Source organism: Phyllobates terribilis, unplaced genomic scaffold (genome assembly GCF_046119375.1).
Source record: "Phyllobates terribilis strain yellow unplaced genomic scaffold, ASM4611937v1 Scaffold_12__6_contigs__length_324123572, whole genome shotgun sequence".
Classification (NCBI taxonomy): domain Eukaryota; kingdom Metazoa; phylum Chordata; class Amphibia; order Anura; family Dendrobatidae; genus Phyllobates; species Phyllobates terribilis.
The window spans coordinates 62,230,498-62,374,676 of NW_027362772.1; the positions used below are offsets into that span (position 1 = coordinate 62,230,498).

Here is a 144,179-nt window from a genome sequence, read left to right on the forward strand (position 1 = left end):
AGATTGTGAGCCCTCGCGGGCAGGGTCCTCGCTCCTCCTGTACCAGTCGCTGTCACATTGTGTTCAAGATTATTGTAATTGTTCTTGTATACCCCTTTTTCACATGTAAAGCGCCATGGAATAAATGGCGCTATAATAATAAATAATAATAATTGCTGATGTGCATCGGAGCGGCCATTGCTGCAGGTAACCTCTGCAAAACAAATATTTTCTGCTGAGGAAGGATAAACGAAAATTGAAATGTGTTGCATAAATAAACAGGATACTCCTCTCTGTATATCTCCTGAGAAAAACCGCTCCTAATCTGACTTCTGAAATGTCCTTTTGGAGTACAAATTCCTTCCTAAGGTTGTGGCCAATCAGGATTGGTTGCTTACACAGAGCATCTTTCACTTCTTGAAAGGCTGCCTTCACCTCCGACGTCCATTGAGCCATTACTGATTTTGTCCCCTTAAGGAGGTTAGTCAGGCGTGCGGTCACCATGCTAAAGTTTGGAATGAACCTCCTGTAGTACCCCACGATTCTAAGAAAGGCCCTCACTTGCTCTTTTGAGAGTAGTTTTGGCCAGTTCTGGATTGCGTCTTCTTTGATTGATGGGGTTTGATTTCGCCTGTACCTTCTACATATCCAAGATGTTTGGCCTCTTCTTTCCCTACGGCACATTTTTTTTTGATTTATAGAGAACCCTGCCTTCCTCAGAGTATCAAATACTGCCTAGACCTTTCCCAGATGACTTCCCCAATCCAAGCTGAAGATTAAGATATCGTCCAGGTATGCCGCAGCATAATTCTTGTGGGATGAGAGGATCCGGGCCATGGCACTTTGGAGGGTGGCCAGAGCTCCATGCAGTCCGAATGGCATATCGGACATATTGGAAGCAAATCGGGTGTCCAAAAAACTGTCTTTATCTTGGCTTCTTGTGACATGTGGATTTGTCAATATCCCTATGTTAGAGCCAAGGTGGTACCTTGTACCTTGCTGGCCCAAGTCTTTCTATTAGTCCACCGACACGCAGCATCAGATATGCGTCAAACTTGGAGACTTCATTCAGCTTCCGATAATCATTACCGAATGTCCATTCTCCATAGGGTTTTGGAACAAGGGCAATCTCTTTAGACCATCCACTCTAAGATTATTCAATGAATCCAAGATTCAGTATATGCTTCACTTCCTTGGAGATCAGTTCTCAGCGAGCCTCTGGAATTTGGTAGGGCTTCAAATTCACCCCCACATGAGGTTCCATCAGAACCTCGTGTTCTATGACATCTGTACACCCTGGCAAATCTGAGAACAGGTCCCTGTTCTGCTGCAGCAATTCCCAACATTGCTGTCTTTGGGCCTTCGACAGCATCTTGGCTATTGTGACCTTTGTAATATCCTATCCTGGCTTAATCAGCAAACATGGAGTTTCAACAGGGTCCCTGCTTTGACATGCCTTGATGGGTTGCAGCACAAGGGGATTTCAGAAGAGAGAGGTGGAAGCAGTTAACTGGCAGATGGGACAGGACATGCAATACCTTAGGATTTCCTGATGACATCCAGGCCAATAGAACCTCCGCATGACTCGTTATTGAGTTTTGTCTACCCCAGATGGCCACTCAAGACATGTGTATGGGCCATGTCCAACACCCTCCATCTATAGGTACCAAAAATTGTTCCACTATCTCCTCCCTCACCTTTGTAACCTTGTACAGTAAGTCCCCACTCAGCATGAAATAGGGAAACCTCATGTCAGCCCCTGGCTTCTGTGCTATGCCGTTCATAACGGTTACCTTGTTGAATGTTTCTTTTAGAGTTGGGTCCCTTTATTGGGAGGACCCAAAATTTTCTCCGGTCACCCCTTTCTCAAGAATATTGGCCTCCATAGATACTACTTCCCCATCTCTCACCATTACACAGAAGGGAAAGCCGTCAAGTTCTTAGGTTGGTGAGACTTCTTTAGGGTCACCATGTCTCTTACCTTAAAAATCAAGCTCTCCGCCCCTTCCCCACAAGTCCCCAAACAATGCGAATTCCTAGCCTTTTATAATTGGGTGCAATAAATCCTGGACCACGCTATACTCATGGGACTCCATACCTTGGGTCGTTTCAATGACCACTCTGACTACCAGATAGTCTTTAGCATCCCTGTGAATGCAGCGGATGCCCACCTTCTTTCCAAGTATCAATTGGAGAGGGAGTGTGGCCCTAATTGGGGTCACCAAATTCCTATAGTCTAGTAGTCCAGTCATTTGCAGGCCATTCTGCACTTGGATAGAGCACTCTGGCTGCAACCACTTATAGACGAGATGCAGCAGATCAAACATTTGTGAGGAAGGGGGTTTGTCATGGTGATGTTCCCAGCGGTGAACCCGTTGTGCCCTGACAGACACTGTCACACCCAAGTGCGCCAAAATTTCCATTTTCAATTTTGCATATTCTTTGGCATTCTGTAAGGCTAAATCATAGTAGACTTTTGTAGCTTCTCTGTTAAGTATGGTGCAAGGACTTCCGTCCACTGCTCTGGTGAGAGTTTCTTTCTTTCTGCGACCCTTTCAAAAATGGTTAATAAGTCCTCTATGTTGTCTTTCTTGGATAATTTTCTGAAAGGCTCTCCTCACCGCCTTTCAGATAGAAAAATCATCAGCTGACCCCGGAGTTGGAGCCACCGCCGTGCCACTAACCGCTTCTGTAATTAATTGAATCTGATGCTGTTGTCGGTACTGGTTTTGTTGCTGCTGCTACTGTTGCTGGATCTGTTGCTGGTGCTGCTGCTGTTGGACCTGGTGCTGGAGCTGTTGCATAAACAGTTTATTTTACTCCTGTCGTGCCAGCTCTTGTTGTTGCTGCTACTCCAGCTGTTTCTGGTGGTGTTGTATAAGCAGCTTACTTATCTCCTGTTGAGCTTGCACTAAGTGTTTAATCAGGTCCTCCATGCTGTCTGATGTTGCTCCCTGGCTTATAACTGCCTTCACCCATGACATGCGATACTACTCTAGCAGTCACACATGTTCCCTGGGAACGCTGCCCACACTTCTAACACCAAATGTAACAATGCTACTCACTTGGGAGCGATCTGAGGTATCAAAGGAACCGTTTGTATTTAAAGTGTGGCTGGTTTATTTCAGTCCTCATAAACCACATCACAGGAAACTCAAATACAGCTGTTGTCAGGCATAAAGTAAAACATATAGCAAAAAGTCTATTCAATAGTGCTGGTTAGCACACCTGGCTTAGAGTGCAGCTTCTTAGTCCTTTAGCAAAGGCACTCAATCCAGCAGATCTGCACACCTTCATACACGCTGCCATCTGTGAAATGATGAGGTCTCATTTTACAAAGTGAATCACACCCAGGGGTGAAGTTATGGTGAGCACCCGTTCGGCAGCTCATAAACAACCTATCAAGGCTGATTTACCCCATTTATTCCTATATGTACTAAAGAATTTCTCCAGGTTTACCTCCGATCCACTAGGTGTTTGAAAGCCACCTTACATACCTCCCCCCTTTGCCTAAAGCCATGAGCTTGGTACCTTTTTTTACCACTAGATGCGGGATTTTCAAGAGGGTATTGGCATTACCATGTAACTCCCGAGTCTATGTTGCACATGGAAGTGGAAATGCTGTAGGGCTAGAAACCAGCTGGTAACACAAGCATTTTTATTGTTATATGGGCAGTTAGAGTATTGTGATTGTCAAAGGTGCACATGGGGCTTTATCAATTCCTAGGGACAATATGTGGACACTTCTCTAGGGCACTTGCACAGGGCATTAACATTTTATAGAGGGAAATTTTACCATCTAGAGGGCACAAAGGAGGCATTTTACTATGCAAGGGACACAGTGGTGGCATTATTATGTGGGTCAGTAAGAGGAGCACTGTTATTGTGCTAAACAACAGGTGCAGTAATAGGGACACATATGGCAGCAGCAGCTCAGCAGCAGGATGAGGAGTCTGTGCAGAGGGGAACGGTGCTGGAAATGTGAGAAGTCAAATGTTTCTTTGTTGTAATCTCTACAGATGACTCGTGGCTGGAAAAGTTGTCATGTCGGTCTAGGCCAAATGGAAAAGACAGGACAAGTGAATGATTCCATCAGAAAGAACGTCAGCTGTCAGTCACTCTCTGTAACTGTACTGTAATCTCTTACAAGTTCCGCAGGACTGATATCTATTACTATATGATCACCATATTGCGGTGATATCAGTGTTGGTCTTTGTATAGAAATGTATTTCCAGAAACGGTACCGTCATCGGCTGAGGTTCTCCCATACTTACTATTAGGATGCGCCACCATAGGGTTACCAATTAGGGGGCCACTCAGATGTTTTGCCCCCCTGAGCTAAATCCCTAGCTACGCCTCCACTAAGAAAGGATTGTCTCTGAAAAAATGTGACAGTTTAAGCAAATATGTTGTGTGCGTTGTTTCACCATGGACAGTGGGACATTGTCTTATCCAAAAGTGATTAGTGACCTGGGGAGGAGTTCGGGCGGCTTATAACCGGGAAAGAATCAGCAGTAGATCACATCACACAAGGAGTCATCATGATCCAGATCCTCGGTGTATTGCTGCAGGTAACCTCTGCAAAACAAATATTTTCTGCTAAGAAAAGACAAACGAAAGTTGAAATGTGCTGCATAGATTTTACACCTTTAGTTTTATGTCTAAAGTTTTTTTTCTTTTATACTTTTGAGTAATGTTTTATTAACATATCCATTAAGTTTATATCCCACTGGATACATTTTGCATTTCCTCTATGCTTCCCCCAGCAGTAGCTCCAAAGGCTCAGTAAAAGGGGTCGTCCTAATCCTAACAGTGAACCTAATACTCACTACCTATTTAATTTTATAAACTACTTTTGCAATAAACAGGAAATTTTAAATTGACATACATTACAAAAGCAATTTGTTTTGCATAAATAGCAATTCCATCTGTAATCTTCTCTTACCATCATCGTGATACTACACATGAACTGCTAGGCGGTTTAGTGTTCTTACTTTTCTTGGCTTGGTGTCTCTCATTGCTTTTTTCTGTAGACCCTCCATGCATTCTGATATACAGTGAGTACAGAAAGTATTTAGACCGCTTTAAATTTTTCACTCTTTGTCTCATTGCAGCCATTTGGTAAATTCTAAAAAGTTCATTTTTTTTCTCATTAAAGTACACTCTGCACCCCATCTTGACTGAAAAAAACCCAGAAATGTAGAAATTTTTGCAAATTTATTAAAAAAGAAAAACTGAAATATCACAAGGTCATAAGTATTCAGACCCTTTGCTCAGACACTCATATTTAAGTCACATGCTGTCCATTTCCTTGTGATCCTCCTTGAGATGGTTCTACTCCTTCACTGGAGTCCAGCTGTGTTTAATTAAACTGATAGGACTTGATTTGGAAAGGCACACACCTGTCTATATGAGACCTCACAGCTCACAGTGCATGTCAGACCAAATGAGAATCATGAGCTCAAAGGAACTGCCCAAGAAGCTCAGAGACAGAATTGTAGCAAGGCACAGATCTGGCCAAGGTTACAGAAGAATTTCTGCATTACTCAAGGTTCCTAAGAGCACAGTGGCCTCCATAATCCTTAAATGGAAGAAGCTTGGGACCATCAGAAGTCTTCCTAGACCTGGCCGTCCAGCCAAACTGAGTAATCATGAGAGAAGAGCCTTGGTGAGAGAGATTAAAGAAGAACCCCAAGATCACTGTGGCTGAGCTCCAGAGATGCAGTAGGGAGATGGGAGAAAGTTCCACAAAGTCAACTATCACTGCAACCCTCCACCAGTCGGGCCTTTATGGCAGAGTGGCTGATATCTTATACTTGTAATATATAAAATCTATATGCAGTGAGCTGCACTAATGGCGGCTGCAACATCACATAGTTATCACATGGCTCTCATTATCATTTTGCCACCATTGTAGATGCGAGTAACCTCTCCTCTCTATTTTAGGGAAGGGATCTCTGCTGAAAACCCTATCGGAACCTCGTGGACCCGTTTGAATTTCGTTGACTCTTTCCAACATGTGTCTTATGATCAGGGAAACCTGTGACTGATCACCGAGAAAGGAGTCATCTATAGGTGAAAAGTCAACGGCTCCGCTGAACAACAATGCTTATAGATCCCACAAACGCAGAACTGACTCATAGTATTGTATTGTGTGAGATTCAGACAAATAAATTATAGGGCAATAAATATAGAAAAATCAAAAGTGTAAATAAATTAATAGAAATATTATAAAAGTGCTTCATTCTCCATAGTTTTCCTCCCATTAAATAAGTTATTGCTCTAAAAACATTCTTTCCATTCATTTTTTTTGGAATGTCTTTTTCTGTATTAACCACCATTTTAAAGTAGCTCACCATTGTGGTCCATGACATGCAAGCTTTTGTTTGGGTAGACTGAGGCACGAGATTTACAGGACACTAATGAGCTGCGTTCACCTCCAACTAACAGCCCGTGCTAGCTATTAATGCCCCCGTTACAACCAGAGCCAATCAATGATGCCATGACTAGAGTATTGTAGTTGTGCTACAATAAACTGCACCCTTCACCAGTGGTGTACTGCCAATAGTGGCAAAGCACATGGTTGCTATGTGGCCAGGCACCATACTTTCAACTGCATTGGCATCCTTGATGCCGATAAAGTTGAAAGCAATGATGAAAGAGGGAGCCAGCAGGGGAACAGGGACAGGTGAGTATTTTTTTTAAATCAATGTGTGCATTGTGGGGGCCATTATACTATACAGGGATACAGCGGAAGAAGTATCAAGCATGCATATAATAGAGCTAAGAACAGTAATCGCCAACAATTGATATACTCTAATCAAACATATAAGCAGGAGAATGTTGTTAGAATGGTGACACAATACCATTCACAATGGCGTAGAATGTGTGATGTTTTAAAGAAACATTGGCCCATTCTTCTTGCAGATCAGACCCTACGCCAATACTTACCTTCTTATCCATCAATTACGGCTCGTCGATCTCTGAGCCTCCGAGATCATTTGGTGAGGAGTTATCTTAGACCAAACGTTCAGAGGAGGATTTGTGATATTGGAGTGACTGAGAAAAGACAAACGTGGGGTTGCACTCCATGTGGTTCGTGCATCTCGTGGCCTAATATCGATAGTGCAAAGAAGTTCCTCTCATCCAGTGGCAGGGAATTCAGTATTCTACATTCCATTACATGTACTACACGTAACGTCATTTATCACGCTACGTGTCCCTGCTCTTTGGTCTATATAGGCCTGACTACCAGAATGCTCAGGACCAGAGAGAGGGAACATGTGCGTGATATTATGGCGGCATCCACTGAGGACAATTTGGATTTGTTAAAAACAATTCCTAGACACTTTAAAAAATACCATGCTTGTGATCCATCAGGTTTCAGAGTCAAGGGCATTGATCATGTGTACAGCACATTGTGTGGAGGTAGCGCTAGTCGTCTACTCGCACAAAAGGAATCTAGATGGATATGGCTATTACAAACATTACATCCTAATGGCCTTAACGAGTCTCTAAACTTTTCACCTTTTCTTTGATCACCTCTGAGCTTTCCCACCCCTGTACCTGCCTGATTTCACGGTATTTTATTTTTGTTTTTAAATTGTTTTTATTATGTGGTCTAATTTATGTTAATTATTTCTTTAGTATATGCATATTTACCTGTGAACACAGTTACCTCCTCCTCCTTCCCCGTCTGCATTATGGATGGTTCCGGACGAACTATACATCCCTATTAATCATGATGTTGTTGATAGAGAAAACAGGCTACAGAGATGTTCGTGATCTACTGGGATGAAGAAAAATCAACCAATGTATTAATTAGCATAATTGCTGGCTGCACATGATATCAATTTTTGTACAATGTAGTCTGTATCTGTGTTTCTGTATATTTATATACCTATTGATGTTTTGACCATTGGATTCCCTTTATTCCATAATGGGATATGATAATTAATCGATTAACTCTATATTTTTGTACTTCCCTCCATCGGGGCAAAGGTACCATGCCCCCATGGATGGCAGCGCTTGAATATGATCTATGATCCTGGTAGTCTTTAACTAGGGGATTAATAATAACTTTATTAATGATATATATATTATTATGCTTATTTACTATCAATGAATGGTGAATGAATTTTCATGAGGAAGAATCCAGTGGTCATGTATATATCGGGTTATATTTTGTCTGTTTTCTTGGATTTGTCAATTGTTGGGCCTGTCACTTAACAATAATTATGAGTATTCTCCGTGTGAGTATTTATTACTGCGTTATGCTTCATGGTGGTGACTAATTTCCCTATTACATTGTACATGACTACCTAGTCTTTAGCGTCAGCTATCCATAATTCGTTTGGACGTCTATAAATATACAGTTACCGTACTACAGCATAACGTCCTTCGATATGGGCTTTCCCCGTTGCTTGGATTGTGACGCTATAGAGAATCCCCGGTCACATGACCTGTGGGGACGTGACTTGCGGTCATGTGATGCGGGGGGCGTTAGCATCGAGACGAAGATCACTTATGAATGGGCGTTAGTACACACTTCCGGAGGGGAGTGTTAACGTGCGGGGCACACGTGGGTTTGCCTGCACGTATTAGGCTAGCGGTTGAGTAGCGAGAATAACTGCGCCCTGTGGGGATGGTGGTAATTGGGTGATATGTTCTATTTAAGGGATACCGGTTTCACTTATGCTATGACCCCTAGAAGAAGGCACAGCGCCGAAACGCGCGTAGGGTTGATGATACCTGGACTGGCAACACTAATAGATACTTATGTGAGTATTATTACATTTGTATTAATTTCTGAGTGCTAAATGAAATTGTCTGTTTACTAATTATGCTGTGTGCACCTTAGCATTCCTTGGAGCTTTATTGTTCTATGTGCTTATAGCTGGACTAGGGTATGGGTTTGACATACCCATTCCGTTGTTTGCTCCATATATGGATTTGTTATATTATGTGATTGGCCAGTTTTTTGGTATTTCTACTACAGCTTACTATCAATGTACTTATGCCACTTTTTATCATATATGTCTTTTTAAAAAATATTTTTTTGTATCTATAAATAAAAGAGTGTGATTTGTTTTCATAATATTGTTCTCATACGTCATTTTTTCTGATATGAATTGCTACTATAGACGTTGAACAGAGTTTTGTAATATATTCATTGGATAGATGACCTTGGTGGTCAATTAATCTGCTTCATTATACAGAAAGCTATGTGGGGGCCATTATACTCTATGGAAGGCTATGTGGGGGCGATTATACTATATGGAGGGCTATGTGGTGCCATTATACTATATGGAAGGCTATGTGGGGGCCAACATACTGTTTGGAGGGCTGTGTGGGGTCTATTATACTATATAGAAGGCTATATGGGGCCCATTTTACTTTATGGAAGGCTATTTGGGACCCATTATATCATATGTAGAGCTATGTGGGGGCCATCCATTATAATATTTGAAGCATTATGTGGCCGCCATTATAGTGTTTAGAGGGCTATGAGTTGGGCCATTATACTGTGAGCAGAGCTATGTCGGAGCCATTATACTATTTGCAGGGCTATGTGGGGGTAATTATTCTGTTTGCAGGGCTATGTTGGTGCCATTATACTATTGTAGAGCTATGTGGGGGAACATTATACTGTTTGGAGGGCTATATGGGGGCCATTTTACTGTTTGGAAGGCTATGTGGAGGCCATTATACCATTTGCCGGGCTTTGTGGGGGCCAATATACTGTTTTGAGGGCTATGTGGGGGACCATTATAGTGTTTTGAGGGCTATGTGGGGGGCCATTATACTGTTTGGATGGCTAGTGCGTGCAATTATACAGGATAGGGGGTTGTCTTATTGACCTTTATACTGTATGAAATACTGTGTAGGGGTGGCATCATAATGTGTGGAAAGTTGTGTTGGGGTCACAGTTTGGGCATTATACTGTGTTGGGGTCACCATACTTAGCTGGAGTGGGTGTACAGTAGGGTCATTCAGACTGTGCGGGTGGAGGGTACTGTGAAGGGATTCATGAAAAAATGGGAAAAAGTTCACAGGGTATGAATACTTTTTTCAAGATCCTGATCTTGCTTCATCAAAACAAAGCAACAAACTGCTCCCCTCCAGATACTCGTTCCAATATGTCAATTGACCCCTGTCACAGATTTTCTCAGGTTCAGCATCACGACTCACAGACAATCATCTATCTCTTCAATGACCAAGCTGATCCAAGCTCCGTGGTCCCCCAAAGAGCATAAGAATATAGCATTTGCCTCTGCAGCTGGAGGAGCTCATGGCATATTAAAGCGACCATTCTCTTGATCTCTGACTACACATTGTAGAAAATCGACCTTCTTAGTATGCATATAGTTGGCAGAGAAGACAATGAGAGAATTGGAGGACCACAAAGCTTTCAGCAGCTTGGCCATTGAAGAGATATACGATCGTCTGCCAGTCATGATGCTGAATCATCACGGTTGTTGTTTTTATTTAACTAAGAGAACATTAGAGATCAAACAGCATCATGAAAGCCAAGAAGCACACCAGGCAGGTCAGGGATAATGCTGTGGAGAAGAGTAAAGCAGGGTTAGGTTATAAAAAATAGCTCAAGTTCTGAATATCTCACTGAGCATTGTTCGATCCATCATCCAAAAATGGAAGGAGAATGGCAAAACTGTAAACCTACCAAGACATGGCTGTCCAACTAAACTGGCATCAAAAGTAAGGAGAGCACTAAATAGAGAAGCAGCCAAGAGGCCCATGGTCATTGGAAGAGCTGCAGAGATCTACAGCTCAGGTGGGAGAATTTGTCCACAGGAAAACCATTAGTAATATACTTAACAAATCTAGCCTTTATCGAAGAGTGACAAGAAGAAAACCATTTTTGAAAGACATAAGAATTCAAATTTTCAGTTTGCAAAAAACATGTAGGGGACACAGCTATCATGTGGAAAAAGGAGCTCTGGTCAGATGAGACCAAAGGAGAACTTTTAGGGACAAATGCAAAACACTATGTGTGGTGGAAAACTAACACTGCACATCACCCTGAAAACACCATCTCCATCATCATACATGGTGGTGGCATCTTTTCTTCAGTAGGGACAGGGAAGCTATCTAGTCAGGGTTAATGGGAAGATGGATGGAGCTAAATACAGGGCTGTCCTTGAGGAAAACCTGATAGAGGCTGTAAAAGACTTGAGACTAGGGTGCAGGTTCACCTTCCAGCAGTACAACATCCTACCAAAGCTACAACGGATGGTTTAGATCACAGAATACGCATGTATCTGAACTGCCAGTCACAGATAAGGCCTAAATCCCATTGAGAATCTGTAGCAAGACTTGAAAATTGCTGTTCACAGATGTCTTCATCCAATCTCACTGAGCGAGAGCAAGTGTGCAAAGAATGGGAAAAATGTCACCTCTAGATGTGCAAAGCTGGTAGAGACAGACCCCAAAAGACTTGCAGCATTAGTTGTAGTGAAAGGTGGTACTATAAAGTATTGACTTAGGGGGCTGAATACAAATGAACCTCACAATTTTCAGATTTATATTTTTAAAAAATTAGGAAATCATGTATCACTTCCTTTACACGTCCAAAATATTTGCTACTTTGTGTTGTTATATTACATAAAATTCCAATAAAATACATTTAAGTTTGTGGGTCTAACCTAAAGAAATTGTAGAAAAAAACACAAAGTGTGAATACCTTTTTCAAGCCATTCTATGATGCCAACAAAAGTGCCCTCCCAAACACAGTATAACAGCCTCACAGTGAATTTCTCCACAGTACCCTCCCCACGCACAGTCGGAATGACCCTACTGTACACCCCCTCCGGCTATGTATCGTGACCCAAATACAGTATGGTGGACTACCTGTGACCCCAACACAGCCTTCCACACATTATGATGGTCCACCACACAGCTATTCATACAGTACAAAGGCCACCAAAACAACCCCCATATCCTGTATAATTGCACGCAATAGCCCTCCAAACAGTATAATGGCCCCCCAAATAACCCTCCAAACAGTATAATTGTCCCTCACATAGCCCTCCAAACAATATAATGGCCCCAAATAGCCTTGCCAACAGTATAATGGTCTCCCACATAGTCCAGCAAATAATATAATGGCCCCCACATAACCCTCTAGACAGTATAATGACCTCCACATAGCACTCAACATAATATAATGCCCCCCCATGTAGCCCTGCAAACAGTATAATGGCACCAACACAGCCATGTAAATAGTATAATGGTCCCACACATAGCCCTCTAAATAGTATAATGGCCCCCACATAGCTCTCCATATGGTATAATGGAACCCACATAGCCTTCTAAAAATATAATGGTCCCGACATAGTCTTCCATATAGTAAAATGGACCCAACACAGCCCTCCAAACTGTATAATGGCCCCCATATCGCCTTCCATATAGTATAATGCCCCCCACATTGCCTTCCATATAGTATAATTGCCCCCACATAGCCTTACATAGAGTAAAATGGCCCCCCTCATAGCCTTCCATATAGTATAATGGCCCCCACATAGTCCTCCATATAGTATAATTGCCCCCACGTAGTCCTCCATACAGTATAATGGCCTCCACATAGCCTTCCAAATAGTATAATGGCCTCCACTCATTAATTTAAAAATAAAAAAAATTCTGTATATTCTGAAGGTCTGCACTGTTCAGCACAGCTGCGCCGAGACTTCAGACTAGAGATGAGCGTTGTTCTACTCGAACTGTTCGCCAATCTCAAATTCGAGCTGTTTTGGGCGGTGTTCGAGCCGTTCGGCAAACACGAACAATTTGAGAAAAATTCGGCTGTTCGAGGTTATGTTCGATAAATGTTCGTGCACCAAAATCATAACTGGATTTTTTCTCAGTAATGATGAAAATTAATGTTAATACGCAGTTTGAGTGTACAGCGGGGTGGGGGGAGGGGCAGGGGATGGATCTCTGCAGGAACAATGAAGATCTCCATTTTTTTTTTCTCTTTCCCGCATTTACAGTGGGGAGGTGCAATCTGTCAGCCTATCAGCAGCGCACACACGGAGCGAAGTGCTTTTTTTCACACAAGCAAGGGCATGTGTCATTGGCAGTGTATGTCACATGTCCTTGCCCTATAAGACCAAGCCATTTTCCCCGTCGCCACCATTTTCTCACTGCTGCAGCTGCGTGTTAGACGGCACCGCTGTTGCTGTGTGCGCTATACCTTGTTAATTTCAAGCCAATTTTCGCACAAATATACAGATAGCTTGGGAGTAGGGAATAGTTGTGATTGCAGTCCTTTTAAGGACTAGGTTACAGCATTTCCTACGACTTTTATCAGGCAGGTCTGTGCTCTTAAATAGATAGGTTGTGGGAGTAAAGACTAATTGTAATTGGAGTCCTTTTCAGGACTAGGTTACATCAGTTCCTATCAGTTTTTGCGAGGCAGGTCTGTGCCAGTGCTGTGCAAGTTTTTTTCACAGCATTTGGCTGAATCTAGCAAAGCTAATCCTTTTTGGCCTATTGCAGAGTGTGTTAGTCAGTGGAGTAGCCTATCTGTGTTGCAAGATATACCACCTGTGTATAGAATACCAATTTTTTTACTGCACCTAGTGAAGTAAAATCTTTTGGGCATAGCATCATTCTATTAGTCCATCTATACTGACCTCCATCAGGTTGCAAATTGAATATAATTTTTTTCTGCATCTAGCTCTGAAAAAATATTGGGCTTCTAGCTGTGTGTGGGACTTGTTGTATTAGTCCATCTATACTGACCTCCATCAGGTTGCAAACTGCATATATTTTTTTCTTCATCTACCTCTGAAAAAAATATTGGGCTTCTAGCTGTGTGTGGGACTTGTTCTATTAATCCATCTATACAGACCTCCATCAGGTTGCAAACTGAATATATTTTTTTCTGCATCTACCTCTGAAAAAATATTGGGCTTCTAGCTGTGTGTGGGACTTGTTGTATTAGTCCATCTATACTGACCTCCATCAGGTTGCAAACTGAATATATTTTTTTCTGCATCTACCTCTGAAAAAATATTGGGCTTCTAGCTGTGTGTGGGACTTGTTGTATTAGACCATCTATACTGACCTCCATCAGGTTGCAAACTGAATATATTTTTTTCTGCATCTACCTCTGAAAAAATATTGGGCTTCTAGCTGTGTGTGGGACTTGTTCTATTAATCCATCTATACAGACCTCCATCAGGTTGCAAACTGAATATATTTTTTTCTGCATCTACCTCTGAAAAAATATTGGGCTTCTAGCTGTGTGTGGGACTTGTTCTATTAATCCATCTATACAGACCTCCATCAGGTTGCAAACTGAATATATTTTTTTCTGCATCTACCTCTGAAAAAATATTGGGCTTTTAGCTGTGTGTGGGACTTGTTGTATTAGTCCATCTATACTGACCTCCATCAGGTTGCAAACTGAATATATTTTTTTCTGCATCTACCTCTGAAAAAATATTGGGCTTCTAGCTGTGTGTGGGACTTGTTCTATTAATCCATCTATACAGACCTCCATCAGGTTGCAAACTGAATATATTTTTTTCTGCATCTACCTCTTAAAAAATATTGGGCTTCTAGCTGTGTGTGGGACTTGTTGTATTAGTCCATCTATACTGACCTCCATCAGGTTGCAAACTGAATATATTTTTTTCTGCATCTACCTCTGAAAAAATATTGGGCTTCTAGCTGTGTGTGGGACTTGTTCTATTAATCCATCTATACAGACCTCCATCAGGTTGCAAACTGAATATATTTTTTTCTGCATCTAGCTCTGAAAAAATATTTGGCCTTCTAGCAGTGTGTGGGACTTTCTCTATTAGTCCATCTATTCTGACCTCCATCAGGTTGCAAATTGAATATAATTTTTTTCTGCATCTAGCTCTGAAAAAATATTGGGCTTCTAGCTGTGTGTGGGACTTGTTGTAATAGTCCATCTATACTGACCTCCATCAGGTTGCAAACTGCATATATTTTTTTCTTCATCTACCTCTGAAAAAATATTGGGCTTCTAGCTGTGTGTGGGACTTGTTCTATTAATCCATCTATACAGACCTCCATCAGGTTGCAAACTGAATATATTTTTTTCTGCATCTACCTCTGAAAAAATATTGGGCTTCTAGCTGTGTGTGGGACTTGTTGTATTAGTCCATCTATACTGACCTCCATCAGGTTGCAAACTGAATATATTTTTTTCTGCATCTACCTCTGAAAAAATATTGGGCTTCTAGCTGTGTGTGGGACTTGTTGTATTAGTCCATCTATACAGACCTCCATCAGGTTGTAAACTGAATATATTTTTTTCTACATCTACCTCTGAAAAAATATTGGGCTTCTAGCTGTGTGTGGGACTTGTTGTATTAGTCCATCTATACTGACCTCCATCAGGTTGCAAACTGAATATATTTTTTTCTGCATCTACCTCTGAAAAAATATTGGGCTTCTAGCTGTGTGTGGGACTTGTTCTATTAATCCATCTATACAGACCTCCATCAGGTTGCAAACTGAATATATTTTTTTCTGCATCTACCTCTGAAAAAATATTGGGCTTCTAGCTGTGTGTGGGACTTGTTGTATTAGTCCATCTATACTGACCTCCATCAGGTTGCAAACTGAATATATTTTTTTCTGCATCTACCTTTGAAAAAATATTGGGCTTCTAGCTGTGTGTGGGACTTGTTCTATTAATCCATCTATACAGACCTCCATCAGGTTGCAAACTGAATATATTTTTTTCTGCATCTACCTCTGAAAAAATATTGGGCTTCTAGCTGTGTGTGGGACTTGTTGTATTAGTCCATCTATACTGACCTCCATCAGGTTGCAAACTGAATATATTTTTTTCTGCATCTACCTCTGAAAAAATATTGGGCTTCTAGCTGTGTGTGGGACTTGTTCTATTAATCCATCTATACAGACCTCCATCAGGTTGCAAACTGAATATATTTTTTTCTGCATCTACCTCTGAAAAAATGTTGGGCTTCTAGCTGTGTGTGGGACTTGTTGTATTAGTCCATCTACACTGACCTCCATCAGGTTGCAAACTGAATATATTTTTTTCTCCATCTACCTCTGAAAAAATATTGGGCTTCTAGCTGTGTGTGGGACTTGTTGTATTAGTCCATCTATACTGACCTCCATCAGGTTGCAAACTGAATATATTTTTTTCTGCATCTACCTCTGAAAAAATATTGGGCTTCTAGCTGTGTGTGGGACTTGTTGTATTAGTCCATCTATACAGACCTCCATCAGGTTGCAAACTGAATATATTTTTTTCTGCATCTACCTCTGAAAAAATATTGGGCTTCTAGCTGTGTGTGGGACTTGTTGTATTAGTCCATCTATACTGACCTCCATCAGGTTGCAAACTGAATATATTTTTTTCTGCATCTACCTCTGAAAAAATATTGGGCTTCTAGCTGTGTGTGGGACTTGTTCTATTAATCCATCTATACAGACCTCCATCAGGTTGCAAACTGAATATATTTTTTTCTGCATCTACATCTGAAAAAATATTGGGCTTCTAGCTGTGTGTGGGACTTGTTCTATTAATCCATCTATACAGACCTCCATCAAGTTGCAAGCTGAATATATTTTTTTCTGCATCTACCTCTGGAAAAATATTGGGCTTCTAGCTGTGTGTGGGACTTGTTGTATTAGTCCATCTATACTGACCTCCATCAGGTTGCAAACTGAATATATTTTTTTCTGCATCTACCTCTGAAAAAATATTGGGCTTCTAGCTGTGTGTGGGACTTGTTCTATTAATCCATCTATACAGACCTCCATCAGGTTGCAAACTGAATATATTTTTTTCTGCATCTACCTCTGATAAAATATTGGGCTTCTAGCTGTGTGTGGGACTTGTTGTATTAGTCTATCTATACTGACCTCCATCAGGTTGCAAACTGAATATATTTTTTTCTGCATCTACCTCTGAAAAAATATTGGGCTTCTAGCTGTGTGTGGGACTTGTTCTATTAATCCATCTGTACAGACCTCCATCAGGTTGCAAACTGAATATATTTTTTTCTGCATCTACCTCTGAAAAAATATTGGGCTTCTAGCTGTGTGTGGGACTTGTTCTATTAATCCATCTATACAGACCTCCATCAGGTTGCAAACTGAATATATTTTTTTCTGCATCTACCTCTGAAAAAATATTGGGCTTCTAGCTGTGTGTGGGACTTGTTGTATTAGTCCATCTATACTGACCTCCATCAGGTTGCAAACTGAATATATTTTTTTCTGCATCTACCTTTGAAAAAATATTGGGCTTCTAGCTGTGTGTGGGACTTGTTCTATTAATCCATCTATACAGACCTCCATCAGGTTGCAAACTGAATATATTTTTTTCTGCATCTACCTCTGAAAAAATATTGGGCTTCTAGCTGTGTGTGGGACTTGTTGTATTAGTCCATCTATACTGACCTCCATCAGGTTGCAAACTGAATATATTTTTTTCTGCATCTACCTCTGAAAAAATATTGGGCTTCTAGCTGTGTGTGGGACTTGTTCTATTAATCCATCTATACAGACCTCCATCAGGTTGCAAACTGAATATATTTTTTTCTGCATCTACCTCTGAAAAAATATTGGGCTTCTAGCTGTGTGTGGGACTTGTTGTATTAGTCCATCTACACTGACCTCCATCAGGTTGCAAACTGAATATATTTTTTTCTGCATCTACCTCTGAAAAAATATTGGGCTTCTAGCTGTGTGTGGGACTTGTTCTATTAATCCATCTATACAGACCTCCATCAGGTTGCAAACTGAATATATTTTTTTCTGCATTTACCTCTTAAAAAATATTGGGCTTCTAGCTGTGTGTGGGACTTGTTGTATTAGTCCATCTATACTGACCTCCATCAGGTTGCAAACTGAATATATTTTTTTCTGCATCTACCTCTGAAAAAATATTGGGCTTCTAGCTGTGTGTGGGACTTGTTCTATTAATCCATCTATACAGACCTCCATCAGGTTGCAAACTGAATATATTTTTTTCTGCATCTAGCTCTGAAAAAATATTTGGCCTTCTAGCAGTGTGTGGGACTTTCTCTATTAGTCCATCTATACTGACCTCCATCAGGTTGCAAATTGAATATAATTTTTTTCTGCATCTAGCTCTGAAAAAATATTGGGCTTCTAGCTGTGTGTGGGACTTGTTGTATTAGTCCATCTATACTGACCTCCATCAGGTTGCAAACTGCATATATTTTTTTCTGCATCTACCTCTGAAAAAATATTGGGCTTCTAGCTGTGTGTGGGACTTGTTGTATTAGTCCATCTATACTGACCTCCATCAGGTTGCAAACTGAATATATTTTTTTCTGCATCTACCTCTGAAAAAATATTGGGCTTCTAGCTGTGTGTGGGACTTGTTCTATTAATCCATCTATACAGACCTCCATCAGGTTGCAAACTAAATATATTTTTTTCTGCATCTACCTCTGAAAAAATATTGGGCTTCTAGCTGTGTGTGGGACTTGTTGTATTAGTCCATCTATACTGACCTCCATCAGGTTGCAAACTGAATATATTTTTTTCTGCATCTGCCTTTGAAAAAATATTGGGCTTCTAGCTGTGTGTGGGACTTGTTCTATTAATCCATCTATACAGACCTCCATCAGGTTGCAAACTGAATATATTTTTTTCTGCATCTACCTCTGAAAAAATATTGGGCTTCTAGCTGTGTGTGGGACTTGTTGTATTAGTCCATCTATACTGACCTCCATCAGGTTGCAAACTGAATATATTTTTTTCTGCATCTACCTCTGAAAAAATATTGGGCTTCTAGCTGTTTGTGGGACTTGTTCTATTAATCCATCTATACAGACCTCCATCAGGTTGCAAACTGAATATATTTTTTTCTGCATCTACCTCTGAAAAAATATTGGGCTTCTAGCTGTGTGTGGGACTTGTTCTATTAATCCATCTATACAGACCTCCATCAGGTTGTAAACTGAATATATTTTTTTCTGCATCTACCTCTGAAAAAATATTGGGCTTCTAGCTGTGTGTGGGACTTGTTGTATTAGTCCATCTATACTGACCTCCATCAGGTTGCAAACTGAATATATTTTTTTCTGCATCTACCTCTGAAAAAATATTGGGCTTCTAGCTGTGCGTGGGACTTGTTGTATTAGTCCATCTATACTGACCTCCATCAGGTTGCAAACTGAATATATTTTTTTCTGCATCTACCTTTGAAAAAATATTGGGCTTCTAGCTGTGTGTGGGACTTGTTCTATTAATCCATCTATACAGACCTCCATCAGGTTGCAAACTGAATATATTTTTTTCTGCATCTACCTCTGAAAAAATATTGGGCTTCTAGCTGTGTGTGGGACTTGTTGTATTAGTCCATCTATACTGACCTCCATCAGGTTGCAAACTGAATATATTTTTTTCTGCATCTACCTCTGAAAAAATATTGGGCTTCTAGCTGTGTGTGGGACTTGTTGTATTAGTCCATCTATACTGACCTCCATCAGGTTGCAAACTGAATATATTTTTTTCTGCATCTACCTCTGAAAAAATATTGGGCTTCTAGCTGTGTGTGGGACTTGTTGTATTAGTCCATCTATACAGACCTCCATCAGGTTGCAAACTGAATATATTTTTTTCTGCATCTACCTCTGAAAAAATATTGGGCTTCTAGCTGTGTGTGGGACTTGTTGTATTAGACCATCTATACTGACCTCCATCAGGTTGCAAACTGAATATATTTTTTTCTGCATCTACCTCTGAAAAAATATTGGGCTTCTAGCTGTGTGTGGTACTTGTTCTATTAATCCATCTATACAGACCTCCATCAGGTTGCAAACTGAATATATTTTTTTCTGCATCTACCTCTGAAAAAATATTGGGCTTCTAGCTGTGTGTGGGACTTGTTCTATTAATCCATCTATACAGACCTCCATCAGGTTGCAAACTGAATATATTTTTTTCTGCATCTACCTCTGAAAAAATATTGGGCTTCTAGCTGTGTGTGGGACTTGTTGTATTAGTCCATCTATACTGACCTCCATCAGGTTGCAAACTGAATATATTTTTTTCTGCATCTACCTCTGAAAAAATATTGGGCTTCTAGCTGTGTGTGGGACTTGTTCTATTAATCCATCTATACAGACCTCCATCAGGTTGCAAACTGAATATATTTTTTTCTGCATCTACCTCTTAAAAAATATTGGGCTTCTAGCTGTGTGTGGGACTTGTTGTATTAGTCCATCTATACTGACCTCCATCAGGTTGCAAACTGAATATATTTTTTTCTGCATCTACCTCTGAAAAAATATTGGGCTTCTAGCTGTGTGTGGGACTTGTTCTATTAATCCATCTATACAGACCTCCATCAGGTTGCAAACTGAATATATTTTTTTCTGCATCTAGCTCTGAAAAAATATTTGGCCTTCTAGCAGTGTGTGGGACTTTCTCTATTAGTCCATCTATACTGACCTCCATCAGGTTGCAAATTGAATATAATTTTTTTCTGCATCTAGCTCTGAAAAAATATTGGGCTTCTAGCTGTGTGTGGGACTTGTTGTATTAGTCCATCTATACTGACCTCCATCAGGTTGCAAACTGCATATATTTTTTTCTTCATCTACCTCTGAAAAAATATTGGGCTTCTAGCTGTGTGTGGGACTTGTTCTATTAATCCATCTATACAGACCTCCATCAGGTTGCAAACTGAATATATTTTTTTCTGCATCTACCTCTGAAAAAATATTGGGCTTCTAGCTGTGTGTGGGACTTGTTGTATTAGTCCATCTATACTGACCTCCATCAGGTTGCAAACTGAATATATTTTTTTCTGCATCTACCTCTGAAAAAATATTGGGCTTCTAGCTGTGTGTGGGACTTGTTGTATTAGTCCATCTATACAGACCTCCATCAGGTTGCAAACTGAATATATTTTTTTCTACATCTACCTCTGAAAAAATATTGGGCTTCTAGCTGTGTGTGGGACTTGTTGTATTAGTCCATCTATACTGACCTCCATCAGGTTGCAAACTGAATATATTTTTTTCTGCATCTACCTCTGAAAAAATATTGGGCTTCTAGCTGTGTGTGGGACTTGTTCTATTAATCCATCTATACAGACCTCCATCAGGTTGCAAACTGAATATATTTTTTTCTGCATCTACCTCTGAAAAAATATTGGGCTTCTAGCTGTGTGTGGGACTTGTTGTATTAGTCCATCTATACTGACCTCCATCAGGTTGCAAACTGAATATATTTTTTTCTGCATCTACCTTTGAAAAAATATTGGGCTTCTAGCTGTGTGTGGGACTTGTTCTATTAATCCATCTATACAGACCTCCATCAGGTTGCAAACTGAATATATTTTTTTCTGCATCTACCTCTGAAAAAATATTGGGCTTCTAGCTGTGTGTGGGACTTGTTGTATTAGTCCATCTATACTGACCTCCATCAGGTTGCAAACTGAATATATTTTTTTCTGCATCTACCTCTGAAAAAATATTGGGCTTCTAGCTGTGTGTGGGACTTGTTCTATTAATCCATCTATACAGACCTCCATCAGGTTGCAAACTGAATATATTTTTTTCTGCATCTACCTCTGAAAAAATATTGGGCTTCTAGCTGTGTGTGGGACTTGTTGTATTAGTCCATCTACACTGACCTCCATCAGGTTGCAAACTGAATATATTTTTTTCTGCATCTACCTCTGAAAAAATATTGGGCTTCTAGCTGTGTGTGGGACTTGTTGTATTAGTCCATCTATACTGACCTCCATCAGGTTGCAAACTGAATATATTTTTTTCTGCATCTACCTATGAAAAAATATTGGGCTTCTAGCTGTGTGTGGGACTTGTTCTATTAATCCATCTATACAGACCTTCATCAGGTTGCAAACTGAATATATTTTTTTCTGCATCTACCTCTGAAAAAATATTGGGCTTCTAGCTGTGTGTGGGACTTGTTGTATTAGTCTATCTATACTGACCTCCATCAGGTTGCAAACGGAATATATTTTTTTCTGCATCTACCTCTGAAAAAATATTGGGCTTCTAGCTGTGTGTGGGACTTGTTCTATTAATCCATCTGTACAGACCTCCATCAGGTTGCAAACTGAATATATTTTTTTCTGCATCTACCTCTGAAAAAATATTGGGCTTCTAGCTGTGTGTGGGACTTGTTCTATTAATCCATCTATACAGACCTCCATCAGGTTGCAAACTGAATATATTTTTTTCTGCATCTACCTCTGAAAAAATATTGGGCTTCTAGCTGTGTGTGGGACTTGTTGTATTAGTCCATCTAAACTGACCTCCATCAGGTTGCAAACTGAATATATTTTTTTCTGCATCTACCTTTGAAAAAATATTGGGCTTCTAGCTGTGTGTGGGACTTGTTCTATTAATCCATCTATACAGACCTCCATCAGGTTGCAAACTGAATATATTTTTTTCTGCATCTACCTCTGAAAAAATATTGGGCTTCTAGCTGTGTGTGGGACTTGTTGTATTAGTCCATCTATACTGACCTCCATCAGGTTGCAAACTGAATATATTTTTTTCTGCATCTACCTCTGAAAAAATATTGGGCTTCTAGCTGTGTGTGGGACTTGTTGTATTAGTCCATCTATACAGACCTCCATCAGGTTGCAAACTGAATATATTTTTTTCTGCATCTACCTCTGAAAAAATATTGGGCTTCTAGCTGTGTGTGGGACTTGTTGTATTAGACCATCTATACTGACCTCCATCAGGTTGCAAACTGAATATATTTTTTTCTGCATCTACCTCTGAAAAAATATTGGGCTTCTAGCTGTGTGTGGGACTTGTTCTATTAATCCATCTATACAGACCTCCATCAGGTTGCAAACTGAATATATTTTTTTCTGCATCTACCTCTGAAAAAATATTGGGCTTCTAGCTGTGTGTGGGACTTGTTCTATTAATCCATCTATACAGACCTCCATCAGGTTGCAAACTGAATATATTTTTTTCTGCATCTACCTCTGAAAAAATATTGGGCTTCTAGCTGTGTGTGGGACTTGTTGTATTAGTCCATCTATACTGACCTCCATCAGGTTGCAAACTGAATATATTTTTTTCTGCATCTACCTCTGAAAAAATATTGGGCTTCTAGCTGTGTGTGGGACTTGTTCTATTAATCCATCTATACAGACCTCCATCAGGTTGCAAACTGAATATATTTTTTTCTGCATCTACCTCTTAAAAAATATTGGGCTTCTAGCTGTGTGTGGGACTTGTTGTATTAGTCCATCTATACTGACCTCCATCAGGTTGCAAACTGAATATATTTTTTTCTGCATCTACCTCTGAAAAAATATTGGGCTTCTAGCTGTGTGTGGGACTTGTTCTATTAATCCATCTATACAGACCTCCATCAGGTTGCAAACTGAATATATTTTTTTCTGCATCTAGCTCTGAAAAAATATTTGGCCTTCTAGCAGTGTGTGGGACTTTCTCTATTAGTCCATCTATACTGACCTCCATCAGGTTGCAAATTGAATATAATTTTTTTCTGCATCTAGCTCTGAAAAAATATTGGGCTTCTAGCTGTGTGTGGGACTTGTTGTATTAGTCCATCTATACTGACCTCCATCAGGTTGCAAACTGCATATATTTTTTTCTTCATCTACCTCTGAAAAAATATTGGGCTTCTAGCTGTGTGTGGGACTTGTTCTATTAATCCATCTATACAGACCTCCATCAGGTTGCAAACTGAATATATTTTTTTCTGCATCTACCTCTGAAAAAATATTGGGCTTCTAGCTGTGTGTGGGACTTGTTGTATTAGTCCATCTATACTGACCTCCATCAGGTTGCAAACTGAATATATTTTTTTCTGCATCTACCTCTGAAAAAATATTGGGCTTCTAGCTGTGTGTGGGACTTGTTGTATTAGTCCATCTATACAGACCTCCATCAGGTTGCAAACTGAATATATTTTTTTCTACATCTACCTCTGAAAAAATATTGGGCTTCTAGCTGTGTGTGGGACTTGTTGTATTAGTCCATCTATACTGACCTCCATCAGGTTGCAAACTGAATATATTTTTTTCTGCATCTACCTCTGAAAAAATATTGGGCTTCTAGCTGTGTGTGGGACTTGTTCTATTAATCCATCTATACAGACCTCCATCAGGTTGCAAACTGAATATATTTTTTTCTGCATCTACCTCTGAAAAAATATTGGGCTTCTAGCTGTGTGTGGGACTTGTTGTATTAGTCCATCTATACTGACCTCCATCAGGTTGCAAACTGAATATATTTTTTTCTGCATCTACCTTTGAAAAAATATTGGGCTTCTAGCTGTGTGTGGGACTTGTTCTATTAATCCATCTATACAGACCTCCATCAGGTTGCAAACTGAATATATTTTTTTCTGCATCTACCTCTGAAAAAATATTGGGCTTCTAGCTGTGTGTGGGACTTGTTGTATTAGTCCATCTATACTGACCTCCATCAGGTTGCAAACTGAATATATTTTTTTCTGCATCTACCTCTGAAAAAATATTGGGCTTCTAGCTGTGTGTGGGACTTGTTCTATTAATCCATCTATACAGACCTCCATCAGGTTGCAAACTGAATATATTTTTTTCTGCATCTACCTCTGAAAAAATATTGGGCTTCTAGCTGTGTGTGGGACTTGTTGTATTAGTCCATCTACACTGACCTCCATCAGGTTGCAAACTGAATATATTTTTTTCTGCATCTACCTCTGAAAAAATATTGGGCTTCTAGCTGTGTGTGGGACTTGTTGTATTAGTCCATCTATACTGACCTCCATCAGGTTGCAAACTGAATATATTTTTTTCTGCATCTACCTCTGAAAAAATATTGGGCTTCTAGCTGTGTGTGGGACTTGTTCTATTAATCCATCTATACAGACCTCCATCAGGTTGCAAACTGAATATATTTTTTTCTGCATCTACCTCTGAAAAAATATTGGGCTTCTAGCTGTGTGTGGGACTTGTTGTATTAGTCTATCTATACTGACCTCCATCAGGTTGCAAACGGAATATATTTTTTTCTGCATCTACCTCTGAAAAAATATTGGGCTTCTAGCTGTGTGTGGGACTTGTTCTATTAATCCATCTGTACAGACCTCCATCAGGTTGCAAACTGAATATATTTTTTTCTGCATCTACCTCTGAAAAAATATTGGGCTTCTAGCTGTGTGTGGGACTTGTTCTATTAATCCATCTATACAGACCTCCATCAGGTTGCAAACTGAATATATTTTTTTCTGCATCTACCTCTGAAAAAATATTGGGCTTCTAGCTGTGTGTGGGACTTGTTGTATTAGTCCATCTAAACTGACCTCCATCAGGTTGCAAACTGAATATATTTTTTTCTGCATCTACCTTTGAAAAAATATTGGGCTTCTAGCTGTGTGTGGGACTTGTTCTATTAATCCATCTATACAGACCTCCATCAGGTTGCAAACTGAATATATTTTTTTCTGCATCTACCTCTGAAAAAATATTGGGCTTCTAGCTGTGTGTGGGACTTGTTGTATTAGTCCATCTATACTGACCTCCATCAGGTTGCAAACTGAATATATTTTTTTCTGCATCTACCTCTGAAAAAATATTGGGCTTCTAGCTGTGTGTGGGACTTGTTCTATTAATCCATCTATACAGACCTCCATCAGGTTGCAAACTGAATATATTTTTTTCTGCATCTACCTCTGAAAAAATATTGGGCTTCTAGCTGTGTGTGGGACTTGTTGTATTAGTCCATCTACACTGACCTCCATCAGGTTGCAAACTGAATATATTTTTTTCTGCATCTACCTCTGAAAAAATATTGGGCTTCTAGCTGTGTGTGGGACTTGTTCTATTAATCCATCTATACAGACCTCCATCAGGTTGCAAACTGAATATATTTTTTTCTGCATTTACCTCTTAAAAAATATTGGGCTTCTAGCTGTGTGTGGGACTTGTTGTATTAGTCCATCTATACTGACCTCCATCAGGTTGCAAACTGAATATATTTTTTTCTGCATCTACCTCTGAAAAAATATTGGGCTTCTAGCTGTGTGTGGGACTTGTTCTATTAATCCATCTATACAGACCTCCATCAGGTTGCAAACTGAATATATTTTTTTCTGCATCTAGCTCTGAAAAAATATTTGGCCTTCTAGCAGTGTGTGGGACTTTCTCTATTAGTCCATCTATACTGACCTCCATCAGGTTGCAAATTGAATATAATTTTTTTCTGCATCTAGCTCTGAAAAAATATTGGGCTTCTAGCTGTGTGTGGGACTTGTTGTATTAGTCCATCTATACTGACCTCCATCAGGTTGCAAACTGCATATATTTTTTTCTTCATCTACCTCTGAAAAAATATTGGGCTTCTAGCTGTGTGTGGGACTTGTTCTATTAATCCATCTATACAGACCTCCATCAGGTTGCAAACTGAATATATTTTTTTCTGCATCTACCTCTGAAAAAATATTGGGCTTCTAGCAGTGTGTGGGACTTGTTGTATTAGTCCATCTATACTGACCTCCATCAGGTTGCAAACTGAATATATTTTTTTCTGCATCTACCTCTGAAAAAATATTGGGCTTCTAGCTGTGTGTGGGACTTGTTGTATTAGTCCATCTATACAGACCTCCATCAGGTTGCAAACTGAATATATTTTTTTCTGCATCTACCTCTGAAAAAATATTGGGCTTCTAGCTGTGTGTGGGACTTGTTGTATTAGTCCATCTAAACTGACCTCCATCAGGTTGCAAACTGAATATATTTTTTTCTGCATCTACCTTTGAAAAAATATTGGGCTTCTAGCTGTGTGTGGGACTTGTTCTATTAATCCATCTATACAGACCTCCATCAGGTTGCAAACTGAATATATTTTTTTCTGCATCTACCTCTGAAAAAATATTGGGCTTCTAGCTGTGTGTGGGACTTGTTGTATTAGTCCATCTATACTGACCTCCATCAGGTTGCAAACTGAATATATTTTTTTCTGCATCTACCTCTGAAAAAATATTGGGCTTCTAGCTGTGTGTGGGACTTGTTCTATTAATCCATCTATACAGACCTCCATCAGGTTGCAAACTGAATATATTTTTTTCTGCATCTACCTCTGAAAAAATATTGGGCTTCTAGCTGTGTGTGGGACTTGTTGTATTAGTCCATCTACACTGACCTCCATCAGGTTGCAAACTGAATATATTTTTTTCTGCATCTACCTCTGAAAAAATATTGGGCTTCTAGCTGTGTGTGGGACTTGTTCTATTAATCCATCTATACAGACCTCCATCAGGTTGCAAACTGAATATATTTTTTTCTGCATTTACCTCTTAAAAAATATTGGGCTTCTAGCTGTGTGTGGGACTTGTTGTATTAGTCCATCTATACTGACCTCCATCAGGTTGCAAACTGAATATATTTTTTTCTGCATCTACCTCTGAAAAAATATTGGGCTTCTAGCTGTGTGTGGGACTTGTTCTATTAATCCATCTATACAGACCTCCATCAGGTTGCAAACTGAATATATTTTTTTCTGCATCTAGCTCTGAAAAAATATTTGGCCTTCTAGCAGTGTGTGGGACTTTCTCTATTAGTCCATCTATACTGACCTCCATCAGGTTGCAAATTGAATATAATTTTTTTCTGCATCTAGCTCTGAAAAAATATTGGGCTTCTAGCTGTGTGTGGGACTTGTTGTATTAGTCCATCTATACTGACCTCCATCAGGTTGCAAACTGCATATATTTTTTTCTTCATCTACCTCTGAAAAAATATTGGGCTTCTAGCTGTGTGTGGGACTTGTTCTATTAATCCATCTATACAGACCTCCATCAGGTTGCAAACTGAATATATTTTTTTCTGCATCTACCTCTGAAAAAATATTGGGCTTCTAGCTGTGTGTGGGACTTGTTGTATTAGTCCATCTATACTGACCTCCATCAGGTTGCAAACTGAATATATTTTTTTCTGCATCTACCTCTGAAAAAATATTGGGCTTCTAGCTGTGTGTGGGACTTGTTGTATTAGTCCATCTATACAGACCTCCATCAGGTTGCAAACTGAATATATTTTTTTCTGCATCTACCTCTGAAAAAATATTGGGCTTCTAGCTGTGTGTGGGACTTGTTGTATTAGTCCATCTATACTGACCTCCATCAGGTTGCAAACTAAATATATTTTTTTCTGCATCTACCTCTGAAAAAATATTGGGCTTCTAGCTGTGTGTGGGACTTGTTCTATTAATCCATCTATACAGACCTCCATCAGGTTGCAAACTGAATATATTTTTTTCTGCATCTACCTCTGAAAAAATATTGGGCTTCTAGCTGTGTGTGGGACTTGTTGTATTAGTCCATCTATACTGACCTCCATCAGGTTGCAAACTGAATATATTTTTTTCTGCATCTACCTTTGAAAAAATATTGGGCTTCTAGCTGTGTGTGGGACTTGTTCTATTAATCCATCTATACAGACCTCCATCAGGTTGCAAACTGAATATATTTTTTTCTGCATCTACCTCTGAAAAAATATTGGGCTTCTAGCTGTGTGTGGGACTTGTTGTATTAGTCCATCTATACTGACCTCCATCAGGTTGCAAACTGAATATATTTTTTTCTGCATCTACCTCTGAAAAAATATTGGGCTTCTAGCTGTGTGTGGGACTTGTTCTATTAATCCATCTATACAGACCTCCATCAGGTTGCAAACTGAATATATTTTTTTCTGCATCTACCTCTGAAAAAATATTGGGCTTCTAGCTGTGTGTGGGACTTGTTGTATTAGTCCATCTACACTGACCTCCATCAGGTTGCAAACTGAATATATTTTTTTCTGCATCTACCTCTGAAAAAATATTGGGCTTCTAGCTGTGTGTGGGACTTGTTGTATTAGTCCATCTATACTGACCTCCATCAGGTTGCAAACTGAATATATTTTTTTCTGCATCTACCTCTGAAAAAATATTGGGCTTCTAGCTGTGTGTGGGACTTGTTGTATTAGTCCATCTATACAGACCTCCATCAGGTTGCAAACTGAATATATTTTTTTCTGCATCTACCTCTGAAAAAATATTGGGCTTCTAGCTGTGTGTGGGACTTGTTGTATTAGTCCATCTATACTGACCTCCATCAGGTTGCAAACTGAATATATTTTTTTCTGCATCTACCTCTGAAAAAATATTGGGCTTCTAGCTGTGTGTGGGACTTGTTCTATTAATCCATCTATACAGACCTCCATCAGGTTGCAAACTGAATATATTTTTTTCTGCATCTACCTCTGAAAAAATATTGGGCTTCTAGCTGTGTGTGGGACTTGTTCTATTAATCCATCTATACAGACCTCCATCAGGTTGCAAACTGAATATATTTTTTTCTGCATCTACCTCTGAAAAAATATTGGGCTTCTAGCTGTGTGTGGGACTTGTTGTATTAGTCCATCTACACTGACCTCCATCAGGTTGCAAACTGAATATATTTTTTTCTGCATCTACCTCTGAAAAAATATTGGGCTTCTAGCTGTGTGTGGGACTTGTTGTATTAGTCCATCTATACTGACCTCCATCAGGTTGCAAACTGAATATATTTTTTTCTGCATCTACCTCTGAAAAAATATTGGGCTTCTAGCTGTGTGTGGGACTTGTTGTATTAGTCCATCTATACAGACCTCCATCAGGTTGCAAACTGAATATATTTTTTTCTGCATCTACCTCTGAAAAAATATTGGGCTTCTAGCTGTGTGTGGGACTTGTTGTATTAGTCCATCTATACTGACCTCCATCAGGTTGCAAACTGAATATATTTTTTTCTGCATCTACCTCTGAAAAAATATTGGGCTTCTAGCTGTGTGTGGGACTTGTTCTATTAATCCATCTATACAGACCTCCATCAGGTTGCAAACTGAATATATTTTTTTCTGCATCTACCTCTGAAAAAATATTGGGCTTCTAGCTGTGTGTGGGACTTGTTCTATTAATCCATCTATACAGACCTCCATCAGGTTGCAAACTGAATATATTTTTTTCTGCATCTACCTCTGAAAAAATATTGGGCTTCTAGCTGTGTGTGGGACTTGTTGTATTAGTCCATCTATACTGACCTCCATCAGGTTGCAAACTGAATATATTTTTTTCTGCATCTACCTCTGAAAAAATATTGGGCTTCTAGCTGTGTGTGGGACTTGTTGTATTAGTCCATCTATACTGACCTCCATCAGGTTGCAAACTGAATATATTTTTTTCTGCATCTACCTTTGAAAAAATATTGGGCTTCTAGCTGTGTGTGGGACTTGTTCTATTAATCCATCTATACAGACCTCCATCAGGTTGCAAACTGAATATATTTTTTTCTGCATCTACCTCTGAAAAAATATTGGGCTTCTAGCTGTGTGTGGGACTTGTTGTATTAGTCCATCTATACTGACCTCCATCAGGTTGCAAACTGAATATATTTTTTTCTGCATCTACCTCTGAAAAAATATTGGGCTTCTAGCTGTGTGTGGGACTTGTTCTATTAATCCATCTATACAGACCTCCATCAGGTTGCAAACTGAATATATTTTTTTCTGCATCTACCTCTGAAAAAATATTGGGCTTCTAGCTGTGTGTGGGACTTGTTGTATTAGTCCATCTACACTGACCTCCATCAGGTTGCAAACTGAATATATTTTTTTCTGCATCTACCTCTGAAAAAATATTGGGCTTCTAGCTGTGTGTGGGACTTGTTGTATTAGTCCATCTATACTGACCTCCATCAGGTTGCAAACTGAATATATTTTTTTCTGCATCTACCTCTGAAAAAATATTGGGCTTCTAGCTGTGTGTGGGACTTGTTGTATTAGTCCATCTATACAGACCTCCATCAGGTTGCAAACTGAATATATTTTTTTCTGCATCTACCTCTGAAAAAATATTGGGCTTCTAGCTGTGTGTGGGACTTGTTGTATTAGTCCATCTATACTGACCTCCATCAGGTTGCAAACTGAATATATTTTTTTCTGCATCTACCTCTGAAAAAATATTGGGCTTCTAGCTGTGTGTGGGACTTGTTCTATTAATCCATCTATACAGACCTCCATCAGGTTGCAAACTGAATATATTTTTTTCTGCATCTACCTCTGAAAAAATATTGGGCTTCTAGCTGTGTGTGGGACTTGTTCTATTAATCCATCTATACAGACCTCCATCAGGTTGCAAACTGAATATATTTTTTTCTGCATCTACCTCTGAAAAAATATTGGGCTTCTAGCTGTGTGTGGGACTTGTTGTATTAGTCCATCTATACTGACCTCCATCAGGTTGCAAACTGAATATATTTTTTTCTGCAACTACCTCTGAAAAAATATTGGGCTTCTAGCTGTGTGTGGGACTTGTTCTATTAATCCATCTATACAGACCTCCATCAGGTTGCAAACTGAATATATTTTTTTCTGCATCTACCTCTGAAAAAATATTGGGCTTCTAGCTGTGTGTGGGACTTGTTGTATTAGTCCATCTATACTGACCTCCATCAGGTTGCAAACTGAATATATTTTTTTCTGCATCTACCTCTGAAAAAATATTGGGCTTCTAGCTGTGTGTGGGACTTGTTCTATTAATCCATCTATACAGACCCCCATCAGGTTGCAAACTGAATATATTTTTTTCTGCATCTACCTCTGAAAAAATATTGGGCTTATAGCTGTGTGTGGGACTTGTTGTATTAGTCCATCTACACTGACCTCCATCAGGTTGCAAACTGAATATATTTTTTTCTGCATCTACCTCTGAAAAAATATTGGGCTTCTAGCTGTGTGTGGGACTTGTTCTATTAATCCATCTATACAGACCTCCATCAGGTTGCAAACTGAATATATTTTTTTCTGCATCTACCTCTGAAAAAATATTGGGCTTCTAGCTGTGTGTGGGACTTGTTGTATTAGTCCATCTATACTGACCTCCATCAGATTGCAAACTGAATATATTTTTTTCTGCATCTACCTCTGAAAAAATATTGGGCTTCTTGCTGTGTGTGGGACTTGTTCTATTAATCCATCTATACAGACCTCCATCAGGTTGCAAACTGAATATATTTTTTTCTGCATCTACCTCTGAAAAAATATTTGGCCTTCTAGCAGTGTGTGGGACTTTCTCTATTAGTCCATCTATACTGACCTCCATCAGGTTGCAAATTAAAAATAATTTTTATCTGCATCTAGCTCTGAAAAAATATTTGGCCTTCTAGCAGTTTGTGGGACTTTCTCTATTAGTCCATCTATACTGACCTCCATCAGGTTGCAAATTAAAAATAATTTTTATCTGCATCTAGCTCTGAAAAAATATTTGGCCTTCTAGCAGTGTGTGGGACTTTCTCTATTAGTCCATCTATACTGACCTCCATCAGGTTGCAAATTGAATATAATTTTTTTCTGCATCTAACCCAGCCAATAGTTTTGGCCTAATACCACAGTTTGGCCACTCAGCTCTGCTCGGTTCCCATCCATTGTTTTTTTGTGCAAACAACTCCAGAGTTGTGAATTAGTTAACCACCAAAATGAGTGGAAAAAGGCCTGCTGCTGGTGGAAAGGGGAATAGGCGTGTTGGGAAGGGGAAAAAAGGTTGTGTCCGTGGGGTAGGTGTTAAAGCAACAGTAACATCTGCAGAAGAAAGACCATCTTCCAGCCAAACTAAAATGTCTACTTCTTTTAGCGGACAATGTGATAAGATCCCTTTCTTACGGCCACGCCAATCGCTACAAATTCCAGATGAGGCACAAAAACAGCAGGTGCTTCAACGGATATCAAGTGCTCCTTTAAGTGGGCTCTCCTCCACATCAACTTCAACATCACAAATACTCCAGTCCTCAAAGGTGTCACCCCAATCGCACTTGCTTCCTCACAGCTCCCAAATCTCCAGCTGCCCGTCTGAGTATGAGGTAGAACAGATGGTTGAGTCTGCAGAGCTGTTTACTCATACTATAGCCTGGGAATCAGAGGTCGACTCCAGCGCTTCTGTGAATCCAGACGAGGAAATGATCTGCACTGATGCCCAGAATCTTTATGAGTCGGATCCAGGACCAGACGCAGAAGGTTCTGACCATAATGTAGACCCTCATTCCCAAACTGTAACTCCTGTTGGTGGAGACAATGAGGAAGACGATGATAAGACTCAAATACCTGATTGGAGCGACAACTTTAGTTTTTTGTCAGGGCAGGAACAGGTTGGCTCTGAGGACGACGGGTGTGATAACGCACAGGGTGATGATGATGAGGTTGGAGATCCCACTTACTGTCAACCCACAGTCAGCCAAGAGATGAGGTCAGCAGAGGAGGTGGAGGAAGACGCTAGTGACGACGAGGTCAGGTTGCGCCTTCCTGGACAGAGACGTAGTACTGGAAGCACGTCAACAACTGCATCCTCAAACACAACTCTGCCTCTCACCACAAGTCGTGGTGGCTCTTCAGGTCGCATGGGTGCTAAGCCTTGCATAGCCTGGGCATTTTTTCAGATCGATAAAGATGACCCTGTAGCACCCTGAGGACTCGGTTGCTACAGGGGTATTGCACCTCGACCCAGAGGTGTGGTATTCCACTCCCGAGTAAGGATGGAGTGTGGGACTGAGCTCAGTAGGCTGCATGCACTACATACATCCCATTTCCGGGGGACAGAACTACGGTACTCCCACCAGATAAATGTGCAGGTACGACAGCGTCTGTCCCTGGCTGGAGTGGGAGGGGGGTGGAACATCCCAGTAGTGTAGGGGCAGATAGGGGAGGGGCTCTGGGCATAGAGATAGGAGCCCATTGGGTGCTAGTCACCTGGGCTCACACATGGAGGGAGTATATATGGTGGGCACCATCTTAGATCAAGGTCAGTCAGTCTGTCAGGAGGGGCCGAGCAGAGGAGCTCAGCCAGGAGGGCTGACAGGGAGCTGTGGCTCCGGCTGGGCCCAGCTCCAGGGCCAGGCCTGAAGCAGAGAGGAAGAAGAAAGGCCCAGAGACGCAGAGCCAGAGGGAACCCTGAGATCCCAGAATTAAGCCAAAAGGGTGAAGGGTTGGCAGAAGAGGGCACCGGATCCCAAGCTGGCGGAGGCAAAAGTAACCCTTAGCCAGGAACCGGAGGTCGTGGTCAAGCTTTGCCACGACCCTCACCACATCCACCAGGAAGGTACACCAAGAGTAGGGTCAGGAAAGCCAGAGAAGGTTTTGCCACCAAGAGACCCAACCGGACAAAGGTGGATCCCTGGTGGGGACGGCCAGGAGAAAGAGAGAGAGAGAGGGAAGCTCAGGACCACGCTCCGGAACTGCCTGGGGGTTAGCCGAGTCCCACACCTGGTGAATGCAGCACGGCTCGGGTGGTCACTCAAGGCCAGAGTGACTGAAAGAACTACTGTGAGTAAAAACCCTGAAACTGCATCTCACGCCTCTGACTCTCCTTTCTGCACTACCACTACCTCCATCATCCACACCAGCTGCCCTGAGGCCATACCCCTCCCGTTGGGGGTTATACCACCATCGCTGCACACATACTACCGGCCTCAGCGGACTGTTCTGCAGCGGCGGCCTTGTGACCGCAAATCAACGGGTGGCGTAGTCGACACTTAAGCAACATCTACAAAGACTGCCACACACTTAGTTTGACACCCTGGGCACGGACCGGGTCACCGCGACAAGGACTACTACCCCTACTCAGATCCGGCTCCGGGTATCCCCTGAACATGGCCCAGGGGGCGCGTCAACCCAACTCGTGTTATCTGTAACATTTGTCAGCAAAAGCTAAGTAGAGGCCAAAAAATACATAGTTTGAGTACTTCATGCATGAACCGGCACATGGACATGAAGCATAAGTTGCAGTGGGAAGCTCAGTGTGCTACAATGCGGCCTAGCCGGCCGGGCCAACCACCGTCTGCCATATCTTGTGCATCCGCGGCCTCTTCATCCTCTGTGACTGGGGGGACAGCAGTCACACCTGTTTTGGGGCGCAGACCTGCCACCTCTTTACCCGCAACAGCCAGCGTGATTGGCAGGTCATTATTTTCTTTGGAGGTGGTAACACCAGCTGGTGTTGAGCGCTGTCCGACATCGATAGCACCACCTTTGGATCAAGGCAACCTAACATGTCCACCTGCATCTTCCTCACAGACCGGCAGTTTGCCGGGGACAACCTTATCAACCCCGTCTAAGCACAATAGCCAGCCCTCGGTCCCTCAGATGTGGACAAGTAAAAGACCATTTCCTCCTAGCCATGAGAAAGCTAAGAGGTTGAATTTCACCATCTGCAAGTTCTTGGCTACAGAAATGCTGCCTTTCCGCCTGGTGGACACAGAGGATTTTCGAGACCTTATGTCCGTCGCAGTGCCCCAGTACCAGATGCCCAGTCGGCACTACTTCTCAAAGAAAGGTGTGCCTGCGCTCCACCAGCATGTCGCACACAACATCACCGCTTCTTTGAGAAACTCTGTGTGTGACAGGGTGCATTTCACCACAGACACTTGGACGAGTAGGCATGGACAGGGGCGTTACATGTCGCTGACTGGGCACTGGGTAACTATGGTGACAGCAGGACAAGGGGCTGCTGTCCAAGTCTTGCCGTCCCCACGAGTTGTGCGTCAATCCTCTTTATGTCAAAGTTCCTCCACTGCTTCTGCCTCCTCAACCTCCTCTCGGTCTTCCACCTGCACCCAAAGCCTGTCTGGTCATGCCACAAGCTTTCTAACTGCGCAGAAGGGATCCTGCACACCTCCTTACTATGCTGGCAGTAGGGCTCAACGTCATCAGGCGGTTTTTACATTGAAATGTCTGGGAAATGTGAGTCACACAGCTGAGGAGTTGTGGTCAGCTCTGGAGAACCAATTTCATGAATGGTTGTCTCCACTGGACCTGAAACCAGGGAAGGCCGTGTGCGACAATGCTGCAAACCTGGGTGCGGCCCTTTGCCGGGGCAATGTCACACACGTGCCTTGTATGGCTCACGTGTTGAACCTGGTTGTCCAGCAATTTTTAGCACACTATCCCAGACTAGATGGCCTTCTGCAGAGGGCACGGTCGCTGTGTGCTCACTTTCGCCGTTCGCATCCCGCAGCTCAGCGACTTACATCTCTACAGAAGTCGTTGGGCCTGCCACTTCACCGGCTAAAATGCGATGTGCCTACCCGGTGGAATTCAACTCTGCACATGTTGCAGCGACTGTGGCAGCACCGACAAGCCCTGGTGCAATACGTTCTGACGTATAGCCTGGGCCAACGAGATCCAGAGGTGGGGCAAATCACGCTGGAGGAGTGGTCTCAGATCAGGGACCTATGCACCCTTCTGCACAGTTTTGAAATGGCGACGAAGATGTTTAGTGCTGACGATGCCATTATCAGCATGACTATTCCGGTGATTTACATGCTGGAGCACATGTTAAACAGAATTCGGAGTCAGGTGATGGCACAAGAGGAGGTGGAGGAAGTAGATGAGGAGGAATTGTATGCGGAAGGGCTAACATCTGCAAGGTCCAGACGGTCGGCAGCACCAAGGCAGCAGGCATGTGAGGGTGGGGGAGATGGTTTTACCAGGGCGCATGGTAGCAGCCAAACTAGTGAGGAAGGTGCAGGAGCCCAGGAAGAAGTGGAGGACGAACTGATGGAAGACTCATCAGATGAGGGAGACCTTGATCACATTTCTGTTGTGCGAGGTTGGGGGGAGAGGACAGAGGAAGGAAGCATGATTGTTACCTCGCCACCAACACAACAGGGACTTGGTGCTCCTGGATGCGCAACACACATGAGTGCCTTCTTGCTGCACTACCTGCAACATGACCCTCGAATTGTGAGAATTAGAAATAATCCTGACTACTGGGTTGCCACACTGTTAGATCCCCGGTACAAAAGTAAATTTGCAGAAATTATTCCTGCCATAGAAAGGGATGCACGCATGCAGGAGTATCAGCAGAGACTGTTGCAGAATCTTACATGTGCTTTTCCACAAAATAGCAGTGGTGCACGTAGTGAATCTCACAGTTCCAACTTGCCAACCGTGGGACCGTCAAGTGTTCAGCACTCAAACCGTAACAGAACCACAGTATCTGCTGGTAACATCAATTTTGCGGAATCATTTCACCACTTTTTTAGCCCATCCTTTGCAAGGCGACAGGAGACAAGAAGTCTGACACATAGTCAACGCCTAGAGACGATGGTACAGGAGTATCTCCAAGTAAACATTGAAGCCACGACTGTGTCACTGGACCCTTGCTCTTTTTGGGCTTCCAATCTGGATAAATGGCCGGAGCTAGCCACTTACGCCTTGGAGATCTTGTCATGCCCCGCAGCCAGCGTTCTGTCTGAACGTGTGTTCAGCGCTGCTGGTGGTGTGCTGACAGATAAGCGCACGCGGCTCTCCACTGATAATGTAGACAGACTCACGTTCATAAAGATGAACAAATCATGGATCCGAAACGACTTTTCTACCCCTGTGTCATCCTGGGGAGAGTAAAAGCTTGATGATTGGTTAAAATCACCCTACCAACCGTTTTAAGCTTTCAAATTACTAATCATGTTTATCTGTATCTTGGCTGGAAAATAATTTGGGCTTTGTAGCAGTGTGCAGCACTGATTCTATTAGGCCATCTATAATAAGCTCCACCAGATTTAAAATTACTAATCATGTTTATCTGTATCTTGACTGAAAAATAATTTGGGCTTTGTAGCAGTGTGCAGCACTGATCCTATTAGGCCATCTATACTAAAGCTTCACCAGATTTAAAATTAAAATTAATTTTTAGCTGCATCTAGCCCGGAAAATAATTTTGGGGCTCCGAGATGCGCAAGACACATAAGTGCCTTCTTGCTGCACTACCTGCAGCATGACCCTCATATTGTCAGAATTCGAAGTAATCATGACTACTGGGTTGCCACACTCTTAGATCCCCCAAACTTTTCGATCAACCTTTTCATTTTAATAAAGACCAAAAAAATGGTCATTTTTGAAATTATAAGCATTAGCAGGTTGTTAGAAACTGAAATCAAACAGTTTTCAACTCAAAACTTTATTCTAGGTGATGTTACATTTTCACATAGGACCCCTTGTTCGAAAGGAGCTTCTGAACTCTCTCGTCCATTGAATTTGTCAGGTTTTGGATGGTTTCTGCTTCAATTGTTTTGCATGAGGACAGAATACCCTCCCAGTGCTGTTGCTTAGATGTGAACTGCCTCCCGCCATCATAGACACTCCTTTTAATGATGCTCCAAAGGTTCTGAATGGGGTAGAGGTCAGGGGAGCATGGGGGTCACACCATAAGTTTGTCCCCTTTTATGCCCATATCAGCCAGAGATGCAGATGTTTTATGTGCAGCATGAGATGGTGCATTATCATGCAGAAAAATGATCTTGCTGTGAAATACACGGTTCTTCTTCTTGAACCATGGCAGGAAGTGCTGTTTGAGAAAATCCACATACATTATGGAGTTCATCTTTAGCGCCTTCAGGGATCCTAAAGGGGCCGACAATCTCACTCCCCATGATTCCAGCCCAAAACATTACTCCACCTCCTCCTTGTTGGCGCTGTAGCCGTGTTTGCGTGGGGTGTTCCTCAACCAGCCATCCTCCACTCCATCCATCTGGACCATCGAGCGCTGCACGGCACTCATCCGTGAACAAAACAGTTTTGAAATCAGTCTTCATGTAATGTTTGGCCCACTGGAGCCGTTTCTGCTTGTGTGAAGTGGATAGAGGAGGTCGACAGGATGGCGTATGCACAGCTGCAAACCTCTGAAGGACCCTGCATCTTGTTGTTCGGGGGACGTTGGAGGCACAAGCAGCTTCAAAAACTTGTCTGCTGCTATGACAAGGCTTTTTTGCCGCTGCTCTTTCAACCTGACGTAATTGCCTGCAGGAAAGAGTCCTCAATTTGCCCTTATCAGCACGCACACGTGTGTACTGTGAATCAGCTACATACTTCTTGATTGCCAAGACACTTCATCCTGATCATCGCACAATGTTGATTGTAGTCATGCCTTGACCTAAACACTCCACAATTTGTTGCTTCTCAGCAGCCGACACATCCTTTTTCTTTCCCATTTTGGCAGAAAATGTAGGCTGCTTAATAATGTGAGACAGCCTTCTTAAGTAGTCTTGCCTTTCATTGGACACACCTGCCAAACTAATTAGCACAGGTGTCTGCAATTGCTTACAGTGATATAAAGAGCCCTGACACACATCACCATCAATGAGTTTAACTGACAAACAAACAAATTATTCCCTTATCACTCCTAAACACTTTTTGCATAATAATTTGGAACACAGTGTACATGTGCTTTTCCACAAAACACCAGTGGTTCACATAGTGAATCTTACAGTTCTAACTTGCCAACCGTGGTCTGTATGGAGTTGTTCAATAAAGGGCCCAAAATTAACATAACATAGATGGGAGAGGTCTCTATGAATAGGAATTCCTAAGTATTTGATACCCTGTGAGGGCCAGGCAAAGGGAAAGTTGGACTGGATGGAATCCTATATGGATTTGGGGAGGGAGACATCGAGGGCCTCAGACTTCGCTGCATTGATTTTAAAATTTGACCATGTAACAAAGTGATCTATTTCAGCCATAACATCATGGATGGATATATGTGATTGAGTGATATATACTAGGACATCATCAGCAAATAGAGAGCACTTGTACTCGGTGCCTCCCACCTCAATCCACCTAATATTGGGGTTATGGCGAATTGATGAGAGCAGGTGCTCCGTCACTAGGATGTATAAGAGAGGGGACAGAGAACATCCCTGCCTTGTCCCAATGGTGATTGTGAAAGGTGATGAAAATGTTCTGACGCGCCCCCTGGGCCTTGGGACACCCGGAGCCGGACCCTTTTTGGTGGATGCTGGTGGTTGTAGTCTCCGTGGCGGCAACCCGGTTCCGTGGCTCAGGGCGGTCAAACCAGTGGCGGAACTATTTATGTGGTTTTGATGTTTAAATGTCCGACTACGCCACCCGTGGATTGCGGTCAGAGTGAACCGCCGCTCCAGGGCAGACCGCTGAGGCTGGTGTTGTGGGTGCAGCAGAGCGTAGCATAACTCCCCACGGGAGGAGTATAGCCTCAGGGCAGTGTATGCGGAGGATGGAGGTGATGGTGCAGGGCAGCAGCAGTAATGACACGGAGTCAGTGATGCAGTCCAGGGCCTTTACTCACAGTTCTTATTATCCAGACCACGTCTGCAGGTAACGGCTGCCCACGTTGTACTGTGCTCACCAGGTGAGGGGCTCAGACAACTTCCAGATAACTTTGGAGTGCTTCACAGGACCCCCTTTGTGTGTCCTTTGTCTGGCCTTTCTTACCAACCCTTCTGTCCGGCTGCCTCGGGCCTCCTCTTGGTAAACTTGGCGCCAGTTTCCCTGACCCTATGTGGTGCCTTCCTAGCGGGTGTAGCGAGGGGCTGCGCCACATAAAATGTCACAGCCTCCTGTTTCTAGCTGAGGGTCGTTTCCTGCCTCCACTAGTTTCGGGGACCGGTCTCCCCCTTTGGCCTGACCCCTCCACGCAGGTGGATTCGGGCGTGCGGTGGCGACTCGCCCGTCCGCACCCCTGAGATCCCTTCGTTCCTCGTTCCTGGAGCCTTCTCCGCTCCTCTTCCTTCCTTCTCCCTCTTCCAGGCCTGGGCCTCTGTTACTAGGCCCGCCTCCGGAGCAGAGCTCATGCAGAGCCCCTGCTCCCTGCCACTTCTGCTCAGACTTCTCTGCACTGAACTAAGATGGTGCCCACCTTTTATACTCCCTTCTCAATGCACCCAGGAACTGCTTCCTCCCTGCTCTTGCACTACAGGGTTCCCCTTCCTCAGTGTTCCCTCCCCCCACTCCAGCCAGGGACAGGGACTGTCGTGCCCATCTCAGGGGCATATTGGTCGCCCTGCCCCACGGCAATGTGGTGTAATGCATGCAGGTGTCGGGTCCTGATCCACACTGCATCCTTACCTGAGAGTGAGATATCACACCTCTGGGTGAGGTGCAATACCTCTGTAGCAACCGAGCCCTCAGGGTGCTACAGTTCCATTTATCTTCAGCCTAAGTGACGTATTGCGATACAGGGCCGGAATTTTGGCTATAAAAGGGTCCCCTAGACCCCTACCCCAAGCTTTTTAAGAGAATCATATATGGCGTGCCAGGAGACTCTTTCTCAGCATCCAACGAGAGTATCTAATTACAAATTTTTAACTGCATCTAGCCCAGGAAATACTTTGTGCCTAGTAGCAGGGTCTGCTAGTCAGCGGATTATCCCGGCTGTTAAGCAAGCTACACCACCTGTAGTTTGGACACTTCATTTTTTCAAAGGAAATGCTTCGGGACCACGGGATACTCAGTGAAGAGCATCAGGAGGCACCCCAAGGCATAGGGGCTCGGACTGGCAGTAGGATGCCTTGCGGTGGACAGCCGAGCTCGATCCTTATAAAAGCTTTTTAACTGCAGCAGCTTTAGTGGACGCTACTGGAGCTGGAATTACGCGGCTGCTGGCATGAGACTTGCCCTCCAATAGATCCTTGTAAATGGATTTAAAGTGTATTTATTCAAATTAGAGAGACAATTTAAATTAAAAAGCTTAGAGCTGCCTCCACCACAGGGGGGCTCGCTCGACCCACCAGCGGACAGGCACCAGTATTGGGAGAGGGGGGCTGGCCGTCAGGGTTCACCGCGGCTCTGGCACAAACCCGGCGACACGGAGGTGGCACGGGCAGGAGCGGACTGAACGTGTCGGCTTCTCACTTTTTGGATTTTAGAAGGGCATGACATGCCTATATCTGTGTCTCCCCCTCCTTTTACTCCTCCACCTCTTTTCTTTTCGCATGACTATATGTACTTGTCACTTTTCCATGTGTTAGTTGTGTCTTCTGAGCAGTTTGTCAGCTTTTGGACACCTTTGAAGGTGTTTTCTATGTGTTTCTATGTGTTTTTGTTTGTCTGCCATTGGTTTTAACGGTGTTCGAAGGTGTTCGACGAACAGTTCGACGAACAGTTCGGCGAACACACGGGTGTTCGACGAACCGAACCGAACTCGAACACTATGGGGGTGGCTCAACACTACTTCAGACCTCAAAAGCAGAGGAAGAATGATAAAATAGGGAGCAGATGGTTCCCTGTTCCATCATTGCTTTCATCTATATTGGCTTCCTGAATGCCGATACAATTAAAAGTATGAATCCTGGTGGAGTGGGCACAGGGGCACATTGCAGCCATGTGCTTTGCCACTATTGGCAGTACACCACTGGTGAAGGGTGCAGTTTATTGTAGCACAACTACAATACTCTAGTCATGGCATCATTGACTGGCTCTGGTTGTGACGGGGGGGCATTATTAGCTAGCACAGGCTGTTAGTTTGAGGTGAACGCAGCTCAATAGTGTCCTGCAAATCTCGTGCCTCCGTCTATCCAAACAAAAGCTTGCATGTCATTGACCACAATAGTGAGCTACTTTAGAACGGTTAATACAGAAAAAGACCATCACCAAAAAAATGAATGGAAAGAATGGTTTGAAAGCAAGAATTTATTTAATGTGAAGAACACTATGGAGAATGAAGCAATTTTATATTATTTATATTATTATTATATTTACACTTTAGTTTTTTCTTTCTTTTATTGCCCTATATTTTATTTGTCTGAACCACAAACAATACAATACTATGAGTCGGTTCTGCGTTTGTGGGATCTAATAGCAGTTTGGGTTAGTGGAGCCGTTGACTTTGCACTTATAGATGACTCCTTTCTCGGTGATCAGCCACAGGTTTCCCTGATCATAAGACACATGTTGGAAAGAGTCAACTGTGGCACCCCAGGGGTCTGGTTTCCACAGTAATAGCAATATTATGTCTGAGAGCAGGTGGGAGGTCTCTTGGTCAGGAATCCTATGCATGCCACACCTCCTGCCCAGTCCTGGGAGGGGAAGAACTTCCCCTATATAAAACTGGGGCTGAGGCAGGGTTAGAGAGAAAGAGTAGAGAGAGAAGAGGAGAAGCAGCTATAGGAAGAGAGATCAGGAGCTCTGGGGAAGTCGTGCTAAAAGAAATCAGGGGCTGGCAGCTGTAGAGCTCGCCCTGATTGAAGAGTTACCACCGGACCCGGAGTCCGAGGCTGTGGGGACTAATCCTTACCCAGCAGCAGAAACCGACCGGCAGGGGATTTCAGGTCCTCTGGCCAAGAGACCCGAAGGCACGGTCACACGCGTGGGACCAGCACCGCCGTCGTGGAGCGGAAGCCACTAGAAGGCCCCGAGTCACCGGCCATACGGGTGAGCACCACACGGTACACTCAGGGACGTGGGCTACCTTTACCCGCCTCTAGCAAGGTAGCCAGAAGAGTACAATTAGTTGGGGAGGCCTACAACTCCGCCTGGCCAGGGGAAATCCCATCTGCTCAAGGACTGACCAGGCCCCGATCGCTAGCCAGTACTCCGGGAGGGTCTATCTTTATCACCAGTAAAGACCCTGAACTACACCGCATCGTCTCTGAGTGGTTCCTGCTACCCCCATCATCCACGTCGGCTGCCCTGAGGCCATACCCCTCCCGTTGGGGGTTATACCATCCACGCTGCACAATCCTTCCACCGGCCTCAGCGGTCTGCCCTGCAGCGGCAGCTCCATAGCTGCATTCAACGGGTGGCGTAGTCGTCCAACATCTACTGCTAATACTCAGCCACACAGTTTGACTCCCTGGGCACGGACCGGGTCACCGCCACGAGACTACTACCCCCAACAGGCCCGGCTCCGGGTAGTCCCCGCGTGCGCAACGCTACACCAGGTAGGCCCAGGGGCGCGTCAACTTTGGCGTAGTCGGCAGGATTTCGTGCCCGCAACCACCGGGTACTGCATGCCTGAAAAAGACTGTTCAAACTTACCAGTGGTGAAGATTCCCGCCATCCGGCGCCATCTTCTACCTTCTTCCCGCCATCCGCGAAGTTTTCCCGCCATCCGGCGCCATCTTCTGCCTTCTTCCCGCCATCCGTGGAGTTTTCCCGCCGTTGGACGCCATCTTGAAGACGCCGCGCGGGAAGAAGAGGGGCGTGGACTCCGAAAGCGCGCGAGAACTGAAGCCCCGCCTCACGTCCGGACGTTGCGTAAGGTCCTGGAAGGAGCCCAGCAGACGCCGACGTCACAGGAGCGCGACGGAAGGTCCTCAACCCTGACGATCCACTGCGGAGCCGCGGCCTACGGAAGAGGATCATCGCAAGGTAGGCCACGGTCCACTAGGGGGGAGAAAGATGTCGGATACAGAGGAGAGCTTCACTGCCTCAACCCCCGCCAGCGCCACCGCTGCTGCAGTCATGCCTTTCACCATGCCCTATATCCCGGGAGCAGCCTGGCTACCCCAGTACTCGGGGGAGTCACATACCCTGAATGACTTTAAAGAAAAGCTGGATAGCCTCTTCCAGGTGTACCCCCTCACAGAAGAGCAAAAAGTGAGCATCCTGGTGGCCCAACTAACCGGGGCAGCCCAAAGGGAGGTAAAGTCCTGGCCACCTGGGAGGAGGACTGTCGCAGGGATACTAACCCGGTTGAGGGACACCTTTGATACCCGCACCTCAGCTGAGATTAAGCTTAGATTCTATGGGTGCAAGCAGCGAGCACATGAGAGTATAAGGGACTATGTACTAAACCTACAAGAGGCCCTGAGAGCCATTAAGCAGACCGACCCTGACAGCGTGGGAAACGAGGACAGGCTGTTGACCGAGCAATTTATAGAGGGACTATATTGCAATGCCCACCGAACCCAGTTGCGGGCAATGACCTTACAGGATCCTCATCTGGACTTTGCACAGTTCAAGGACAGAGCCATCCGGGTGCTCCGAGAACCGGCACCGGGTGGCGTTGTGACCCACAGGCGCCCAGCTATCACTTACCACCAGGAGGCGGCGCCCTTGTTGGCAGGGCCTGTGGGGGCTTTGAACAATGACCCGGCTCCGGACCTGCACCATCAGGTCCAAGAGCTAGCTAAAAGCGTTGCTGCGCTAACCCGAACTGTGCAGTCTTTACAGGTTTCCACTCCAGGGAAGATCCAGCTGGCATCCGGACCGGAGGACATCCCGTGGCGTCGACCAAGGAGGACCCCACCGGCCAGAGGAAGACCCAGCGACCGGTACAACGAGGACGGACAACCCATCTGCCGCCGCTGCAATCAACCCGGACATATGGCAAGGTACTGTCCTTTAAACTGGCACAACCTGGGGTAGAGGGCCAACCCCCAGGAAAAAGATCACCAGGCCCATCGAACTGGCGCGACAAATATGTGGGAGGACGTCCAGTCTTGCCTGTGGTACTGGATGGCATCCCTATGAGTGCCCTACTGGACACCGGGTCACAGGTCACCACCATCCCGTACGTGCTCTTCAAGCAGTACTGGAATGACTCGGATATAACCCGCTATCCAGACGACGACTTGAGTATCATCGCCAGTAATGGTCAGCCCGTGCCACAGATCGGATTTAAAGAAATGACCATTAAAATCGGTAGAGTCGAACTGGCAGCACAGGGACTGATCATTGTAGACATTGACAAGCGCGAGAGTCACCCAAAGATAACTCTAGGAACTAATGTGATTGAAAATTGTCTTGCAGAGGTGATTTTCCTTTTACAGCAGGTTGCCAAGAACGCCAGCTCCAGCCAGCAGCGAGTGCTCCAGAAAGAGATCCGGGCACTGATGCGACGGCAACAGGTGGAACTCTCCGGTGGTGAGATTGGTAGCGTAAGAATGTGTGACCCTTTCCCTATTGCCATGCCCCCGAAAAGTGAAATGATGATTTGGTGCCGGGCAGCTATTGGTCTGAGAGGTAGAGATTACCAGGCCATGGTAGAACCAGTCTACTCAGACAGTAGGCCCACCATTTTGACAGCACGGGGGGTAGTTGATGTACGCCATGGGAGGGTGCCCGTTCTTATAATAAATATCGGGAAAAGGGAAGTATACCTGCCCCGGTATGCTACGCTAGCCAAATTATATACTATCAACCAAAATTCTATACAGTCTGTGGAACCCTTGCCTCCATCTCACCCGGAGGAAGGTAACGGCTCTACGAAAATAATGGAGGATTGGTGTCAGCAACTACATTTGGGTACTGACTCCACTCCCTCCCACCAGAAACAGGGAGTCTACCGGGTGGTTCGAGAGTACGAGAGAGTGTTTAGTAAACACCCGTTAGACTTCGGGCGAGTCAAGGGGGTAGAACACCACATCCCCACGGGAGACCATCCTCCCATAAAAGAGAGGTATCGACCCGTACCCCCTGCACACTACCAACACGCCAAGGGGATGCTTAGAGACATGAAGGAGGCTGGGGTAATCAGGGATAGCTGTAGCCCCTGGGCAGCTCCACTAGTCTTGGTCAAAAAGAAAGACAACACCATGAGAATGTGTGTAGATTACCGGAAAATTAACCGTATCACACACAAAGATGCGTACCCCTTACCAAGAATAGAGGAGTCTTTGGCTGCTTTAAAATCTGCTAACTTCTTCTCCACCTTGGATCTCACTAGCGGGTACTGGCAGGTTCCTGTAGCAGGGGCGGACCGGGAGAAGACCGCATTCACCACCCCGATGGGACTTAGCGAGTTTACCTGCATGCCGTTCGGACTCTGCAACGCACCAGGAACCTTCCAGCGATTGATGGAATGCTGTCTGGGACACCGAAACTTTGAGACGGTCCTGTTATACCTGGACGATGTCATCGTCTATTCTAAGACCTACGAGGACCACCTGAAACACCTGGCAGAAGTGTTCGAAGCTCTGGCAAGTTACGGCCTAAAGGTGAAACCCTCCAAGTGTCACCTCCTGAAGCCAAAGGTGCAGTACCTGGGACACGTGGTGAGTGCTGACGGAGTGGCTCCCGACCCTGATAAGATCACCGCAATTAAGGAATGGTCAAGCCCCTCCAGTGTAAAGGAAGTGAGGCAGTTCCTCGGGTTGGTAGGCTACTACCGAAGGTTCATTCCCGGTTTCACCAAAAAGGCAGCTCCTATGCAGGACCTCCTGATAGGCCAGTCCAGGAAGGCCAAGAACCAGAAGCCACCCTTCAGATGGGAGAAGCTGGAAGAAGAGTCCTTCCGCCAGCTGAAGATGGCCCTCACGGGGGATGAAATCCTGGCGTACCCTGATTATAGCCAGCCCTTTATCCTCTACACCGACGCCAGTAACATCGGGCTAGGAGCCGTACTGTCCCAGATCCAGCAGGGGAAGGAACGGGTAATTGCTTACGCCAGCCGAAAACTGCAACCCACCGAAAGAAACCCTGAGAATTACAGCTCATTTAAGCTAGAGTTCCTGGCAGTGGTGTGGGCAGTCACCGAACGCTTTAAGCACTACCTCGCTGCTTCCCGGTTCACCGTGTACACGGATAACAACCCGTTGACACACCTGGACACTGCAAGACTCGGTGCCCTAGAGCAGAGATGGATGGCCCGCTTGTCCAACTATGAGTTTACAATCAAATACCGGGCAGGACGCTGCAATACCAACGCGGACGCCCTGTCCAGGATGCCGAACCTACCGGACGTAGGGGAAGATTCAGAGGAACTGGAAGAAGTTGAACTCCCCGCGTTCCACCGTCATGGGACTATCCAGTATTCCCACCGTGTAAGGAGTAAGCAATCCGCTACGTTCAACCCATTACCTCATTACAACTGGGCGGAGACGCAAGACAGTGACCCTGCCGTCCGACTGGTAAAGGAGATGCTGACTCGGCCAGATGCACGCCTTGACCCAGACGCTCCGGAGGAAGCCAAGCAACTGTGGGCTGAGAAGAGTCGACTGTTCCTTTACAAGGGGAAGTTGTGCCGCAGAATGGTTAACTCCCGGACGCATGAACTAATCTGGCAAGTAGTGGTGCCAAGAAGAGACGCAGCTATGGTGATGGAGGCATACCACGACGGAGCTGGGCACTTCGGATGGAAGAAGCTGGAGTTCCTGCTGCGCGGGCGGTTCCATTGGGTAGGCATGAGAGGAACCATCGAGAGGTGGTGCAGAGACTGTGGCCCATGCAACCTAAGAAGGAGGGACCGTGCCAGCCAGAAGACTCCCCTGCTGTCCATCATCACCAGACAGCCGTTGGAACTGGTAGCCTTGGATCATGTAAAACTGACCCCAAGCAGAAGTGGCTACGTCTACGCGTTAACCATCGTGGATCACTACTCCCGGTTCTTGGTTGTCGTCCCCGTCAAGGACTTAACGGCTCAAACAGCAGCTAGAGCCTTCCAGCAGCACTTCTGCCGTCCGCACGGATACCCGGAGCAGGTGCTGACGGACCAGGGACCTGCCTTTGAAGCGGAAGTCTTCCAGGAGTTCTGCACCCTGTATGGCTGCCGGAAGATAAGAACAACACCGTATCACCCGCAAACTAATGGACTTTGTGAGAAAATGAACCAGGTGGTGATAGATCTTCTGAAAACATTGCCCCTGGAAGAACGTAGTCTGTGGCCTGAAAAGCTGCCCGACCTGGTGGACCTATACAACCACATCCCTGTAGGTTCCACCAACTGTACCCCGGCTTACCTAATGAGGGCAAGACCTGGTAAGCTTCCTGTTGATTAGTGTTGAGCCACCCCCGTAGTGTTCGAGTTCGGTTCGGTTCGTCGAACACCCGTGTGTTCGCCGAACTGTTCGTCGAACTGTTCGTCGAACACCTTCGAACACCGTTAAAACCAATGGCAGGCAAACAAAAACACATAGAAACACATAGAAAACACCTTCAAAGGTGTCCAAAAGCTGACAAACTGCTCAGAAGACATAACTAACACATGGAAAAGTGACAAGTACATATAGTCATGCGAAAATAAAAGAGGTGGAGGAGTAAAAGGAGGGGGAGACACAGATATAGGCATGTCATGCCCTTCTAAAATCCAAAAAGTGAGAAGCCGACACGGCCAGTCCGCTCCTGCCCGTGCCACCTCCGTGTCGCCGGGTTTGTGCCAGAGCCGCGGTGAACCCTGACGGCCAGCCCCCCTCTCCCAATACTGGTGCCTGTCCGCTGGTGGGACGAGCGAGCCCCCCTGTGGTGGAGGCAGCTCTAAGCTTTTTAATTTAAATTGTCTCTCTAATTTGAATGAATACACTTTAAATCCATTTACAAGGATCTATTGGAGGGCAAGTCTCATGCCAGCAGCCGCGGTAATTCCAGCTCCAGTAGCGTCCACTAAAGCTGCTGCAGTTAAAAAGCTTTTATAAGGATCGAGCTCGGCTGTCCACCGCAAGGCATCCTACTGCCAGTCCCAGCCCCTATGCCTTGGGGTGCCTCCTGATGCTCTTCACTAAGTATCCCATGGTCCCGAAGCATTTCCTTTGAAAAAATTAAGTGTCTAAACTACAGGTGGTGCAGCTTGCTTAACAGCCGGGATAATCCGCTGACTAGCAGACACTGCTACTAGGCACAAAGTATTTCCTGGGCTAGATGCAGTTAAAAATTTGTAATTAGATACTCTCGTTGGATGCTGAGAAAGCATTCCATAGAGTCTCCTGGCACGCCATATATGATTCTCTTAAAAAGCTTGGGGTAGGGGTCTAGGGGACCCTTTTATAGCCAAAATCACGGCCCTGTATCGCAATACGTCACCTAGGCTGAAGATAAATGGAACTGTAGCACCCTGAGGGCTCGGTTGCTACAGACGTATTGCACCTCACCCAGAGGTGTGATATCTCACTCTCAGGTAAGGATGGAGTGTGGATCAGGACCCGACACCTGCATGCATTACACCACATTGCCGTGGGGCAGGGCGACCAATATGCCCCTGAGATGGGCACGACAGTCCCTGTCCCTGGCTGGAGTGGGGGGAGGGAACACTGAGGAAGGGGAACCCTGTAGTGCAGGAGCAGGGAGGAAGCAGTTCCTGGGTGCATTGAGAAGGGAGTATAAAAGGTGGGCACCATCTTAGTTCAGTGCAGAGAAGTCTGAGCAGAAGTGGCAGGGAGCAGGAGCTCTGCATGAGCTCTGCTCCGGAGGCGGGCCTAGTAACAGAGGCCCAGGCCTGGAAGAGGGAGAAGGAAGGAAGAGGAGCGGAGAAGGCTCCAGGAACGAGGAATGAAGGGATCCCAGGGGTGCGGACGGGCGAGTCGCCACCGCACGCCCGAATCCACCTGCGTGGAGGGGTCAGGCCAAAGGGGGAGACCGGTCCCCGAACTAGTGGAGGCAGGAAACGACCCTCAGCTAGAAACCGGAGGCTCTGACATTTTATGTGGCGCAGCCCCTCGCTACACCCGCTAGGAAGGCACCACATAGGGTCAGGGAAACTGGCGCCAAGTTTACCATGAGGAGGCCCGAGGCAGCCGGACAGAAGTGTTGGTAAGAAAGGCCAGACAAAGGACACACAAAGGGGGTCCTGTGAAGTGCTCCAAAGTTATCTGGGAGTTGTCTGAGCCCCTCACCTGGTGAGCACAGTACGAGGTGGGCAGCCGTTACCTGCAGACGTGGTCTGGATAATAAGAACTGTGAGTAAAGGCCCTGGACTGCATCACTGACTCCGTGTCGTTACTGCTGCTGCCCTGCACCATCACCCCCATCCTCCGCATACACTGCCCTGAGGCTATACTCCTCCCGTGGGGAGTTATGCTACGCTCTGCTGCACCCACAACACCAGCCTCAGCGGTCTGCCCTGGAGCGGCGGTTCACTCTGACCGCAATCCACGGGTGGCGTAGTCGGACATTTAGACATCAAAACCACATAAATAGTTCCGCCACTGGTTTGACCGCCCTGAGCCACGGAACCGGGTTGCCGCCACGGAGACTACAACCACCAGCATCCACCAAAAAGGGTCCGGCTCCGGGTGTCCCAAGGCCCAGGGGGCGCGTCAGAACATTTTCATCACCTTTCACAATCACCAATGGGACAAGGCAGGGATGTTCTCTGTCCCCTCTCTTATACATCCTAGTGACGGAGCACCTGCTCTCATCAATTCGCCATAACCCCAATATTAGGTGGATTGAGGTGGGAGGCACCGAGTACAAGTGCTCTCTATTTGCTGATGATGTCCTAGTATATATCACTCAATCACATATATCCATCCCTGCTGTTATGGCTGAAATAGATCACTTTGTTACATGGTCAAATTTTAAAATCAATGCAGCGAAGTCTGAGGCCCTCGATGTCTCCCTCCCCAAATCCATATAGGATTCCATCCAGTCCAACTTTCCCTTTGCCTGTCCCTCACAGGGTATCAAATACTTAGGAATTCCTATTCATAGAGACCTCTCCCATCTATGTTATCTTAATTTTGGGCCCTTTATTGAACAACTCCATATAGACCACGGTTGGCAAGTTAGAACTGTAAGATTCACTACGTGAACCGCTGGTGTTTTGTGGAAAAGCACATGTACACTGCGTTCCAAATTATTATGCAAAAAGTGTTTAGGAGTGATAAGGGAAGAATTTGTTTGTTTGTCAGTTAAACTCATTGATGGTGATGTGTGTCAGGGCTCTTTATATCACTGTAAGCAATTGCAGACACCTGTGCTAATTAGTTTGGCAGGTGTGTCCAATGAAAGGCAAGACTACTTAAGAAGGCTCTCTCACATTATTAAGCAGCCTACATTTTCTGCCAAAATGGGAAAGAAAAAGGATGTGTCGGCTGCTGAGAAGCAACAAATTGTGGAGTGTTTAGGTCAAGGCATGACTACAATCAACATTGTGCGATGATCAGGATGAAGTGTCTTGGCAATGAAGAAGTATGTAGCTGATTCACAGTACACACGTGTGCGTGCTGATAAGGGCAAATTGAGGACTCTTTCCTACAGGCAATTACGTCAGGTTGAAAGAGCAGCGGCCAAAAAGCCTTGTCATAGCAGCAGACAAGTTTTTGAAGCTGCTTGTGCCTCCAACGTCCCCCGAACAACAAGATGCAGGGTCCTTCAGAGGTTTGCAGCTGTGCATACGCCATCCTGTCGACCTCCTCTATCCACTTCACACAAGCAGAAACGGCTCCAGTGGGCCAAACATTACATGAAGACTGATTTCAAAACAGTTTTGTTCACGGATGAGTGCCATGCAGCGCTCGATGGTCCAGGTGGATGGAGTGGAGGATGGCTGGTTGATGGACACCCCACGCAAACACGGCTACAGCGCCAACAAGGAGGAGGTGGAGTAATGTTTTGGGCTGGAATCATGGGGAGAGAGATTGTCGGCCCCTTTAGGATCCCTGAAGGCGCTAAAGATGAACTCCATAATGTATGTGGATTTTCTCAAACAGCACTTCCTGCCATGGTTCAAGAAGAAGAACCGTGTATTTCACAGCAAGATCATTTTTCTGCATGATAATGCACCATCTCATGCTGCACATAAAACATCTGCATCTCTGGCTGATATGGGCATAAAAGGGGACAAACTTATGGTGTGACCCCCATGCTCCCCTGACCTCTACCCCATTCAGAACCTTTGGAGCATCATTAAAAGGAGTGTCTATGATGGCGGGAGGCAGTTCACATCTAAGCAACAGCTCTGGGAGGGTATTCTGTCCTCATGCAAAACAATTGAAGCAGAAACCATCCAAAACCTGACAAATTCAATGGACGAGAGAGTTCAGAAGCTCCTTTCGAACAAGGGGTCCTATGTGAAAATGTAACATCACCCAGAATAAAGTTTTGAGTTGAAAACTGTTTGATTTCAGTTTCTAACAACCTGCTAATGCTTATAATTTCAAAAATGACCATTTTTTTGGTCTTTATTAAAATGAAAAGGTTGATCGAAAAGTTTGGGGGATCTAAGAGTGTGGCAACCCAGTAGTCATGATTACTTCGAATTCTGACAATATGAGGGTCATGCTGCAGGTAGTGCAGCAAGAAGGCACTTATGTGTCTTGCGCATCTCGGAGCCCCAAAATTATTTTCCGGGCTAGATGCAGCTAAAAATTATTTTAAATTTTAAATCTGGTGAAGCTTTAGTATAGATGGCCTAATAGGATCAGTGCTGCACACTGCTACAAAGCCCAAATTATTTTCCAGCCAAGATACAGATAAACATGATTAGTAATTTGAAAGCTTAAAACGGTTGGTAGGGTGATTTTAACCAATCATCAAGCTTTTACTCTCCCCAGGATGACACAGGGGTAGAAAAGTCGTTTCGGATCCATGATTTGTTCATCTTTATGAACGTGAGTCTGTCTACATTATCAGTGGAGAGCCGCGTGCGCTTATCTGTCAGCACACCACCAGCAGCGCTGAACACACGTTCAGACAGAACGCTGGCTGCGGGGCATGACAAGATCTCCAAGGCGTAAGTGGCTAGCTCCGGCCATTTATCCAGATTGGAAGCCCAAAAAGAGCAAGGGTCCAGTGACACAGTCGTGGCTTCAATGTTTACTTGGAGATACTCCTGTACCATCGTCTCTAGGCGTTGACTATGTGTCAGACTTCTTGTCTCCTGTGGCCTTGCAAAGGATGGGCTAAAAAAGTGGTGAAATGATTCCGCAAAATTGATGTTACCAGCAGATACTGTGGTTCTGTTACGGTTTGAGTGCTGAACACTTGACGGTCCCACGGTTGGCAAGTTGGAACTGTGAGATTCACTACGTGCACCACTGGTATTTTGTGGAAAAGCACATGTAAGATTCTGCAACAGTCTCTGCTGATACTCCTGCATGCGTGCATCCCTTTCTATGGCAGGAATAATTTCTGCAAATTTACTTTTGTACCGGGGATCTAACAGTGTGGCAACCCAGTAGTCAGGATTATTTCTAATTCTCACAATTCGAGGGTCATGTTGCAGGTAGTGCAGCAAGAAGGCACTCATGTGTGTTGCGCATCCAGGAGCACCAAGTCCCTGTTGTGTTGGTGGCGAGGTAACAATCATGCTTCCTTCCTCTGTCCTCTCCCCCCAACCTCGCACAACAGAAATGTGATCAAGGTCTCCCTCATCTGATGAGTCTTCCATCAGTTCGTCCTCCACTTCTTCCTGGGCTCCTGCACCTTCCTCACTAGTTTGGATGCTACCATGCGCCCTGGTAAAACCATCTCCCCCACCCTCACATGCCTGCCGCCTTGGTGCTGCCGACCGTCTGGACCTTGCAGATGTTAGCCCTTCCGCATACAACTCCTCCTCCTCTACTTCCTCCACCTCCTCTTGTGCCACCACCTGACTCCGAATTCTGTTTAACATGTGCTCCAGCATGTAAATCACCGGAATAGTCATGCTGATAATGGCATCGTCAGCACTAAACATCTTCGTCGCCATTTCAAAACTGTGCAGAAGGGTGCATAGGTCCCTGATCTGAGACCACTCCTCCAGCGTGATTTGCCCCACCTCTGAATCTCGTTGGCCCAGGCTATACGTCAGAACGTATTGCACCAGGGCTTGTCGGTGCTGCCACAGTCGCCGCAACATGTGCAGAGTTGAATTCCACCGGGTAGGCACATCGCATTTTAGCCAGTGAAGTGGCAGGCCCAACGACTTCTGTAGAGATGTAAGTCGCTGAGCTGCGGGATGCGAACGGCGGAAGTGAGCACACAGCGACCGTGCCCTCTGCAGAAGGCCATCTAGTCTGGGATAGTGGGCTAAAAATTGCTGGACAACCAGGTTCAACACGTGAGCCATACAAAGCTGCGGGATGCGAACGGCGGAAGTGAATGTAGCACCCTGAGGATTCGGCTGCTGCAGGGGTATTGCACCTCAACCCAGAGGTGTGATATTCCACTCCCGGGTAAGGATGGAGTGTGGACCTGAGCTCGGTAGGCTGCATGCACTACACACATCCCATTTCCGAGGAGCAGGCCGACGGTACTCCCACTTAGAAATGTGCAGGTACGACCGAGTCTGTTCCTGGCTGGAGTGGGAGGGGGGTGGTACATCCCAAGTAGTGTAGGGGCAGATAGGGGGAGCAGCCTGGGTAAAGATAGGAGCTCATTGGGTGCTGGTCGCCTGAGCTCACACATAGAGGGTGTATATAAGGTGGGCACCATCAAAGAACAGGGTCAGTCAGTCAGTCTGTCAGTCAGTCTGTCAGAGCAGAGCAGAGGAAGAGGAGCAGAGAAGCCCCAGAGAGAGAGAGAGTGGAGCAGAGAAGGAAAGACCCAGAGGAGACAAAGAGAGGACTCTGAGAACCCAAATTCAATCCCCGGGTGAAGAGTCGGCAATAGGGTACCGGATCCCAAACTGGTGGGGGCAAAAGCACACCCTAGCCAGAGACCGGAGGCCGTGGGCAGCGTCTGCCACGGCCACCCACCACATCCACCCCGAAGGCATACCACGTGGAGGGTCAGGGAACCCAAGGCCAAGGGTGTCCCAACAGAAGGCCCGAGGGAGCTGGACCTAGGTGGATCACTAGTGGGGACGGCCAGAGGAAAGGACAGAAGGAGAGCTCAGGGTCACGCTCCGGACTTGTTTGGGGGTTTGCTGGATCCAGGACCTGGTGGACGCAGCACGGCTCGGGTGGTCACTTGAAGCTGGAGTGACCGGAACATCAGCAGTGAGTAAATACCCTAAACTGCACAACCCGACTCTGTCTTCATTTAACATCTATGCTGCACCACCACAACCCCCATCCTCTGCACCTGACCCCCTGAGGCTATACCCCACCCGTTGGGGGTTATACTATCAAAAGCTGCACCAATACCATCAGCCTCAGCGGACCCTGCTGCAGCGGCGGCCATAGTGACCGCAATACAACGGGTGGCGTAGTCGACATTAAGAACTTAATAACATCTGTAGGACTGCCACATACAACTGAGTTTGACACCCTGGGCACGGACCGGGTCATAGCCACTCGGAAGACTACAACTCCCATCTGATCCGGCTCCGGATATTCCCATAAAGAATATGGCCCAGGGGGCGCGTCAACTTTGGCGTAGTCGGCAGGATTACGTGCCCGCAACACCCGGGTACTGCGTGCCTGAAGAAAAGAACGAGTTTACCTCAAAAAGAAGTCTCCTGCCGGTTCCGGAGGGTCCCCGCCATCGGACCCCATCACCAGTCGATTCCCGCCGGTTGTCCGCCATTAACAGCTTTTTCCCGCCATCTGCAGAGTTTCCCGCCACTGGGAAGCGGTTCCCGCCATTTCCAAAGGTTTCCCGCCTTGGAAGAGCGGACGCCATTATGGGCATGCCAGAGGGTGGCAAGAGGCCGACTCCCATCGTGGGCCAGGACCGAAAATGGCGCCAAAAGTGGAAACCGCCCCCACCAACAGAGACTGTGATGCTAGAGGTGTCTGTCAGCGTGAAAGAACAGCCCCTGGAGCTGACAATCACCAAGTGGCCCCGGGACCGCCCTCGAAGTGGGAGGACTGAGAAGAAGAGAAAAAAGATGGGTGTCGCTTGGAGCAGTCTGGAGAGAGCGCACCCGGAGGCAAGAAGCCTGGAGAAGAGTATCGGAGGAGCTTACCCGGAGATGGCGAGAAAGCAGAGCAGCACCGGCCCGTTGGCCAGGAGCCTGCTAGAAACAGAGGAGGGAGAGCAGAGCAGCACCGGCCCGCTGGCCAGGAGCCTGCTGGAGACAACTGTAGGAGAGCAGAGCAGCACCGACCCGTTGGTCAGGAGCCTGCTGGAAACAACGACCCCACTAGGCCTAGTGGAGGTCCTAGCACAGCTCCCCCGAGACCGGGAGTGTGCGCAGACCGCTCTGGAGGGCCTCGCACGGAGGATGGCCCGGGTGCAGCGAGAGACGTTGGCGCAGTGGAGCCGAGAGATGGCCCAGAAGACCGAGACTCGTCAGCGGAGCACGCCACCCGAGACGAGGAGACAGACCGCCTCTGAGGATGGCGCAGGAGGACTGAAGGCCGGAGACGGCGCCGAGAAGGGAGCCGAACGAGTGGAGGCAGGTAAAGGGGACGTCTATACCCCAAACCGGGAAACCGCGCACCTGCCCCAGCTCCCCGTTGCCGAGCCCGAAGTCTATCCTGCCGTGCCCGTCGCTGCAACGTCACCGCCGCAGGCTAGGCCTCAAACGGGAGCCGCGACCCCTGTGACGTCACACGCCTCGACCCCGAGCGTGACCAAGCAGGAAGTACCACCAGCCTGGTCGCAAGGCCTAGTACCCCCGGGCGCCGCTATACCAACAACGCCCCCTACCTCCGCGGAGCCCCCGGCCTGGTCGCAGGGCCAAGTAGCCCAGGGCGCCGCCGTCCTTACGGTGCCCTTCACCTTCCAGATACCCCAGGCCTGGCCTCAAGGCCCGGGCAACCCGGGCGCTAACACCACCGCGCCCATAAGACCAAAAGTGCCGCATCTGGGAGAGGACCTGTTTGCCCAACATACGTGCCCGGATGGGCAGCCCTTCATATGGCCACCGGAGTTACACCATCCCCGACTCCGGAAAGAGAGACCCCTTGATGAACCCCTGATCCCGGCTCCAAAGCCCGTAAAGAGGATCTCGCCCCCGCTAGAAGAGACCCAGTTTGAGTGGGACCCCACCGGAGAAGACCTCATGGGGTTCACTCAGGAGACTCGGGCAGCTGCAGCGGAGCGTGCTGAGTGCTGCCGCCAACAACTCGAGGTCTTCGAGAGGGAGCGGAGAGAGAGGCGGGTCCGGGAACAGCAAGCTCAGATAAGGAGCGCGGAGCAGAAGAGCCGGGCCAGGAGAGACCCCCGTGCAGCGCATAGTCCCCGCACCACCGGGACTGTGATAAAGTTTAACATGCAGCATGGGTGGGGCTTCATCCGAGACCACCGCACCCTAGGCGACGTCTTCGTGACCAGGAGAGACGTTGAGTCCCACCTACCGGAGGGACACAGAGGTCGTGACCTTTACATCGGGGACGAGGTCACCTTCACCCGGCACAAGTGTGCCAAAGGACCCTACGCCCTCCATGTGCATCGCCTGACGGAGGAAGAGCTGCGGTGTGAGGAGGAAGAGCAAGAGGACCCGGACGGGTCTGAAGCTAGAGGAAAACATAAAGAAAGAGCAGGAGGACGCCGTCGTTAAGTACAGCAGAGTACAAGCTGTATATAGTTGCCCGTCGGGGCACAGTGAACTGTAACTGTTGCTAATATAGTCCCCGTTGGGACCAGCAAGTGTGAACTGTTTACCCGTATTTCCCTTAAATCCCACTGACCGAGGACTTAGAGCGGTCGTTCCTCCCTAATACCTGGCCGAGGACTGAGAGCGGCCACTACACCTTGTAAATAGTTGCGCGTCCTAAAGCGCCCCCTACCGGTTTTATAGGAAAACCATTTTTCAAGAAAAGACTGTCGCACTTTACCCGGTCACACGTTGCACAGTGACCGGAGGGAGGAGCCAGAGGCGACGAGAATGTTTTATATGAAAAGTTTATTTGATATATATATATATAATGTTTTATATGATATTTTAATATGTTTTATTATGTTGTTTATGAAAAAATTTGTATGTTTTATGGTGTTTTGTTCTTACAGCCCGAGGACGTGCTGTGATTTACCAGGGGGGAATGTAGCACCCTGAGGATTCGGCTGCTGCAGGGGTATTGCACCTCAACCCAGAGGTGTGATATTCCACTCCCGGGTAAGGATGGAGTGTGGACCTGAGCTCGGTAGGCTGCATGCACTACACACATCCCATTTCCGAGGAGCAGGCCGACGGTACTCCCACTTAGAAATGTGCAGGTACGACCGAGTCTGTTCCTGGCTGGAGTGGGAGGGGGGTGGTACATCCCAAGTAGTGTAGGGGCAGATAGGGGGAGCAGCCTGGGTAAAGATAGGAGCTCATTGGGTGCTGGTCGCCTGAGCTCACACATAGAGGGTGTATATAAGGTGGGCACCATCAAAGAACAGGGTCAGTCAGTCAGTCTGTCAGTCAGTCTGTCAGAGCAGAGCAGAGGAAGAGGAGCAGAGAAGCCCCAGAGAGAGAGAGAGTGGAGCAGAGAAGGAAAGACCCAGAGGAGACAAAGAGAGGACTCTGAGAACCCAAATTCAATCCCCGGGTGAAGAGTCGGCAATAGGGTACCGGATCCCAAACTGGTGGGGGCAAAAGCACACCCTAGCCAGAGACCGGAGGCCGTGGGCAGCGTCTGCCACGGCCACCCACCACATCCACCCCGAAGGCATACCACGTGGAGGGTCAGGGAACCCAAGGCCAAGGGTGTCCCAACAGAAGGCCCGAGGGAGCTGGACCTAGGTGGATCACTAGTGGGGACGGCCAGAGGAAAGGACAGAAGGAGAGCTCAGGGTCACGCTCCGGACTTGTTTGGGGGTTTGCTGGATCCAGGACCTGGTGGACGCAGCACGGCTCGGGTGGTCACTTGAAGCTGGAGTGACCGGAACATCAGCAGTGAGTAAATACCCTAAACTGCACAACCCGACTCTGTCTTCATTTAACATCTATGCTGCACCACCACAACCCCCATCCTCTGCACCTGACCCCCTGAGGCTATACCCCACCCGTTGGGGGTTATACTATCAAAAGCTGCACCAATACCATCAGCCTCAGCGGACCCTGCTGCAGCGGCGGCCATAGTGACCGCAATACAACGGGTGGCGTAGTCGACATTAAGAACTTAATAACATCTGTAGGACTGCCACATACAACTGAGTTTGACACCCTGGGCACGGACCGGGTCATAGCCACTCGGAAGACTACAACTCCCATCTGATCCGGCTCCGGATATTCCCATAAAGAATATGGCCCAGGGGGCGCGTCATGAGCACACAGCGACCGTGCCCTCTGCAGAAGGCCATCTAGTCTGGGATAGTGGGCTAAAAATTGCTGGACAACCAGGTTCAACACGTGAGCCATACAAGGCACGTGTGTGACATTGCCCCGGCGAAGGGCCGCACCCAGGTTTGCAGCATTGTCGCACACGGCCTTCCCTGGTTTCAGGTCCAGTGGAGACAACCATTCATGAAATTGGTTCTCCAGAGCTGACCACAACTCCTCAGCTGTGTGACTCACATTTCCCAGACATTTCAATGTAAAAACCGCCTGATGACGTTGAGCCCTACTGCCAGCATAGTAAGGAGGTGTGCAGGATCCCTTCTGCGCAGTTAGAAAGCTTGTGGCATGACCAGACAGGCTTTGGGTGCAGGTGGAAGACCGAGAGGAGGTTGAGGAGGCAGAAGCAGTGGAGGAACTTTGACATAAAGAGGATTGACGCACAACTCGTGGGGACGGCAAGACTTGGACAGCAGCCCCTTGTCCTGCTGTCACCATAGTTACCAAGTGCCCAGTCAGCGACATGTAACGCCCCTGTCCATGCCTACTCGTCCAAGTGTCTGTGGTGAAATGCACCCTGTCACACACAGAGTTTCTCAAAGAAGCGGTGATGTTGTGTGCGACATGCTGGTGGAGCGCAGGCACACCTTTCTTTGAGAAGTAGTGCCGACTGGGCATCTGGTACTGGGGCACTGCGACGGACATAAGGTCTCGAAAATCCTCTGTGTCCACCAGGCGGAAAGGCAGCATTTCTGTAGCCAAGAGCTTGCAGATGGTGAAATTCAACCTCTTAGCTTTCTCATGGCTAGGAGGAAATGGTCTTTTACTTGTCCACATCTGAGGGACCGAGGGCTGGCTATTGTGCTTAGACGGGGTTGATAAGGGTGTTCCCGGCAAACTGCCGGTCTGTGAGGAAGATGCAGGCGGACATGTTAGGTTGCCTTGATCCAAAGGTGGTGCTATCGATGTCGGACAGCGCTCAACACCAGCCGGTGTTCCCACCTCCAAAGAAAATGATGACCTGCCAATCACGCTGGCTGTTGCGGGTAAAGAGGTGGCAGGTCTGCGCCCCAAAACAGGTGTGACTGCTGTCCCCCCAGTCACAGAGGATGAAGAGACCGCGGATGCACAAGATATGGCAGACGGTGGTTGGCCCGGCCGGCTAGGCCGCATTGTAGCACACTGAGCTTCCCACTGCAACTTATGCTTCATGTCCATGTGCCGGTTCATGCATGAAGTACTCAAACTATGTATTTTTTGGCCTCTACTTAGCTTTTGCTGACAAATGTTACAGATAACACGAGTTGGGTCATCTTTATCGATCTGAAAAAATGCCCAGGCTATGCAAGGCTTAGCACCCATGCGACCTGAAGAGCCACCACGACTTGTGGTGAGAGGCAGAGTTGTGTTTGAGGATGCAGTTGTTGACGTGCTTCCAGTACTACGTCTCTGTCCAGGAAGGCGCAACCTGACCTCGTCGTCACTAGCATCTTCCTCCACCTCCTCTGCTGACCTCATCTCTTGGCTGACTGTGGGTTGACAGTAAGTGGGATCTCCAACCTCATCATCATCACCCTGTGTGTTATCACACCCGTCGTCCTCAGAGCCAACCTGTTCCTGCCCTGACAAAAAACTAAAGTTGTCGCTCCAATCAGGTATTTGAGTCTTATCATCGTCTTCCTCATTGTCTCCACCAACAGGAGTTACAGTTTGGGAATGAGGGTCTACATTATGGTCAGAACCTTCTGCGTCTGGTCCTGGATCCGACTCATAAAGATTCTGGGCATCAGTGCAGATCATTTCCTCGTCTGGATTCACAGAAGCGCTGGAGTCGACCTCTGATTCCCAGGCTATAGTATGAGTAAACAGCTCTGCAGACTCAACCATCTGTTCTACCTCATACTCAGACGGGCAGCTGGAGATTTGGGAGCTGTGAGGAAGCAAGTGCGATTTGGGTGACACCTTTGAGGACTGGAGTATTTGTGATGTTGAAGTTGATGTGGAGGAGAGCCCACTTAAAGGAGCACTTGATATCCGTTGAAGCACCTGCTGTTTTTGTGCCTCATCTGGAATTTGTAGCGATTGGCGTGGCCGTAAGAAAGGGATCTTATCACATTGTCCGCTAAAAGAAGTAGACATTTTAGTTTGGCTGGAAGATGGTCTTTCTTCTGCAGATGTTACTGTTGCTTTAACACCTACCCCACGGACACAACCTTTTTTCCCCTTCCCAACACGCCTATTCCCCTTTCCACCAGCATCAGGCCTTTTTCCACTCATTTTGGTGGTTAACTAATTCACAACTCTGGAGTTGTTTGCACAAAAAAACAATGGATGGTAACCGAGCAGAGCTGAGTGGCCAAACTGTGGTATTAGGCCAAAACTATTGGCTGGGTTAGATGCAGAAAAAAAATATATTCAGTTTGCAACCTGATGGAGGTCAGTATAGATGGACTAATACAACAAGTCCCACACACAGCTAGAAGCCCAATATTTTTTCAGAGGTAGATGCAGAAAAAAATATATTCAGTTTGCAACCTGATGGAGGTCAGTATAGGTGGACTAATAGAACAAGTCCCACACACTGCTAGAAGGCCAAATATTTTTTTCAGAGCTAGATGCAGAAAAAAATTATATTCAGTTTGCAACCTGATGGAGGTCAGTATAGATGGATTAATAGAACAAGACCCACACACAGCTAGAAGCCCAAAATTTTTTCAGAGCTAGATGCAGAAAAAAATATATTCAGTTTGCAACCTGATGGAGGTCAGTATAGGTGGACTAATAGAACAAGTCCCACACACTGCTAGAAGGCCAAATATTTTTTCAGAGCTAGATGCAGAAAAAAATTATATTCAGTTTGCAACCTGATGGAGGTCAGTATAGATGGATTAATAGAACAAGACCCACACACAGCTAGAAGCCCAATATTTTTTCAGAGCTAGATGCAGAAAAAAATTATATTCAGTTTGCAACCTGATGGAGGTCAGTATAGATGGATTAATAGAACAAGACCCACACACAGCTAGAAGCCCAATATTTTTTCAGAGCTAGATGCAGAAAAAAATTATATTCAGTTTGCAACCTGATGGAGGTCAGTATAGATGGATTAATAGAACAAGACCCACACACAGCTAGAAGCCCAATATTTTTTCAGAGCTAGATGCAGAAAAAAATTATATTCAGTTTGCAACCTGATGGAGGTCAGTATAGATGGATTAATAGAACAAGACCCACACACAGCTAGAAGCCCAATATTTTTTCAGAGGTAGATGCAGAAAAAAATATATTCAGTTTGCAACCTGATGGAGGTCAGTATAGATGGACTAATACAACAAGTCCCACACACAGCTAGAAGCCCAATATTTTTTCAGAGCTAGATGCAGAAAAAAATATATTCAGTTTGCAACCTGATGGAGGTCAGTATAGGTGGACTAATAGAACAAGTCCCACACACTGCTAGAAGGCCAAATATTTTTTTCAGAGCTAGATGCAGAAAAAAATTATATTCAGTTTGCAACCTGATGGAGGTCAGTATAGATGGATTAATAGAACAAGACCCACACACAGCTAGAAGCCCAATATTTTTTCAGAGCTAGATGCAGAAAAAAATATATTCAGTTTGCAACCTGATGGAGGTCAGTATAGGTGGACTAATAGAACAAGTCCCACACACTGCTAGAAGGCCAAATATTTTTTCAGAGCTAGATGCAGAAAAAAATTATATTCAGTTTGCAACCTGATGGAGGTCAGTATAGATGGATTAATAGAACAAGACCCACACACAGCTAGAAGCCCAATATTTTTTCAGAGCTAGATGCAGAAAAAAATTATATTCAGTTTGCAACCTGATGGAGGTCAGTATAGATGGATTAATAGAACAAGACCCACACACAGCTAGAAGCCCAATATTTTTTCAGAGCTAGATGCAGAAAAAAATTATATTCAGTTTGCAACCTGATGGAGGTCAGTATAGATGGATTAATAGAACAAGACCCACACACAGCTAGAAGCCCAATATTTTTTCAGAGCTAGATGCAGAAAAAAATTATATTCAATTTGCAACCTGATGGAGGTCAGTATAGATGGACTAATAGAATGATGCTATGCCCAAAAGATTTTACTTCACTAGGTGCAGTAAAAAAATTGGTATTCTATACACAGGTGGTATATCTTGCAACACAGATAGGCTACTCCACTGACTAACACACTCTGCAATAGGCCAAAAAGGATTAGCTTTGCTAGATTCAGCCAAACGCTGTGAAAAAAACTTGCACAACACTGGCACAGACCTGCCTGGCAAAAACTGATAGGAACTGATGTAACCTAGTCCTGAAAAGGACTCCAATTACAATTAGTCTTTACTCCCACAACCTATCTATTTAAGAGCACAGACCTCCCTGATAAAAGTCGTAGGAAATGCTGTAACCTAGTCCTTAAAAGGACTGCAATCACAACTATTCCCTACTCCCAAGCTATCTGTATATTTGTGCGAAAATTGGCTTGAAATTAACAAGGTATAGCGCACACAGCAACAGCGGTGCCGTCTAACACGCAGCTGCAGCAGTGAGAAAATGGTGGCGACGGGGAAAATGGCTTGGTCTTATAGGGCAAGGACATGTGACATACACTGCCAATGACACATGCCCTTGCTTGTGTGAAAAAAAGCACTTCGCTCCGTGTGTGCGCTGCTGATAGGCTGACAGATTGCACCTCCCCACTGCAAATGCGGGAAAGAGAAAAAAAAATGGAGATCTTCATTGTTCCTGCAGAGATCCATCCCCTGCCCCTCCCCCCACCCCGCTGTACACTCAAACTGCGTATTAACATTAATTTTCATCATTACTGAGAAAAAATCCAGTTATGATTTTGGTGCACGAACAGTTATCGAACATAACCTCGAACAGCCGAATTTTTCTCAAATTGTTCGTGTTCGCCGAACGGCTCGAACACCGCCCAAAACAGCTCGAATTTGAGATTGGCGAACAGTTCGAGTAGAACAACGCTCATCTCTACTGTTGATCTGGAGATGGGAGTCCTGACACCCGAGGACACTTCACCAGAAGCAGACTGGGACACAGAGAGGCAGCAGCAGTACCGGAAAGTACAGGAGAGCGTGGAGCGAAGTCTCTGTCAAGCTAGGGAAAGACAAGAGAAAACTTACAACCAGTGTGCTCCCACTGTTCCCCTGGTGCCCGGAGAGCAGGTCTTGAAGAGGAAAAGACGGCTCCACAAGTTGGACGACCAGTGGGAGAAGGACCCGTACACCGTACTGCCCTCAAGCCACGACAACCCAAAGATCTGTACAATCAGTAAAGACGGAGGGGAAACCACAGCCATTGTATCCCGGGATCACCTGAAGAAGTGTCCCGAACAGCTACGGAACCCTGAAGAGGAACAAGAAGACCCTCGACCCGTAGAGGAAAGGGAAGATATGGTTAGTACTGTGCTCGGAGACTTCCCTCGGTCTTGGACTCAAGTCAATGGTGCTGTTGTGGTACCCGTCCTCACGTTCCTCCAACCAGCATCCCAAGTGCCTACGGAGACACAGGTAGAGCTGGAAGAACAGCCGGTCCAGGAGGCAGAAGACCCCACACAAGCAGACCAGGAAAATCAACCCTCTGCTTATAGTGAGCCTGCCATACCCCTAGTGAGCCAAAGAGTCCGTAGACGGCTGCCCAGTTTACCCTTGACAGCTCCTATACCCTGTAGCTCAGGACCAGTCAGCCAGCTCCGTAGGTCCACTAGGGTCACTAGAGGCCAGTTGCCCATACGGTGGAGGATCTAAATGTTCAAGCTATTTTATTAATGTTTACCTGTTTATTGTTGCTTGTGTATAATTATGTGTTTCTAGTTATTTATAGGAGTCTTTGGTGGATTTACCGGGAATCCTTTGTGCATATAGTTGGAGCGTAACCCAGGATGGACTAAAAGACTGATAAGGACTCGGGGCAGGACAGACCCCTACCTGGTTACGTCTCCCTGTTTTGGTGAAATGGACACCTTTGTTTTCCTCAAAAGTTACACCCGGTTGCGGACACGACGTGACCACCTTATGTGTTGTCTCTATCAGAATGTTATTGTTTATACCTTGTTATGTTTACAAAAGTATGAGTACTAAATTTCACTAGGGGGGAATGTGGCACCCCAGGGGTCTGGTTTCCACAGTAATAGCAATATTATGTCTGAGAGCAGGTGGGAGGTCTCTTGGTCAGGAATCCTATGCATGCCACACCTCCTGCCCAGTCCTGGGAGGGGAAGAACTTCCCCTATATAAAACTGGGGCTGAGGCAGGGTTAGAGAGAAAGAGTAGAGAGAGAAGAGGAGAAGCAGCTATAGGAAGAGAGATCAGGAGCTCTGGGGAAGTCGTGCTAAAAGGAATCAGGGGCTGGCAGCTGTAGAGCTCGCCCTGATTGAAGAGTTACCACCGGACCCGGAGTCCGAGGCTGTGGGGACTAATCCTTACCCAGCAGCAGAAACCGACCGGCAGGGGATTTCAGGTCCTCTGGCCAAGAATCCCGAAGGCACGGTCACACGCGTGGGACCAGCACCGCCGTCGTGGAGCGGAAGCCACTAGAAGGCCCCGAGTCACCGGCCATACGGGTGAGCACCACACGGTACACTCAGGGACGTGGGCTACTTTTGCCCGCCTCTAGCAAGGTAGCCAGAAGAGTACAATTAGTTGGGGAGGCCTACAACTCCGCCTGGCCAGGGGAAATCCCATCTGCTCAAGGACTGACCAGGCCCCGATCGCTAGCCAGTACTCCGGGAGGGTCTATCTTTATCACCAGTAAAGACCCTGAACTACACCGCATCGTCTCTGAGTGGTTCCTGCTACCCCCATCATCCACATCGGCTGCCCTGAGGCCATACCCCTCCCATTGGGGGTTATACCATCCACGCTGCACAATCCTTCCACCGGCCTCAGCGGTCTGCCCTGCAGCGGCAGCTCCATAGCTGCATTCAACGGGTGGCGTAGTCGTCCAACATCTACTGCTAATACTCAGCCACAGAGTTTGACTCCCTGGGCACGGACCGGGTCACCGCCACGAGACTACTACCCCCAACAGGCCCGGCTCCGGGTAGTCCCCGCATGCGCAACGCTACACCAGGTAGGCCCAGGGGCGCGTCACAACGAAATTCAACAGGGTCCACGAGGTTCCGGTAGGACTCCCAGCAGAGATCCCTTCTCTAAAATAGAGAGGAAAGGTTACTTACATCTACAGTGGTGCCATACTGATTATGAAAGCCATGTGATAACTGTGTGATGTTGCAGCCGTCATTAGTGCTGCTCGCTGCATATAGATTTTATATCTTAAAAGTTTAATAAATTACTACATTTCATGGTAGTTAGAAATTACAAATGTTACGTGATGTCTTTAAAGTTGATACCTTTTATACACTTGTCCCTCATTGTTCATGCCGTACACAGAGCCATCGGTGCCGACCTCCACCATGGCCAATCTGCCTTCTATTTGCTGCCACCGACTTCCTCTACAGGCCGTGGGCTGCACGTCATGGCGGTAAAATATACTGCCACCAAAGTTTACACCCCAACAGCCATAGAGACCACAGCTGTAATACTTCAGAATCCCATCTATGGGGTTATAGTCTATGTTTGCAGGATTGGAAATAGTCTGGTCCTTGTTCGCGCAGAAAATCTCTTGAAATTTATTAGCTCCAGATAGGAAATTATTCCCACCTGCGTCAATATGATTCAGGCGACCTATGGAAAAAAAATGAAGAATAATGTGTGTGTCTCAGCGCGTGTGTGATTTTATTTAATCATGTAGCAGATCTGTGTCTAAATGCAGGTGTATTGATGTAACAGGGCATTGGGGTTTAATAGGGTTATGTGTTCATGAGGGGTGCATTGATGTAGCAGGAATGTGTGTGCAATAGGGGTGTATTGATGTAGCAGGGCTGTGTGTGCAATGGGGGCGTATTGATGTAGCAAGACTGTGTGTGCATGGAGGGTGTATTGATGTAGCAGGGCTGTGTGTGCATGGTGGGTTTATTAATGTAGTAGGGCTTTGTGTGCATGGGCTTTGTATTGATGTAGCAGGGCTGTGTGTGCATGGAGAATGTATTGATGTAACAGAGCTTTGTGTGCACTGGGGTGTATTAAAGTAGCAGGGATGTGTGTGCATAGGGGTGTATTGATGTAACAGGGTTGTGTGTGCATGGGGGTGTAGTGATGTAGCAAAACTGTGTGTGCATGACGGGTGCATTTATGTAGCAGGACTGTGTGTGCATGGGGGTGTACTGAAGTAGTAGGGCTGTATGTGCATGAGGGGTGTATTGATATAGCAGGGTCATGTGTATATGGGGGGGAGTATTATTATAGCAGGGCTATGTGTGCACACCATGGAGATGCCATACGATCTAGGGAGGAATGTATTTTGGGGCCATATAATAATTACTGTGGCACGCTAAGTGCACCATTGTATGTGTCACTCTTTCTTGTTTGAAAAAGTTGGGAGGTATAGTAATGACACATTTTTAATCTCCTGGTTTAATCTCATGCATGATTAGAAAGTGTTGGGAAAAGAGCACAAATGACCAACACCTTGCAGATAAGGTTCTGGCAGTCAGTGTGGGGGAAGAGGCAGCACAGCTGTGCTTAGCTCTGTCCCATTACAAACCCTTCAATCAGCTCTTTTCCTCTCATAGCGCTGTCATCTCTGCTGTACTGACCCTCCCATCAAAATGCCTGTTCTCAGGCAACTTTAATCCCTCTGAAGTGAAAGTAGAGTAGGCTGTCATTACATCCCATACAGGAGTAGCCTTCTCTACTCTCACTGCAGTGCGATTACAAGTTGCCATGAGCACAATGGATATAAGTGTTATTACTTAGACCTGTGTTGGGAGAGGGGCAGTACAGCAGAGGTGACAATACTATGAGAGGAGGAGGAGGGTTGATAGAAGGATATGACAAAGCTAAACACACAATTCTTGGACCTTTTCTGAAAGATGTGAGTCAACTGTGCTCTAATCTCCCGGCACTGTCTAATCATGCACGAGGTTAGAGCTGCAGCCTAACATTTCACAAACTGAGAAATCTGCAGTAAGCTATGGAAAAGAGTGATTACTCCATTACTTTCTGTTATAGACAATCACTGAATAGTTCTCATTTCTCAGCTGACATAGGGAACGTGGGATACTTTGGATTACTGAAGTTGCCCAGAATTTCCATGACATTAGAGAAAAATGGTGCAGCCCCAGCCACAAGGCACGTGAGGTGTCCTCTTACCTGATGCCTGCACCCATCTGTTATCTTGAAATGTAAAGATCTCCTGTATCTTGTTGACTCCCCAGACACCAGCGGGACCGACTGTTACATGTCTCAACTTTCCAGGCATCTCCTTCCAGCCATTGCCATTCCATTGGTAGATATCATCATTATCATTCACACCGTAAACCTGACCAGCGCCGGCGTCCAACTGCTTCAGCTTCCCATCGATCACAATGCACCGAGGGACTGCCGAGAAAAGCAATGAGAGAGACGAAGGAAAGTTAGAAAACTAAATCCCCAAGCAGTTTATCTCTAGTATCACGATGATGGCTAAGATAACGTGGCAGATGGAATTGCTATTTATGCAGTTGTCAGTCTCTTCAGATATGAAAACTGTTGCTCAAAGTTTAGCTGCAACTTTTTTTCTTCATCTTCTGTCAATGGGGGTCCATGATTTCCATAAAGAAGGAGACAGTTCTCTCTTCCTACAATAGATCTGTGTTCCATTTCTTAGTTTCTTCTGAGCTCAGGGGAACTATAAGCTCCTACATTACAACCTCTACAACTCCTATAGTTATACCCCTGACTCTGAGCGGCATGGTCCTGTACAACAGAAAATATGGTAAGGGGTTGTCCGAAAACTAAAAGTGAATATGTAACAATTTAATATTAAAAACTAACTACTTTTGTGACGTACAATTATTAAAAATTCCCTATTTTTTAATTATTAAATGGATGTTTGTTGCAAAAGTAGTTTTTAAAATTAAATAGGTATTGAGCATTAGGTTCACTGTTAGGATTAGGATGACCCCATTAATATGAAGTCCAGAGAATAATACTGAGCCTTTGGAGATACTGCTTGGGGAAGCACAGAGGAAATACAAAATGTTTCAAGCGGGATATAAACTTAATGGATATGTTATTATTAAAATGTTAAACAAAAGTATAAAAGAAAAAACAAACTACAAAAAGACATAAAACTAAAGGTGTAACGTCTATGCCACACATTTTAATTTTCGTTTGTCCTTCCTCAGCAGAAAATATTTGTTTTGCAGAGGTTACCTGCAGCAATGGCAGCTCCGATGCACATCAGCAATACACCGAGGATCTGGATCATGATGACTCCTTCTGTGATGTGATCTTCTGCTGATTCAGTCCCGGTTATAAGCCGCCCGAACTCCTCCCCAGGTCACTTATCACTATTGGATTAGTCAATGTCCCACTGTCAATGGTGAAACAACCCACACAACATATTTGCTTAAACTGTCACAATTTTTCAGAAACAATACTTTCTTAGCCGAGGCGTAGCTAGGGGCTCAGCTCAGGGGGGCGAAACATCTGATTGGCCCCCTAATCGGTAACTCTGATTACAACTACGGTAGTAGACCCTGATAGTGGGTATTGGAGAACCTCAACAGATGATTGGGCTGTTACTGAAAATAAATTTCTATACAAGACCAACACTGATATTACCGCCATATGTTGACCATATGATGAGTTACCGGCCAATATCCTACTAGTCCAATGTGGCGCCCCTCAGGGTTTGGTCGCCACAGAGGTATTGCATCTCAGCCAGAGGTGTAGTACCTCACTCTCAGGTAAGGAAGGAGTATGGCTCAGGACCCTAAAACTACATCCACTACACCACATTTCCGGGGGACAGGGCGAGATTGCTCCTATGGGAGAGCACAGTCCCTGATCCCTGGCTGGAGTTGGGAGGAACCATCTTAGATCAGTGTTCAGTCAGAGGAGGAAGGTGACAGGAGCAGGGGCTCTGTACGAGCTCTGCTCCACAGGCGGGCCAAGTCAGGAGGCCTGAGCCTGAAAGGAGTGAAGGGACCCTAGAGGTACGGGCCGTGCAGAAGGCCACCCATACGTCTGTTGCTACCAGGAGGTAGAGGGGTCAGGCCAGAACAGGGAACCGGATCCCTCAACTAGTAGAGAAACCACAAAGGCTCAGCTAGAAACCGGAGGCTGCAGCATTTCAAGTACTGCAGGCCACAAGTCCACACCAGTAGCCCTAAGAAGGTATCCACATAGGACCCAGGGGACGGAACATATGTCGCCCACCAAGGCCCGAGGGTACTGGATAGAAGCGGCGCTGGGTGTGAGGTGCAGGAAGAGGCCAGAGGAAGGTACACAGAACGGGGTCCTGAAAAGTGCCCTGGAAATACTAGAATGCCCTGCACAATCACCACCATCCTCCAGTCACGCTGCCCTGAAGCTACATTCCTCCTGTGGGGAGTCACATCACCTTGCTGCACATACCACCAGCTTCCACAGGGGGCATAGTCAGACTATATATAACCTATACAAATAGACTACCCTGGTTTGACCGCCCTTGGTCACGGACCGGGTCGCCGCCATAGTGACTACAACCCCCAGCATCTACAAGGCCCGGCTCCGGGTACCCCCATGGCCCAGGGGCGCGTCACCACCTTCTGGACGGGATCCGACAGAGACCCAAAAATGGCCCCATGGGAAGCTCCACTGCTGATGGGTACTGACAGTCCACTATGCTGGCACTAACGACAGCAACAACCATAGCCCAGGATGTGCTGCCACCAGGGGTACCCCGGGGACTCACCAACACCTCAGACCTGAGGGAACTGTTTGCAGCCAGCCAAAATACCATCCTGCTAGCCAAGATATGTGCCAGCAGCTCACGTATTACTGATTTTATTTACTTTGTGTACCAGCTGAGCGCAGGTTGTGGCACCTTCATACTGCTGGTGCCATGTGATCTGGTGTTCTACTACAACTGTGCCCATCTGTGCCAGTCTGCAACCAGCACCCTGCAGATTCATATATCACCAGGGTATACTTATATCACTAAGGTTGTACAGCTGTGGGTACAGTGCCATAGTGTCACCCGTATACTGCCTCAAGAGCCAATGCAGGGGGAGAGCTACACATGACACATGGCATTCATAACTACTCTGCCATGTGTACTATACCTATATTTCTCTGCTGTATATGTGCATCATGAGTCCAGGTATGTGTTAAAGGGACCCACAAAAACCTGAAGCCAACCCTGGTAAGAGGTGTGGCCGAAGGCGGAGTTACTGGGAGTGACTAGTGACGCAGTGAGCGCGTCAGAAGTACGACCCCTGGAAGGGTGGAGCAAATGGAAGGAAACAGCATCGAAGCCAGCACCATGCTACTGTGAGGAGTAGAGCAGTGAACAGCAGCATCAATGTCAGCACAAGACTGACAGAACAAGAGTTATCATGGCTTCCGACAGGACTGGTAAGTGAGCGCTAGACAGTGGTGTACCGGAGCTGGAAGATGTGATCCAGATCAAGATCCCCGATGTAGCAGCGGCGACGTAGGGTCAGAAGGTGTAAGATGAGGCTGCAAAGAGCGCATGCGGGCGGTACTCATACTCTGTGAGCACCGCGTCTACTGCTGGGTGACCTGAGTGTGCCGGAAGACACCTGGATGGATGTGGAGAAGGTGGACTAACTGTGCATGGTGAGTCCGTATGTGCCCCATGTCCCGGGACCAGAGCGGCTCAAGAGAGGAGAGTGGAGACCCTGGGGGCCCATGAGGGGGAAGCTGAGACCCGAGTCGCGAGTGAGTAGAGAGTGGTGATTTGAGAGGCCCGTGAGGGGGAAGCTGATATCCAAAAGTGGTTGAAGGCAACCAAGCCTTGGGAGGAGGACACCCGACGCCTACAGGCATGTAGGTGGTGGTTCGGTGATGAGCCAGAAGTGCTGGCCCACCAAGGCCCGGAACCAGCACCATCCAAGGTCACCTGGCCCCATAGTATCAGAGAGGCACCACGCCAGGCTTGGCTGGAACCTCTTCCTACCCAGGGAGAAGGCAGAGGGAGGCTGCGCAAGATACATGAATTTTGTATAGGCCGGAAAAAAGCAATCGAGGAAAGACAGAAGACAGAAGGCAGAGCAGCTGGCACCAGAGTGGTGTGAAGGGCTTTGTGCCTCAGAATTTGAGGAGCAGTGCTCTGATGGCACGGTAGTGCGTATTGACATCATCTGTGGTTTTAGATTCATCCGGGAGAAAGGAACCAGAGAATTGGTATACGTCAGCCACACTGACGTAAAAAGTGTATATTTACCCCAAAGACTTCACAGCCTGTATCCTGGAGAGGCCATGCGATTTATGAAGTTGGATGGGCTGGAACATCATGGTGGTGGAGCGCATGTGACGCGCCCCCTGGGCCTGTGTTGTGTAGCGTTGCGCACGCGGGGAATACTCGGAGCCGGATCTGTCGGGGTTAGTAGTCCTCGTGGCGGTGACCCGGTCCGTGCCCAGGGTGTCAAACTAAGTGGCGGAATTTAGCAGAAGATGTTATAGTGTTCGACTACGCCACCCGTTGAATGCGGTTATGAAGCCGCCGCTGCAGGGCAGACCGCTGAGGCCGGTGGTACAGTTGTGCAGCGTGGGTAGTATAACCCCCAACGGGAGGGGTATGGCCTCAGGGCAGCAGACGTGGATGATGGGGATAGCAGAATTGCACGCAGGCACCAGGAACCACTCAGAGACGGTGCGGTGTAGTTCAGGGTCTTTACTGGTGGCAAAGGTAGACCCTCCCGGGAGTACTGGCTAGCGATCGGGGCCTGGTCAGTCCGTGAGCAGATAGGATCTCCCCCGGCCAGGCGGAGTTGTAGGCCTCCCCAACTAATTGTACTCTTCCTGGCTACCTTGCTAGAAGCGGGTAAAAGTAGCCCACGTCCCTGAGTGTACCGTGTGGTGCTCACCCGTATGGCCGGTGACTCGGGGCCTTCTGGTAGCCTCCGCTCCACGACGGCGGTGCTGGTCCCTTGCGTGTGACCGTGCCTTCGGGTTTCTTGGCCAGAGGACCTGAAATCCCCTGCCGGACGGTTTCTGCTGCTGGGTATGGAACAGTCCCCACAGCCTCGGACTCCGTGTCCGGTGAGATCTCTTCAGTCAGGACGAGCTCTACAGCTTCCAGTCCTGGACCCCTTTTATCACTGCTCCCACAGAGCTCCTGATCTTGCTCTCCCTGCATCTGCTCCACTCCAGACCAGACTGTGTCTCTGTCTGGGACTCCTCTTCTTCTCTTCTTTTTCTTTTTTTTCTAACCCCACCTCAGCCCCAGTTTATATAGGGGAAGTTCTTCCCCTCCCAGGACTGGGCAGGAGGTGTGGCATGCTTAGGGTTCCTGACCAGGAGACCTCCCACCTGCTCACAGACGAAATATTGCTATTACTGTGGTAACCAGAACCCTGGGGTGCCACACATGCACAGCCCAGGAAATAGAGAATTGGAAGAAGGAAGAGGAAAAGGCCCACAGAAGGGACAGGTGACTTCGGGAAATATATCAGTGGGTGGAGGAAGAGAAGAGGCAACATGGTCCTGGGCTGTGACCAGAAGCAGGGATGCAGCAGGACTCTGTGTTCGCCAGAACTTGGAGTGAGTCCGGTACAGCGAAGTGTGAAGACCTGGGGTCTTCCGTGGGCGTAAAACTACTCAGGCAACACAGGTTGAGGGTAAAACAACGTGACAATACTTTATCAAACCACCAAGCGGACAATAAGCACAAGAACAGCCCCAGCATATACCCAAGATGGTACAACATTACACAGTCTCACCCTTCCACTCCACCTGCCTGGGATAGAACAGCTGCGACTTTGGGACTTCGAGGGCCAACTACCTCAACCAGTGGCCCCCGCTTCTGGCAGGACCCCACAGAGAGGAGGTAGCGGCAAGCTTAGGAAGCTAACAGTCCATCGAGGATCAAGGCCAGGAGACCCGAGGGTCCCACCCTGGCCTCTCTGAGAGTTTCCATGGGGCCAGATGACCAGCAGGTCCCAATCTGGCTTCTCCGAATGTCTCCATGGGTTCCAGGTGACCGGTGGGTCCCTCCTGGCAACCCCAAACATGTCCAAGGGGCCAGGTGAATTCATTGTCCCATCCTGGTCTCCCCAAAATGTATCCATGGGCTCTCTGATGGTCAATGCAGCAGATCCGTATCTTTCCAGTCAGAGTTATATACCCTTAGGCTAGAATCATGTTCAATCCAAATCTGTGTCTCTTTGAGTAAAGCCATCCTTCCAAGCTGATGGTCTGAGAGAGTCTGATCCTTGACTCTCCCTGTAAAGTCTCTTTCCAATTTCTGTTCCAAGTCTCTCTGCTACAGAAGCACATGTCCTTTTTAAGTACACATCCACAGGTTGGAGGGAAGGGCAGCTTCATGTCTCATTGTTTGAGCATTTAATGAATTTGCTTAGTTTGTCATCCTGTCTTGTAAGTCAATAAGCCTCAGGGTAAACAAAGATTATTCAATTTACATAGTTGGCATACAGTGGGCTCTTTAAATCAACATTCAGGATTATTCAAACAATAATCTGTGTTAATTAACCAAAGAAGATCACAGGTTAAAAAGCCAACATAAAAATAAAAGTATACTGCTCTTGCCATCAGAAAGTATTTCCAGCATAATTAAGATTTTATGCTGTATCGTCACACTAAGCTACCAAGACCGGGCCTCAGGAAGACAGATCTCAGACCGGTGCCACCAACAATGAAGTTGTCTCAAGTGACTGTGGCATTCGTCTGCGTAAACTAGCCTCAGATTACCCTGCAGTGTGCTGAAAAGCCTGAAAGAGGGAGGAATTCACCCTTCACCTTCGACGTGGAAGATTGGAGTGAGTCTAAAAAGGACATTTCTTTTAAAGGTGCAACCAAAACAATATTAAACCCTGCCTATATCCTTTTAATGCCAAACTATCCCTCCTCCACCAGCTATCCCTACACTGAATGTATGTAACAGCGGTCTTACTAGAGAAAGGGCAGTGTGTAGACCTGAAAAGGACTTTTATTTTAATGGTGCAGTAGCGGTATACAACTACTGCAACCACAATATTAAACCCTGCCTATATGCCTCTAATACAAAACCATCCCTCCTCCACCAGCTAGCATTACACTGAATGCAGGTAACAGAGGTTTTAATAGAGAAAGGACAGTAAGTAGCCCAGAAAAGGACTTTTCCTTTAATGGTGCAGCAGCGGTATACAAGTACTGCAATAGTAATATTAAACCACGCCTATATGCCTGCTCTAAAAGAAGCTCTCCCTCCTATAACAACTCTCCCAGAACTGCTTCTAGGGAACAGTGTGCCGAGCATCAAGTCACCGGATCTTATATAAGACCTGATGACGTGATTCGGCGGCCAATCACAGTGATGCCTGTAGCCCCGACCGTGGTTGTGCTGCCGCTATGCGTCTCCATGGAGACACGGGTACGCCTGACTTCCGTGTTTCATACCGGAAGGACTTGGTTTATGACATCAGGTACAGGAACAGGTGCAACCAGCTGTATTTACATACAAAGTTTCTTCCTATACCTCTTATAGACTGCTAGGCACTCCACGTGCCTCTTTCATGTCCCTTTGTCACTACAGTGTTCTGGTTATAACCTACCATGTTTAACTTTTGTTGAAGCTCTCCTATGAATACACTCTCCTTATGAGGCCTAAAAGGCGTTGGAAGGGACTGATGAGTACATTTAGTTTAGGTCTACAGTATACTTGGTTACTGCCCTTGTCAGGGTGAGAATCATTACATGAGGCACAAAAGGGGACTATAGCAAAACTGCAGATATACCTGTGACACCCCAGGGGTCTGGTTGTCACAGTGATAGAGATATTACGTCTGAGAGCAGGTGGGAGGTCCTTTGGTCAGGGATCCTGTGCATGCCACACCTCCTGCCCAGCCTTGGGAGGGGAAGAACTTCCCCTGTATAAACCCGGGGCTGAGGCAGGGTTAGTGAGTCCAGGAAGAGTAGAGACAAGAGCAGCATAGGAAGCAGCAGAGTCACAAGGAGTCAGGGGCTGGCAGCTAAAGAGCTCGCCCTGACTAAGAAGATTCTTTACCGGACCCGGAGTCCGAGGCTGTGGGGACTAACTTCTACCCAGCAGCAGAATCCGTCAGGCAGGGGATTTCAGGTCCCCTGGCCCAGAAGCCCGAGTCACCGGCCATACGGGTGAGCACCACACGGTACACTCAGGGACGTGGGCTACTTACATCAGCTTCTAGCAAGGTAGCCAGAAGAGTACAGTCAGCTTGGGAGGCCTACAACTACGCCTGGCCAGGGGAGATCCCATCTGCTCAAGGACTGACCAGGCCCCGTTCGCTAGCAAGTACTCCGGGAGGGTCTATCGTTGTTACCAGTAAAGACCCTGAACGCTACCATACCGTCTCTGAGTGGTTCCTGCTACCCCCATCATCCACGTCGGCTGCCCTGAGGCCATACCCCTCCCGTTGGGGGTTATACTATCACGCTGCACCATCCTTCCACCGGCCTCAGCGGTCTGCCCTGCAGCAGCAGCCCCCTGGCTGCATTCAACGGGTGGCGTAGTCATCAACCATTTTCTACCGCTAACAGACTGCCGTCCAGTTTGACTCCCTGGGCACGGACCGGGTCACCGCCACGAGACTACAACCCTAAACAGATCCGGCTCCGGGTAAGCTCCCGCGTGCGCAACGCAGCGCGACACAGGCCCAGGGGCGCGTCAACTTTGGCGTAGTCGGCAGGATCACGTGCCCGCAACCACCGGGTACTGCGTGCCTGAAAAGCAAAGACTGTTCAAACTTACCAGTGGTGAAGATTCCCGCCATCGGTGAAGATTCCCGCCATCCGGCGCCATCTTCAGCCTTCTTCCCGCCATCGGTGAAGTTTCCCGCCATCCGGCGCCATCTTCAGCCTTCTTCCCGCCATCCGTGGAGTTTTCCCGCCATTGGACGCCATCTTGAGGACGCCGCGCGGGAAGAAGAGGGGCGTGGACTCCGAAAGCGCGCGAGAACTGAAGCCCCGCCTCACGTCCGGACGTTGCGTAAGGTCCTGGAAGGAGCCCAGCAGACGCCGACGTCACAGGAGCGCGACGGAAGGTCCTCAACCCTGACGATCCACTGCGGAGCCGCGGCCTACGGAACAGGATCATCGCAAGGTAGGCCACGGTCCACTAGGGGGGAGGAAGATGTCGGATACGGAGGAGAGCTCCACTGCCTCAACCCCCGCCAGCGCTACCGCTGTTGCAGTTATGCCCTTCACCATGCCCTATATCCCGGGAGCAGCTTGGCTACCCCAGTACTCAGGGGAGTCACATACCCTGCATGACTTTAGAGAAAAGCTGGATAGCCTCTTCCAGGTGTACCCCCTCACAGAAGAGCAAAAAGTGGGCATCCTGGTGGCCCAACTAACTGGGGCAGCCAAAAGGGAAGTAAAATCCTGGCCACCTGGGAGGAAGACTGTCGCAGGGATACTAACCCGGCTGAAGGACACCTTTGATACCCGCACCTCAGCCGAGATTAAACTTAGATTCTACGGGTGCAAGCAGCGAGCGCATGAGAGTATAAGGGACTATGCACTCAACCTACAAGAGGCCCTGAGGGCCATTAAGCAGACCGACCCTAATGGAGTGGGAAACGAGGACAGGCTGTTGACCGAACAATTTATAGAGGGTTTATATTGCAATGCCCACCGCACCCAGTTGCGGGCAATGGCCTTACAGGACCCTCATCTAGAATTTGCACAGTTCAAGGACAGAGCCATCCGGGTGCTCCGAGAACCGGCACCAGGTGGCGTTGTGACCCACAGACGCCCCACTACCACTTACTACCAGGAGGCGGCGCCCTTGTCAGCAGGGCCTGTGGGAGCTGATGCGCAGGCTTTGGACAATGACCCGGCTCCAGACCTACACCATCAGGTCCAAGAGCTAGCTAAAAGCGTTGCTGCGCTAACCCGAACTGTGCAGTCTTTACAGGTTTCCACTCCAGGGAAGATCCAGCTGGCATCCGGACCGGAGGACATCCCGTGGCGTCGACCAAGGAGGACCCCACCGGCCAGAGGAAGACCCAGTGACCGATACAGCGAGGACGGACGACCCATCTGCCGCCGCTGCAATCAACCCGGACATATGGAAAGGTACTGTTCTTTAAACGGGCACAACCTGGGGTAGAGGGCCAACCCCCAGGAAAAAGATCACCAGGCCCATCGAACTGGCGCGACAGATATGTGGGAGGACGTCCAGTCTTGCCTGTGGTACTGGATGGCATTCCCATGAGTGCCCTACTGGACACCGGGTCACAGGTCACCACCATCCCGTACGTGCTCTTCAAGCAGTACTGGAATGACTCGGATATTACCCGCTACCCTGACGACGACTTGAGTATCATCGCCAGCAATGGTCAGCCCGTGCCACAGATCGGATTTAAAGAGGTGACCATCAAAATTGGTAGAGTCGAACTGGCCGCACAGGGACTGATCATTGTAGATATTGACAAACATGAGAGTCACCCAAAAATAACTCTAGGAACTAATGTAATTGAAAATTGTCTTGCAGAGGTGATTTTCCTTTTACAGCAGGTTGCCAAGAATGCCAGCTCCGGCGAGCAGCGGGTGCTCCAGAAAGAGATCCGGGCACTGATGCAACGGCAACAAGTGGAACTCTCCGGCGGTGAGATTGGTAGCGTAAGAATGTGTGACCCTTTTCCTATTGCCATGCCCCCAAAAAGTGAAATGATGATTTGGTGCCGGGCAGCTATTGGTCTGAGAGGTAGAGATTACCAGGCAATGGTAGAACCAGTTTACTCAGACAGTAGGCCCACCATTTTGACAGCACGGGGGGTGGTCAATGTACGCCATGGGAGGGTGCCCGTTCGCATAATAAATATCGGGGAGAGGGAAGTGTACCTGCCCCGGTATGCCACGCTAGCCAAATTATATACCACTAATCAAAATTCTATACAATCTGTGGAACCCTTGCCTCCATCTCACCCGGAGGAAGGTAACGGCTCTAAGAAAGACATGGAGGACTGGTGTCAGCAACTACATCTGGGTACTGACTCCACTCCCTCACACCAGAAACAAGGAGTCTATCGGGTGGTTCAAGAGTATGAGAGAGTGTTTAGTAAACACCCGTTAGACTTCGGGCGAGTCAAGGGGGTAGAACACCGCATCCCCACGGGAGATCATCCTCCCATAAAAGAGAGGTATCGACCCGTACCCCCTGCACATTACCAACACGCCAAGGGGATGCTTAGAGACATGAAGGAGGCTGGGGTAATCCGGGATAGCTGTAGCCCCTGGGCAGCCCCACTAGTTTTAGTCAAAAAGAAAGACAACACCATGAGGATGTGTGTAGATTACCGGAAAATCAACCGTATCACACACAAGGATGCGTACCCCTTACCAAGGATAGAGGAGTCATTGGCTGCTTTAAGATCTGCTAACTTCTTCTCTACCTTGGATCTCACTAGCGGGTACTGGCAGGTTCCTGTAGCAGAGGCGGACCGGGAGAAGACCGCATTCACCACCCCGATGGGACTTAGCGAGTTCACCTGCGTGCCGTTCGGACTCTGCAACGCCCCAGGAACCTTCCAACGATTAATGGAGTGCTGTCTGGGCCACAGAAACTTCGAGACGGTCCTGTTGTACCTGGACGATGTCATCGTATACTCCAAAACTTATGAGGACCACCTGAAACACCTGGCGGAGGTGTTCGAAGCTCTGGCGAGTTACGGCCTAAAGGTGAAACCCTCCAAGTGTCACCTCCTGAAACCAAAGGTGCAATACCTGGGACACGTGGTGAGCGCTGACGGAGTGGCTCCCGACCCCGATAAGATCACCGCAATTAAGGGATGGCCAAGCCCCTCCAGCGTAAAAGAAGTGCGGCAGTTCCTAGGGTTGGTAGGCTACTACCGAAGGTTTATTCCCGGTTTCACCAAAAAGGCAGCACCTATGCAGGACCTCCTGATAGGCCAGTCCCGGAAGGCCAAGAACCAGAAGCCGCCCTTCAAATGGGAAAAGCTAGAAGAAGAGTCCTTCCGCCAGCTGAAGATGGCCCTCACGGGGGATGAAATCTTGGCGTACCCGGACTATAGCCAGCCCTTCATCCTCTACACCGACGCCAGTAACATCGGGCTAGGAGCCGTACTGTCCCAGATTCAGCAGGGGAGAGAACGAGTAATCTCCTATGCCAGCCGAAAACTGCGACCCACCGAAAGGAACCCCGAAAATTACAGCTCATTTAAGCTAGAGTTCCTGGCCGTGGTATGGGCAGTCACCGAGCGCTTTAGGCATTACCTCGCTTCTTCCCGGTTCACCGTATACACGGATAACAACCCGCTGACACACCTGGACACGGCAAGACTCGGTGCCCTGGAGCAGAGGTGGATGGCCCGTCTGTCCAACTACGAGTTCACAATTAAATACCGGGCAGGGCGCTCCAATACCAACGCGGACGCCCTGTCCAGGATGCCCAACCTGCCGGACGGAGGAGAAGATCCGGAGGGACTGGAAGAAGTTGAACTCCCTGCGTTCCACCGTCATGGGACTATCCAGTATTCCCACCGGGTAAGGAGTAAGCAGGCTGCTACGTTGAACCCCTTACCTCACTACAACTGGGCGGAAACGCAAGACAGCGACCCTGCCGTCCGACTGGTGAAGGAGATGCTGACTCGCCCGGAGGCTAGCCTGGAATCAGACGCTCCAGAGGAAGCCAAACAACTATGGGCAGAGAAGAGTCGACTGTTCCTTTACAAGGGGAAGTTGTGCCGCAGAATGGTTAACTCCAGGACGCATGAACTACTCTGGCAAGTAGTGGTGCCACGAAGAGACGCAGCCATGGTGATGGAGGCATACCACGACGGAGCTGGACACTTCGGGTGGAAAAAGCTGGAGTTCCTGCTGCGCGAGCGGTTCCACTGGGTAGGCATGAGGGGAACCATCGAGAAGTGGTGCAGAGACTGTGGCCCGTGCAATCTGAGAAGGAAGGACCGGGCCAGCCAGAAGACTCCCCTGCAGTCCATCGTCACCCGGCAACCGTTGGAACTGGTAGCCTTGGATCATGTAAAACTGACCCCCAGCAGAAGTGGCTACGTCTACGCGTTAACCATCGTGGATCATTACTCCCGGTTTCTGGTTGTCGTCCCCGTCAAGGACTTAACGGCTCGAACAGCAGCTAGAGCCTTCCAGCAGCACTTTTGCCGTCCACACGGGTACCCGGACCAAGTGCTGACGGACCAGGGACCTGCCTTTGAAGCGGAGGTCTTCCAGGAATTCTGCAATCTGTATGGCTGCCGGAAGATAAGGACGACACCCTACCATCCGCAAACTAATGGACTTTGTGAGAAAATGAACCAGGTGGTAATGGATCTTCTAAAAACGTTGCCCCTGGAAGAACGCAGTCTGTGGCCTGAGAAGTTGCCCGATCTGGTGGACCTATACAACCACATCCCGGTAGGTTCCACCAACTGTACCCCGGCTTACCTAATGAGGGCAAGACCTGGTAAGTTACCTGTTGACCTGGAAATGGGAGTCCTGACGCCCGAGGACACTTCACCAGAAACGGACTGGGACACAGAGAGGCAGCAGCAGTACCGGAAAGTACAGGAGAGCGTGGAGCGAAGTCTCTGTCAGGCTAGGGAAAGACAAGAGAAGACTTACAACCAGTATGCTCCCGCTGTTCCCCTGGTACCCGGAGAGCAGGTCTTGAAGAGGAAGAGACGGCTCCACAAGTTGGACGACCAGTGGGAGAAGGACCCGTACACCGTACTGCCCTCAAGCCACGAGAACCCGAAGGTCTGTACCATCAGTAAAGACGGAGGGGAAACCACAGCCATTGTATCCCGGGACCACCTGAAGAAGTGCCCGGAACAACTGAGGAACCCTGAGGAGGAACAGGAAGACCATCGACCCGTGGAAGAAAGGGAAGATATGGTTAGTACCGTGCTCGGGGACTTCCCTCGGTCTTGGACTCAAGTCAATGGTGCAGTTGTGGTACCCGTACTCACCTTCCTCCAACCATCATCCCAAGAACCTACGGAGCAACGGGTAGAGCTGGAAGAGCAGCCGGTCCAGGAGGCAGAAGACTCCACCCAAGCGGAACAGGAGAATCCACCCTCTGCTTATAGTGAGCCTGCCGTACCCCTAGTGAGACAAAGAGCCGGTAGACAGCTGCCCAGTTTACCCTTGACAGCTCCTACACCCTGTAGTTCAGGGCCAGACAGTCAGCTCCGTAGGTCCACTAGGGCCACTAGAGGCCAGTTACCCGCACGTTGGAGGATCTAAATGTTTAAGTTGTTTTACAATGTTTACCTGTTTATTGTTGCTTGTGTGTAATTTTGTGTTTCTAGTTGTTTTTAGGAGTCTTCGGTGGATTTACCGGGAATCCTTTGTATATAGTTGGAGCGTAACCCAGGATGGACTAGAGACTGTTAAGGACTCGGGGTAGGACAGACCCCTACCTGGTTACGTCTCCCTGTGTTGGTGAAATGGACACCTTTGCTTTTCTTCAAAGACTGCACCCGGTTGCGGACATCCGTGACCATCTTATTGTGTTTCCTTATTGTATTTTATTGTTCTTTGATATACCTTGTTATATTTTTCCAAAAAGTGTTTAGTCCCGGAGTACTAAATTTCACTAGGGGGGAGTGTGACACCCCAGGGGTCTGGTTGTCACAGTGATAGAGATATTACGTCTGAGAGCAGGTGGGAGGTCCTTTGGTCAGGGATCCTGTGCATGCCACACCTCCTGCCCAGCCTTGGGAGGGGAAGAACTTCCCCTGTATAAACCCGGGGCTGAGGCAGGGTTAGTGAGTCCAGGAAGAGTAGAGACAAGAGCAGCATAGGAAGCAGCAGAGTCACAAGGAGTCAGGGGCTGGCAGCTAAAGAGCTCGCCCTGACTAAGAAGATTCTTTACCGGACCCGGAGTCCGAGGCTGTGGGGACTAACTTCTACCCAGCAGCAGAATCCGTCAGGCAGGGGATTTCAGGTCCCCTGGCCCAGAAGCCCGAGTCACCGGCCATACGGGTGAGCACCACACGGTACACTCAGGGACGTGGGCTACTTACATCAGCTTCTAGCAAGGTAGCCAGAAGAGTACAGTCAGCTTGGGAGGCCTACAACTACGCCTGGCCAGGGGAGATCCCATCTGCTCAAGGACTGACCAGGCCCCGTTCGCTAGCAAGTACTCCGGGAGGGTCTATCGTTGTTACCAGTAAAGACCCTGAACGCTACCATACCGTCTCTGAGTGGTTCCTGCTACCCCCATCATCCACGTCAGCTGCCCTGAGGCCATACCCCTCCCGTTGGGGGTTATACTATCACGCTGCACCATCCTTCCACCGGCCTCAGCGGTCTGCCCTGCAGCAGCAGCCCCCTGGCTGCATTCAACGGGTGGCGTAGTCATCAACCATTTTCTACCGCTAACAGACTGCCGTCCAGTTTGACTCCCTGGGCACGGACCGGGTCACCGCCACGAGACTACAACCCTAAACAGATCCGGCTCCGGGTAAGCTCCCGCGTGCGCAACGCAGCGCGACACAGGCCCAGGGGCGCGTCATACCCTAACCCCAAGCTTCTGCCTCCTGCACGCTACATCCTTACTAGTGATAAGGGAGCGCTAAAATGCTTGGGTGCTCGTTGCTCGGGTCGGGTTGAGCAACGAGCCCAATGTAAGTCAATGGGAAACTCGAGCATTTTTCCGTTGGCCCCCCTGGAGGTCTGCAGGGGGCCTAAAAATTGCCCAAATCGATGGGAACAGTGCTGAAATGACATTGGGACAGCATGGGGAAGACCCCTGGAAGCATCTCTGACTCCCAGGTCACTGCTGTGAACAATGTTGTCGGAGTATTATGCCATTTTTTTGAATTGATAATAAACATACAAAAACAAAGTCAAAATGGATTTTCCTGGAAAACACGTTAAAGGAGTTGTCCAGTACTTTTTTGAATTGCCCCAATGTATTTAGCATGTAGCCATAAGTATTTTTGTAAATACCTATATGTATTGCTTGTGAACAGCGCTATCACTGGCCACTCACAGGCATCACGTGACCCCCGGACGCAGCCGGCTCTGACATCCGCTGATGTCACGTCAAGTTCCAGCTGCAACCTGCCGTGACTCGGTGCTGCGTTCCACAGTGAGTGATGGGCTGTGGGCGGGGTGACCCCGCGCGTCACATCCAGCATCCACCGCGCGCTTTCCCTCTCCTCATTCATTAGGAAAGCACACGGTGGATGCTGGGTGTGATGCACGGGTTATCCCCGCCCACAGCCCAGCATCCACCGCGGGGACCACATCACTGATGTCACACCTCACTTGACGTGACATCAGCGGAAGAAAAGGTCGGGGTCACGTGATGCCTGTGAGTGGCCAGTGATAGTGTGGCAGGGTTCAGTCGCCACAGAGGTACTGCATCTCACCCAGAGGTGTGATACCTCACTCTCAGGTAAGGATGGGGTACTACCCGGGACCCACCCACATGCATCCAACACTACATCATTCCAGACCAGCAGGAGGGGCAAGATGCATGCGTACAGTGCTGAGCCCTGTCCCTGGTTGGAAGGGGGGGGCCGAGAGAGGGGGATCCATGTAGTGGGTGTGGGTGGAGGAAGTAGATCAAGGGCGCACAGACAGAAGGAGTATAAGAAAGGGAACCATCTAGAAGCAGACTAGTTCAGAGGAGAGAAAGCTGGCAGCAGGAGCTCTGGAGGAGCTCTGCTCAGAGGAGTGGAGAAAGGAGCAGGGCCTAGTCTGAGAGGCCCAGGAGTAAAGACTGAGAGAGGACGGGAGCAGAGGGAAGGCTCCAGAGACAGAAGGGATCCCAGGGGCACGGTGAGTGTGGAAACCACCCGAGCGCCCGAATCTACACGGACGTGGAGGGATCAGGCTGCAGAGGGGACCGGCCCCTACACTAGTGGAGAAGAATCAGACTCAGCTAGATAGCTGGAGGCTACTGTACTTGCAAGGTGCAGCTGCCAACTACCACAATTACATCGCCGAAAAGGTGGCTGCATAGGGTCCAGGGGACTGCACGTCGCCCGACAAGACCAAAGGCTACTGTGATTGTGAGGTGCAGGGCAGGAGGGCGAGAGCCAGCACAGGAAGACGACTGAGAAAGGAACAAAGAACGGGGTCCCGTTTAAGTACTCCTGAAATACTTGAGAGCTGATGACCCCCTTTCTTGGTGAATGCAGGACGACATGGGTGGTTATAATATGGCAGTTGTAACCTGGAGCAGCGTGATAACTGTAAGTAAAACCTTGAAGACTGCACCCCACTGTGTCCTAGAATTATTACTGTGCGATCACCAGCCCTGCACTACACAGCAACAGCAGCATCTACCTCAAATCATTACTACACTGCCCTGGAGCTTAGATCTGCCTGTGGAGAGCTGAACCAACTGTGCTGCGTCACCATCAGCTCCAGAGGATCTGCACCGCAGCGGCGGCCCCATAAAGCCGCATACCACAGGTGGCGTCATGAATATTATCTTTAAAAACTTTATTCCCCTTTTACTTTTCCCCTTTTATTGACAGTCCTGGGTCAGGCACCAGGTCACTGACACTGTGACATCCTTCAGCATCGACCGGCCCGGCTACCGAGTACCCCACGGCCCAAGGGGCACGTCAATAGCGCCGCTCACATGCAATACATACAACTAAAGGTATTTACAAAAAAACTGAGATGTCATTTCAGCACTGTTCCCATCGATTTGGGCAATTTTTATTTACAAAAAAACTTATGGCCCCATGCTAAATACATTGGGGCAATTCCAAAAAGTAGTGGACAACTTCTTTAAGCCTCCATGTATGCAGTGCCACACACCCTGCCTGCCTGCCTTCCTTTTTAAGCAAATAATCAGGATTAAGATAAAAATAAATTTGCCCTGGCCCCTGATATCTGGGGCTATGTCTACAAATATCTGTAACAGCAGGAGCAGACAGAACGTGCAATGGAAATTACAGTATTGTGCTATATAGTGTTCACAAATTTCTCTTTCTGTCTAACTCCTGCTATCACCACTGAATAAATGCAGCTGAATTAGTCCTCAGAAGGACTGTTAGTTCAGACAGATATATAGATATGTTGTGGAATACCTATGTGTCACCCTGGCCTGGATGCCACAAATATAATAAAGCTGTGTCTGAGAGCAAGGGGGAGGTTCTCTAGTCAGGGAAACATTAGCATGCAATACCTCCTGTCTCAGGCCAGTAGGGGGAGCAGGCTGCCCCTATAAAAGCTGCAACTGGGGGCAGGGTTAGAGAGAACTGGACGACCTGTCTCAGGACTGAGAGGTGTCCCAGAGCAGAGAGAAACAGTTGTATTGCACCCTAAGAGGACGTGTGGTGGTAGGAGAGCCACAAGCCAGGGACAAGAGGTGAAGCACGCCTGTCCTGGCAGACAAAGAAACAAATTTACCAGACTTTGGTGTCTGAGGCTGTGAGGATTCCACGTCCTACAGCAGATAACCAGTCCGCAGGGGACTGTGCGTTCCTTGACCTAAGAAGCCCGGAGGCTCCGCCACAGCAAAAGGGACCAGCAAAGCCGTACCAGGCCGAGAGTAGAAAGGGACCCACGTTGCAAAACATACAGGCGAGAGGACACGGTGAGCTCGGGAACGTGGGCTGTTACCCTATAAGGAGGAGATAGCCAGAAGGAGCACAGAGAGCACGGTAGGCCTACACCCTCACCCTGACCAGGGCCAACTTCCCATTTGCTCTCAGACATCCAGGTCCCCTCCTAGCCGGGACAGTTTGTGGGTCAGTTCACCTGTTCTAGTAAAGACCCTGGACTGCAACCTGTTGTCTGTGTGCTCCTTGCTCCTCCAGCACTAACGGTACTGGGACGCCCTACACCATCACCCCCATCTTCCATTATACTGCCCTGGGGCCGCACTCTTCCCGTGGGGAGTCACACTACCCCAGCTGCATACATCATCAGCCCCAGCGGTCTGCCTGGCAGCGGCGGTTCGCACTGACAGCAATCCACGGGTGGCGTAGTCGGACATACCAACAGTCCATAGCAGACTACCACCGGTCTGACCACCCTGAGCCACGGAACCGGGGTGCCACCACTACCTCCATCGTTTCCCTATTGCCCGGATCCGAGTGCCCCACGGCCCAGGGGGCGAGTCACCTATACTAACTAATAAACAAGCAAATCTCTCCCTGACTCATCAGCAGCTCTCCCTACTCTGCCTGTTTCTGATGTTAGACTGTAACGAGCATAGGGGAACCAGGTCTTAAAGAGACCTGATGACACTATGCGGCCAGCCAACCACTGTAATGCCCACAAACAACATGGCTACGGCATTACAGTGTGTGGCAGGCAATCCCTGCATGTTCATTGGCTCTCTAAAGAGCACCAAACATGCAGGGAGGGGACCCGAGTTCCCGCCCGAGCAACCTGGAAATACTCGCCGAGCGCCGAGCACCATGATGCTCGGGCGAGTGCTAAGTAGTGGCGAGCACATTCACTCATCACTACTTTCTATCTCTCCTTCCCGTGGCGGAGAGATCTAATAAAATGTTGCAGAAGGCCCTTGTTGTGGAATTATTGAAAAAATTTCCATCTGAAAACACTGGTGGCAGAGGTCACAGTTCATTGGACAAACAAGGAGTACAGGAGAGGGAGACACAAATACGATGCAGCAGAGGCAGGGGAACATTGTCAAAGGTCTGGGGCAGTTTTCACAGCCCCTCCCAGCGCCCAGGCCCTGATGCGTGGGGTACTATGACAAGGAGGGAAAAGTTTGGGAAGATGCTGAAGGAGTACCTTTCTGACCGTACCAATGTCCTCCGTGATTCCTCTGTGCCTTATAATTATTGAGTATCCATGCTGGACACGTGGCATGAACTGGCTCTCTATGCCTTGGAGGTCCTGGCCTGCCCTGCCGCTAGCGGGTTTTTAGTGCCGCTGGGGTAATTATTAGTGTTGAGTGAGCACTAAAATGCTCGGGTGCTCAAAGCTCGGGCCGAGCTCACCGTGATACTCGGGTGCTCGACCCGAGCAACAAGCCCAAAGTTAGTCTATGGGAGACCCGAGCATTTTTGCGGTGGCACCCCCGGCAGTCTGTAGAAAGCCTAAAATGTGCCCAAAATGATAGTGACAGTGCTCAAATGACATGGGGACAGCATGGGGATCGCCACAGGAAGCATTTCTGACCCCCAGGTCACTGCTGTCAACAACGTGGTCAGAGGTATTAAGCTACTTTTACAGGCTCACAATAAAACGTTCAAAAACGAAACTGAAACGGTTTTCCTGTGAAATATGTTAAGGAACATCCTTTCCAGGGTAAAGACTTGTGTATAAGGTAAAATAAATATCCAAAAACAAAAATACTCCTCCACACCTTGGGCTATGTTCACAAGTAGCATTTTTTATGCGTTTTTGCACTTTTGTATTGCTTTCAACTGTGACAAATGCATTCACCGGGAAATGTCATTTTAACATTTTACAACCTTATCTGGCCATGTGCTGTGTGACACTTGCATACAGTGCTGAAAAGACATGGGAACAGCATGGGGAAGACCCCTGGAAGCATCTCTGACACCCAGGTAACTGTCTAAAAGTGTGCCCATCAGAAGTGATCCTTACCACATCAGCAGATGCAGACTTGCAACTATCCCCGTGCAAGTCCTTGTCCCAGGGCAGTGTTCAATTGTACCTCCCCCATTCCTTGCAATGCAAGCGCAAGTATGCAGCCTGCTACCCACCTACGCCCAGGCTGCAATACCATACTGCTTGCTTGCACTTGAAATTGGGCCTTTTAGGCATGTGGAGGCGGAATCTGGCCACCACGTCATGGCTGCGTTGGCGGCCTGGTATCCATACTCAGTCCCCAGTCGCCCGGCGGCCGGGTGTCCATGCTTGGTCCCCAGCTGCCTGGGGGTGGCCGGGTGTCCATAAATGGTTCCGAGCCACCCCTATTTGTCCCTGTGCGCCTTATACACAAGCATGCATACCAAAACATTACCTGTGCCCTCCCCAGTGCATTTAGTGGGAAGGACAGCCTAACCGCAAACACGTGGACAATTGAATGTGGCCAGGGATGGTCCATCTCCCTGATGCCTTCACACTGGGTTAATATTGTGGAAGCCGGGACACAGTTGGACACTGGGATGCAACACGTCCTCCAGACATAGAGGATTGCGGGTCCTGGGTCAATCGGGCTTCAACACAAAGTTCAGATGGTAGACAGCAGCAGTGGTCAGCCTCCTACATAACGAGTAAATTATTCATTATCATGAGGCCATCCATCTCCTTAGCTTTTTGTTCCTTGGAATGCAAGTGCATGTATGTAGTAGAGGCTAGGCCTGAGGTGGTCAGCGTTTTGGCGCATTTCCTACCTCCTGGATGTTTTCCTGCTACTATCCCTGTTCTATGACTCCCATTAAAACAAAGCTTCAGGTGATTAATGATGGATGAGGTGGTGGCAAAGGAGAAAGAGCAGGAGGAACAGGGACCATTCACATCAATATCAGGCCAGTCAACCACACATGTCTTGTAGGATATGTTTCTGTACCAAAAGGAGCGGTTTGGCTACACAGTTATAGGGCATACAGTGAGTGCAATGCCTACCAAAAATTTCGAGACACTCTAATGCCCCTTGGAAGTGACATGGGGGTCAGAGGACCTTAACTAAACCGTTTTTTCCATTTACAGCAACTGGGTCTCCTGTACATTGTTGGCCTAAGCAGTGAATGGAAGGCTTTCCAAAAATTATGAGGAGCTGCAATGCACCTTGAAACAGACGTGGATTACAGAGTACTAAAAAAACTTCTACCCATTATTGGGGAGTGGGTCTCCCTTAGTGTTCGTCTATGCATTGAAAAGCAAAAGCTGACTAAAATTAGGAAGAAATGCAATGCCCGTTGGAAATGTCGAGGAGGTTAGAGGTAATTAAAAACAACATCTCAATGCCAAATGGAAGAGCTATGGAGTTCAGAATGGTTTAACAAGACGGTTTTAATGCCCCTTGGAAGAGATGTGGAGGTCACAGTAGCTTAACAAGATGGTTTTAATGACCCTTAGAAGAGTGGTGGAGGTTACAGTGGAATAAAAAGACAATATCAATGCCCCGTGGAAGAGACGTGGAGGTCACAGTAGCTTAACAAGATGGTTTTAATGCCCCTTGGAAGAGTGGTGGAGGTTACAGTGGAATAAAAAGACAATATCAATGCCCCGTGGAAGAGACGTGGAGGTCACAGTAGCTTAACAAGACAGTTTTAATGCCCCTTGGAAGAGTGGTGGAGGTCGCAGTGGAATAAAAAGACAACATCAATGCCCCTTGGAAGAGTGGTGGAGGTTATAGTGGAATAAAAAGACAATATCAATGCCCCGTGGAAGAGACGTGGAGCTCACAGTAGCTTAACAAGATAGTTTTATTGCCCCTTGGAAGAGTGGTGGAGGTTACAGTGGAATAAAAAGAAAATATCAATGCCCCGTGGAAGAGACGTGGAGGTCACAGTATCTTAACAAGATGGTTTTAATGCCCCTTGGAAGAGTGGTGGAGGTTACAGTGGAATAAAAATACAATATCAATGCCCCGTGGAAGAGACGTGGAGGTCACAATAGCTTAACAAGATGGTTTAATGCCCCTTGGAAGAGTGGTGGAGGTCGCAGTGGAATAAAAAGACAATATCAATGCCCCTTGGAAGAGTGGTGGAGGTTACAGTGGAATAAAAAGACAGTATCAATGCCCCGTGGAAGAGACATGGAGGTCACAGTAGCTTAACAAGACGGTTTTATTGCCCCTTGGAAGAGTGGTGGAGGTCGCAGTGGATTAAAAAGACAATATCAATGCCCCTTGGAAGAGTGGTGGAGGTTACAGTGGAATAAAAAGACAATATCAATGCCCCGTAGAAAAGACGTGGAGGTCACAGTAGCTTAACAAGATTGTTTTAATGCCCCTTGGAAGAGTGGTGGAGGTCGCAGTGGAATAAAAAGACAATATCAATGCCCCTTGGAAGAGTGGTGGAGGTCGCAGTGGAATAAAAAGACAATATCAATGCCCCTTGGAAGAGTGGTGGAGGTCGCAGTGGAATAAAAATACAATATCAATGCCCCTTGGAAGAGTGGTGGAGGTCGCAGTGGAATAAAAATACAATATCAATGCCCCTTGAAAGAGTGGTGGAGGTTACAGTAGCTTAACAAGACGATTTTAATGCCCCTTACAAGAGCCATGCAGTACAGCATATTGAAAACATTATTCCCATTATTGGGGAGTGGGTCTCCCATAGTCTTTGCCTATGCTTCCTAGCAAAAGCTGCCAAATATTAGGACGGAAGAACTTGCAATGCCCCGTACAAGAGCCATGCAGTACAGCATATTAAAACATTATTCCCATTATTGGGGAGTGGGTCTCCCAGAGTCTTTGCCTATGCCTTCCAAGCAAAAGCTGCCAAAAATTAGGACGGAGGAACTTGCAATGCCCCTTACAAGAACCATGCAGTACAGCATATTAAAAACATTATTCCGATTATTGGGGAGTGGGTCTCCCAGAGTCTTTGCCTATGCCTTCCAAGGAAAAGCTGCCAAAAATTAGGACGGAGGAACTTGCAATGCCCCTTACAAGAGCCATGCAGTACAGCATATTAAAAACATTATTCCCATTATTGCGGAGTGGGTCTCCCATAGTCTTTGCCTATGCCTTCCAAGCAAAAGCTGCCAAAAATTAGGACGGAGGAACTTGCAATGCTGGCAACACGGACCACGGTCACCCTGGTGGTATAGTGGTGGTGGAGGCTGAGGATAAGGAGAAGAGGAAAAAAAAAGCTGAAATGAGGAAGCATATACCCATGTGTGGGTGTGAAGCGGTGCATGTGAATACACCTCCCGAAATAACACAGTGGATTTGACTTTGTTACTCTGCTGTCATTTGGTGGTGATGAGAAGTGTGGCCCAATCCAGCCCTTGTTCATTTTGATAAGGGTCAGCTTGTCAACATTGTCAGTTGACAGGAGAGTGCACTTATCAGTTATAATTCCCCCAGCGGCACTAAAAACACGTTCTGATAACACTCTAGTGGCAGGGCAGGCCAGGACCTCCAATGCGTACAGAGCGAGTTCATTCTAATTGTCCAGCTTGGATACCCAATAATTAAAAGGCACAGAGGAATCACGGAGAATGCTGGTACGGTCGGCAAGGTACTCCCTCGCCATCTTTTGAAACTTTCCACTCCTTGTGAGAGTACCCCGCGCCTCAGGGCCTGTAAGCTGGGCGGGTCTCAGAAAACTGTCCCAGAATGTTGACAGTGTTCCCCTGCCTCTGCTGGATTGGAGTTGCGTCTCTCTCACCTGTACGCCTTGGTTGGGCAACGAACTGTGACCTCTGCCGCTAGCGTGTTCAGATGGAAATTTTTTTAACATTTCTGCAGCAAGGGCCTTCTGGTACTGCCCCATTTTTGTAGACCTCTCCACCTCAGGAATAAGAGAGTGAAAGTTCTCCTTGTAGCGGGGGTCTAAAAGTGTCACCAACCAGTAATGACTGTCACCCAACATTTTGACAACGCAAGGGTCACGGTCAAGGCAGCGTAACATAAAGTCAGCCATCCGTGCCAGGCTGCTAACGGGCAAGACCTCACCAAGATGATGACTGACCATGCTCTCCTCCTCCTCCTCCCCCCTGTCCTCAGGCCACCCACGCTGAACCGACGGTATGACAGTTGTACAAGTACTACCGTCTACAGCGCATGATACCAGCTCCTGTTCTTCCTCCTCCTCCTCCTCTCCCTCATTGTCCCCCAATGCACGTTGGGATGAGATGAGGCTGGGCTGTGTGTAATCGCCCACTACGGCTTCTTGATCCATCTCATCATACTCTGGCTGCAATGCCTCCTCTTTAATTCTCTGCAGAGAGCGTTGCAAAAGACAGACAAGTGGGATACTGATGGCAATGATGGTGTCATCGCCACTCACTATCTTGGTGGACCCTTCAAAGTTTGTTACGATGGTACATATGTCAGACATCCAGGTCCACTCCTGAGGTCTTATGTGTGGAGTCTGACCTGAATATCGACGGCCTTGTTGCAGCTGGTACTCCACAACTTCTCTCTTCTGCTCACAAATCCTTTGCAACATGTGGAGGGTAGAGTTCCAACGTGTGGGGAAATCACACACCAGTCGGTGTGCCGGAAGCTGCAAACGCTGCTGCAACACAGCCGACTTCCGAAAATGAGCTAACAGGCGGCGTACTTTGACGAGCAGATCTGGGAACTCGTGGTACAATTTAAGAAACCGCGAGGTTAAGCACATGAGCCAGGCATGGTACGTGTGTGATCTCGCCTCGCCTCAGAGCCGCCACCAGGTTATGGCCATTGTCACACACGACCATGCCTGGATGTAGGTTCAGCGGTCTCAGCCACAGATCTGCCTGCTCTTTCACAGCTGTCCACAACTCTCAAGCAGTGTGAGGTTTATCACCTAAGCTTATGAGTTTCAGCCCAACCTGTTGCCACTTGGCTGAGGCAGTACTGCAGTGCTTCCAGCTTGTAACTGATGTGGTGATATCTGAGATGGAGGCTGAACATGAGGAGGAGGAGGATGATGCGCAGGAGCTGTACACTGTGGGGGCAACTCTGACTGACATAGGGCCCACAATCCTCGGTGTGGGGAGGATGTGTTCCGTCCCAAGGTACGACTGGGTCCCGGCTTCCACTATGTTTACCCAGTGTGCCGTCAAGGAGATGTACCGTCCCTGGCCACAAGCACTTGTCCACGTGTCCGTTTTCAGGTAGACTATCCCAGTAACTGAGTTGTTGAGGGCACGGCAGATGTTTTGGGACAAGTGCTTGTGTAGTACGGGGATGGCACACCGGGCAAAATAGTGACGGCTGGGGATCGAGTACCGAGGAACGGCCACCACCATAAGGTTGCGGAAGGATTCCGTCTCCACAAGCCTAAAAGGCAGCATTTCCAATGCAAGCAGTCGTGAAATGTGCGAATTTAGGACTGTGGCCTGTGGGGCGTTGGCTGCGAATTTGCGCTTTCGTTCAAAGGTCTGGGATATGGACAATTGAACGCTGCGGTGGAACGTGGACGTGGACGTTGATGCTGTTTCTTGAGAAACTGCCATAACAAGTGAAGACTGAGAGGAGGGGGCATCTTTGCATGCAGTATGGACAGGGATTGCCTTGCACGCACAACAGGGGGTTCTCTTACATGCACAACAGCGGAAGAAGCAGTGGTGACACCCATTGACACTGGTCGTGGACCCTGGGGTTCGCCCCACAAAGCCGGGTGCTTAGCTGACATGTGCCTGATCATGCTGGTGGTGGTCAGGCTGGCAGTTTTGTCACCCCTGCTGATGCTGGCCTGGCAGGTGGTACAAATGGCCTTTTTGGGGTTATCAGCAGAGTCTTTAAAAAAATTCCAGACTCTGGAAGACCTACCGGTTGTACTGGCAACGTCCCTCGTGTTGGTGTTACGGGGAACGGTTGCCCGCCTTCTGTCTGCGGCCACCACACTGCTTCTACCTTCCTGTTGGGGTACTATGCCTCCCTCCCCCTGTGTGCTGCTGGCCTCACTCTGCGTGTCTTCCTGCCGTGTTGGGTCAGTTACTAGATCATCTACCACCTCCTCCTCTTGCACTTCCGCACCACGATCCTCCTCCTCACTTCGTGGCAATTGTGTCTCGTCATCGTCCACCTCTTGTGACAAATTGCCAGCGTCGCCTTCCTGTGGCCGTGGCTGTTCAAATATTTGGCCATCGCTACATGGGATCTCCTCTTCCACCACTTCAAGCGGAGCAGGCGAGGGGCCCAAATATGGAAATGGACCAGTGAACAGCTCTTCAGAGTGTCAAACTGTGGGATCAGTTGCTGTCTGACGACACTTGGCATGGTGGGAGCAAGGAGCATCAGGATGAGGAGGAGTATGCGGTCGAGACTGACGGCTACTAAGACTTGACCGTGTGTAAGACAGACCGGATGTGGTGGTGCCCAGGTGACTGGAAGTATTATCTGCTATCCAATTAATAACCTGTTCACACTGATCAGTTCGCAATAGTGGTGCTGTTGTGTGCTTCCCTAGTAATTCGGTCAAGAACTGGGAGCGAGAAGATGTGGCTGTTGGTTGTGGCACATTTTCACCTTGGCCACGGCCCCGTCCTCTGCACGCACCATCACCAGAACGTCCAGTTCCACGTCCCTTGCCACGCGCCTTGCCCATTGTAAATGAAGTAAAATAGCATACACTCACACTATCAATGGCAAAAGGGTAATAAAAAGGAGATTAGAACCGTGGAAGAGGAAAACAACAGTTCTAGCTCTCTGACCTACCCCAGAATCTTTTAAACAGATATATTTGTGTCTGAACAGTCAGCGAGACACTCAAACTGTTTTTTTTTTATGGAAAAAAGGCAAAAAGGTGGATAACACCCAGATTTGAACCGTGGAAGCGGAAAACCACAGTTCTATTTCTCTGGCCTACAACAGAATCTTTTAAACAGATATATTTGAGTCTGAACAGTCAGCGAGACACTCAAACTGTTTTTTTTTATGTAATAAAAGGCAAAAAAGTGGATAATACAGAGATTTGAACCGTGGAACTGCAAAACCACAGTTCTAATTTCCTGGCATATACCAGACTTTTTAAAATAGATATATATGTGTCTGAACAGTCAGCGAGACACTTAAACTGTTTTTTTTTTATGGAAAAGAGGCAAAAAGGTGGATAACACCCAGATTTGAACCGTGGAAGAGGAAAACTACAGTTCTATATCTCTGGCCTACACCAGAATCTTTTAAACAGATATATTTGTGTCTGAACAGTCAGCGAGACACTCAAACTGTTTTTTTTTTATGTAAAAAATGGAAAAAAAGTGGATAATACAGAGATTTGAACCGTGGAGCTGCAAAACCACAGTTCTAGTTATCTGGCCGAAACCAGACTCAAACAGATATATTTGTGTCTGAACACTCACAGACACACTCAATTTTTTTTTTTTTGGGGGGGGGGATACCGAAAGGTTAATAAGACGGGTATTTGTACAGTCTGGCTGAGGAAAAAAAAAAAAAAGAGGATTTAGATGAAAAAAAAAGGATTTTTCCTGGCCCCTGAGACCTGGGGCTAAGTCTAGCAATTTGAGCAGGAACAGCACACAGGACTGTAATGCAGTGTTTGCTGGTATAACCACTGTGTCTCCTATACAGCCTGCCTGCCTGCCTGCCAGATATCTGGGATGGATATTAGTCCTGAGAAGGACTGTTTGTTTGATTTTGCAGGCTTTAGAGACCCTACACTACCTATTTTGCAGTATAAATCTCTCCCTAACTCAGCAGCACTGTCCCTACACTGTCTGATCCGGAGCGAATGTGTCCAAGATGGCGGAGCCCGATTTTAAATACTCGAGGTGACGCTGTGCGGCCAGCCAATCACTGTAATGCCCACAACCAACATGGCTGTGGCATTACAGTGACTGGCTGGCAATCCCTGCATGTTCATTGACTCTGTAAAGAGCGCCAAACATGCAGGGCGGAGACCCGAGCTCCCACCCGAGTAACCCGAAAATGCTCAGTGCTCACCGAACATCCCGAGTAGTGAGATGCTCGGGCGAGTACCGAGCAGTGTCGAGCATGCTCGCTCAACACTAGTGATTATAACTGATAAGTGCATTTGCCTGTCAACTGAAAATGCTGACAGGCTTACTCTTATAAAAATGAACAAGGGCTGGATTGGGCCAGACTTCTCAACACCACCGAATGATAGCAGTGTAACAAACTCAAATACATTGTCTTTTTTTGGAAGGTCTATTCCCATGTACCTCTTCACACCCAGACATAGGTATAAGCTTCCTGATTTTGTCTATTTGCTCTTGTCCTCCTCCTTCTCCTCATCCTCCACCACCATATCTACCATATCACCATATCTACATCTCTTGCAAGGGGCATTGGAGTGCCTCCAAATTTTTGGCAGCCATTGTTTTCACTTCATAGGCAATAACAGTATGGGAGACCCACTTCCTAATAATGGGAACATTTTTTTCATGAGGCCCTCCTCTACGTCTCTTGCAAGGAGCATTGGAGTGCTTCCAAATTTTTGGCAGCCATTGCAGTCACTGCATACGCAAGAACAGTATGAGAGACCCACTTCCTAATAATGGGAACATGTTGCTACTCAGGCCCAGCTCTATGTGTCTTTAAATTGGTATTAGGGTTTTTCCCAAATTTTGACAGCCACTGTACTCACTGCATATGTGGCACCCCAGAGGGTCTGGTTGCCATAGTGGTAGTAATACCATGTCTGGGAGCAAAACAGGAGTTTCCTGGTCAGGGAACACACTACATGCAACACCTCCTGCTCCAGACCAGAAAGGGGAGGGTCTTGCCTTATATATCTGGATCTGGAGGCGGGGTTAGTTAGTCTGTTCAGTGTCAGGAGTCAAGCAGGACACTAAGTAGCAAGGAGCTGAGGACTGGAGCTCGTGCAGAGCTCGTCCTAGCCAGAGTATATGCAGAGAACCGGACACCGGAGTCCGAGGCTGTGGGACCCTTCAAGCCCAGCAGCAGATACCGCACGGCAGGAGATTGTAGGTCTCCTGGCCCCCAGAAGCCCGGAGGCTCAGCCACACGAAAGGACCAGTACCGCCACAGAGGAGCGAGGAATACACGGAATCCGAGTCGCCAGCCATACGGGTGAGCACAGCACGTCACACTCAGGGACGTGGGCTACAAAACGACTATAAGCGGGATAGCCAAAGAGTACAGTCAGAACGGCAGGCCTACACCTCCACCTGGCTAGGGGAATTCTAGGAATGCTCCCAGACTGACCAGGCCCTCATCTCTAGCAAGTACTCCCATAGGGGCCTATATAATTACCACCAGTAAAGACCCCAGGACCGCACTGCAGAGACTCTGTGTGTTATTACTGACCCTGCACTATCACCACCATCATCCACTCACGCTGCCCTGAAGCTACACTCTTCCTGTGGGGAGTTAGACTACTTTGCTGCGCATATCACCAGCTTCAGTGGACTGCTCCGCAGCGGCGGTTACCAATGACTGCAATCCACAGGTGGCGTAGTCTGATTATTTAAACCAAATACTCATAGACTACCCTGGTTTGACCGCCCTGGGTCACGGACCGGGTCGTCGCCACGGTGACTACAACCCCCAGTGTCTACAAGGCCCGGCTCCGGGTGCCCCCACGGCCCAGGGGGCGCGTCACATACCCTATAACTGGATAGCAGAATCGCTCCTTTCTAATGGGAACATGTTGCTACTGAGGCTTACCTTTATGTGTTTTTAAATTGGTATTGGGGTTTTTCCCGAATTTTGGCAGCCGTTGTACTCACTGCATACCCTATAACTGTATAGCAGAACTGCTCCTTTCTAATCGGAACATGTCATTACTGAGGCCCACCTCTATGTGTTTTTAAATTCGTATTGGGGTTTTCCCAAGTTTTGGCAGGTCTTGCAGTCACTGCATGGGCATTACCACTATAGGAGACACACTCCTTTATAATGGGAACATTTTTTTTACTGACGCCCTCCTCTATGTCTCTTCAAAGGTGTATTGGGATGCGTCCAAATTTTTGGCAGCCCTTACAGTCACTGCATATGCAATAACAGTATAGGAGATCCACTCGTTAATAATGGGAACAACAAAGCATAGTCGGCTAAGGGCCCTCTAACAATATTGAGGGCAGACTGATGGCCCTTTAAGAATAGTAAGGGCAGCCTGATGGCCCTATAAAAGTAGTCTTTGTGACTTTCAGAATCCCTTCTTCATAAATGAAACAGGATGTGTCTGTTCATGTCTCACACACCACATGGCCAAATAAGCTAGTAAAATGTTAAAATGACATTTACCGGTGAATGTATTTTTCACCGTTAAAAGCAATGCAAAAATGCAAAAACGCATCAAAAACGCTCCGTGTGAACATAGCCCAAGGTGGAGCATTTTTGTTTTTGGTTATTTAGTTTGCCTTATATGCAAGTCATTACCCTGGAAAGCATGTTCATTAACATTTTTCCCAGGAAAATCCATTTTGGTTTTGTTTTATTGTGAGTCCGTAAAAGTGGCGTAATACTCTGACAACATTGTTCACAGCAGTGACCTAGGAGTCAGAGATGCTTTCAGGGTTCTTTCCCATGCTGTTCCAATGTCATTTGAGCACTGTTCCCATCGATTTTGGCATTTTTTAGGCCCTCTGCAGACCTCTGGGGGGGCCGCCGAAAAAATGCTCGAGTTTCCCATAGACTTACATTGGGCTCGGTGCTTGGACCGAGGTGGGAGGCATCTTCGCCTGCGCCACGGACAGAGGATTGGCGTGCATGCACAACTGCAGAACAGGCAGTGGTATCACCAACAGACACTGTTTCTGGACCCTGGCATTCAGCCCAACTAGTCAGGTGCTTTGCTATCATCTGCCTGAGCATGTTTGTGGTGGTCAGGCTGGTAGTTTTCCTGCCCCTGCTGATGCTGGCATAGCAGACGGTGCAAATGGTTATCTGGACAGTCTTTAAAAAACAGCCAGACTCTGGAAGACCTAACAGTTGGACTGGCAACGTCCCTCGTGTTGGTGTTCCGGGGAGCGGTTGTCCGCCTTGTGTCTGTAGCCACCCCACTGCTTCTTCTTGCCTGTCGTGATGCTACCCCTCCATCCCTTGCTGCTTTCCTCGCTATGCATGTCACCTTGCCAGGTTGGGTCAGTGACGTCATCGTCCACCACCTCGTCTTCAACCTTTGCACCCTGGGTCTCCTACTAACTTGGTGGCAATTGTGTCTCATCATCATCATCCACCTCTTGCGACAGTAATTGTACTTTCCCGCCGTCGCCTTTGTGTGACCGCGTCTACTCAAATATTTGGGCATCTCTACAGAGGACCAAATCTATAAATGCAAAAGTGAACAGCTCTTTGGAGTGTCCAAGTGTGGGATCACTTGTCCCTGTGCACTCGGCATGTTGGGAGGAAGGAGGATCAGGGTAAGGATTATGTGGTCCAGACTCACGGCTACTGAGACTGAACCGTGTGGAAGACAGGGTGGTGGTGGTGGTGGCAAACTGACTGGAAGCATTATCTGCTATCCAAGAAACAACCTTTTCACATTGCTCTGGCTTTAATAATTGAGTCCCGAGAACCCCTAGTAATTGGGACAGGAAGGTATTTCAACATGATGTGGGTGTTTGTTGTGCTCCCTCAGCAGGCACAGTTTCATCTTGCCCATGGCCTCGGCCTGTGTGTGCACAATCACCATCACGTCCACTTCCCCGTCACCTTGCTCATTTTAAATGGAGTGTAATATTTGGCCCGCTCCAAAAATATCATGATTATTACTGTAGTAATATGAGATCACGCCTGATGACCAAGGTTTTAGAAAGTGGCCTTATAAATGTGGCAGCGACCAAGTATAAATAGAATGAACAACATCCAAGTGGCAGACTTTAAATGGAGGGTAATATTTGTCCCACTCCAAAAAATTTCACAAATATTACCAAAGTAATATGGGATCACGTCTGATGACCACGGTTTTAGGCAGTGGCCTTATAGATGTGGTATTGAGCAGCATCTAAGTGTGAATAGGATTAACAACACCCAAGTGGCAGACTTTAAATGGAGTGTAATATTTGGCCCGCTCCAAAAAAATCAAATTATTACCGCAGTAATATGGGATCACGTCTGATGACCACAGTTTTAACAAGTGGCGTTATAGATGTGGTATTGGTCAGCGACCAAGTGTGAATAGGATGAACAACACCAAAGTGACAGACTTTAAATGGAGGGTAATGTTTGGCAGGCTCCAAAAATTTTTACAATTATTACCGCAGTAATATGGCATCACATCTGATGGTCACAGTTTTAGGCAGTGGCCTATTAGTATGATATTGGTCAGTGACTAAGTGTGAATAGGTTTGAACAACACACAACTGACAGACTTTAAATGCACGCTCCCAATAAATTCTGGATTATTAGCGCAGTAATATCTGATCCCATCTGATGACCACACTTTTAGGCAGTGGCGTTAGAGATATGGTATTGGTCAGCGACAAAGTGTGAATAAGTTGAACAACACACAGCTGGCTGACTTTAACTTGAGTGGAATATTTGGCATGCTCCAAAAAATGTCAAGATTATTACCGCAGTAATATGGGATCACGACTGATGATGGCCAAGATTCTATGCTTCAACAATGCAGCAATGCAAATAAAATAAAAAAATCTGTCTGTATTCTGCTAACAAGCAAATGGTGCAGTAAAATGGTGTAGTATATTGTTTTTTAAGCAAATAATCAGGATTGAGAGCAAAAAAAAATAGCCCTGATATGTAGGGCTATGGATATCTGTAACAGCAGCAGACAGAACGTGCAATGGACCCTATTCTGTTGTATACAGTGTTTACAAACCCTGCCTGCCTAACTCCTGCTATCATCACTAATATATATATGTAGCTGGATTAGTCCTTAAAGGACTGTTAGTTCAGATGGATATATATCTTGCTATGGAATACCTATACCTAACTAATAAACCGCCAATTCTGTCCCTCACTCAGCAGCACTTCTCTCTCCTCTGCCTGTCTGAAGGTTAGACTGTGTCGAGCATAGGGTCACCAGGTCTTATATAGACCTGAAGATGCTGTGCGGGCAGCCAATCACTGTAATGCAACAACCAACATGGCTACAACATTACAGTGAGTGGCAGGCAATCCCTGCATGTTAATTGGCTCTCTAAAGAGCGCCAAACATGCAGGGTGGGGACCCGAGCTCCCGCCCGAGCAACCCGGAAATACTCGCCGAACATCTCAAGTAGTGACATGCTCAGGCGAGTGCCGAGCAGTGGAGAGCACGTTTGCTCATGACTACAGCAGACAGAACGTGCAATGGACCCTATTCTGCTCATACACTCTCCACAAACTCTGCCTGCCTAACTCCTGCTATCACCACTGATTATATGCAGCTGGATTAGTCCTTAGAAGGACTGTTAGTTTAGATGTATCTTGTAGTGGAATACCTGACTAAAACAACCACCAATTCTGTCCCTCACTCAACAGCATCTCTCCCTACTCTGCCCTTTTCCGGGGTAGACTGTGACAAGTATAGGGTCACTAGGTCTTATATAGACCTGATGACGCTATGCGGGCAGCCAATCACTGTAATGCCACAACCAGTCATAAGGGAAGGGGAAAGGAGAGGAAAAAGTTGTGAATAAAAATTAACTTTTATTGATTATATAAAATCTTTATAAAATGTGAACTGAACCATACATCCTGTAAGGATGTATATAGGGTCACTGCTAAATGTATGTATGTTGAATAGCTGTGACCCTGTAGATCCTGGAATATGTAGGACAGCAAATAGAATTGTATGGTTCCACAACCAATGTCCCTTTAATGGTTGGAAAATACCTGTATATAGAACTAGGAATCTAGATGTACCTATCCCCAAAATTATACAGAATAAAAGTGAAACTAATATCGCGGGGAGCTATGTGTAATGAGAGCACCCACTGCAATCCTCATGTACAGGTCAGAAATTACCTGTGGATCACTATCATATATAGTCACTATAATGTAGCCCATATTATAGCAGCTGACACGTCATTGGTAGGGATCGCATCGGTATTACATGCGATCATACATGTCAATTGTGCGGGGCCATAAATCTCAGTCACATCAGTGTGATCACACAAGGCAGATGTAACACCTTGTCATTATATGGCTGAACACCCGTACATACAACAGATCCTGACAAGGAGCATTGTGGTCTCCCAAACTGATCGCGTGCACGTGGTACGCACGCGGTCTGTATAGCCGGAGAAAATTAAGCTCCGTAGAGACACTGCAGCAATCTGCTATTCATGTCAACTGGCACGCCAGAGACATGAACAGCACATGGGGACATGACATAGAGAGCCTAGAGAGGCTGTAACACAGACTTGGGCAAAGTGCGGCCCGCGGGCCACATTCGGCCCTCTGGCTCTTCCAGTCCGGCCCGTGGACCAAGACTGCCAAGGGGCTGATAACAGTGGCCCACGGGCCGCACTATGCCCTTCCCAGCTCACACACATGCCGTCACTGCCCGCCGTCACTGCCCGCCCACACACCGTCACCGCTGTCTCAATCCGCGGTCTCAATCCGCTGTGAATGCATTGGTGGAGGAGGGGCCGCTACCTCGCTCTTCCATCAATCAGCATTAGAAACAGCTGACGCGATGGCGTCAGCCTGTGCACTGCGGAGAGTCAGTGCTTCTCAGACAGGAGCGCCAGGGGAACAGGGAGTGAGGTAAGTATATGCTGGACATACGGGGGGCTTTAATGATGGACACAGGGGGGGCACTCTCATGCTGGACGAAGGGGGGGCTTTAATGCTGGACACAGGGGGGGTACTCTCAGGCTGAACACAGGGGGGCTCTCATGCTGGACACAGGGAGGCTCTCATGCTGGACACAGGGGGGGGCTCTCATGCTGGACACAGAGGGGCTCTCATGCTGGACACAGGAGGGGCTGTCATGCTGGACACAGGGGGGGCTGTCATGCTGGACACTGGGGAGGGCTGTCAGGCTGGACACTGGGGAGGGCTGTCATGCTGGAGACACTGGGGGGCTCTCATGCTGGACAATAAGGAGGGCTGTCATGCTGGACACAGGGGTGCTCTCATACTGGAAACTGGGGGGCTTTAATGCTGGGCACTGGGAGGCTTTAATGCTGGACACTAAGGAGGGCTGTCATACTGGAAACTAGGGAGGGCTGTCATGCTGGACACTGGGGAGGGCTGTCATGCTGGACACTGGGGAGGCTCTTGGGCTCTCATACTGGACATGAGGGGGCTGTGTGAGGCTCATGCTGGACATGAGGGGGCTGTGTGGGGCTCATGCTGGACACGGGAGGGATGTGTGGGGCTCATGCTGGCCACGGGGGGGCTGTGTGGGGCTCATGCTGGACATGGGGGGGCTGTGTGGGGCTCATGCTGGACACAGTGGGGCTGTGTGGGGATCATGCTGGACACGGGTTGGCTGTGTGGGGCTCATGCTGAACACGGGCGGGGCTGTGTGGGGCTCATGCTGAACATGGGGGGGCTGTGTGGGGCTCATGCTGGCCTTGTGGGGCTGTGTGGGACTCATAATGGACATGGGGGGCTGTGTAGGGCTCATGCTGTATATAGAGAGGCTGTGTGGGGGCTCAAGCTGTATATAGGGGGATGTCAGCACACTTAATTCTGCTCAATATTAAGTTACACAATTCATATTTATGTAATCATTAATAATAATAATTAGAATTAATATGTTAATATTAATATTGAGCAGAATTAATTTCAGCCTATTGGTTCGGCCCTCCCCAACAGTCACAGTCTCTCATGTGGCCCCTCGGGAAAATTAATTGCCCACCCCTGCTGTAACATATATTCACAGGACAAAACGTCCCTGATGCGCGTTTCTCCGGGGGTACCGGCTTCTAGAAAAAGATCATTGGAGAACATGGCAGGCCTTCTACCATGCATTTTTTAAGCATTTTTGCAGCATTTTTGCCACTGTGGAAATGCTTAAAAAATGCATCATGGGCACACAGCCTAATAATGATTTGTTGATAAATGACATGTGGCTGTAAATTTAAAATTGCTTCATTCTCCATATTTTTCTTCATATTAAATAAATTATTGCTTTCAAACCATTTTACAAGTAACCCTTTTAAAGTAGCTCATCAATAATCTAGTCCATAGATGGACAAATATTTCCACACTGCTGTGTCTACCTCCAGCAAGGATTAAAAAAAAAGGGACCTGCAGTATCCCCTAACAGCCTATGCTGGCGAATAATGACCCCGTCACAACCAGAGCCAGTCAATGATACCATGAATAGAGTATTGTAGTTGTGCTACTGTTACACACATACCGCTAGGTTCAGATAGGGCGAGATGGGTTTCATGAATTCTTTGGAATCCTTGGGGAACCGTTACTCAGGGCGACCATAGGCTGCAGATTCTCTCAGGCACACAATAGATTCAGTTGCTGACCAGACACATCTGACAAGAGTTTTTTTCAACAGTTTAACAGTGGAATTTAATCTGAAGCACGGCCAGTGCAATTCAGGGATATTACAACAACATTCTTCATTACAGTACAGTCTCATAAAGCAGACACAGTAACGTCAGTCTCTTCAGTAGCATAATTCAATACAGATTATATCTCTTGGCAGCACAATTCTATGCATAAACAGCAGGCTTTTCCTTCACAAGGACTCACTAGTACACAGAATTCTTTATCCTGCATGTAGACAGGGGGGGGGGGTTGATGAGGGAGATGATCTCTGTGACACAATTCCTTCCAGTCCTTCTCTTCCTGCCAATGATAGACTTCCTGAACTAACAGTGCAGGGTATCTGACCTGTGTTGAGCTTCACCCTGTACTTGAATCCTGTTCTATTTCCTGCACTTGAGATACAGATCACACACCACTTCTCCCTTTGGCTTCAGCCAGAATAGTAAACAAGTTCCCGCAATCCCCCTGGGCTCTGCTAACCACTCCCTGTCTATTGTGACTGTGTTAACTCTTATAGTTGCTGGATGCTTTTGAAGCATGAGCACTACTTCTGCATGTCACAGTCTTCCCTCCTTTTTGAATGTCATTCTCGACATTCGTCTTAATTGGTCAATCTGACCAATTCTGAGACAGTGGTAAAAGTTGAATAACTTTATATACAAATTGGCATTGTCAAATTGGCATAACATTTACAAACATCAATAACAACCTATTCTTACGACCTTTTGCTTTTAGAACTCCTGTAAGAAATGCACAATTAAAACAATCAGCATCTCTTCCGCTGGAGCTTTTCGTACGTCTTCAACCAGCTCTCTCTCTCACTAGGCCAAAACAAGTCTTTCCACCAGGTAACATTGTCCATGCTGTCTCTTGGTGGTAAATACCACTCAAATGAGCTTACCTGGTCCGTATGCAGAGATATCTGTTTCCAATCGACAGTCCTTGACACTTGGCTTGGTTCACCAAGTGTCTCATACATCAGCATCACAGGCCTCCTCACTTCTTGAGTAGACATCCTCCTGGTAGGTTGTTCTTCAGATACCACGGGTTCCTTGGTTGCACGAGTTTCTTCTGCCTCACTCATTTCTTGTACTTCCTCAGATGATCTTGAACTGCCTCTGTAAGTTCCTGTACTTCTCTTGAATCGTCCGTTTCCAACTGGTCTGGTAATTCTGCTACTCCTAAGTGTTGATCGGTCTCTTCAGTGACCTGTGTTCGATCATCAGATCTGAATTGGACTTCAACTGTACACATTGGTACAAACTCTGGAGCCTCGGGACTTAGTTCACTCATCTGAGGATAGTACATGCCTCTCATTGCCTGTCCGAGAAATACAATGGTGTGTTCTTCTTCATCTGAACTTTCAAGGTCACTATTCACCTTCGGAGCTTCAGTCTGTGGTGGTCCCTTAGTCGATCTCGGACAATGTCGGTTTACTTCTGGGAAGTCTTGTTGTGGTGGGAGATAATCACAGGGAAGTAGTAAATTCCGATGGACTATTCTGGTTTTCTTGTCTCCTGTTTCCAATCGGATTTCATGCACTGGGCTGTCATCGGCTTTCCTCCTTACGACCACATGTCTTGTCTTCCCAGTATGAACAAAGTTTTCCTTGACCGCCTTTCTCACTTACGTTTTTGACTAGCACCCGGCTTCCCGGTGCTAGTTCTGCTCCATAACATTTTTGATCATAGTACTCCTTGCTCTTGCTCTGTCCTTGCGTAACCACTTTGGATGCTATGTTGTATGCCTCTGTCTCTGACACTGGAGTATCGAACATGATATCGATTGGCAGTCTTGGCGATCGTCCATACAATAGAAAGAAGGGTGAGTAACCCCTTGCATCGCTCTTTGTACAGTTATAGGCATGTACCACTTTTGACAGAGAACTCTTCCAGTCTTTCTTCTCATCAACTCTTAAAGTGCACAGCATCGACTATAATGTTCGGTTAAAACATTTCACTTGTCCATTACCCTCTGGGTGATAGGGCGTTGTGTAGGATCTCTGAATCCTACAGTACTTTCCTAGCGTGGCAAAGAGCTGGTTCTCAAATTCTCTTCCTTGATCGAGGTGTAACCTCGTAGGGAACCCAAACCTCAAAGCAAAATCATTGAAGATCTTCTCTGCCAATGTTCGACCCACTTTATTGGTGGTGGCATATGCTTGAGCAAATCGAGTAAAATGGTCCATCACCACCAAGAGGTATTCGTAACCACCCTTGCACATCTCGAGATGTAGAAAGTCTATTGAGACCATCTCAAACGGATACATAGTTTGGATGTTGCCCATAGGTGCCCGGGTTGATGTGTTGGGACGTTTATCTTTCAGACACCCACACTCCCTGGTCACGTACCTCTCAATATCTCTCTACATGTACGGCCAGAAGAAACATTCACAGATCAAGTTTGTTGTCCTTTCCACTCCCAGGTGTCCCATGTTTTCATGGAGTTCTTTGAAGACCAACCTGTGGAATACTCTGGGTAGTACCAACTGCCGGTTTTGACCTCCTTTACTATACAGGATACCGTCTTCACTGAGGTAGAGCTTCGTACATTCTTTATCTCTCTCCCGTTTACTTGGAAACCGATTTTGGTCCACATAAAGTAGTATTCTACCAATTATCTGATCTTCCCGTTGTGCTCTACGGATTTTTCCTTTTGGTAGTTGTTGAATAGACAGGGAGTGATTTTGCTCTCTCGCTTTTATAGTGGTTTCCACCATTAACGGACACCACAATGGTGTGTCTTCCTCTTGATAAGCTTGTACTGCTTGGGTAGTGCTCTCAACTGCTTCCAGACTGACTTCCTCTGAGCATTCTTGCATTGCATTGCATTTTCCTGGCCTGTACTTGATGCTGAAATTGAAGCCAGCTAGTTCAGCGACCCATCTCTGACCCGTTGCATTCAGTTTGGCTGTAGTGAGGACATAGGTCAAAGGGTTGTTGTCCGTGTATACCTCAAACTCTTTGCTATAGTAGAGATAATCTGTAAATCATTTACAGATAGCCCATTTCAACGCCAGGAACTCCAATTTTCCAGAATGTAGATGGTAATTCTTCTCGGCATCTGTCAACGTTCTAGAACTGTAAACGATGACTCTCAATTTTCCATCTTGATACTGATACAGGGCAGTATTAGTTCTACCAACACCTCCTGGTGGTCTGCTGTGTGGTGTGCCGCCCGCCGAGGGGAGAAAGAAGCCCCGATTCGGAACCGCCGGGTAAGAGATCCTTCCGCCTGCAGAGCAGCATACTGGTGTGACGCGCCCCTGGGCCTTCTGTGTCGTGCGGCATCGCGCGCACGGGGGCTTACCCGGAGCCGGATCAGATGGGGGTAGTAGTCTCGTGGCGGTGACCAGGTCCGTGCCCAGGGAGTCAAACTAAACGGCGAGTCTATTGGCAGTAGATGTTAGAAGGTGTGTCGACTACGCCACCCGTTGATTTGCGGTCACAAGGCCGCCGCTGCAGAACAGTCCGCTGAGGCCGGTGGTATGTGTGCAGCAGGGATGGTATAACCCCCAACGGGAGGGGTATGGCCTCAGGGCAGCAGGTGTAGATGATGGAGGTTGTGATGGTGCGGTAAGGAGGCACAGAGACATGGGATGCAGTTTCAGGGTTTTTACTCACTGGTGTTGCTTTAGTCACTCTGGCCTTGAGTGACCACCCGAGCCGTGCTGCGTCCACCAGGTGCGGGACTTGGCCAACTCCCAGGCAGTCCAGAGCGTGGTCCTGAGCTCCCCTCTCTCTCTCTTTCTGCTGGCCATCCCCACCAGGGATCCACCTTTGTCCGGCTCCCTCGGGTCTCTTGGTGGTTAAACCTTCTCTGGCTTCCCTGACCCTACTCGTGGTGTGCCTTCCTGGTGGATATGGTGAGGGTCGTGGCAAAACTTGACCACGACCTCCGGTTCCTGATTAAGGATGTTTTGCCTCCGTCAGTTTGGGATCCGGTGCCCTCTTCTGCCAACCCTTCACCCTTTTGGCTTAATTCTGGGATCTCAGGGTTCCCTCTGTCTCTGCCTCTCTGGGTCCTTCTTCCTCCTCTCTTCATGCTTCAGGCCTGGCCCTGGAGCTGGGCCCAGCCGGAGCCACAGCTCCCTGTCAGCCCTCCTGGCTGAGCTCCTCTGCTCTGCTTCTCAGGCTGACTGACTAAAAAGACCCTATTCTAAGATGGTGCCCACCATATATACTCCCTCTATGTGTGAGCCCAGATGACCAGCACCCAATGGGCTCCTAGCTTTACCCAGAGTACTCCCCCTATCTGCCCCTACACTACTGGGATGTTCCACCCCCCTTCCCACTCCAGCCAGGGACAGACGCTGTCGTACCTGCACATTTACTTGGTGGGAGTACCGTAGTTCTGTCCCCCGGAAATGGGATGTATGTAGTGCATGCAGCCTACTGAGCTCAGTCCCACACTCCATCCTTACCCGGGAGTGGAATACCACACCTCTGGGTTGAGGTGCAATACCCCTGTAGCAGCTGAGTCCTCAGGGTGCTACATTCCCCCCTGGTAAATCACAGCACGTCCTCGGGCTGTAAAAGAATAAACATACCAAAAACATACAATTTTTTTTCAAAACATACAAGAACATATTAAACAGTATAAACACTATCAGACTCTAGCAATAAAAACTTCTTCATATTAAACTCTTTCAGATAAATATTCTTGAGCTTCTGGCCACTGTGCAAATTGTGACCAGGTAAAAGCGCAACAGTCACTTGAAGAAAAACAGTTCTTCTATACAACCAGTAGGGGGCGCTTTAGGAAGCGCAACTATTTACAAGGGGTATGGCCGCTCTCAGTCCTCGGCCAGTGGGGAAAAGGGATGGCTGCTCACAGTCCTCAGCCTGGTAAGGGATAGGGACACACGGGTAACAGTTTGCTGGTCCCAACGGGGACTATACTTTACTTAGCAGCAGTACTTGTAACAGTTCTTGTACCCTTACGGGTAACTATGTACAGTTCCACTTTACCGTACTTCAGTAACGGCATCCTCCTGCTCCATCTCGCGGGTGACCTTCAAACCCGTCCGGGTTCTCTTGTTCCTCCTCACACCGTAGCTCTTTCTCGGTCAGCCGGTGCACATGAAGAGCATATGGACCTTTGGCACATTGATGCCGGGTGAAGGTGACCTCATCACCCAGGTACAGATCTCGTCCTCTGTGTCCCTCCGGCAGGTGGGATTCGACATCTCTGCGGGTCACGAAGACGTCGCCAGGGGTGCGGTGATCCCAGATGAAGCCCCAACCGTGCTGCAGTTGGAATTTAATTACAGTCCCGGTGGCACGGGGACCGTGGGCTGCACGGGGGTCCCGTCGGGTCCGGCTCTTCTGTTCTGCACTCTGCACTTGCAGCCGCTCCTCACGGACCCGCCTTTCTCGCCGCTCCCGTTCGAAGACCTCCAGCTGTTGCCGGCAGCACTCTGCTCGCTGGGCTGCGGCCGCCCGGGTCTCTTGGGTGAAGCCGATGAGGTTCTCCCCGGTGGGGTCCCATTCAAATTGGGCCTCCTCCAGAGGGAGCGGGACGATCTCGACAGGCGCCGGAGCCGGAATCAGGGGCTCATCCAGGGGCCTTTCCTTCCGGAGTCGGGGATGGTAGTACTCCGGTGGCCACTCAAAGGGCTGCCCATCCGGGCAAGTATGTTGGGCGAACAAGTCTTCACCCAGGGGTAGGACTTTGTGGGTTGAGGGCGCGGTGGTGGCAGCGGCGCCCGGGTTCACCAGGCCTTGCGACCAGGCTGGGGGCACCCTGAAGGTAAAGGGCACTGTGGAGACGGCGGCGCCCGGAGGTACTCGACCTTGCGACCAGGCCGGTGACTTGGTGGAGGTAGAGGGCGCTGTTGGGACTACCGCGCCCGGGGGTACTCGGCCCTGCGACCAGGCCGGTGGCGTCTCCTGCTTGGTCGCGCTCGGAGTTGAGGCGCGTGACGTCACAGGGGGCGTGGTCGCGGCTCCTGCTTGAGGCCTAGTCTGGAGCGGTGGCGGTGCAGCGACGGGCACGGTAGGGGGAATTTCGGGCTCTGCGACGGGGAGCTGGGGCAGGCTCACGGTTTCTCGGCTTGGGGTAGTGACGTCCCCTTTACCTGCCTCCGTCTCTTCAGCTCCTTCCTCGGCGTCGTCTCCGGCCTTCATTCCTCCTGCACCATCCTCAGAGGCGGTCAGTATCCTCGTCTCGGGTGGCGTGCTCCGCTGGCGGGCTCCAGCCTGCTGGGCCATCTCCCTGCTCCACTCATCCAGCGTTTCTTGCTGCACCTGGGCCATCCTCCGTGCGAGGCCCTCCAGCGCGGTCTGTGCACGCTCCCGGTCTCGGGGGAGCTGTGCCAGGATCCCCACCAGGTCTTGTGGGGTGGTAGCTTGCAACAGGCTCCTGACCACAGGGTCGGTGCTGCCTGACTCTCCCTCCATCTCCGGGTACGGCTTCTCCAGACTCCTCCAGGCTGCACCCATCCTCTCTCTTTTGTTCTTGATCCGCCCACACTCAGGGCGGTCCTGGGGCAACTTGGTGATTGTCAGTTCCAGGGGCAGACCCACCACGCTGATGGACATCTCTACCATTGCAGTCTCTGCTGGTGGGGGCGGTTTCCGCTTTTGGCGCCATTCCTGGTCCTGGCCCACGATGGGAGGTGGCCTCTTGCCACCCTCTGGCACGCCCATAATGGCGTCCGCTCTGCCAGGGCGGGAAACTGTCCAAGATGGCGGGAATCGTCTGCAGATGGCGGGCAAACGGCGGGAAACGACTCCGGACGACGTCCGATGGCGGGGACCCTCCGGAATTGGCGGGAGACTTCTTTTTATGGTAAATATGAACTTTTCTTCAGGCACGCAGTACCCGGTGATTGCGGGCACGTTATCCTGCCGACTACGCCAAAGTTGACGCGCCCCTGGGCCTTCTGTGTCGTGCGGCATCGCGCGCACGGGGGCTTACCCGGAGCCGGATCAGATGGGGGTAGTAGTCTCGTGGCGGTGACCCGGTCCGTGCCCAGGGAGTCAAACTAAACGGCGAGTCTATTGGCAGTAGATGTTAGAAGGTGTGTCGACTACGCCACCCGTTGATTTGCGGTCACAAGGCCGCCGCTGCAGAACAGTCCGCTGAGGCCGGTGGTATGTGTGCAGCAGGGATGGTATAACCCCCAACGGGAGGGGTATGGCCTCAGGGCAGCAGGTGTAGATGATGAAGGTTGTGATGGTGCGGTAAGGAGGCACAGAGACATGGGATGCAGTTTTAGGGTTTTTACTCACTGGTGTTGCTTTAGTCACTCTGGCCTTGAGTGACCACCCGAGCCGTGCTGCGTCCACCAGGTGCGGGACTCGGCCAACTCCCAGGCAGTCCAGAGCGTGGTCCTGAGCTCCCCTCTCTCTCTCTTTCTGCTGGCCATCCCCACCAGGGATCCACCTTTGTCCGGCTCCCTCGGGTCTCTTGGTGGTTAAACCTTCTCTGGCTTCCCTGACCCTACTCGTGGTGTGCCTTCCTGGTGGATATGGTGAGGGTCGTGGCAAAACTTGACCACGACCTCCGGTTCCTGATTAAGGATGTTTTGCCTCCGTCAGTTTGGGATCCGGTGCCCTCTTCTGCCAACCCTTCACCCTTTTGGCTTAATTCTGGGATCTCAGGGTTCCCTCTGTCTCTGCCTCTCTGGGTCCTTCTTCCTCCTCTCTTCATGCTTCAGGCCTGGCCCTGGAGCTGGGCCCAGCCGGAGCCACAGCTCCCTGTCAGCCCTCCTGGCTGAGCTCCTCTGCTCTGCTTCTCAGGCTGACTGACTAAAAAGACCCTATTCTAAGATGGTGCCCACCATATATACTCCCTCTATGTGTGAGCCCAGGTGACCAGCACCCAATGGGCTCCTAGCTTTACCCAGAGTACTCCCCCTATCTGCCCCTACACTACTGGGATGTTCCACCCCCCTTCCCACTCCAGCCAGGGACAGACGCTGTCGTACCTGCACATTTACTTGGTGGGAGTACCGTAGTTCTGTCCCCCGGAAATGGGATGTATGTAGTGCAAGCAGCCTACTGAGCTCAGTCCCACACTCCATCCTTACCCGGGAGTGGAATACCACACCTCTGGGTTGAGGTGCAATACCCCTGTAGCAGCCGAGTCCTCAGGGTGCTACAGGTGCGTGAGGAGATGCCCAGGACCTGGCTGAGGTTCACTAGGGGGGAGGAAGATGCCCAACATGGAGGAGGGTTCAGCCGCAGGCGCGGCTGCTGCCACTGTAATGCCGTTATCAATGCCATACATACCGGGGGCAGCGTGGTTGCCCCAGTACTCAAGAGAGTCGCACACCCTGAATGACTTTGAGGAAAGACTGCGCAGTTTGTTTAAAGTGTACCCCTTGTATGAGGAGCAGAAAGTCAGCATCCTCAAAGGCCAGCTAATCGGTGCAGCCCAGAGAGAAGTGAAGTCCTGGCTGAGCAGGGACAAAGGCACTGTAAAAGAAATACTGGCCCGGTTGAAGGATACCTTTGACACCGGCACCGCAGCAGAAATTAAAATGAAGTTTTACAGGTGCAAACAAAGAGTGCAGGACAGTGTGCGGGACTATGCTCTTAACCTGCAGGAGGCGCTGCGGGCCATCAAACAGGTAGACCCCGACAGTGTGCGAGACGAGGACAGATTACTGACTGAGAAGTTTATTGAGGGGCTCCTGTCTAACGCTCACCGGACACAGCTGCGCATTATGGCTCTGCAAAACCCTGATCTGGACTTTGCACAATTTATAGACAGAGCCATCCAGGTGCAGCGAAAATCAACACCAGGCTGCGCTGCATCCCTCCGGCGCCCAGCTATCACATACCACCAGGAGGTGGCATCCTTTTCCCCAGAACCTGTGGAGGCTGACGCGCAGACCCTAGATAATGACCAGTCTGCAGACCTACGCCTTGAGGTCCAGGAGCTGACCAAAAGCGTGGCCGCGTTAACCAAAACCGTGCAGGCCATGCAAGTGTCTCCAAAAGAAAAGATCCAGCTGGCTTCCAGTCCAGATGACATCCCGTGGCGAAGACAGAGAAGAATTCCACCGATCAGAGGGAGGAACAGCGATCGCTACGACCAGGACGGACAACCCATCTGCCGCCGCTGTCAAGAGGCAGAGCACTTTGCAAGATTTTGCGTTTTAAAACGAGCAACCCCTGGGGCAGAGGGCCAACCCCCAGAAGTAAGACGAAAAGGCCCACAAAGCTGGCGAGACAAGTACGTGGGAGGACTTGCTTGATGGCATGTCAATGAACGCGTTGCTGGACACTGGGTCTCAGGTGACCACGATGCCATATATCCTTTATAAACAATACTGGACTGATTCAGACATTACCCGCTGTCCAGATGAAAATCTTAGTATCTATGCCAACAATGGTCAGCCCTTACCTCAGGTGGGGTATAAAGAGGTGACCATAAAAGTTGGCAAAGTAGAATTGCCATCACAAGGAATGAGTATTGTTGATATTGATCGCCGAGAAAGTCATCCCATGATAACCTTAGGCACTAATGTGATAGAAAATTGTCTTGGAGAAATTATTGTTTTGTTACAACAGGTCGCAGAGACTGCCAGTTCCAGTCAGCAGCAAGTTCTGCAGAAGATCAGAGCCCTGATGAAAAGACAACAGGTAGAGCTGTCTGGTGAAGTCAGCAGTGTCAGGATGAGTGATCGTTCCCCATTGCAATGCCCCCTAGGAGTGAAATGTTTATATGGTGTCGAGCAGCAATTGGTCTCAGGGGTCAAGATTATCAGGCCCTGGTAGAACCCTTATACTCTGACAGTAGGCCCACCATCTTGACAGCCAGGGGGATAGTCGATGTCCGCAAGCGGAGAGTACCGATACGCATCCTGAATTGTGAGGAGAAAGAGGTCCATTTACCCGGGTATGCTACCCTTGCTAAGTTATTCTAATGCGCCCCCAGGGCTGTGGGGTACTCGGTGCCAGGCCGGTCATTGCTTGGGGGAGATATGTCACAGTGGCGGTGACCCGGTCCATGGCCCAGGGCGGTCAACAAAAAGGGGAATATTATTTACAAGGGATTAAAGTTCTTAGAGTGTTCGTGACGCCACCTGTGGTTTCTGGTAATAGGTACCAGCGCTGCTGCAGACTTCTGGGGCAGTTGATAGGGCAGCTGGGTTGGAACGGCTCCCCACAGGTGGAGCGGGCCCCAGGGCAGTGTAGGATGGTTGTAGGTGTTGATGCTGGGGCTTGTAGTGCAGTAGAGATGGCGCAGAGGAAATAACGGACAGAGGCAGTGGAGTGCAGTCATTCGAGTTTACTCACAGTTCTGCTTAAGTTCCTCAGGTACACTGTACGGGTGTCAGCCTCCCGCGTCGCACTGCGTCTGCCAGACAGGGGTTCAGCACTTTCTCAAGTATGTCAGGAGAACTTGACGGGACCCCGCTTTCGTATGTTCCTCTCTAGACCGACTTCCCGCGCTGGGTCTTCTCCCTCCTGCCCTGCGCCTCCCAGTAAAGTTCCGAACGGGTACTCTGTGATCCCTCTGGGCAACTTGGAGTTCCCGGACTGACTTGGTGCCCTTTTTGGTGACTTAGGTGTGAGAGTACGGCAACTGCACCCTGGAAGTGCAGAAGCCTCCGGTTTTCTGGCTGAGACGTGAAGTACTCGGCCAGGCCGGGGACCGGTTCCCCTCTTGCGGCCTGATCCCTCTGACACTTGGCAGATTCGGGCGTACGGGTGGCTTCCTGCTCCTTCCGTACCCCTGCGATCCCTTTCCTCATTGGAGCCTTACTCCTCTGCTCCCCTCCTGGGCCTTCGTTCCTAGGCCCCACTCCAGAGCAGAGCTCCTAAAGAGACTCTGCTCCGTGACTACTCCTCTCCTCATCTCACTGACTGACAGGAGACTGTTCACAAAAAGACTCGGTTATCAAGATGGCCTCTCTTTATATACTCTACTTAAAGTGCTCCCCTGAACTACATCCTCCACCCACACCCACTACATGGTTCCCCCTCTCTTTGGTTCCCCCTTCTCCAGCCAGGGACAGGGCAGCATATCACAGTGCATCTTGCCCTTCCAGCTGGCCTGGAGTAGTGTAGTGTTGAGTGCAGGTGTTGGGGTCCCGAGCAGTACTCCCTCCCTACCTGAGAGAAGGAGATACCACACCTCTGGGTGAGGTGCAGTACCTCTGTGGCGACTGAACCCTCAGGGGTGCCACAATTCACTGTCAGTAACAACTCAATCAAGACAGTAGAACCCTTGCCTCCATCCAAACCGGCGGAGGATAATGGCTCCAAGGGGCAGATGGAGGATTGGTGTCAGAAGCTACAAGTAGGCACTGACTCCACCCCTTAGCACCAAAAGCATGGAGTATACTGGGTGGTCCAAGAGTATGAGCGGGTCTTCAGCAAACACCCACTAGACTTTGGGCAGGTAAAAGGGGTTCAACATCATATCCCCACGGGAGATCATCCGCCCATTAAAGAGAGGTACCGACCTGTACCCCCAGCTCACTACCAATGTGCCAAAGGAATGTTGCGGGAGATGAAGGAGGCTGGGGTGATCAGAGATAGTTGTAGCCCCTGGGCAGCTCCATTAGTTCTCGTTAGAAAGAAGGATGGTACAATGAGGATGTGTGTTGACTACAGGCAGATTAACCGCATTACACATAAGGATGCCTATGCATTACCCAGAATTGAGGAGTCATTAGCTGCACTAAGATCTGCTAACTATTTCTCCACTTTGGATCTCACCAGTGGGTACTGGCAGGATCCTGTGGCAGAGGCGGACAAAGAAAAGACTGTGTTTACAACACCGATGGGCCTCAGCGAGTTCAACTGCATGCCATTCGGGCTCTGCAATGCCCCAGGAACCTTCCAGCGGTTAATGGAGTGCTGCCTAGGACACAAGAACTTTGAAACTGTCCTGCTGTACCTGGATGACGTAACTGTCTACTCGAAGACATATGAAGACCACCAGGAGCACCTGGCCGAGGTGTTAGAAGCCCTATCTAGTTTTGGCCTGAAGGTAAAGCCGTCCAAATGCCACCTGTTGAAGCCCAAGGTGCAGTACCTAGGTCATGTGGTAAGCGCCGAAGGTGTAGTGCCAGACCCTGAAAAAGTCACCGTAATCAAGGACTGGCCAAGACCCTCCACTATCAAGGAAGTGCGGCAGTTCCTCGGGCTGGTAGGCTACTACAGGAGATTTATCAAGGGTTTCACCAAGATAGCGGCACCCATGCAGGACCTCCTAGTAGGCCAGTCCAAGAAGGCGAAGAACCCCAAACCTCCGTTCAAATGGGGTAAACCAGAAGACGAATCCTTCATCCGTCTGAAAATGGCTATCACCGGAGATGAAGTCCTGGCCTACCCCGACTATGGCCAACCCTTTATACTCCATACAGATGCCAGTAACGTGGGATTGGGAGCGGTGCTGTCCCAGGTACAACAAGGCAGAGAGAGAGTGATTGCCTATGCCAGCAGGAAGCTCCGTCCTACGGAAAGGAACCCCGACAACTACAGTTCCTTCAAGTTGGAGTTTCTCGCCATAGTCTGGGCTGTAACAGAGCACTTCAAGCACTATCTCGCCTCCTCCAAATTTACAGTCTTCACAGATAACAACCCGCTGACGAACCAGGAGACTGCGAAGCTTGGTGCCCTGGAGCAACGATGGATAACTACGAGTTTACCATCAAGTATCGGGCGGGACACATGAACTGGTCTGGCAGGTGGTAGTCCCAAGGCGGGATACGTCAATGGTCTAAGAAGGGTTCCACGATGGAGCAGAACTTCGGGTGGAAGTCCTGCTACGTGAGCGATTCTACTGGGCTGCCATGAGGAAAGCAATCGAGATATGGTGTCGAGAATGTGGACCATGCAACTTGAGACGAAAAGACCATGACAGCCGCAGGGCTCCCCTGAAGCCCATAATCAGAAAACAGCCACTTGAACTGGTAGCCTTGGACCACGTGAAGCTAGCCCCAAGCAGGTCAGGCTATTTCTACGCTCTCACCATAGTAGACCACTACTCCCGGTTCTTGGTAGTAGTACCAGTAAAAGACAAGACGGCTCAGACGGCAGCCAAAGCGTTCCAACAGCACTTTTGTCGTCCGCACGGTTACCCTGAATGGGTGCTTACCGACCAAGGTCCAGCCTTTGAATCAGAGGTGTTCCAGGAATTCTGTAACTTGTATGGCTGCAAGAAAATCAGGACCATGCCGTATCATCCCCAGACCAACGGGTTGTGTAAGAAGATGAACCAGGTCATGATAGACATGTTGAAGACGTTGCCCCTTGAAGAACGAAGCCTGTGGCCAGAGAAATTACCAGATTTGGTGGACCTATATAACCACATCCCGGTGAACTCCACCAACTGTACACCCGCTTACCTGATGAGAGCAAGACCTGGTAAGCTACCCATTGACTTGGACATGGGAGTCCTAACACCAGAGACAACATCACCAGATGCGGATTGGGATACCGAGCGGCAGCAACAATACCGCAAAGTGCAAGAGTGTGTTGAAAGAAGTTTGTCCCAGGCAAGACAAAAGCAAGAGAAAACTTTTAATCAGCATGCACCTGCCATTCCCTTGTCATCTGGAGAACAGGTACTTAAGAGAAAGAGACGACTCCACAAATTAGATGACCAGTGGGAGGTAGAGCCATACATCGTCCTACCTTCAAGTTACGATAACACCAAAGTGTGCCTCATCAGCAAAGATGGAGAGGAAACTTCAGCGGCAGTCTCAAGAGGCCACTTGAAGATATGTCCTGAACAGATGAAACACACAGAAGAAGATCAAGACAACCCTCAGCCCACAGAAGGAGTGGAGAAAGTGGTCCAAACAGTACTGGAGAATTTCCCCGGTCTTGGACGCAGGTAAACAGTGCAATTGTAGTACCGGTCCTTACCTTTCTCAAGCGGCCTCACCGGAAGCTGCAGAAGTCCCAGAACATCTAGAAGACCAGTCAGCCCGAGAGACAGAGGTTTCATCATCAGCAGACCAGGAGAATCTATCCTCTGCTAGCAGTGAACCTGTCGTACCTAGGGTGAGCCAAAGAATTCGTAGGAGATTACCCAGCTTACTTGTGTTACCTCAAATTACCCGTAGTGTAGTTCACACTGAACCCACCACATCAGGGGTAGACACAAGGGACCAGGGTAGGGCAGTGACAGCTAACGTACTACGTAGATCGGCCCGGAGTACAAAAGGTCAGCTCCCTGCCTGCTGGAGAAATTAAAGTGTAAAGAATTAAAGTATAAGCGAACTAAAATGTATGCTGTATATAGTTACCCGTAGGGGTATAACAGAAACACTGCAAGTTAAAAAGTTTATATGGGTTTATCCAGTTACCCGGAAAGGGTACAAAAACTGTCAGGTTATGGACGGTGAATAACCAAAGAACTTTCCAGTGTAAATAGTTGCACTTATTAAAGTGCCTCTATTGATTTTATGTAAAAAGACCATAGAACAAAAACTCGTTTGGCGTGGCCGAAGATGTGGTCCAACACCTGGATCACCTATGCCCTGCAGCCACGCCCAGGGCCTACGTTGAGGATTTTCGGGCGGGTCCCTCATGTTCACTGAATAGCACCTTACTAAAGAAAATGGACACCCGGTTACAGATCGTGCTGTAACCTGTTGAAGAAATGTTATATTCATAACCTTCTAATGTGAATTGTTATTGTTATTTGTTAATTTTGAAAGGTATCCTCAGTCTGGGAGTACTGAAATTAACTAGGGGGGAATGTGGCACCCCAGAGGTCCGGTTGCCACAGTGACATTGCCTCCCTCAAAAGAGGTAATGCCATGCCTGGAAGCAAGCAGGGGTCCCCTAATCAGGTTTTGCTAAGCATGCAATACTTTCCTGGTTCCAGACCAGCAAGGGGAGTTCCTCCCCTTGGCAACTGGGATCTGGAGGCGGGGTTAGTTAGTCTTAGTGTCAGAAGTTGAAGTCAGGATGTTGAAGGGAGAAGAGCTGGGGACTGGAGCTCACGGCAGCTCAACCCAGAAAGAACCAGCACAGAGAACTGGACACCGGAGTCCAAGGCTGTGGGGCACTGAAGGCCCAGCAGCAGAAACCGGAGGGCAGGAGACTGCAGGTCTCCTGGCCCCATCAGACGCCCGGAGGCTCAGCAGCACATAGGGCCCAGAACTGCCACGTGGGAGCGATGCACCAGCAAGGCCCAAGCTGCCTGCCATACGGGTGAGCACAGAAACGTTGCAGTCAGGGACGAGGGCCACCGCACAGCTACAAGCAGCAGGGCCAAAGAGTTTAGCGGAAAGGGAAGGCCTCCAACTTCCAGACACACAGCCCCCCTAAAAAATACCTTTTATTAATTATCTCTAAAAAGGACTCGAAAGTCCATAGACAAACAACAATAATATTCCTAATGGTAGGACATACAAAATCAGGTAATACACCGACCGGGAGGGAATACAAATTAAAGCTGTCCCTGTTCTGTCCCTAAATCCTCTCCCTACCTGACAGCGGAGGTTGGCACCTTAATTTGTACTTCGTGGCGCCCCCGCTCAACGTCGGTATCCCTAATGTCCCTACAAGGACCCTTATCTTAAATTAAACAAAACCACAATGGTGAGAAAGGGTAGAAAAAGTGAACGTACAAGTAAAGAAGCCGATAATGAATCAATGGTTATAGATGGCCAAATTCATTTGGTAGGGTATACATAAATGCTCTAGAGTAGAAGAGCACAGTGTTCGTTTTGCCATAGCAAGATCAAATCAGATAGCAGCCAGAGCAGTTAATCAATATATGGACACATGCTCCACTTTGATAATCCAGCTATGTACCCCAAAGGGGCTACAAAAACAAAATCCCACCCAGGCAAATGTCTCCCCATACATCAAATGGGATTTTAATACTGGTATCTGAAAAAGCATAACATCTATAACATAGTATCAGGTCCAGATTTTATCAATTATAGATGTACAAAATAGTAGACAGAAAAAAAGACGCTTATCATTAATAGTCCCTATTCCTTTTCAAATGACTAGAAAATGGCAATCAGAATATACATTTTCATTGGTAAGTAAACAATAACACTTATCCTTAATGGTCCCTAGTCCCAGCAGTCAAAAAATAGATTATCATTAGTAAGTAAAAAATGACACTTATCCTTAGTAGTCCCAACGCGTTTCCCCCTAGTTTCCACCAGGGTTCATCAGGGGACCTGGGGGAGACATCAATCCCTCACCCCAGATTGACAGTCAATGCTGCGTGTATGAAGAATTCCTGCCCATATACCTCCCTTATAAACACACAACTCAGCCCCCACAATTAGTATTAATTACAAAGGCATGTGTACTGCTGTCATCGTGCACATGTCCGGCATCCACCGCCAGATACAGGTCTGTGGACCGCACATGGAACGCACGCACCCGGAAGTGACGATATGCTGATGACGCCCACCGGAAATGACGTCACCAGAATGCATAAGGATATCTGAAACGCACCTGGAACGCACGCACCCGAAAGTAACGGTGCGCAAATGACGCCCACCGGATATGATGTCATCCAAATGTGGCGGCGCATGGTTAAGAGGCAAAATCTACACCCATACATATAAACGCTTATCAGTGGTTGTCATGGTAGCCAGCAGAAAGTAAGCACAGGCCCATCAGGTACACCCCACACCAACATACCCCACATACTAAGAGCGCCATAGGCGGACAAAGAGACAGCAGTGCTAATGTAGCACCCTGAGGATTCGGCTGCTACAGGGGTATTACACCTCAAGCCAGAGGTGTGGTATTCCACTCCCGGGTAAGGATGGAGTGTGGAACTGAGCTCAGTAGGCTGCATGCACTACATACATCCCATTTCCGGGGAACAGACCAATGGTACTCCCACTAGAGAAATGTGCAGGTACGACAGCGTCTGTCCCTGGCTGGAGTGGGAGGGGGGTGGAACATCCCAGTAGTGTAGGGGCAGATAGGGGGAGCAGTCTGGGTAATGCTAGGAGCTCATTGGGTGCTGGTCACCTGAGCTCACACATAGAGGGAGTATATAAGGTGGGAACCATCTTAGAACAGGGTCTTTTGTAGAGGTTTCGTCCGACAAGCAGAGCAGCTCAGCCAGCTCCAAGGCCAAGAGAGTGAGAGAGAGGAGAGAAGAAGGACCCAGAGGGGGAGAAGAGGGAACTCCAAGAACCCTAAATTAGACCAGAGGGTGAAGAGTTGGCACAAGGGTACCGGATCCCAAGCTGGTGGAGGGCACTAATCCTTAGCCAGAGACCGGAGGTCGTGGGCAGGTTCTGCCACGACCACCCACTAAATCCACCCGGAAGGCAAACCAAGAATAGGGTCAGGGAACCCAGAGACAAGGGTTTTACCAACAAGAGGCCCGAGGGAGCCGGACTTAGGTGGATCCCTGGTGGGGAAGGCCAGTAAGAAGGACAAGTCAGAAAGGGAGCTCAGGAACACGCTCCAGAATCACCTGGGGGTTGGCCGAGTCCAGGACCTGGTGGACGCAGCACGGCTCGGGTGGTCACTCAAGGCCGGAGTGACCAACACAAAAGCAGTAAGTAAAAACCCTGAACTGCACAGCCCGACTCTGAGTTTCATTACCATCCTCACTGCACCTCCACAACCACCATCCTCTGCAACTGACCCCCTGAGGCTATACCCCTCCCGTTGGGGGTTATACTACCTGAGCTGCACACACACCACCAGCCTCAGCGGACCCTGCTGCAGCGGCGGCCGTAGTGACCGCAAATCAACGGGTGGCGTAGTCGACACTAAAGAACATCCAGTAACATCTGTAGGACTGCCACACACTGAGCTTGACACCCTGGGCACGGACCGGGTCACCGCCACTCGGAGACTACAACCCCCATCTGATCCGGCTCCGGGTATCCCCCAAACAACACTGGCCCAGGGGGCGCGTCAACTTTGGCGTAGTCGGCAGGATAACGTGCCCGCAACAACCGGGTACTGCGTGCCTGAAGAAAAGTTCACCGTTACCTTAAAAAGAAGTCTCCCGCCGGTTCCGGAGGGTCCCCGCCAACGGACCCCATCACAGGTCGTTTCCCGCCGGTTGTCCGCCATTTGCAGCTTTTTCCCGCCATTTCCAAAGATTTCCCGCCTTGGAAGAGCGGACGCCATTATGGGCGTGCCAGAGGGTGGCAAGAGGTCACCTCCCATCGTGGGCCAGGTCGAAGAATGGCGCCAAAAGCGGAAACCGCGCCCACCAACAGAGACTGTGATGCTGGAAGTGTCCATCAGCGTGAGAGAACTGCCCCTGGAACTGACAATCACAAAGTTGCCCCGGGACCACCCTCAATGTGGGCGGAGACAGAACAAGAGAGCAAAGATGGGTGTCGCCTGGAGCAGTCTGGAGAGAGCGCACCCGGAGACAAGAAGTCTGGAGAGGAGTCCAGAGAAAGCCTACCCGGAGATGGAGGGAGAGTCAGGCAGCACCGACCCAGTGGTCAGGAGCCTGCTACAAGCCACAACCCCACTAGGCCTAGTGGAGGTCCTGGCACAGCTCCCCCGAGACCGGGAGTGTGCACAGACTGCGCTGGAGGGCCTCGCACGGAGGATGGCCCGGGTGCAGCGAGAGACGTTGGCGGAGTGGAGCCGAGAGATGGCCCAGCGGACCGAAACCCGTCAGCGGAGCACGCCACCCGAGACGAGGAGACAGACCGCCTCTGAGGATGGTGCAGGAGGTCTCAAGGCCGGAGACGGCGCCGAGAAGGGAGCTGAACGAATGGAGGCAGGTAAAGGGGACGTCTCTACCCCGAGCCGGGAAACCGCATGCCTGCCCCAGCTCCCCGTCGCAGAGCCCGAAATTCCCCCTGCCGTGCCCGTCGCTGCATCGTCACCGCCGCAGACTAGGCCTCAACCGGAAACCGCGGCCGCGACCCCTGTGACGTCACGCGCTTCGACCCTGAGCGCGGCAAAGCAGGAAATACCATCGGCCTGGTCGCAAGGCCTAGTACACCCGGGCGCCGCCATTCCAACAGCGCCCCCTACCTCCGCGGAGCCACCAGCCTGGTCGCAGGGCCGAGTAACCACGGGCGCCGCCGTTCTTACGGTGCCCTTTTCCTTTAGCGTGCCCCAAGCCTGGTCGCAAGGCCTGGTCAACCCGGGCGCCGCTACCACCACAGCGCCCATAACACCTAAAGTACCGCACCTAGGTGAGGACCTGTTCGCCCAGCATACGTGCCCGGATGGGCAGCCCTTCATATGGCCCCAGGAGTACTACCAACTGGAACTCCAAAGGGCGAGGCCCCTGTGTGAGCCCCTGATTCCGGCTCCGAAGCCCGTCAGGAGGACCCAGCCCCCGCTAAAGGAGGCACAGTTTGAGTGGGACCCCACCGGAGGAGACCTCATGGGGTTCACTCAGGAGACTCGGGCGGCCGCAGCGGAGCGTGCAGAGTGCTGCCGCCAGCAGCTCGAGGTCTTCGAGAAGGAGCGGAGAGAGAGGCGGGTCCGGGAACAGCAAGCACAGATAAGGAGCGCGGAGCAGAAGAGCCGGACCAGGAGAGATCCCCGTGCAGCTCATGGTCCCCGTACCACCGGGACTGTGATTAAATTCAACCTGCAGCATGGGTGGGGCTTCATAAGAGACCATCATACCCCCGGCGACGTCTTTGTCACCCGCAGAGACGTAGAAAGCCATCTGCCGGAGGGACACAGAGGTCGTGACCTGTATGTGGGGGACGAGGTCACCTTCACCCGGCACAAGTGTGCCAAAGGACCCTACGCCCTCCATGTACATCGCCTGACGGAGGAGGAGCTGCGGTGTGAGGAGGAGCAGGAGGACCCGGACGGGTCTAAATCCAAAGAAGGAGCAGGAGGACGCCGTCGTTAAAGTACGGTAAAGAGACTGTAAATAGTTACCCATCGGGGTACAGTGAACTGTTGCTGCTTTAAATATGTCCCCGTTGGGACAAGAGTGAACTGTTAACCCGTGTGTCCCTATTCCCATTACCTGGCCGAGGACTGAGAGCGGCCATATTCCCCCTGTATATAGTTGCGCTTTCTAAGGCGCCCTCTACAGGTTTTATAGGAAAACCGTGTTTCTAAAGGAGACTGTCGCACTTTTCCCGGTCACAAGTTGCACCGTGGCCGGAGGAGCAAGAGTGTTTACAAGGATGTTATTTATGAAAAGTTTTATATGAAAAGTTTTATTGCTGATAATATATGTGATGTTTTATATGTTTATGTTTATGAAAAAAAATTGTATGTTTTGGATGTTTTTTATATCTTACAGCCCGAGGACGTGCTGTGATTTACCAGGGGGGAATGTAGCACCCTGAGGATTCGGCTGCTACAGGGGTATTACACCTCAAGCCAGAGGTGTGGTATTCCACTCCCGGGTAAGGATGGAGTGTGGAACTGAGCTCAGTAGGCTGCATGCACTACATACATCCCATTTCCGGGGGACAGACCAATGGTACTCCCACTAGAGAAATGTGCAGGTACGACAGCGTCTGTCCCTGGCTGGAGTGGGAGGGGGGTGGAACATCCCAGTAGTGTAGGGGCAGATAGGGGGAGCAGTCTGGGTAATGCTAGGAGCTCATTGGGTGCTGGTCACCTGAGCTCACACATAGAGGGAGTATATAAGGTGGGAACCATCTTAGAACAGGGTCTTTTGTAGAGGTTTCGTCTGACAAGCAGAGCAGCTCAGCCAGCTCCAAGGCCAAGAGAGTGAGAGAGAGGAGAGAAGAAGGACCCAGAGGGGGAGAAGAGGGAACTCCAAGAACCCTAAATTAGACCAGAGGGTGAAGAGTTGGCACAAGGGTACCGGATCCCAAGCTGGTGGAGGGCACTAATCCTTAGCCAGAGACCGGAGGTCGTGGGCAGGTTCTGCCACGACCACCCACTAAATCCACCCGGAAGGCAAACCAAGAATAGGGTCAGGGAACCCAGAGACAAGGGTTTTACCAACAAGAGGCCCGAGGGAGCCGGACTTAGGTGGATCCCTGGTGGGGAAGGCCAGAGAGAAGGACAAGTCAGAAAGGGAGCTCAGGAACACGCTCCAGAATCACCTGGGGGTTGGCCGAGTCCAGGACCTGGTGGACGCAGCACGGCTCGGGTGGTCACTCAAGGCCGGAGTGACCAACACAAAAGCAGTAAGTAAAAACCCTGAACTGCACAGCCCGACTCTGAGTTTCATTACCATCCTCACTGCACCTCCACAACCACCATCCTCTGCAACTGACCCCCTGAGGCTATACCCCTCCCGTTGGGGGTTATACTACCTGAGCTGCACACACACCACCAGCCTCAGCGGACCCTGCTGCAGCGGCGGCCGTAGTGACCGCAAATCAACGGGTGGCGTAGTCGACACTAAACAACATCCAGTAACATCTGTAGGACTGCCACACACTGAGCTTGACACCCTGGGCACGGACCGGGTCACCGCCACTCGGAGACTACAACCCCCATCTGATCCAGCTCCGGGTATCCCCCAAACAACACTGGCCCAGGGGGCGCGTCACTAAGATATCCAAAGTTAATCAGCGCAAAATAAATATATACGCTGTACATCAAGGGACAAAAACATTCAACGTTAATATATAAGAAACAGGAAGGTTTGAATCTGGCTATTATATAGTTGAAGTGTTATCCACATATTTCAATATTATTTATCATCACAGAGTATTTAAAGCTGTTAGAGTAGGGAAAAATAAGTCCCCAAAATATAAATACATATTTAGCCACAATGGGTATATACATATGGTGATCACTAGACCAATACCATATAGGCTGGTTCTATTCGGCCCCTAATATTACATTCTTGGAATCAGATAAAACTCGAGAAGCTCAACTGTTCATTAATGCCCCCAGGGGCCATTGACTCCATCCAAAAGATCCAACGGGCCTCCCGTTGGAGTATTTTTTTATTCCAGTCACCCTGCCTGATTGACCGTGCCACAACCTCCAAGACCCTAAACGAAATACATCCCACGTCACCTCCATGTTTAGATATTACATGTTTGGCGAGTGGTGTATCTCTGCCATGTCTCACGTCTCCAAGGTCTCTTTGTCCGCCTATGGCGCTCTTAGTATGTGGGGTATGTTGGTGTGGGGTGTACCTGTTGGGCCGGTGCTTACTTTCTGCTGGCTACCATGACAACCACTGATAAGCGTTTATATGTATGGGTGTAGATTTTGCCTCTTAACCATGCGCCGCCACATTTGGATGACATCACCCTGGACTTGAATCCTGTTCTCTTTCCTGCACTTCTGTGAGATACAGATCACACATGACTTCTCCCTTTGACTACAGCCAGAATAGTAAACAAGATCCCCACAATCCCCCTGGGGCTCTGCTAACAACTCCTTTTCTCTCGTGACTGTGTTAACTCTTATATAGTTGCTGGATGCTTTTGAAGCAACAGCACTATTTCTGCATGTCACACTACAATATCCTGCACCTTTCACATCTCGCAGACTTTGATATTTCCCACCTCAAATCAAAATACAGGACATTATATAAAAGTGCAAGACTTACTGGATGACCTGTGGACCAGGACAGCAGTCTGACAAGCTGATCAGGAAACACCAGAAAACACAGAGCCAGATATGTTAGCTGCACACACAAGAACTAAATATGTATAGCTTGTAGATAAGACTTGCAGCAGCGTTTTTAGTGTGAACAGCACCAGAGAAGAGTTTGCTATTCGTGCGGCAGATGAAGGATTAGCTGCAGGTCTGAGCCTGGAAGTAAGAGCAGATTTAAGAAAAAAACAGAAGTTTGTAGAGATTGTTGCCAGCTGAGCGTTCTGGTTGGTGAGACAAACTCTAAGGCATATGATAACTAGACACAAAGCTTATTGAATGCTCAGACATACATGGGATTCTGAGTCAGTCTTAAAAGGCCTTGTGTGATGATGTCACTGAAGTTCGCCAAGCAACTTGTGAAAACCATGGCAAAGGGCATCTGCCAAAGAAGGAGGGATCATGTTCTGGCTCTGGAGCGGAGACAGGCAAGTAACACTTGTATTTATAACTTCAATCACTGCCTGCATACAACATCGCAAACCACCCTCCTCAATGTACCTTCCCTTGATCACCAGATCCTGCTTAGCCAATAAAAAATTGCTCCCCCAGAAACTCGCTCAAATACGCCAATTGGCACAGATTTTTTCATGCCCAGCATCACAACTTGCAGACGATCTCTTCAATGGCTGCTTCAATCTTTGTGGTCCTCCAATACTCTCATTGTCCAAGCTTCTAGCATCCTCTCTGCTAACTATATAGATTTTCTGGTCTAAGGTGATGTAAGGGTTAATATTTCAATTCAGGCTGCTCTCCTGATCTACATGTCTCACACTGGTAATGCCCCTTTCATTTAAATTAAGCTCTAGAGGCAGATTCTCAGGGAGATCTATGTCCAGCCCATAGCTCTTAACAGCTCATTTACATATTAAGAATAATGTGGATTTCTCTGGAAAAAGACATCGGATCACAGATATTAAGGTATCATTTTATTTAGCCCCCTATGACCTATATGCCCACATAGACGGCTTAGGAGGACTGATAATACAGATTGCCTTTAATTCTGCCTGCAGCTGCCACTAGAGGGAGCTTTCTGCATAGTGATTTACTCATACTCGATCTCATTGAATTTATATGCAGTGGGCTCCTCCTTGTGGTGGCAGAAAGAATTTTTGCATTGAACTGTATATTTTTCTGAAATGCTCAGGGGGTAGAAAGTTTTCGGGTATAAAGAATCCCCATGCTCAATTTGCCCATTATGTGCCATTGTATAACTAGATGGATCTGCTGCCCAGTAACCTGGGATGTAATATGAGCCATCAATAAGATCTCTCCAGCTAACAACTAAATAACTGATATGTAACACTACATTATTCCTGTAGTGGCCAGGAGCAGGTTTCGCTTTATCCCTGCAGCCACCAATAGGGGGAGCTCATCTTCTATTGAGTTTTGTGTGGGGGGTTACAATTCATATATAGTGAGCTCCCTCTAGTGGTGGCTGCAAGCAATCAGAAAAGTATTTTTATAGAAAGCAGAGGATTTACAGCTCTATGTGTCGAACAGAAGTGGCAACATCTACGATACAAGAATATGCTGGACACAAACCCTTATAGATGTACAAATATAAAGAAAAAGAATGCTGAAAATATAATTTAAAAAGAAACAACATTACCCTTGTCCTTCAAAAAAAAAACCACCATAAATATGAAGTACATTTTCCTCCACCATCACCACAATGGCACTGTGTGTGGTTGTTCTGTCTTTTTATGTCATCAATCATCCTCTGAAGCTCATCCAGAGCCTGTGTACTGCTGGTGAGGGAAACAGTTGTCATGTGGCAGTAGATTTGTTCCCGTGTGCCAGAATTACATTGGGCCCTTTGAATTAGGAAATGTATAATACATTGTATGTGCGTACACTCAGGACTGATAAATGTGCATTGTACTTTGCTGCCATCTACTGGTCAATGCATGTGTATGGAAGTTAGGGGTTTAATCTCCTCACAAGCTACAGTAGAAACGTCTGGAAGGAGTCTCCCAACTCCGTGCACACACTTCCTGTGAGTTGGTAGGAACCAGTTCAATCCTGTTTAGGCAAGGAAGCTTCACTGCTCCCTGAATCCATTCCAGTCCACGCTGAGGAGACATCATGTCCCAGTTGATCCCTCTGCAACATCTGGCACCTCCCCCGTGGCTCACCACATCAATGTTGATTGGAGCTAGCTTTATATGTGGGGGATGAAATGCCCAACTTTTTTTTTTTAAATGACCGTAAGCACCTAGGTGGAATATAGGGAGGACCAAGGCTAAATCTAAGTAGGAGTAGTAAGCACCATGCAGACAGATGGCCCTTAGGTGGGACTTAGAGCTCAGATCAGATGGGAAAAAAACTAGTTGGGCCCAGCCAGATGGCAGGATGGCAATCCTTCTTCCTCAAAATGCTGCGTGGAATATGAGGCCTCCAGTTGCAGCCTCAAGACAGCCAAATTCTAGAGAAAATGTAATGATAGTGTATCAACTCACTCAGGAAAATAGGTAGCACACTAAAAACTGTAACTGATCCCACAGTCCCTAGTGGTTACTGCATAAGCTGAGATAGCCCTAACCAAAGACTAGATGATGGCATCTCGGACCTATGCTGCCTGAAAGGCCATCAAGCATTTCACATTCCTCCTAAAGAACCGAAGGGCAGAGCAGAGTGTGAATTACCTACAGAAGGGAAAGTGTGCTGAAATAGAAAAGATCCCAGAGTGAGTAAAACAAACCACGAAATACAAAATAAAGGATTAAGAACTCTCTGCTAGAAAATATGCCGTCTACTTAATGAAAAAAAAACAGAAGATAGGTGCAGGATAAATATCATAAACAGGAAATAGATAAACCCTAGCTGGTCTTTCACTGACTGGCTACAGCAGTATGGCTGAAATATTAGCAGGGGTAAAGTATATAAAGCCGCACCCAAAAGGTGATAGGACAGACAAATAAGTAAATGAAAACACCTGTTACCCTAAAAATACTGAAGCAAGGATAATAGAAACTAAACACTCGGAGAAAAGGTGTATCTACTGTGGCTCGGTGGACAGAGAAGTCGACCAAAAGCACAGGCTCATGAGTTTTAACCCAGATGCATGACAGAAGATGGCTGGAAAGAGGCAATGCAAGGAATGCATGGGACTTCAATTAATATAGGATACTGTAACGGGTCTGGGAGGTGGAACCTCTGAGCTACTATACAAAGGGGCAGTCCTTGTAAGGAAGCAGGTGGCTCCCAGGGAAGGCGGGCAGGTAGTCACGGCAAGTGACAGGGACAGTCTCTGGGTAGAAGGGCAGGAGGATAGGGCAAATGACAGGGACAGTCTCTGGGTAGAAGGGCAGGAGGAAAGGGCAAGTGACAGGGACAGTCTCTGGGTTGAAGAGCAGGAGGACACGGCAAGTGACGGGGACAGTCTCTTGACAGACAGGTGGTCACGGCCTGTGACGGCAGAGCCTCCAGGTAGGCTAGCAGGCAGGTGGCAGATGTGCGCTCCCAGGTGAGCGGGCAAGAGTCTCTGGACAGGCAGGTGGTCACGGCACGTGACGGCGGAGCCTCCAGGTAGGCTAGCAGGCAGGTAGCAGGTGAGCGCTCCCAGGTGAGCGGGCAAGAGTCTCTGGACAGGCAGGTGGTCACAGCTCGTGACGGCGGAGCCTCCAGGTAGGCTAGCAGGCAGGTAGCAGGTGAGCGCTCCCAGGTGAGCGGGCAAGAGTCTCTGGACAGGCAGGTGGTCACAGCACGTGACGGCGGAGCCTCCAGGTAGGCTAGCAGGCAGGTAGCAGGTGAGCGCTCCCAGGTGAGCGGGCAAGAGTCTCTGGACAGGCAGGTGGTCACAGCATGTGACGGCGGAGCCTCCAGGTAGGCTAGCAGGCAGGTAGCAGGTGAGCGCTCCCAGGTGAGCGGGCAGACTGATCCATAGACAGACTGGCAGGGCTGGTAGGCAGACTGTTGGACCGAAGATAGTTAAGAAACAGGCAGGAATCTGGCAGGTGACTGGCAGGTGACTGGCAGGTGACTGGCAGGTGACTGGCAGGTGACTGGCAGGTAACTGGCAGGTAACTGGCAGGTAACTGGTAACGGGACCTGAGGGCTGAAGCAGAGTTGAAAGGCTTTGCAACAACATTGCTCGGGCACCTCCATCTTGGAGGAGGTGCCTTACATATGGAGAGGTCCTCCGGCCATTGGCCGGGGACTCCTTAGGGCAGCGCGCGCGGCCCCTTTAAGAGAGGGGGAGCGCGCGCGCGCCCTAAGCACAGTAACCGGGGAGGAGCGCGCACTGCCAGCAGAGCGGGAGGAAGACGCCGGGCACGGAGCGGAGAGGTGAGGGGAACAGCGTCCCTGCCTAGCAGGAGGCAGGGACGCCGACGCTACAGATGCCATCAGATACATGGGGGGTGTAGAGGGGCTTAAATTGAGAGTCCAAGTAATCTGGAGTATGTAACAGCAGAAGAGTGGGGGTAGGAGGAGATACAGGCATTCTGGTGCTAAGCCTTGAAGTGGCATAAAGCCAGAACCAACACAATAGGGCAGTGGCCGGGTAGAGAATGGACAGTTTTTATTAGGCGCTGATACCTGACTCCTGCAGTCAATCACACTTTCCCTAAATATCTATCTCAAATTTCAGGTCAGACTATTTTTGCACATTCAGACAAACGTACAAAAATATGGCTCGCATACCGTTCTCGTGGAAACCAGGTTTTACTTCATATGTCTGTTCCTATGGGCTATTTTTAATTTAAAGAGGAACATGTAAAAAAAAAATAACCGCATGCGCTATTCTGGTACGATTTACGGACGGAGAGGACAGGCATATGGAGCTAATCATAGAGCCAGTTGCAGCCACAACTTGAATGGCCGGAGTTTTGCAGCTATCATCTAAACGTAGCCCAAGGGTATGTTCACAGTATGTGTTTTTCTGATGTTTTTTGAGCGTTTTTGCCATAAAAAAAAAAATGCAGTACTTTACAGCACCAGCAAAATAAATGAGATTTCTAAAATCTCATGCTTACGCTACTTACTTTTTTTGCTTGCAGATTTGAAGCAGTTTCCAATCTGCAGCATTTCAATTTTTTACACAGTCTCCCTGTACTACCGCTCAGCCCCTTATACACGGCAGGATGATGTTATGGCCGAGGCACCAGCGCACATCATTGCGCCGTGTTGGTACTCTGACGTCCTGTCCTTGCGACGGCGCCAACTCTTCGGCCACAGCATCAACGTGCCATGCCCGAGAGGCTGAGTGGTAGTGCATGGACATCAACGTGTTGGTCCACCCAGGATCCTGGATTAGTTGAATACATGATGTTTTTTATTTTACTTAAAACTTTTGGTGTGGAAGGAAGGATCCTATACACTTTAGGGTCTAGTATGAGGGTGTCTTCAAATTGTGGGGGCCATTATACAGCGTGGGAGCTAATGTGGGGGCCCTCATACAGTAAGGGGGCTAAAGTCGCTATCATCATATCTCAAAGGTATAGATTCAGACTAGGCTGGTATAGGTAAACTGGATGGGTAAAGGCAACTGACAACAGACTAACAGTTTGCAGACTGACTAACACAATTATTGTACAGGCACCGCCCAACAGATGGAGGTGCCTTAAGTACTACCTCCCAGCTAATGGCTGGGGACACATTAGGAGTGAGTGCACTGCCAGGGGACCTGCGTGGCGTGAGCAGACCCTGGGACACAGGAGCCAGAGCAGTAGACATGGCAGGGCAGCCTTGGCGGTGAGTAAGTCTTCTCTGGTGCTGTTCACACTACAAACGCTGTTGCAAGTCTTGAACTATCTATACATCTTCAGTTCCTCTGTGTACAGATAACATATCTGCCTTTGTGTTTTCTGGTGTTTCCTGCTCGGCTTGTAGGACTGCTATCCTGGTCCACAGGCCATCCAGCAAGTCCTGCACTTTTGCACAATGTCCTGTATTTTGACTTGAGGTGGGAAATATCAAAGTCTGCGAGATGTGTAAGGTGCAGGATATAGTAGCACAAATGCAATACTCTATTCATGGGATCCTTGACATGCTCTGGTTGTGACGGGGGCATTATTAGCCAGCAAAGGCTGATAGGAGATACTGCAGGTCCCTTCTTTTACTCCTTGTTCGATGTAGACGCAGCAGTGCGGAAACATTTGCCCATTAATGGACTAGATTATTGATGAGCTACTTTAAAAGGGTTAGTTGTAAAATGGTTTGAAAGCAAGAATTCATTTAATGTGAGGAACACAATGGAGAATGAAGCAATTTTATTTTTGGTTTCTTGTTTCTTTTATTGCCCTATGAACCACACACAACACGTAATACTATGAGTCGGTTCTGCTTTTGTAGGATCTAATAGCAGTTTGGGTTAGTGGAGCCATTGACTTTGCACTTATAGATGACTCCTTTATTGGTGATCAGCCACAGGTTTCCCTGATCATAAGATACATGTTGGAAAGTGTCATAAAAATTCAACAAGGTCCACGAGGTTCCGATGGGATTTCCAACAGAGATCCCTTCCCTGAAATAGAGAGGAGAGGTTACTCATATCTACAATGGTGGTATACTGATAATGAAAGCCATGCGATAACTATGTGATGCTGCCGGCCGCCATTAGTGCAGCTTAATGCATATAGATTTTATAACTTAAAAGTATAATATTTAATGGTAGTTAGAAATTACAAGTGATACACAATGTCTCTAAAGCTGATACCTTTTATACACTTGTCCCTGGGAGTTCACACCGTACACAGAGCCATCGGTGCCCACCTCCACCATTTCCAATTTGCCGTCAATTTGCTGCCACCGACTTCCTTGGCAGGCCGTGGGCTGCACATCATAGCGGTAAAATATATCATCGTAGGCGTTTACACCCCAACATCCCCAGCGACCACAGGTGTAATACTTCAGACGCCCTTCCACGTTGTTATAGGCTATGTTTACCGAGTTGGAAATGGTCTGATCTTGGTTCACGCAGTAAATATCATCCAATCCATTAGCTCCGGACAGGAATTTATCCCCACCTGAGTCTATCTGTTTCAGACGACCTATAAAAGTTAATGGTAGAGAAAAATTTAAATGGGTTTGTCAAACACAGAAATATTGTTGAAACAGATCTGAAAAGGATAAAATAACAAATGAAGCCATGTTCACATAAAACCCTGTCACTTCCCTTCACCTCAGGCCCCCTCCAGTCACTGTACTTTTTGCTGTAGTATTGATGTACATTGTCCTGACACAGACATGTAACTGCTGCAGCCAATCACTGTTTGTCTGCAGAGGTTTCACAGCCATATTGCGACATCATAACTGCAAAAGAAGTACGGTGACCAGAAACCATCAAAACGGGAGCAGAAAGGGCTCACATAAGGTGAGTATGATTTATTTTATTATTTTTAAACCATTTTAAACTGTTTAGTGGTTTTTTTTTAATTTTTGTTTGTTTGGATAATGTGGAGAACAAGGGTTTGTAAGCTGATGATTGCAAACATTTGTGGAAGCTTGCCACTGCCTGCTGGCAATCTCTTCAGCTTCACCTCCTTCACTCTGGTACAGTTCACACAGAGGATTAAGTTCTGGATAATTTAATTACTGATTATTATAGTAAAGTTGTAGATATCCTTTACCCAAAAAGTAAGCTCTAGTGATGGGTTTTAGTGGCTGTGTCCCAACATCATCAGCGTCTGTATCCTAAGGTTATAGATGCTGCTGAACAGAACAATGGAGGAAAGAGCCAAAAGGTCCTTCCTCCACCGCTCAGCCTTTGTAAAGTTCTGCTACATCAATAAATACTCACATATATTACTTGTTTCCTGCTCCTTCTCTCTTTTCTTCACTGCCAGGCACATGACCAGAGACCATTGACATCCTTAGACCTTTAAGTCACGTGACAGTCTCTGGTCAACTGAATGGCAGTGAAGAAAAGGGAAAAGGAGCGAGACACAAGTAAAGTGTGTGTCAGTGTGTGTGTGTTTATTTAATCACATAGCACAGTAGTGTATACATGCATGCGAGGTGTGTTGATATAGCAGGGCCGTGTGTACATTGGGGGTGTATTGATGTAGCAGGGCTGTGTGTGCATGAAGGGGTGTATTGATGTAGTAGGGCTGAGTGTGATGGAGGGTGCATTGATGTAGCAGGGCTGTGTGTGCATGGAGGGTGTATTGATGTAGCAGGGCTGTGTATGCATGGAGGGTGTATTGATGCAGCAGAGCTGTGTGTGCATGGAGGGTGTATTGATGTAGCAGGGCTGTGTGTGCATGGAGGGTGTATTGATGTAGCAGGGCTGTGTATGCATGGAGGGTGTATTGATGTAGCAGGGCTGTGTGTGCATGGAGGGTGTATTGATGTAGCAGGGCTGTGTGTGCATGGAGGGTGTATTGATGTAGCAGGGCTGTGTGTGCATGGAGGGTGTATTGATGTAGCAGGGCTGTGTATGCATGGAGGGTGTATTGATGCAGCAGGGCTGTGTGTGCATGGAGGGTGTATTGATGTAGCAGGGCTGTGTGTGCATGGAGGGTGTATTGATGCAGCAGGGCTGTGTGTGCATGGAGGGTGTATTGATGTAGCAGGGCTGTGTGTGCATGGAGTGTGTATTGATGTAGCAGGGCTGTGTATGCATGGAGGGTGTATTGATGCAGCAGGGCTGTGTGTGCATGGAGGGTGTATTGATGCTCAGGGCTGTGTGTGCATAGGGGTGTATTAATATAGCAGGGCTGTGTGTGCATGGGGGTATATTAATACAGCAGGGCTGTGTGTGCATGGGCTTGTATTGAGAAAGTAGGGCTGAGTGTGCATTGGGGGTGTATTGATGTAGCAAGGCTGTGTGTGCATGGGGGTGTATTGATATAGCAGATCCATGTGTGCATGGGGGTATATTAATACAGCAGGGCTGTGTGTGCATTGGGGGTATATCAATATAACATGGCTGTGTGTGCATGGGGGCTTTATTGATGCAGCAGGGCTGTGTGTCCATGGGGGTGTATTGATGTACTTGGGCTGTGCGTGCATGAGGGGTGTATTGATGTAGCAGAGCAGTGTGTGCATGGGAGGTGTATTGATGTAGCTGGGCTGTGTGTGCATGGGGGGTGTATTGATATAACAGAGCTGTGTGTGCATGAGGGGTGTATTGATATAGTAGGGCTGAGTGTGCATTGGGGGTGTATTGATGTAGCAGGGCTGTATGTGCATGAGGGGTGTATTGATGTAGTTGGGCTGTGTGTGCATGAGGGGTGTATTGATGCAACAGCTCTGTGTGTGCATTGAGGATGTAGTGATGTAGCAGGGCTGCGTGTGCGCATCAAAGGTATATTGATGTAGCAGAGCTGTGTGTGTACACTACGCGGTACCATATGATGTAGGGGGGAATGTACTTTGAGGGCATATAAAAATTGCCATGGCACGCTAAGCGCACCACTGTATGTGTCACTCTTTCTAGTTTTTAAAAGTTCTCAGGTGTGGTAATTACACAGCCCTAATCTCTCAGTTTAATCTCATGCATGATTATAAAGTACTGGAAGAAGAGTACAGCTGACCAACACCTTGCACATAAGTTCCCAGCAGTCAGTGTGGGGAGGGGCAGCACTGCTGAGTTTAGCTCTGTCACATTACAAACCCTTGTATCAGTTCTCTTCCTTTCATAGCACTGTCACCTCTGTGGTACTGACCCTCTCCCCAAACTGCCTGTCCATGGATGAGAGCTCAAAGATGTCAGTAATCACACTTATGTCTGTTGTGCTCAGGAAACCTCTAATCCCTCTGACATGAAAGCAGAGTAGGCCATCATTACATGTCAGACAGGAGAAGCCTGCTCTGCTCTCACTGCCCAGCGATTACAAGATACTGTGAGCATGGCAGACATAAGTGTGATTACTGAATCCTGTCAGATAAGGTTCCATCTGTCAGTTTTGGGGGAGAGACAGTACAGCAGAGGTGACAGTGCTATGAGTAGAGGAGAACTGATAGAAGGGTTTGTAATGTGATACAGCTAAACACAGACAGATGAGACATTTTCTGAAAGTGTGCTCTAATCTCCCAGCACTGTCTAATCATGCAGGAGGTTAGACCAGGAGATCAGAGCTGTATCCTTACATCTGACAAACTGAGAAACTTTCTCTAGGCTAAGGAACAGAGTTATTAACCAGTTACTTCTATTTTATAGGAAAAGAACAGCTAAATGTAAAGATCTCCTATCTCAGCTTACTAGATAGATCGGACTCAGATATGGGGGAACTTGGGCTACTTTGGATTACTGCAGTTGCCCCTGAACTTCCATGGCATGAATGAAAAATGGTGCAGCCCCAGCCACAAGGCACGTGAGGTGTCCTCTTACCTGATACTTGCACCCAGTTGTTATCTTGGAATTTGAAGATCTCCTGCATCTTGTTGACTCCCCAGACACCGGCAGGACCGACCGTCACGTGCATCAGCTTTCCAGGAATATATTTCCACCCATGGCCCACCAATTGGTAGATGTCATCATTATCATTCACACCGTAAACCTGACCGGCACCGGCGTCCACCTGCTTCAGCTTCCCATCGATCACAATGCATAGACGGTCTGCGAAGAAAAGCAATGAGAGACACCAAGAAAAGTAAGAAAACTAAACACCCCAGCAATTCATCTGTAGTATCATGACAATGGTAAGAGAACGTTACAGATGGAATTGCTATTTATACAGTCACTTCAGATAGAAAAATTGTATCTCAAAGTTTTGGTACAACTTTTTTTGATCTTCGGTCAATGGGGGTCCGATCATTGTGACCCCATGATTTCCATAAAGAAGGAGCCAGTTCTCGCTTCCTACAATAGATCTGTGCTCCATTTCTTAGTTTCTTCTGAGCACAGGGGAACTATAAGCTCCTACATTACAACCTCTACAACTCCTATAGTTATACCCCTGACTCTGAGCGGCATGGTCCTGTACAACAGAAAATACGGAAGGGGGTTGTCCGAAAGCTAAAAGTGAATATGTAACAATTTAATATTAAAAACTAACTACTTTTGTAACGTACATCAATTAAAAAATCCCTATTTATTAATTATTAAATGGATGTTTGTTACAAAAATAGTTAGTTCATAAAATAAAATAGTTAGATATTGAGCATTTTGTAACACTGTTAGGTTTCGGACAACCCCTTTAACATGAAGCCCAGACGAAATATAAAGTGGATCTCGGGGGATACAAATTTAATGGATATGTTATTACAGACAAATGTAGTTGCCATTGGAAATTTCCATCAGCTGCTTTCTTCTCACAAACATGTTATGAGATTTTGTTGAAATTATGCCTTTCTCCGTATACCACCCATAACATAAAGTTTTCCCAAAACATTACATATAAGATAGGAAAATATTAGACCATATAAGAAACCTTAAGAAAAATATTAAACCAAATATGAGACTAGTTAATACTAAAACATATAGAATATAGAGGAAAATATTAAACCTTCTATATCAATACCAACTAGAAATAATGAGCTGTTTCTCCATACATGATATCAGCAGTTCTCCTAATAATTGCATAGAGGTTACCTGCAGCAATGGCAGCTCCGATGCACAGCAGCAATACACCGAGGATGTGGATCATGATGACTCCTTCTGTGATGTGATCTACTGCTGATTCTGCACCATTTATAAGCCGCCAAAACTCCTCCCCAGGTCACTTATCAGTTTTGGAAATGGAATTACCCCTCACTCCACCTTAAAAAAAATCCAAATGACTGATGCTAAAGGAATGCTGCATATCTGCAAGGAAAAATCAAGCAACGTGTGAATGAGTTTTGAGAAATCTCATTCACTTTACTGGTAAAATGCTGTTTTTCTTTCTTCATATAAAAAACATTGGAAAATTCAAAGAGTGAACATACTCTCTTAGGCTACGTTTAAACGGCTGTTGTAAAACTCGGACCATTCAAGTCTGCAAATTTCGGAAATTTCTCATGCGATTGGCTTCGTGTGTAGCTCCGTATGCCCATCCTCTCCGTCTTTAAATTGTACCAGACTGGCGAATGTTGCCATTTTTTTTTCACATGGTCCATTTTATATCCCATATGGACTGGCATATGAATTAAAAAAAACTAGATTTCCACAAGGACAGTGTACGAACCAAAAATACGTTTGTCTGAACGTATCCTAATAGTCTGACCTGAAATGTGAGATACATGTTTAGGAAATGTATGATTGACTCTAGGAGCCAGGTATAAGCTCCTAATATAAAGTGCCCATTTTCTGCCCGGCCGCTGTCCTATTGGGTTGGTACAGGCTTTATGCCCTTTTTATCCTCTGTGTTTAAGCCCCTCTACACTCCCCATGTATCTGGTGGTACCCAATATTAATTAAAGCCCCATGATATCTTGATCTGCCTCCTTCCAGCTATCTTCTCTGGAATATGGCTGACAAGAGGCTGCGGATGGAGGCCCCATACTCAACATAGCATAGGATAGATGTCCTGACTTCTGTCTGGGCTCAGCTAGTCTCCTTCTCATCTGTCGTCAGCTCTGAGCCCCTTCTAAGGGCCATTTCTCTGCATGGTGATTCCTACTCCTACTTAAACGTAGCCTTAGTCCTCCCTGTACTCCACCTGGGGGCTTACTATCATAAAAAAAAATCATAGGAAATTAAGCCCACCCACCTTTAGCGCCAGCTCCATCCACTTAAAAAAAAACCACCTGTTTATGATCTATTTGCATTGGGGTAAGCAGCAATCTAAACTCATGCAGCACCTCTCCAAAGTCCTAGCGACGACTAGTCTCTGCAGTCGTCTCTGCTCCTGCAGTGATTGAACACCATAGCTGTGGACCTCTCATCTTTGTTAATTCTGGACACACCCTTCTTACTCACACAGGTCCGCCCACAGGGAGCGGCAGCCTGTTTCTATCCCTTCTTGTGCTCAGTTACTCCATTGAGGTCCAGCGGGCATGGTAGATCCTATCTGTCTTCAGCGACCTTCTCCCAGTTCATCATCAGGTCTTCGTCCCAGCAATAGTTGTCTTACAGCCGCTGGGCAAAAAGTCACTGCCCTTGACACCATTAAGGAGAGGCCTGAGCACAGCCGACTTCCCCCCCATCCCCGGCGTGGGCAGAGGCCGGCATGACAATGGGTTGGAGGGAGTGAGTAAACTTAGTTAGTAGAGGTGGGCCTGTATTAGGATCATTTATAAGGCCATTAAGGGAAGGGGTCCCACACTTTACTGCTCACAAGGGTTAGAAACAGTCCCGTCCGCCCTTAGGTTCTAAGATTCCCAATTGTTGTCAATGTGAGACATTTGTTGGGTCATGGAGGCTTTTGGCGGTTCGGGGGTCCTTGAAGTTGGTTCTAAATTGGTCTGGGTCTGGGGGATCCATTATGATATGGATTCCTTAATTGAAAAAAGATGGTTCCTGATCTGGTGAATTTTGGGGGGGATGAAGTTATGGTAGTGGAATGTCGGATTCCTGGAAGTCTAAGTGTACAATGAAACAAACCCTTTGGGCTATGGTGCTCCCGAGCCAGTGGGGTAACATCTTGGAGCAATTATGGTTTATGGTTGCTGTTTTGGTAATCACCAGATTTGGGGAGCTTCAAGGACCCTACCATTGTTATATTAAATTGAATTTATCATCATTTGTTTAAATAAAGGCTGCTGGGGTCAAAATTATCCAAAATAATTATTTATAATTACAGTAAGGGGATTTTTAGGGGTAAAGGACATAAGGGCTATATAGGCGGTTAGCTCAATGGAACATCGACAATACCAGTGTCAAGTGGTTTCCAGGAGAAGCAAATGATCAAAGCGAACCAGATCTTCCAAGTCTCCTCTTTCAGAGATTTTTAGAATCTGCAGAGTGTATTGGAACGGAAGATCATCCCCAGCAAGCTCCAACCAACCTTTTACAACTCAAACTTTACCTCAATAATTTACATCTTCCTGTTTGTTGATTTTTGTCTCCCTGTATTATTCCAGTTCACATCTTTTTCTGGTCAACATAAGTCATCCAAGGACAACCAAGAGGATTTACGTAACAATACTAACGAGGAGGTGAGCTAAGGAATGTCCCAAACCTGTTTTACAACCTTTTTTTTTTCACTGGATTTTTTTTTTAATTAAACTGAATATCTCATCCAATTGCCAATGTGCCACTGATTCTGGAACAAATTTTCTTTTTCCTCTGTGCCCCTCCGTTCCAAAGTTATGCTCCCCGGTAATAATGGTAAAAATTTTCCCTTCAACTAACTGGGCGTGTACCACAGAACTTCTCCACCTCCTCAGCGACCTTCTCCCAGACCATCTTCAGGGCTTGGCTTCGTTCCCATGCTAGTCGTTTTAGAGCCGTTGGGCAGAAAGTCACTGCTCCTGACACCATTAAGTGGTTTACAGGAGAAGCAAATGATCAAAGCGAACCAGATCTTCCAAGTGTCCTCCTACAGATATTTTTAGGACCTGTAGGGTGTTTTGGGCCCTTGGAAGATCATCTCCAGCAGAACTTCTCCATGTCCTCAGCGACCTTCTCCCAGTCCATCGTCAGGGCTTGGCTTTGTTCCAGTGATAGTCGTTTTAGAGCCGCTGGGCAGAAAGTCACTGCTCCTGACACCATTAAGTGGTTTCCAGGAGAAGCAAATGATCAAAGCGAACCAGATCTTCCAAGTGTCCTCCTACAGATATTTTTAGGACCTGTAGGGTGTTTTGGACCCTTGGAAGATTATCTCCAGCAGCTCAAACCAAACTTTTACTGTTTAACCTTTATTTCAAGCATGTTCCTGTTTGTTGATTTTTGTCTCCAGTTCACGTTTTTCAGGTAAATGTAAGTTATCCTAGGACAACAAAGAGGTTTTATGTAACAATACAAACAAGGAGGTGAGCTAAGGAATTTCCCAAACCTGTTTTACAACTCTAGAATTAATGGAGGATTTATCGCTGGATTTTTTTTTTATTAATCTGAGTACCAATTGTTTCTGCTCCACTAATTTTGGAACAACTTTTCTTTTTCTTCTGTGCCATCATACATTTAATTTTATTGGGTATTGCTAGAGACGGACTGGGGTCCTTCTGGGTGAAGTCAGACATTGAGTTAGTTTCTCACCCCCTTAAAGTGATCACCTATTGGATAGCACAGCTTATGGTTTGTATTACTATGATGAGGGCTATATTTCTCACTAGGCACCTGAGGGCAAGTACCTAGGGCGGCAGTGTTTTGGGTGGCGTCACTTAAATGAGAGATTTGTTTTTTATGTTTCCAAATCTTCGTTTTCAAGTTATCTGACAAATTTTTCTGCACAGTGTCCAAGGTGACTGTTACGTCATTGAAGTGAATGGCTCCATCTGGGTTTCCGTTGGAATCCTTTTTTGGGGGTATTTCGAAAGAGAATACTTTATGTGTATAAACTGAGCTTTACTGGTAACAGGAAAGCGCTGATTTGCTGAGAGCAGACTGAGAATAGACTTTCCTGTGTTTGGCATACCCAGCAGCACAGAGGATCATAGCAACCATCATACAGTTCATCACTGTGGAGGAGTCCAAGGCTGCCAAACTGTTTTATGGTGGGTCCTGTAAATATGTCAGAAGATAAGAGTCCCCTTACTTAGCATTTTTACTCTTAAAACAAAAGGGCTTAAAGGAGAGTGGGGATTTTGTATGTTGAAAATTAACTATTTGTTGACAAAATCATTGTTATAGCACAGATAACATTGTATACAATGGATTTCTTGCAGATATAGAAGAAAATCCCATTGCTCTAACTGTCTCCCCACGTTACAGTCTGGTGCTAAATTAGCCATGAATGCTCCATCACAAATGCAAAGATTAAAATGTTCAACATTGTAATTTAATGTTGACCAAACATGATCACGCTGACAAAAAAAAGTATTTAATACTTTTTTTTGTGATCATGATCATATTTAAAGATGAGCAAATCTCTTGAAATTTGAATTCTCCAATGTTCCCCCCAAAATATGACTGATTTTCAATATTGGAAAGTTTGTAATTGCTTAGAATATACACGTGGGGGAGAGAAGAGAGAGGAGAGAGGACCCCGCTAACCATAAGAGCTTACACTCTACAGGAGAGAGAGAGAGAGAGAGAGAGAAGACCCCGCTGACCAGAAGAGCTTACACTTTACAGGAGAGAGAGAGGACCCCACTGACCATAAGAGCTTACACTCTACAGGAGAGAGAGAGAGAAGACCCCGCTGACCAGAAGAGCTTACACTCTACAGGAGAGAGAGAGGACCCCACTGACCATAAGAGCTTACACTCTACAGGAGAGAGAGAGAGAGAAGACCCCGCTGACCATAAGAGCTTACACTCTACAGGAGAGAGAGAGGACCCCA

At 47.7% G+C, this 144,179-nt stretch overlaps 2 protein-coding genes across 2 annotated transcripts; both read right to left on the reverse strand.

The window, feature by feature from the left end:
• Nucleotides 1-7,649: 7,649 nt before the first annotated feature.
• On the reverse strand, nt 7,650-69,875 carry LOC141173066 (fish-egg lectin-like). Its single transcript, XM_073657703.1, has 4 exons — nt 69,781-69,875; nt 68,737-68,964; nt 66,876-67,209; nt 7,650-7,768 (listed from the first exon to the last, which is right to left on the reverse strand). The coding sequence occupies exons 1-4, from the start codon at nt 69,833-69,835 to the stop codon at nt 7,747-7,749; spliced, it is 639 nt and encodes a 212-aa protein (XP_073513804.1). The 5' UTR covers nt 69,836-69,875; the 3' UTR covers nt 7,650-7,746.
• A 64,248-nt stretch (nt 69,876-134,123) lies between these two features.
• LOC141173067 (fish-egg lectin-like) lies at nt 134,124-139,541 on the reverse strand. Its single transcript, XM_073657704.1, has 4 exons — nt 139,406-139,541; nt 138,203-138,430; nt 134,585-134,918; nt 134,124-134,392 (listed from the first exon to the last, which is right to left on the reverse strand). The coding sequence occupies exons 1-4, from the start codon at nt 139,458-139,460 to the stop codon at nt 134,224-134,226; spliced, it is 786 nt and encodes a 261-aa protein (XP_073513805.1). The 5' UTR covers nt 139,461-139,541; the 3' UTR covers nt 134,124-134,223.
• Nucleotides 139,542-144,179: the final 4,638 nt, after the last annotated feature.

Coding starts and splice junctions, on each gene's coding strand:
- LOC141173066 (XM_073657703.1), bottom strand. CDS start 69,835: ATGATCCAGATCCTCGGTGTATTGCTGATGTGCATCGGAGCTGCCATT. Junction 68,965..69,780: donor CGGAGCTGCCATTGCTGCAG/GTAACCTCTGCA, acceptor TTTTCTCGGCAG/TCCCTCGGTGCATTGTGATC. Junction 7,769..66,875: donor GAGGGACAAGTGTATAAAAG/GTATCAACTTTA, acceptor TCTTCATCCCAG/TAGATCACGAACATCTCTGT.
- LOC141173067 (XM_073657704.1), bottom strand. CDS start 139,460: ATGATCCACATCCTCGGTGTATTGCTGCTGTGCATCGGAGCTGCCATT. Junction 138,431..139,405: donor CGGAGCTGCCATTGCTGCAG/GTAACCTCTATG, acceptor TTTTCTTCGCAG/ACCGTCTATGCATTGTGATC. Junction 134,919..138,202: donor CAACTGGGTGCAAGTATCAG/GTAAGAGGACAC, acceptor TAACTTTTATAG/GTCGTCTGAAACAGATAGAC.